A 123418-nucleotide genomic window follows, 5' to 3' on the forward strand; every position below is an offset into this window, starting at 1 on the left:
CACTCGTTTCTGTTCCGATTTTTTTTCCCTCCCTCCCTCCACCCCCTCCCCTAGATGGCAAGCAGTCCTTTATATGTTGGATATGTTGCAGTATATCCTAGATACAATATATGTTTGCAGAACCGAACAGTTCTCTTGTTGCATAGGGAGAATTGGATTCAGAAGGTATAAATAACCCGGGAAGAAAAACAAAAATGCAGATAGTTCACATTCATTTCCCAGTGTTCTTTCTTTGGGTGTAGCTGCTTTTGTCCGTCATTTATCAATTGAAACTCAGGTCTCTTTGTCAAAGAAATCCACTTCCATCAAAATATGTCCTCATACAATATCGTTGTCGAAGTGTATAATGATCTCCTGGTTCTGCTCATTTCACTTAGCATCAGTTCATGTAAGTCTCGCCAGTCCTCTCTGTATTCATCCTGCTGGTCATTTCTTACAGAACAATAATATTCCATAACATTCATATACCACAATTTACCCAGCCATTCTCCAATTGATGGGCATCCATTCATTTTCCAGTTTCTAGCCACTACAAACAGGGCTGCTACAAACATTTTGGCACATATAGGTCCCTTTCCCTTCTTTAGTATTTCTTTGGGATATAAGCCCAATAGAAACACTGCTGGATCAAAGGGTATGCACAATTTGATAATTTTTTGGGCATAATTCCAGATTGCTCTCCAGAATGGTTGGATTCGTTCACAACTCCACCAACAATGCAATAGTGTCCCAGTTTTCCCGCATCCCCTCCAACATTCATCATTATTTTTTCCTGTCATCTTAGCCAATCTGACAGGTGTGTAGTGGTATCTCAGAGTTGTCTTAATTTGCATTTCTCTGATCAATAATGATTTGGAACACTCTTTCATATGAATGGTAATAGTTTCAATTTCATCCTCTGAAAATTGTCTGTTTATATCCTTTGACCATTTATCAATTGGAGAATGGCTTGATTTCTTATAAATTTGAGTCAGTTCTCTATATATTTTGGAAACGAGGCCTTTATCAGAACCTTTAATTGTGAAGATGTTTTCCCAGTTTGTTGCTCCCCTTCTAATCTTGTTTGTATTAGTTTTATTTGTACAAAGGCTTTTTAATTTGATGTAATCAAAATTTTCTATTTTGTGATCAGTAATGGTCTCTAATTCATCTTTGGTCACAAATTTCTTTCTCCTCCACAAGTCTGAGAGATAAACTATTCTATGTTCCTCTAATTTATTTATAATCTCGTTCTTTATGCCTAGGTCATAGACCCATTTTGATCTTATCTTGGTATATGGTGTTAAGTGTGGGTCCATGCCTAATTTCTGCCATACTAATTTCCAATTATCCCAGCAGTTTTTATCAAATAATGAATTCTTTTCCAGAAGTTAGGGGCTTTGGATTTGTCAAACACTAGATTGCTATAGTTGACTATTCTGTCTTGTGAACCTAGCCTTTTCCACTGATCCACTAATCTATTTCTTAGCCAATACCAAATGGTTTTGGTGACTGCTGCTTTATAATATAATTTTAGATCAGGTACAGCTAGGCCACCTTCATTTGATTTTTTTTTCATTAATTCCCTTGAGATTCTCGACTTTTTATTGTTCCATATGAATTTTGTTGTTATTTTTTCTAGATCAATAAAATATTTTCTTGGAAGTCTGATTGGTATAGCACTAAATAAATAGATTAGTTTAGGGAGTATTGTCATCTTTATTATGTTCGCTCGGCCGATCCAAGAGCACTTAATATTTTTCCAATTATTTAAGTCTGACTTTATTTGTGTGGAGACTTTTTTATAATTTTGCTCATATAATTCCTGACTTTCCTTTGGTAGATAGATTCCCAAATATTTTATGGTATCAACAGTTATTCTGAATGGAATTTCTCTTTGTATCTCTTGCTGTTGGGTTTTGTTGATGGTGTATAAAAATGCTGAGGATTTATGGGGATTTATTTTGTAGCCAGCTACTTTGCTAAAATTATGAATTATTTCCAATAGCTTTTTAGTAGAATCTCTGGGGTTCTCTAGGTATACCATCATATCATCTGCAAAGAGTGATAGTTTGGTTTCCTCATTGCCTACTCTAATTCCTTTAATATCTTTCTCGACTCTTATTGCCGAGGCTAGTGTTTCTAATACTATATTAAATAATAATGGTGATAGTGGGCAACCTTGCTTCACTCCAGATCTTACTGGGAAAGGTTCCAGTTTTTCCCCATTGCATATGATGCTTACTGATGGTTTTAAATATATGCTCCTGACTATTTTAAGGAAAAGTCCATTTATTCCTATGCTCTCAAGTGTTTTTATTAGGAATGGATGTTGGATTTTATCAAATGCTTTTTCTGCATCTATTGAGATGATCATATGGTTTTTGTTTGTTTGGTTATTGATATAGTCAATTATGCTAATAGTTTTCCTAATATTGAACCAACCCTGCATTCCTGGTATAAATCCTACTTGGTCATAGTGTATTATCCTGGTGACGATTTTCTGTAATCTTTTTGCTAATATTTTATTTAAGATTTTAGCATCAATATTCATTAGGGAGATTGGTCTATAATTTTCTTTCTCTGTTTTCAGCCTACCTGGTTTAGGTATCAGTACCATGTCTGTGTCATAAAAGGAGTTTGGTAGGACTCCTTCCATCCCTATTTTTTCAAATAGTTTATATAACATTGGAGTTAATTGTTCTTTAAATGTTTGGTAGAATTCACATGTAAATCCATCTGGTCCTGGGGATTTTTTCTTAGGGAGTTGATTGATAGTTTGTTCTATTTCTTTTTCTGAGATGGGACTGTTTAGGATATTTACTTCTTCCTCTGTTAGTTTGGGCAAGCTATATTTTTGGAGGTATTTTTCTATTTCACGTAAGTTGTCGAATTTATTGGCATAAATGAAATGGTCTTTTAAGGTCACAGGGAAGAAGGGGAGGAAAGTAAGAGAGTTAGGGAGGAGTTTAGGATGCATTTTAAAACAAACTGGAGGAAGTAGGATAAGCTTTTAGATACAAGACAATCTGTGTGATATTGGACACAGGATGGGTTGATTAAAGTTTTGATAATGAAGGCAGGATGGACTGATTAGTTCCAGCTCCACATCAATACTAAGTACAGTGCTAACTTAAGGAGCAAGGAATAGAGGCATTAGACTGGCTTACAAAAGGAATGAAACAATTCAAGGCAAAAAGTTTTGGTGATTAGCAGTGAGACTAGTCCATGCTTTCATCCTGGATGAGATAATTTTGTTGTTGAACTGTTTCAGTCATGTCCAACCCTTCATGACTCTATTTGGGGGTTTCTTGGTAAAAATACTGAAGAGGTTTGTTATTTACTTCTCCAGTTCATTTTACTGATGAGGAGACTGTGGCAAATGGACACAAAGCTAGTAAATGACTGAGGCCAATTTAACTCAAAAAGATGAATCTTTCTGATTCCAGACCTATTGCTCTATCCACTGATCCACTTTGTTGATAATGAGATAAAGATATTCAATCTTTAAGAAAAAAGAAAGAAAAAGAAAAAAAGGAAACCAAAGAAAAGCAAATAATGGAAAGAAAATAGGACTGATTTTTTCCCATGGAGAATAAAAGGGTGAATGTTGATTTAAGAGAATATTAAAATTCATGGAGAGTGTTTATGAGTGGAATTCAATTAACTAAATAATGTAGTAAGAATTATGAGTAAAACAATGTCAGTTGCTTGGGAGACACAAAGCGAAATTACAATAGATGATTTTACAATGTAAGCAATAAACGAATCAGACTTTTAAAAAACATCTATAATGTTCCAGGCATTGTGCTATGCACTAGAGATACAAATATAAAAATGATATAGGGTAGGAGAAAGTACTAATAGCTTGGGAGATCAGGAAAGGTTTCATGTAGAAGGTAGAGTATGAGCTGAGTTTTGAAGGAAACAAGGGATCTTAAGAGGCAGAAGGAAGAAGGGAATGCAATTAGCTAGTGCTAATGCATTATAGTGGGAAATGTTATTTGTGAGGAAATGTGATAAATACAATTATAGTTGGATCATAGAATTTAGGAATAGGAGTAAAGTATAATAAGTTTGGAACTCTGTAGGGATCAAGTAGTGAAGAGTTTTAGCAGTCAAATAGAAGGTTTTATATTTAACCCAGAGCAATAGAGAATCCTTCTCTCCATTGGGTCCCTCATGAAAACAAGAGTTGTTTCCTGGGGTCATCTCAGAGGACCAAATTAAAGTTCGAAAGAAAATAGTCTTAAATATTCCCTTATTTACATGCCTTCATTTCCTAAGTACAAATCTAACTTGATTGAGTCTTAGGTGACTTGGGGTCCTCTTTCTCCAATCCAGGCATTTATTGCTTTCTGTAAGCATTGTTCAGAATTCTTTTTTCTGTTTTTAAAAAAATAAGGACCCAAGGATGTGAAAGATCATTTTTAATTAAACCTGCAGTCAATCCCTTTGGACTTTTGTACCACTCATTCTCTTCTCTAGTTTTAAACCCCAATTAGCAGAATTCTTTCAACTAGCCTCTAGGTTTTCCTTTTGAGTCCCTGGTTGCCTGAAACTGTTTAGGATTCTGCTGCCTGAAGCATTTGTTATCTCTATAAGCTGTGCCCAAGCTGTCTCCAGTTTCCCTGTTTTCCAACTTATTTTTTTTTACCCTTGCTCTTGTCAGTGTCTCTGTGTGCTTTTGATAAACTGGCAAGGGCTAAAGTCTCCATCTACTTCCTAAACCAAATAAGTGCTTGTTGACTGACTCACCAACTAAACTCTCCTCTTCCAACTTTTCTTGTCAGCTGTTAAGTCTGTTTATGTCAAGGGCCTTATCTTCAGGGTGGGTATTGGACAAGAGACTTGTTATTGGGGAAGGAGGCAGTCTACTATAGAAACTATAAACAGAACAATAGAATTCTGCACTCTCTGTCCCTGACCAGGATTTGGATGCCTGGATGTAAGCACAGGAGAAAGATGATGACATCCCTTCAAAAATATTGAAATTTTTGCAAAATTCTGGAGTGAAAAATGACAATGGTCTTGGAGCTGATCTTTGGGTTAAAGACAAGAGCCATTCTATAACAAGCCTTTTATTATAAAGAAAATCCATTAGGGCTAATTCTGGCATGTAGGACCCAGTCCCTGGAGCTTTCCCTATGGGATAATGGATTAAGAAACATAAAGACATCACTCTTTTATGATCAGAACTCATTGGCATTATTATGACCATTTTAGGAGTATATTTTTAGAGATCGAAGAGGACCTCAAAAAGCAGAAAATATGGCCTCTTCATTGTACAGAGGAGAAAACTGAGCCCAAAGGAGTAATAAGAGCTCACATTTATAAAGCATTTTTGAACATATTAAAATGTTTTCTTTTCAATGAGCTTGTAGGGTGAGGAGTATAAATATGATTGCTTATGTTTTACATAAAGTTATTTTGTTTGAACATAGATAGGTATATACACATAGGGCCATTTTGTTTTTATCTTTGTAATGTGTTGGATAGAAATATCAGAGTGGCTCCAAATTAGGAAGACTTGAATTTACATCTTAATTTTTGACACTTACTGGCCATGTGACTCTGAATGGTCACTTAACCTCTTGGTGTTTTAAGTAGTTCCATAAAATTGAAAATTGCTAAAAAAAATTCCACCCTGAAATGGTAGAGGAACTTTCCTCTTTAGGAAGTTCCCTATACTAATGAGAACACAAGTCCTTATCCTAGCCCCAGCATTTAGCACAGGAGCTAAATAAATACAATAGTCAATGATGTGATATATTTCAAACTAAATCTAAAGACTTTTGCATAAAAGGATGATGCTTTTATATGTTTGTTAATCTACCACCCCATAGGAAAGCTGAAGGGTTTGTGCATGCCAAAATTAGTTGCAGATAGATTTTCCTTGTGATAAAAGATCTGTTGTAGATTAACTCTTGTCTTTAAACCAAGGATTAGTTCCAAGATCCATTGCCACTTTTTACTCCAAGCTTTCTTAAAGAGCTAACAAGTCTCAATGCCCTTGAAGGTATGTCATCCTCTGTCCCCTATACCTGTGATTAAATGATTATTCCCATTTTCCAGAAAGAGAAACCAAGAATCATAAAAGTGATTTGTCTAGAACCACATAGTTTGTGAGTACTGGTATTTGTATCTGAGCTCGTAGATGCTCTCTCCATTATATCTTGCTTCCTCTCATCATTGTCAGCAACATTAAAATAGCAACTGTCTAGCTATAGATTTTGTGACTATAAATTATCTATGCTCAGTTTTTCATTCCATATGAACTCTTTCTAATTCCAAACACATTTTGGACCATCTTTTCCCATCACCTAATTAGTGTGTTAGGGCATATCATACATTAATGTTAAAATCCTAAGGAAAAAATTATGAAGGCAAATCAAAAACAAAAATATCACACACTTCTCAAAGTTAGCTTGAGTATAAGTCCTTTAAGGCAAAGACCATGTGTTCAGGCCACAGGAGTGAATACACACCTATGAACTACATATTATTGTATAAATTTGTCTTCTTTATTGTTCTCCATTAAGGTAACAATGAAGAGATGGAGTTGGCTATATTAAGATACCGTTGTGTGATATTCTGTATTAGATTCAATACAAAACTCTCCTTCTTTCTGCATATTTTAAGCACTTCCTTACTTTTCTCTCCTAGCTAGTCTGACTCTTTTATGATTATTGTATGTACTTTCAGTTTATAAAATTAAGTCCTCAAATGTTAAATAAATTATTTATTTCTTCTTTAGATTTAATAGAAAGTGAGTTGAACTTAAAGTCAGGAAGGAAGAAAGGAGGAAAATAAGCATTTATTAAGTGCCTATTATGTTCCAGGTTGTATGCTAATTACAAATATTATCTCATTTAATTCCCAATAACTTGATTTTACAATCAGGTTGTAGAAGTTAAAGTAGAGAAAAGTTAAGTGATTTGACTAGGATTCCATAGCTAGTTCAGTGTCTGAGGTCACATTTGAACTCAGGCCTTCCTGATTCCATGTCCAGTAGTCTATCCCCTGTATTATATAGCTATGAAAAGTCCTGCATGAGAATTCTGTTTCTGAGTAAATCGTTTGCTCTTTTAGAGCCCCAATTTCTTCTTCTGAAAAATAGGAATAACAATATTTACACTATAAGCTTCGTACAAACCTTGTATCTGTTGTAAACTACAAGGCACAATATAAATATTAGTTATTGAAATACACAATTTTAAAAGGATGGGCAGAAATGCAGTTGATTTTGGTGATCTTTATGTAACTCAGAAACTTCTGGTTTTCCTGCAATTCCCATTAAGAATTGCACATTTCTTAGCAAAAACTTTCAAGCACTGCATCTTTTACTGATGCACTCTACTTCCTTTTTTCCTTTCCCCTTTGAGAACCCACCATAACTGTCTTTTCTGATGAGAAACTTGCATGTTTCTTTTTTCATTGTTCTCACTGAAAGAGAGCTTTGCATCAATTCTGGAATTAGTTAGTTATTTTCTTTTCAAGCAGATTTTAGTAGCAATCTGTGTGAATTTTTAAGATAGAAATTTCTAAAAACCAGGCATTGTGCCCATTCATTTATTAACATCCCGAAACCTTTATAAAGAAGCCTGTGAAGGACATTCTACAAAATTATGTCTGTTTTCTAAAGATCCTTCAAGGAGTGAGGCAGTGTTGCAAAATGACTAGAGAACTGGGATTGGAGCTAGGAAGAAATGGGTTCAGATCCTGCTTCTGACATCTTGTTTGAGTGACTATGGGCAAGTCATTTAATTTCTCCGTGTTTTAAACCGGAGGTATCAAACATTCAGGCAAAGGATATTCCCAAGTGTACCCTGAATCAGATTAAAATGTAACCAAGAAATATTTAACAAAGTAAATAAAAATACAATAGAGCATAGATGTCAATTTGTGGTTTTCTAAATCACAATGTATCCTGAAGTCATCTTTATTTTTGGTTTAGTGAAACAAATTTCTATTTGACTTTGACACTAATGTTTTAGACAACTCTATGACTCTTAAGTTGCAAAGGATTTATAGAAATATATGTGGAGAAAATTCTCTGTTCTAGTGAAACCAATGAATCCATATTCCATTGAAGCAGTAGAGCTGTATATGGAAAGAATATTGAGCTTACAACCTTTCTCTTACTAGCTCTATGAGCTTTTGCAAATATCAATCTAATGAACTAGATTCTAATTTTCTTCATCCATAAAATAGGACTATTTATATTAATTGACCAACTGGAATAAAAAAATTTAGTGATTCAGCAGCAATGTGGTGGGAGGTCTCTAGTGGACTGCTCAGGAATTTATGGTTGACTCTATTCTGTTCAATGACTTGAATGAAGACTAACAAGTCTATTAATCAGATTTATAGAGCACATGAAGTAGGGAGGGATGGCTTATACAATGCTTGATAAATTTGAATTTTAAAAAAAGGTCTCGATAGATTAGAAGAATGAATTATAGTTAAAAAGATGAAATTTAATAAGAATTAATTTTATTTTCTTCCTCACTCTCTGCCCCAACTACCTAGGAAGATTCTCTCCCAATCTCCAAGGTACTCTGCAGATATATACTCCTGACCCATATAGCTCACAAAACTTGATTAATGATTTTATTCTAAATTGTTAGCCAGTAAATACAAGTAACTCAAAGCAACAACTTTAACTAAAATGATACAGTAAGAACAGGAGTAACAAAACAAATGCCTCATAAACATGGGACACAATCCCACAAATAAATAGTTGATGAGTAGAAAGGTATATACTGATCAAGGCAACACATAGTTCCTGTTCTTCAGCTCCCTGTGAAGTTTTCTTCTTGTGATTTCCTTATGTTGCTTTCAGGGGTTGTTGGGCATTTCTACTACTCTCCCAGGTATTGTTTTTCTTGGGAGTGGCAACTTCTACTGGCCAAGTTGTTCTGTTGCACGACACTATTGCTGGGGAAATAAGGGTGAAGAGAGATATAATTCTTTATACACTCTGAAAGAGATGTAAAGGAAAAGGCAAAAATGGATTTCAAGATCACGGGATTTCCCCATCATAGTGGCTCACTTCTTGACTTCCAGGGCTTTTACAAAGGAATATTTACTTTACAATGTATAATTACAAATATATAAAATTGTGGGAAACTTTATCCTACCCCCTCTTTTCACTATCTCAATCTCTGGAGAAGGGTTACCTTTATAGTTTACCTTGGTTCCAATAGAATATAGTCCCACTTCCAAGTCTCAACTCCCCACTTTACTTCCCCTCCCAGGGTCCAAATCTCAGGAAATTTTGTTTTCCTGAATGACTTGTTGGCTGTGTCTGGCCTGGAATCTTAGCTCCAAGTATACTACAACTTAAATTCCAGGGTCCAGTGGGGATGATGGCCTCTAGCTAGAATTGAGGATAAACAGCACTGAACATACACAAATATCACAAACTTGATTCTTGAAACCAGAGTAAAAGAGGGAGCCAGAGAAGGACTTTCTTCACTTTTTACTGATTCAGTTCAATTATTTGTGCCTTGAGTGAATTGTCATTTTTCAGAATACAGCAGGAAGGAAAGAACAAGAATGAAGGAGATGTTCAAAGAGTGACAGAAAAAAAAATCAATGATCTTGACAGTCTGGAGAGCAAACTGTTCTTAATTGCTCCATCTATAAAATGAGGCTGTGGGACTAGATGATGTCCAGTTCTATGTTTTATTGTTTCTTGATGTTTCATGGAGTCATTAGCTGCCATTTGCCCAATTTTTGAAGTAATTACTTTTTTTAGAAAGTTTTTTGTACCTCCTTTTCATTTGACCAATTTTACCTCTTATGTTGTTCACTTCAGTGAATGAATGAACCTCTTTTTTTAATTTGGAAAATTCTGTTTTTTAAGGAATTCTTTTTTTCAGTGGATTTTTTTGTGCCTTAAAAAAAACAATTTGGTCTCTTGTTATTTTTTTTTAAATTATTTTATATGAAAAAAAAAAGTAAGAAAAACAGAAAAACAAAAAAGGAATTCAAAACAAAATAAAGCAAAACAAAAGAGAACACTGTCATGTGCCCAGCAGAACATTAGGGAGGATTCAAAATATATAACAACAAATTACTAGATCAAGAAAGTGTATACATTAGTAGAAGAAATTATATTGGTGAATATCATTTTTTTCTTTACTTCCTTGCAAATTGTTCTTTGGTTCTCTGCTGTGCATTTTTTCCCTTTCATCCTCCTCACCACTTCCAAGCAAGCTATATATTTATGTATATATATGTATACACACACACACACACATACAGATATTCACCCCCCCACACACACATACACATGTGTTTCCTATCCCTGCAGACTCCAATTAAATTCTGCTCCCTAATTTGCCTTGCTATTACTTAACCTCTCTTCACCCAAGTATCCCACCATTGTCTTTTTCCCTTACTCTTTGCTTGCCTAACTGTCCATCCCTCCCTTCTTGTTTCTTTATAGATTTTGGAGGGTGTTATGCCCTTCATGGTATATATGTAGTGCTGAACATTTCAGATTAGAGTAGGTTTTCAGAACTACAAGTCCTCCTCCCCGCTGTAAGGCCTCTGTGTCTATTTTTTCTCTGCACCTCATTTGTATAACATGATTACTATTTTTGTCTTAACTCTGCCAGTCTTTCTTTTGAGCTACTCTATTGTTGATGTGAATCTTAAATATATAATATACATATATAAAAAACAAATGATTTATCCATGTTTAAACAGTTTGTCTATGCTGAGTTCCTTAAAACTGATCTTTGATATTGGCTCTTATATATTAAATTTTCTATTAAGTTTGGGTTTGGTTGATAGAAAGCCCTGAAAATCTGTAAGTTCATTGAGTGTCCATTTTTTCTCATTCAGAATTATAGATAATTTTTCTGGATATGATATTTTTGATCATATCACTCCAGGACCTACAGTTTTTTATTGTAGCTGCTGATAAGTATTGTACAATTCTACTTGTAGCTTCAGTGTATTTGAATTTTTTTCTTGTTTCTTGCAAAATTTTCTCTTTGATCTGGGAGTTTTGAAATTTGGCAATAATATTCCTGTGTTTTTTCCCCCAAAGGATCTCTTTGAGATGGTGACCAGTGAATTTTTTTCTATTTCTACTTTGCCCTCATGTTCTCTCACTCTAGGACAATTCTTTAATTACTTCCTGCATTATTATACCAAGGTTCTCATGTTAGTCATAATTTTCTGACAATTCAATTATTCTTAAAATATCTCTTCTTGATCTATTCTCCAAATTTGTTGTTTTTCTTATGTTTCATATTCTGTTCTATTTTCTCATTCTTTATTATCTGTTTTATTATTTCTTGATCTCTCTTCACTTCACTAGCTTTCCCTTGCCTAATTCTAATTTTCAAAGAATTATTTTTATTTTTGAGACTCTGTACCTCCTTTTCTAGTTGGTTAATTTTTTTTTCATAATCTTGTTTTTCTTGGATGGTTTTTATTTTGTTTTTAGTTTTTCCTCAACGTCTCTCATTTGATTAAAAAATTTTTTTTAGTTCTACAAATTCTTTTGGGTGGGGAGCCATTTCATATTAATCTTTGGGGTGGAAACTTTTTTGTGATATTTTAGTGTCATCCTCTGAAGATGAATCCTGGTGTTCTCTGTTCTCATAATATATTTCAATAATGAGATTCTTCTTTACCAGTTCAATTAAAAAAAAAAAAGAAATATTAATGTAAACACCTCTAATTGTGGGATGAGGGGAAAGTGCCTCTAGCTTCCCTTCAGCTCTTCCCTCTGATCAGGAACCCCTAATCAAGAGCTCTACCCTCCAGCAATTACCTGAAGCCAGCAGCATCCTTGCCCCACTATCTCTACACTCACCAGTATGCTGGTTCCTCCTCAACGAGGGCCATGTCTCTGCAGCACAACGAGGCTGAGTGTTTCCAATCAGCCAAGATTGCCTCAGTCTTCCTGGATTCAGACCCAGTGACAAACAGTAAGAGAAGAGAAAGTCTCTGTAGTTCCTGCTGAGGCTCTAGCCACATCCAGCTAACCCGGAGTGGTCTCCACTTGGTGTTTCTATAGAGGTAGCCCAGAGGTGTTTGCACTTCAGACAGGTTAATACCCAACCCAGAGTCTTTTTTCACATATTCTGGGATTCAATCAGAACCTCTGTTCTGCCCCAAATCTTCTTGATTTTTCACCAGTCTGTGATCATCCTGAAGCACAAATTTGTTCTATTTGGGTGGGAAATCTGGAGAGTTTGTAATTTACCAACCTATTTCTCCATCCTCTCAGAATCCTCCCCTCTTTTGCTATTTAAGATGTTATTTTCTTCAATATTTTTTGTGCATCCTTTGCTAAGTTGATTCTTTTTTTCATGATTTTCTTGCATCATACTCATTTCTTTTCCCAATTTTCCTTCTACCTCTGTTATTTTATTTAAAATTTTTTGGGGAGCAGCTAGGTAGCACAGTGGATAGAGCACCAGCCAGAAATCAAGAGGACGTGAGTTTAAATCTGGTCTCAGACCCTTAACACTTCCTAGCCAACCCTAGGAACCCTAGGAAAGTCATTTAACCCCAATTGCCTCAGCAAAAAAAAAAAAAATGTTGGAGGGCAGGGAACTCTTCTAGGAATTCCTTTTGGATCTGAGACCAATTTACATTTTTCTTTAAGGCTTTGCATGTTGCAGTTTTGACTGTTGTCTTTTTGTCTTTGTTATCTAAGTTTGTGTTTTGATCTTCTCTCTTATTGCAGTAACTTTCTGTGATAAGTTCTTTTTTAAAATTGTTTTTTGTTGCTCATTTTCCCCCCAGTCTATTCCTTGACTTGTGACTTCATATTAAAGTTGAGCTCTGCTCCCAGAGTAGAAGGAACACTGTTCTAAGCCTCAGGTTTTTTGTGCATCTGTTTTCAGAATTAGTTTCTGGGGGTCTGTAAGTTTTTAGTTCTTCCCAGATGATCTATAGAGAAATATGCTTTTAAGGCTTCTGGTCTAGTATGTGAGTTACCACAACACTCTTTTCTGTCCTTAAACTATAACCATGGTCCTTTTGGTTCTTGTAGCCACATTCTCTGCTGCGCTAGGGCTCCTCCTTGCCCTAGTATTGTGGCCCAGATTTACATTTAGGCAATGAAAAAGAATCCTGCACCCAGTGTCAGCAATGAGAACCTCTAATCTTCTTCTGACCAGTCAGACAGCCTGATCTGCCTTTGCCAGGGTAAAGTCTGAGATTTCTAAAAGCCACCACTATCACTGCTGATATATCTAGTCACCCAAACCTGCTGCTGGCTTGTTGGGGCTATGCCTGCTAGCATGGGATGGGGCTCCACTCTCACCCTAATGGAATAGACCTTTCCTCCTGACCCTCTAAGTTGTCTTGGGCTGGAAAATTGTTTTATCCTTTCCTTTCGGTAGGACCTGCCACTCTAGAATTCATTTTAGCTTTCCTTAAAGTTGTTTGGAAGGCAACTTGGGAGAACTCAGATTAATTCCCGCCTTTACTCTGCCATCTTGAGTCCACCCCACTAAGAAGATAGTTTTAAAGTTAAAAGGATTCCAAGAGATCATTTAGTCTAACTTCCTCATTTAATAGTTGAAAAAAACAAAGCTGAGAGAGATTAAATGATTTTTCTAGGGTCATGTAATTAATCATTGTTTTCATATTGTGTCTTCCATTATACTGTTAGGTTCTTATAACAGAGATTATCATTTGCTTAGCACAATGTCTGGTGTATAGTAGGTATTTAATAAATGCTTGTTGACTAAGACAGAATTTGAATTCAGGTGCTCCTGATTCCCAAATACAGTACTCTCTCTACTACACCATATAGTATAATCTACTACTTAAATAGTGTAAAGCTCCAGTGAGAAAGCATGTGAAAATGCTTTGTGACAGTCAAGTTCTTTATAAATTAAATTACTAATCCTCATGAAAGTTATAATACCACTAAGGATTTACAATCCAAAATGTACATACAACATCAAAGTAAACAAATTTATTAAGGGTTATAAATGCAGTTAGAGCTTAGAATGACTTCAATAAATAAATGCTGTTCTACCACTGTGTACAAATTTGTTAAAACTGCTTTGTATACCTCTCAGCAGGTGAGCACTCACTCAGTGCTTTCTGATGATTATAATAATCGAGGAAAGAAAAATACTTTCTTAGATACTTTTAAAAGCCTTTTTAAAGATGAAGAATTAAGGTAATCCTATAAGTGAAGTAAGAAAGCATTTATGAAGCTACTCACTTAAAATGTGCCGAGCACTGTGCTAAGTGCTAGAAGAAAATGATAAAATCAGCAAGAGACAATTTTTCAAAAAATAGCCTGAAAAATGACTCATAGGTTATGAATGGGTGAAAATGACAATTCCTAGAAGAAATAATTTAGGGAGAGAACATCCAAAGTTTTAGAGGGCACAATCCTAAAGGACAAATTGGATTAGTTGAGATTTAGGTCTTCTGAAATCTGGCTCCAACCTAGCTTTCCACACTTATCTCAAATTTCCTCTCTTCATGATCTCTCTGTTTTAGCCAAAATGGCTTATTTGTGTGTCCTCAATTGAACTCCCATCTCCTGCTTCTAGACATTCACATAAGCAATCTGTTCCCCATACCTGGAATGAATTGGGTCCCTACCTTTCAGAATAATTGCTTTCCTTTGGGGTTCATTTTAGATGTCAGATTCTTTGTTAAGATCTCCCCAATTCCTCCAGTTATGAATTTCCCCTCCCATTTCAAATGACTTTACCTTTATGTATTTATGTGCATGATATGTCATTCCAGTAGAATATGCTTATTGAAAACAGAGATTATCTTTTTACTCTTAGCACTTAACACAATCCCTAGAACATGGAAGGTGTTTAATACATTCTTGTTATAAAGTCAACAAGCTCTTACCACACGCCAGATACTTTGCTAAACCTCTTAGGAGCAAATAGAAGCAAAAACTGCGCAGTAGGGATTACATTCTAATGGAGAAAAAAAAGAACAAGAAAAAGGAAGCTAAAAAGAAAAAAGTGCATTAAAAGAAATTTGGGGAGTCAAGAGTGGAGCCCAAAGAGGAATGAAGATATGAACAGCATTTAATTGAATTGTTCATTTTATTTCTTTATATAATTAAATAATTATATTGTTTGATTGTACTGATACAATACAATATTGGAATTAGAAATAGAAGAAATAGAAGAGGGATGAATAAATGAATATAATTAGCTAAGTGGCCTTTCCTTAAAATGGAGGTTCCATGAGGAAACAACCAATCAGAGGAAAAGGGTAGAGGGACCTCCTAGCATCAGAAGGTTAGAGGGATGAGGAGATTTACTAAGATGAGAGGGTGGAAAATAGTGGTGCAGACAGCGTCCAGGGTCCATTGTCTACTGGAGAATGATGGGAAAAGAAATTGAGACATCAAGGATAGGAGTAGATTTCAGAGAGAATAAAGGGATGACGTTGTTGAACTGAGTTGTATTAGAAATACCAAATTCATGGCATAAATTGAACTTGTATTTGGAAGCATTTTGTTTGTAGAATGAATTTAAACTTTTTTAGGACTGGATCTGGATATATGGCTAAAAAAAGGAGCTGGATGCACAAAATGGGAAATTTGTAGCTGATAAAAGGCAATTTAGGTATGAGTGCTAACGAGCTTCCTTACATATTTTGTGTGGCAAACTTAGAAATATTTTTCAAACTCTCTGTGGCAATATGGATCAATAAATGGACCCCCAAAAAGTCTATGAGGCTCTGAGAAGAACTCAGAGAAGGGGATCCTCATTGCTGATTACTCATCATCATTTTAACTGTTTAGCCTGCCTACTGAAGCCCGCAATTTCAGTATCTATTCTCTCAGAATTTGGTCTATCTGCTTTTGCATCAGTGAAATCTTTTGTGACTATAAAAAAATCTCTTTGAATTATTTCAAACTAACTATACACCATGACTCTCAGACACTGCATTATGATGTGGGGAAACCCTGAAGGTTTCTTTTGCAGAAATGGATTCTCTTAAAGTCACTCAAAGTAGATGCTTTGAACTCCTTTTTCACCCAGTACTGGTCCTATAGGAGGCTCAAAACTACCTGGTAGTGATGTGAGTCCCCCCAGCCCTTGGGTGAGACAGATTATGAGCAGGTCAGATGGAATTTTTTGAAGGGGATGTCTTTCAACTAGCCACTCATTCTCTCTCATACTCTCCTCAGCCTTTGGGATGCTGAAGGATAAAAGAGGGGTTGTTGGATATTGGGCAAGGTGCTTTCTTTCCTAAGGACTTGCTTGGCCCTGGGTTGTCTAGTAGGACTTTGGGAATTATTTGGCAAAAGGGAATTCAAATGAATTTGCCTCATTTTTCTTTGAAAAATTGCTTGGTCCCAGTACAATCTTGGGGACCAGAAAAAAATGGCTTGAGAGACTCGCTAAATTATAATGCCATCTTGCTATCGAAACTTCTTTGCTGAAGAGAAGGAAAATGGGGAGAGATCTCCTACATTCAGGCTTTCATGATTCTCCTTTTTCTCTTTGTCTCTGTCTCTATTTCTTTCTTTCTCTTTCTCTCTTAGAATCCCTCTCTTTGTGATTCTGTTAAAGTGCTTTAGCTAGCCTTTCTTTTCAATCTACTGAGAAATCATTGAAACCCAAAGACCCCCATTCTTGTTGGGATGATTTTGTCTTGCAGATGAGATGCCAGGTCTCTAACTCTCCCTTCCCATCTTGAATCTCCTAGTCATTCAGGTAAGTGTCTTGTCACTTGGGAGCCCCTTAGGCCATTGGGACAACTTCTAAAAAGGGGAGCTCCAGCAAAAGCATCTGATTTGAGTTCACTTTGAATGATCAGGATGGGCTTCTCAATTAAGTATTTTATTTGTATTTGTCTTGTCATTTTGTCTATGTTATTATACCTTTGTGTTTGGAGAATGTCTATCATATTTGTACTGTGAGCAAGATTCTATTACCTTGAAAGATTTTAAATGTATCCAGAAAAAAATAACTTTTAAGGGGTGCAGTTAGAAAAAAAACATTAGGAAAGATTTACTAATATCCCTAACTTCCACTTTAAAAAGGGAAAAGTCTGATTTTTTTCCCCCTATGACCCTAGCACTGGTCAAATTGGGTCTACAGAAATGAAGTCAGGTAATTAAATTGTGGAACTTCTAAAAACATTTTAGCAAATTCTGGAGGCTTTGATATTGATTGTTAAGAAGTGTGGCAATTAGTCTGAGGTACCACTTTGTAGAATTTATTTTAAGGAAAAAGGATTAATTCTTATAAAAAGTTTAAAAAACTTTTAAAAGCAATTGCCAAGCAAGAAAGTTTGAAGTAAAGAGAGTCTTTTTCTCTCTTCTTCCTCCCATCACCCTACTCCTTTCCTTATTGTAAGGATGGGTGAGGGAGAGAAAGAGAGAGAAAGAAAATATGCTCAGTGCAGTGATGATGGTAAAAGAAGTAGAAGCAAGTTGGAGAAGTATTGGATAAGAAAAAAAAATAGAAATGGAGTCTGGGCAAACCACTTAGCCTCTACCAACCTCAATTTTCTCATCTAGAAAATTCAAATAATAATTGCATTTACCTCATAGGCTGTTATGAGGATCAAAGAATATAATATATGGAAAGTGCTCAGAAAACATTTAAACCCTATATAAATGCTAAATATTATTGTTATTCATTTGATTATAGATGTTAAAAGCTAAAAAGAGCTTCAGAGATTCCCATCATAGGATTATATATCACAAATTTCAGACTGAAAGATAACCTGGAGGTAATTTTATAGATAAGGAAAACATCTGTGACCAAAGGTCTTTCCACTTAAGTTATTTCTGTCCCCCTTTGACATCTTTATTAGGACTCCAATAAAAAGTTGGATGAGATGACCCTTAAAATCATTTGTGATGCTAAAATTCTATTGCTATTATTATTATTGTAGTTCTATACTATGGGAGTTCATATACCCTGGGCATAATCACAAGCTTCAAAAAATTAAACAATACAGTGAAGTGTTGTTTGAAAGAATTCAAAGAAATTTTCTTATAGTCACAAAATAATTTAGTGACAGACTAGTCTCTAAGAGTCTAGCAATTAGAGGAAGTTTGGGAGAGTTTTTAATATATGGAAATTTGAGGCATAATTAGTAGGCTAACAGCCTACTTGGGGAGTACAAGATACAGATTAGGGAGGAACCAGGATGTCTTTTCATTTAAATAAAGAGACTAGAAGTTTTTTTAAACAAGGTATTATCAAAGAGATAGGATGGAGTTTTTGCAGGGAACAAATAAGGAGCAACAGATAAGAGATATATAATTTTGAGCAGACCCTCAGCTCTGATCCATCATTTCCCCCCTTTCTTTGGGGAGAGGAAATTCTAGGGCAAAAGCTGGGGACCCATCAACAACCTATCAACCAACCACATTATCTGTCCCGTTTTCTTATTCCATTCCCCCTTTCAGCTAGGTCACAAAGAGTGCTAATGAATTAAACAGATAAATTTATTTCTTTTTGTGAATGAATCAGAACATGCATAACTGTTACTCGAAAACCACATGTCTTAATTCAGATAAGATAAACCTTTCTTTAGGAAGGACCCTAAGGAATACATCAAACCCTTTATATTTCTGGAAGCCTGAGGAAGAAGGAAGAGAGGAAAATGGAATATGTTTTCGTCATGAGAAGCTATCAGCAGCTTTCCTATCTCACTACGGTAGCAGCTTGGTTATTGTTTCCATAGGATGACTCCAGATGCCAGCCGTAGCAGGCTCAAGAGGTGATGGATAAGTTTGGGAAGCTAGATCTTAACAATTTAGCAGCTTTGCAAATATTCAAACCTAGTTGATGGTAAGCTGTAACTTCATGCCTTTTCCCCCCACCTGTAGCATCTTAAACAGAGAAAGGCTCTCTTCAGTCGGTGTTTTTCCCTAAATCAAGGGCGGCTGCATTGTGGGTCGGATTTGCAAGATTGATTCAAAACACCTGCTTTGCTTCTGTTTCCATACCAACTGAAAGATATGGAGCCCTAGGGCATCCAAATTGTCTCCTGGAAGAAGATTCTTTCTCCAATTCTTTTCGTGCCTGGGGCAGGAACAGCCCATTCCAATAGCATATTGATTACTTCCTGGATTTGATTGATGGTGACCCCAAGCCCAAGGCTAAGTCTTTAATCATTCTGTCTGAAGGGAGAAACACCCTTCTTTTATTTATTTCTGGCTGTCACATATTGAAGCTGATTTTGAAAAGTCTGAGAGGAGGAAGAAATGATCTTTTATCACCCTTGTGAAACAATCTTTTGAAAAGCCGGCCACCTTGGGGGTGGGGGGGTGGGAGGAACTAGCCTAGCAGAGTGCCAAAGGCAGAATTTAGGACTAGAGGACAGTTTTTCCAAGAGCAAGACCACAGAGTGAGGGATGAAGGTGAGTCTGATGGGTCCCTCTATTCTAAGGAAATATTGATAATGGCATTAATGATAATGATTTACATTTTTAGGATGGCCCACATCCAACCTGTGGCACTTTCTTCCTCTAGATGCTTCTTTGGTGCTTGCTGTTTCTAGATTAAAATCATCTGATTGACATTTAAAGTCCTTCACTATTCTGACTCTAGCCTAAATTTCCAGGTTTATCTCAAACTAATCTCTTTCATGTATTCTCCATTCTAATCAATCTCAGTCTTGCTTTTCCTCAATCTGAAATTACCATTTTTAATCTCTATGCTTTTGTCCGGACTGCAATTTTAAAAATATTGTACAGTATTTAGTATAATATAGCAGTTAGTACAGTATTAGTATAGTAATATAAAATGATATGTGTAGTTAGAATTTGGAATAACTCACCTAGAGCAAGACTGACACATCTCTCCCTCTACTGTCTTCATTCTTGGGCTTTTAGACTATACTTGTGAGGCAATGGAAATTCTTCTGTTATTGACAAGTCCCCCCCCCCCCCCAAAAAAAAAACAAACAAAAAAAAAAAAAACTCTAAAACTCCTTGAAGGAGAAAGTCTCCTTGAATTCTGTCCTCTGTCCTCAGGACAAACAGCTTCATTTTGTTGTCTAGGTGGGAGTTGGATATTCTAACCCCATTCAATTGGAGAATTGGAGAAACACCCATTCAATTCTAAGATTTTCTATTTAATTTCAACTCAAACTGAAACCCAGCCCCCATCTGGAGCAGACCTCGCTTCTAGCTAAGATTTCTATTATAAAAAGAGCCAATTTTAAACTCATTCCTTACAGAGGACCTAATATGCCATCCCTGGCATAACATCAAACTCTGCCCGCTGGAATGATATCTCTTTCAGCATTACCCTCTCTTTATCTGTCTCACTTATTTCCCTAACAAGACTCTATTCCTCTCTGTCTGGATCACTCTACTAGAAACTTTACTTCTCTGTCAGATTTTGCCTCTAAGGAATTCAGTCTTTCTATTCATGCATAGCAAAGGCTGACTTCCCAGTGTCAATAATAATTTTCTTTTTATCAGTCTAGCTTTTTGGGTTTGTAAATGTCTTTACAAAGGATCTCTGTGCCCCCAGAAGGGGTTCCCACAACTCCCTTCCCTGTGCCGAATCCTAGGGGAATCTAGGGGAACCAAACCTCTTCATTTGGTTCCCTGAACCCCGAACCTGCCACTAACCTCATTATTTAACTCCCTGACCGCCAGGAATCCTAATTTCATCATTTTGGTTCCCTGAATCTAATCTCATCATTATGATATTGCTTGAGCCTCCATTTTTGTGTTCTTCTCAAAATAAGTCGCCAGTTGTGGTTTAATATCTCTCTTCTCTCATTAATTGACCCTATGACCTAACCAATTAATCTTTTATTTTATTTTCCTCTAATTACATGTAAATATAATTTTGGCAATTCATTTTAAAAATTGAATTCCAAATTTTCTCCCTCTCTCCCAAGGCTATTATTGAAAAAGCAAGCAATTTGATATAGGGTTACACATATGTGTACAGCCATACAAAACATATTTCCATAAAAGTCATATTATACAAGAAAAGATAGACCAAAATAAAAACTCAATAAAAATAAAGAAAGTTAAAAAAAAAAAAAAACTTCAATCTGTATTCTGACTCTATCAGCTCTTTCTCTGGGGATGGATAGCATTTTTCATAGTCCTTCAATCTTGGATCTTCATATTGCTGACAATAGTTAAATCATTGACAGTTGATCATTGTAAAATATTATGTTGTTATGTACCATGTTCTCCTGTTAACCAATTAATCTCAATTAGATTTGACAAAGGGATGTTTACTGAGAAAATATAGTTAAAAAAGAAGCATCAAGTTATTTTCAATACCTGAGATATTCTCCTTTATGCCAGTGAATAGAAATGGAGGCTCCTAAATCTTACATGAGGATCCCTGGGGGCCACATCTTGATTTAGAAAATAATATATTAACATTATCTATGTTCTATTGTATTTTTATTTATTTTTGTTAAATATTTTCCAATGACATGTTAAGCTGGTGTAGATCTTATCCTGGCTACTATTTTTTGACACTTCTGTCTTATACCATCATGGTCCTTGGGGAAAATGAACTGAAATTTAAAGCAGTGCTACAAAATTCACTTCTGGATGTAGCATGACCAGTAGACAGAATTAATCCCTTGCTAGGGTCCAGTATTTTTTACTTAAGAGGCAATTTACTGCTGATCTACGTCTGAGTTCATCATGTTATCAGAGGACTCCATGGATTGGAGAATAAGCCTGGGATGAGCTGCCACTGCCCACTGCTTCCCTAGTTGCAAGTTCGTCCAGTGTTGTTACAATCAGTGCTCTTAGAGTGAGAGAAGACTCCTTTATTCCACAATTCTCATGAAAATCCCTGTACTCATAGATGAGACATAGCAAGTACTTTGAGGGAGCAAACTTTATACTAGTAGCTCAGTTCTTTACCCCCCCCCCCCCCCCCTTCAAGGTTTAGATTGGTCAGATTTACAGTCAGGGTTAGTTACAATTGGTTGGATTTACTATCAGAATAGTAATTAGGTTTAATACAATCAAAATTACAGTTGGTCAGATTCACTAGCAATTAGGTTAGATTATAATCCCCTCAAAAAGTTTTATACCTTACCATTGACCATAGCTGGTTTGGGTTGGTTTAACCTAATTCCCCTTTGTTAGGATTTTAGTCTAATCAGTTCCTCAACTCCCAGGTGATTGAAATATCCCAACAAGATATTTCACCTCTCCCTCCCCTTATCCTATTCTAACAATATCTGTGGAAATCCAACTTCTCATACTTCTCACAATCACAAAATTGGACTGATAAACTGGGTCTGACTGTCAGCAAACTGTGGATTGTACTTAAAAACTAATATGCTCTTTTGAGGGAATTTAGATATCTCTTGCACTCAAAGGGGAAGAAATCAGTGGAAAGAAAAGACCAGTTCTTAAGATTTAAATCCTTCTTTTCCCTAAAGGGAAGAAAATTGGAGAAAGATAATGCCTATGGAAATTAAAGGAAAAAAAGTTGTTTTATAAAGCTTAGAAATAAAACATGCACACAGGGGCTGTCAGTCTATGCAGACAGTCCACTAAGGAATGGATGGGGAGAGTTTATATATTTTTTGAACAAAGATAGGTTAGAAATTTTTTGGGAAAAGTGAGCTTAGAAAGGATTAAGTCCATAAATTCCATCCTGAAGGGATAGGTGAGAGTGAGGAATTCCATTAATCAAGTCTTTGGCCCTTTGATTCACAAATCAGATAAGCAGACCATAATTCAATGTTTGATAAGGAAAATCTCCAAAAATAGGATAATTCTGAGAGCCCTATAACCAAAGTTAGGGAAATCTCTGGAGATAAGGTTATCTCCATAAATTACTAAATGTCTGGCTCAGAATCTGCTTCAAAGCTGGTGTAAACTTAATTGACTAAAGTCAATTAAGTTGCTGATTTTCCAGCTGGGTTTGCTCTCAGCCATTGCAAAGGATTGTTGACATGTCAGGTCAATATAGCTAGTCCTCATCCGGTTTTTCTGGTTACCTGGATAACTGGAGGATCCAAGTAAATCAAGGAATCTCATTTTCACAAAACTGATCAAAACAAGATAACATATATTTTTTAGATCCAATAATATTTTTTCCATTTTTTTTTTGTGAGATTGAGTTTCAAATTTTTTTTCTCCCTCCTTTCCTTCCCTCTCCTCTCCCAAAGACAGCAAGCAATCTGATATGTTATACATGTACAGTCACTTTAAACATATTTCCATAATAGTCATGTTGTGAAAGAAAGGTCAGAACAAAAGGAGGAAGAAAAAAACAAACAAACAAAAGGTGAAAATGGTGTTCTTCAATCCAAGTAGTACCTATGGTTCCCATTCACAAAGATGTAGATAATACTCCTGGGTGCTTACATACCCCTAGTTCTTTGAGATTTGCAAAGTGCTTTACAATCTCATTTTATCTTGACAACTATCTAGGGAGGTAGGCATTATTGTTGGTTCTATTTTACAAATAAGGAAACTGAGGCTGAAAGGATTAAATGATTTGCTCAATGTCATAAAACAAATAAGTATCTAAGGCAGAATTTGAACTCAGATTCTTAAAGTCTACATTCTTTCTCCCACAACAAAGGAAACTATATAGTGGACTGGGAGGAAGAAATCCTAGTTCCATGTTTTACTAACTATATTTTGCCTCCCCCAGGCTTAATTTCCTCATCAATAAATGACTAATAAAACATTTACTCTACTTAGTTCACTTGGACACTAAAGAGATCAAATAAGATAATGTGTATAAAGTTCTTTGTAATGAGCAATAGTTATGATTGTTCCATAGAAAAAGGTTCATAAAAAGTTTTCCCATTAGCCCGTGGCTTGTAACTTCAGAACCTCAAAGACTCAGACCAGTGGATAAAGTGATAAGTTATAAATTTGTTAACAGCATTCATACCTATTAGTCAAAGTGATGTTACAAATTTGTTAACAGCATTCATACCCTTTAGTCAATTTATCACTTTATTAAATTTCTACTATTTTCTAGGCACTGTATTTGCTATTGAATACACAAAAATGAAAATGATCAATTTGCTCAAGGAATTTACATCTCACCCATGGGGTAAGAGAAAATAAGGCTGCATGAATTAAGATACCTTTAAATCAAGGACTGGAAGTTTGTGCCATATTTGCTGAGATACGGACAGATTTTCAGGTGATAGTGGCTGGCCAAATTTTCCTTTCATCCTCCTCCCATATAGATATCTTCCTTTCTTTCCCCTTCTTGTGAACTGTCAACAAATTGGAACTTGTGAGAAATACTACCCACTGCTGCTCTCCATCTGGCAAAAACTGGCATCCTACCTCACTAAATAGAGTGGCCAGCCCACCATTCTCCTCTCCATTTCCTTTCCGAATACTAAAAGAATGGGTTGGAAATACTTTTGGAAAGCTTTGCCAGTCTCTGTTGTAGGGTCTGTTTCATATTTCAAGAATTTTGTAATGGTTTTAGATGGAGATGGGGAAAGATCCCTTGATTGAGAATCAGAAGATATGAGTTCAAATTCCAGTTCTGCCACTTACTTCTTCAGAGTCAGAAGAATTGGGTTCAAATCTTGCCTTTAATAATTATTTTCTGTGTGATTTTGGACAAGCTGCTTTCCTTGTATGTGAAAGAAGCGTAGAGTTGAATGAGATACCTTCTAAGGTCTCTTGTTTTATGATCCAAGTCACTTAATCTCTCTGGACTATATATAATTTATATATCATATATGATATCTAATATTAATATAAAAGAAAGACATTTAATGAGATGATTTTCCAGATTCCTATTTCTAAATCTATGATCTCAGAGTTTTTGCTTCTGCATATTTGCAGCTGATGAAATTCCCTCTTCTTCCATCTTTCTCTAGTAATAAGAACAAGGTAATCAACCACCTAACATTATCTGCTTACAAAATAAATACAAGGAAAATAAATATAGACGCCTCATTAGCAGCAATAGTAATGTCCCTCCTGCAAGTCTTTGAGAGCTGTCCTCATGGAGGTGAAATTTCCCAGCCAACAGCACATGTCACTAGGGGCTGTTTCCCCTTGAAGTGAAAATCAAATGGCTGATAATGAGTAATACCTAGGCCTGTTTCCAAAGTGATTGGTCCAAAATCAATTGCTTTAGTGGAATGGGCCTTCCTTTTAACTAGAGGTCAAACCAGATGCTACAGGGTCACTGGCAACAAAGAATTAATTACTTACTGAAAAATTTTCCTTGCCGTGGGTGGTCCTCTGTAGTGCTAGTTGCTGCGTTAATATTTCTCATTCTTCTCAATTCCTTTCTTCTGAAGTTGGCAAAATACTTGATTTCTTTATAATTATTCCACCAGGCAGGGAAGTGGCAAGTATTAGCAAGCTTGGGGAAAAATCAGAGAGGAGAGAAAGGTTATTAAGCATTGTCACAGCCATCAGTGGGAACACAATAGCAAGTAGGGAAAAACCTCCCACTGAACTACAAGTCAGGGGATATGAGTTCAAATCATTTTTCTGTGCTTAATGAGCATGTGATCTTGGTCAGTCTTTCCTCCTTCAGAATTGTTTCCTTTGGTAAAACATTGGATCAAATGATCTATAAGGCACAGAATAATTTTAAATTTTTTAAACTATTTACAGAAATGGAAAAATTATGACCCAAAACTCTTTCTATGCAGGTCATTCTCCAGGTTATGTAGTCCTAGTGGCTAAAAATGCATATTTGGGCCTCCTGATCATGAAGGACAATGATGTAGCTGGGGGAAGGAGGGAAAGAGGAAAGAAAAAAAAATTTTTTCTGTTATATTTTTATATATTTTAAAGGAATAGCAAGTTGTACATGGTAGAGTTGGAATTTCATGTTCAATCATCTTTTTTATTGCACAAAAATGCTAGTTTTGTTCTGTGAATTGAAAATAAAATAAATTTGTAACAAAAATAAGAAAGGAAGAAATATAGGGGCTTAAAATAGTTATTTTTCCCCAAGTGACTGAAATTAAATGATTTATGTCCTAGGACATTCAAGTAGCTATGAGAGGCCAGTCCATTGCTTAAATGGGCAAATTTTTGCACTTCCATACAACTACAGAAGCCAGTATGGTATAATGGGAGGATTCTGGTCCTGGCTCAGCTGTAGCTTTGAGCGAGACACACATCTCTGGACTTTAGTTTCCCATTTGCAAAATATGGATGAAAGTATCTCTTACTTTTCAGAAAAGTTGGGATGATAGCAGTTTTCAAAATGTTCTGCAGACATAAAAGTGTTTTGTTAGATAAAGAGTGATTGTTGGGTCTTTTAAAGTCACAATAGCTTTTTTTGGCCACTAAAGGAACAGAGCCCCAAGAATTCGATCCAGCCCAGCACAGAAAAGACCACAGGAAACATATAGCAGTTTGTGCTACCTCCTGGAGCACACAGACATAAGCACAGTATTGTTCTTTGACTATTGAGGGCATTGATATACATAATATTCACCGGTGTTGTAAATGGGACTCTAGTGGTTTTAGATTTACTTTGCTTCCCCCAAGTGCCTGACATTAAGGAAGTAATTTATGTCCTCAGAGAATCTAGCTGAATAAATGATAAATATGAAAAGCCCCTGGGGAAGGATGACAGGAACATGAGAGATAAGTGTCTATTCCAAAAGAAGGACTCATGACTACAAGATTAAAACAAAATATTGGTTTCATATAGCAGTCAAGTATTTTTCTCATCTTTGGAATTTATCAGTACTTGGAGTATGGGCCAGCCAGCTATTGACAAGAAACTGTTATTGGTAAAAGTACACTGCTTTCCACTAGGAAATGTGAGTTGAATAAATTTAGTGTATAACACAAAGCTTCCAGGGTCCCAATTTACTTATTTATAAGTTTGTTCTCAACTTATAAAATAAGTATTTATTTTACTTTTTCTGAGATTTCTCAAGGAAGAAGGGTCATATCCTATTTTTCCAACAGTCTGATGGAGATCTAATATGAAATAGCAAGTCACTGATTGAAATTTCATCTTGCAATATGATGGAAATCCAATCAAATCTCAGAATTATAACATACTTCATAAAGTGAATTAATGTCCATGGTTGTACATGACCTTGGCTAATAAGGATTATGAATGAGAGACAGTGGTTTCTATTTTAGGTCAGTCCTAGGAATTCTAGGTCTTAATTACGACATTCACACGAGGATCAGAAGAATTCAACATGATGCATACCATCTTGATAGACACTAAAGTAAACCTAGTATTGCTCTAACATTGAAATAGTGCCAATTATTGGAAGAAAAAGTATGATTTACCCCAATGAAAGAAGGAAAATTACTCTTCCCTTTCTTTCCCTATATTCTCCTTCAGGTAATCTCATTGTCTCCTGTCTAATACTCACCTCTTAACTTTCTCATTTCTTCTTATTTATTTATCTATTGCCCCATTTCAAAATACTTGATACCAAATAAGAGCCCTGGGAAAATAACTATATGAATTATATACATTAATATATATTAATGGAAGGGATTACTGTATCCTAATGATAGGATAGAAAATAGGACTGTGATTTCACTGCTATAGGGAACTCTCAGATGATAAGATTCCTTCCACCTGGGCAGGTCAGCATCTTCTTAGTCAACTAGCATTATTATTTACTCTCTATCAGTCACTATTCTAAATCCTGGGAATACAAAAATACAAGAAAAGAAAAAGATGATCTCCTTCCTCGTGGAGCTTATATAATGATGGGGGAAGATAACAATCAAAAGGAAGATGAAAAGGGATGGAACATGAGAAGGTACCCAGCAGAGGGGCACAATGGAGAAATCTGGATTGCTGTCTAATGAAAAATAAGGAGATGACTTAGCCTGGGCATCCACTCTATTCCCCCCACTACTTTAATGGAAGTTCAAGAAGGAGCCAACAGATCAAAAGTGAGGTACTTCTGGTGTGAATTGCAGGGCTACTGTGATGTTTCAGGATAAAGAAGTTTGTACAACTTATGATCTTAGAACAAAGTTCTTAACCTGGAGTCCAGAGAACTATTTTACCCACAAAGGATCTGTGAATTTGTATGAAAAATTATATACATTTAGTTCTATTATATATACACACATATCTATGTGTGTGTGTGTGTTGTATTCTACATTTTACCAAAACTTAGCATTCTTTAAATGACTTAAAAACATTTGGAGAAGGAGCTTAGTTCACCAGTTGGCCACAGGGGTACATGACTCACAAAAAGATAAAGAAACTTTAGTTGTGAACTAATCCAACCATTCTGGAAAACAATTTGAAATCATATCCAAAGGATTATAAGACTGTGCTTTCTTTGATCCAGCAATATTACTACTAGGTCCATACCCCAAAGAGATCAAAGAAAAAGGAAAATGACTTATCTGTACAAAAATATTTATTGCAGCTTTTTCTGTGATGGCAAAGAATTAGAAAGTGAGGGAGATGTCCATCAATAGGGGAATGGCTGAACAAACTGTGATAGATGATTGTTATAGAATACTATTGGGCTATAAGAAATGATAAAGAGAATGATTTCAGGTAAACCGGGGAAGGCTTATGGGAACTGATACAAAATAAAGAAAGCAGAACCAGGAGAACATTATGCACAGTAATGGTAATATTGCTCAATAATCAACTATGAATGACTTAGCTATTTAGATCAAGACAATTCTGAAAGACTTATGAGGAAAAATGCTATCCATCTCCATAGAAAAACCTGATAAGAGTCGGAATGCAGATTGAAGCATATTTAAAATTTTTTCTTCATTATTCTTTTTTTGTCTATTTTCTTTTATTACATGACTAATATGGAAATGTTTTGCATGACTATATAAGTAGACTCTGTATCACATTTCTCATTTTCTCAATTTTGAAGCTAAAAATTAAAAAATCTAATGCCAATTTTTTTGTTTACAATGTAAATGAGAAAAAATTACAATTGATTGTGAAAAACAAAAACACCCCACAAAGATACCTTCTCTTAGTCACCTAGAAAACTGTCCCATAGACAGTATCAGAGGTGGGGCATGAACTCAACCTTTTCTGGATCTAAGATTAGTTCTTTATTCACTATCTCACCATTGCATCACAAGTAAAAATGGTAACTAAATGAGTAGGATGAAATCAGATGTGAAAGATATCAAGACACATATAACAAGGTTTGGCGACTGAATGGATTTATGGCATGAAGGAGAGTAAGGAGTTGAGGTTACCACCAAACTTACAAATTTCCCGTGACCCAGAGAAGCTGAATGGTGCAATGGATAGAACATCAGCCCTGAAGTCAGGAGGACCTGAGTTCAAATCCAATCTCAGAAACTTAAGACTTACTAATTATGTGACCCTGAACAAGTCACAACCTTAATTGCCTTGTAAAAAATCAAAAATAACAAAACAAACCTGAGAGACCTTGAAAAAAAGGTGGTACCTTTGACAGAAATAGGGAAATTTGGATAAAGACATCATTGGGGAAGAAAGATAATGACAAGTTGCTTATGATTTTAGGGGAGACTGCTGTGTAGTCCTATTACCTTAACCTCTCTATTGATGTCTATTTTCTTTTTTTCTCCTTCTACCCTTTGGGGTGCTGAAGTTTGGAAGGAAGCTAAAACATGGGGCAAGGACCTTTAATCCCCAGAGATTCCGCTCTGCCCTGCTTGCTGACAAATTGAGATCAATTAGGAGAAAAGAGAATTTTAGAAATATTGAGTTTGAGATATCTCTAGGACATTAGTTTGAAATGTCCAATAGGCAGTTGATTATTTGTGTGTAAAGCTCAGAGGAGAGATTAGGACTGAATATATAGATAAATCTATCTCATCTGTTGCCCCATTATCAGAAACTGTAGGAAAAGTAGGAGAGAGTGGGGAATTATAGGTTTTCAGATGAAGAGAAGGGGAGAAAAGGAAATGCAATGAAAGGATTAATTTTCTCAGAGATATTGAACATAATTGCCTTACTAGAGTAGAGAGTGTATAATGTAGAGAGAGAAAGTTAGAAAAAAGAAAAAATGTGGGACTTAGAGAGGGAAGGTGTTATGATAGCCTATGGTTTTAGTTCATTAAGAGGACATAGTATCTCACGAATTGTTTTTAAGAGTCCTCTCACATGTACAATATGTAATTTCAAATTGTTGCCCTCACACATTTAGTCTTTTGAGACTGACAAAGTACTTTCTTCAGAATCATTATTTGCGTTTTACAGATACAAAAATGAGTTAATAAGCTATTCCAGAGCCATACAACTAGTACATATGAGAGGCAGGGTTTGAGTTCAGGTATTCTAATTCCCAAACCAGAATCTAGGCTTGGTGTTGACCTTGTGAGTTCAAGAGTTTGGGATTAGCATCCAACAGAAGGGTGGTGGTATCCACAAGAGCCACGATAATTAAGGAGAGTAGTATTAGCCCAAGCCTGGACATTTTACCAGCCCAAATGTACCAGGAATGGGCATTCAGTGTAGTATCAAGATAAAATGTAAAAATACTTAATTAGCACTTGTGCTAATTGCTTTGTTTTGATAAGGTTCAAACACAAACATTTTAGTAGATTATAAGTTTATTTACTGAATCACATTTTAAAACATTATAATCAAATATAGATTTATGAGTGCTTTCTTTATCTTTCCTTTGATGTGTTATAATAAATTACTTATATAATACCTGATTTGTATTGTACATTGAGTACCTTTTCCATTCCAAATTTTGGGAGGTCTTAAATGTGATCCAATAAGGTAAAATTGTCTCTGTGGTACTGGAGTGGGAGCATTCCTCCTCATTCTAGGGAGGTTCTTCTCAAACTAGATCTGAGATCTAGGCTCCAGTCCCTGTGGACCCTGCAGTGATTTCTATGATTATAATGGAATGAAACAGTTTTTGTGGATCAGCTTTTACCTTCAGTTGAAATTAAGACATTCATTGCTCACAGTTATAACTACAGTAGTCATTTAAAGGTGGGAAGGAGACAAATGGGACTTAACTTCATATACCTAACATGGAAAGGCATATCTTCCTTTCATTTCATCACTCATCTCTTTCTCCAAAATTCATACCATTTTTTCTGGTTCTTTTCTTTGCACTTAATTAATCATCATTATCTGTACATGCGTATCCTCCCTATTACATCACAAGTTTCTTGAGTCTATGTCATCTCTATGTTTGTATTCTCAATGATTAACACAGTGCTGTATAAAAATATTTATCAAATTGACACCTCTTATTAATTCTTGAGTGCTAGAAAACGCATCCTTATATCTACATGGAATCTCTGGAGTGAGAACAGAAGTTTCTTTTCTCTTTCTTTCTTTTTTTTTTTTTTTTTAGTGAAGTTTCAGTGTCATCCTTGACTCTTCACTGTCACTCACCTTTCAGATATAATCTTTTCTAAAGTCTTGCTATTTCTGCCTTTACTATATATGTCTCCTCCTTTTAAGTCACACACCCACCCCTTGAGTTCAGGTCCTCATCATTTCTAGCATGAACCGTGGTAAAAGATTTTCAAATTATTGATCTTTCTGCCTTGTCGTTCCACACTCTATTGCCCAAGTGATCCTGTCTCCCTCTGTCCCAAAACTTGAACAAAACAAAACTTTAATGGCTTCCAATTAAGTCTAGGATCAAATATGGCATTTCAAATTCTTTAAAACCATGGCTTCCTAGCTTTTCAGTCTTTTTATACTTTGCTTTCCTTAACACCCCACAATGAACCAATTGCACTTGATTTCTTGAATATCAGGCACTCCATCTCCCATCTCCAAGCCTTTATCACAATTGTCCCCCATGTCTGGAGTGCAGTTTCTCCTCACCTTCTCTTTTAGGATCCATGGTTCCCTTCAAGATTGAGTTCAAACCTAATCTTCTGTAGAATTAATCTATAAACATTTGTTAAGTATCTACTTACAGCCAAGTACTGTGCTAAGTGCTAAGGATACAAAAAGTGGCAAAAAGGGGCAGCTAGATGGCTCAGTGGATAGAGCACCTACCCTGAACTCAGTCTGGTTTGGGACACTTAACATTTCCTAGCTGTGTGATCCTGGGCAAAACACTTAATCCCGATTGCCTCAGTAAATAAAAAAAAGTGATTAAAAAAAAGTTTTTGCCCTCAAAGAGTTTACAGTCTAATGGGGTCTTTCTAGGACTCCACAGCTGCTAGTGCTTGTTCCTAGGAGCTCATCTTTTCCCATGGGCAGGATTGACCAGTTTTCTGGTAGTTTCTCATAGGGCCTGTACCAAGTTCTTAGCATGTTGTGTCCCCTATTAGAATATGAACCCCAGGAGAGCAGGGACTGCCTTTGTCTTTCTTTTGCCCAATGTCTGGCACAATGTAAGCACTTGTTAAATGCTTGTTGACCGACTAACTATCAGGACAAAAGGGAACAGTTGGTCATCTTTGTGATCAATAATCTCTTATATTCTTGGAGGCTTAGGGACCATCAGCCTTCCCAGCTCCTGCCACTAAAGAATCTGCCCATTGAGTTACATCCTGCAGCTGATCACAAACTCTCTTTCCTCTGACAAAGGGTAAAGGCAAGGCTAGGGTGTGCTCAGCTGACAGCATCTCCATTTGTCCCTTAACATATTGTGAGGACCCTCTGCTACCAAAACACACAAAGGAGTTAACATATGGCTTTTTCCTTCCCTTTCCTCTAGTGGACAAAGCCTGGAGACAACACTCTAGAGCATGGCTGCTTTTGTAACCTGCTGTTACTATCGCTCTGAGAGAAATGAATGTGCCTGGTATTTCTAACAATAAATATTATCTGGAGGTCTCCCAGCTGGGTCTGGCCTAGCCTGACTCTGCTTATCAGATGATAGCCCAAGAAGAGAAGGCTATAATTGGGTCTGATTCTGGGGTGAGAACTTAGACTTCACCTTGGCTGGGATTTATCCATTGCTGTTAAATATAGCCGTGTCTATTTTTTCCACCACATGTATTCCAGTCACTTTTGTTAAGCCTGAAAGGGTAGATGGGGTTTAAAGTGGTTTTGTTGTTGGAAGGGAAAGGAGTGGGAGCATTTATTCAATTGAATTCAATTTGCCACATTTATTAGACACTTACTATGTGTTAGGATGCAGGATGTGGATCACAGGATTATAGATGTACGAGGGGGCCATGGAGACTACCCAGGATAAAGTAAGAACCAAGGAACTTAAATAACTTGTCCAAGATCACACAGGTAAGAGGCAGGATTTTGATCCTGGTTCCTGGTTCCAGAACTCTTGCTTTTCCTACTGACCCAGTGCCTTTGCAGAGCTGAAAATGAGTCTCAGAGGCATCATTTGCCTGATGGATAGAGAGCTGGCTTGGGGTTGTGAAGACCTGGATACAAGTCCTAACTTTGCTGCTATACTGACTGTGACGCTAGGCAAATCATTTCCCTTTTTATGCCCTAGGTTCCTCTGTAAACCCAAAGTTTGTAGAGAAAGTTCAGAAGGTTTCTTACCTGGGGCTCCCTATTCCAGTAAAATCATAAACCTGGTAAAATAATTTTAAAAAGACACTGAGTCTCACCCTGGCAAGACTAATTTACAATAGCATATTGCAAGAAGGGAATTGAAAAGAAAAGGGTTAGAAAGGGATCACTGTTCAATTTTAAAGTCTAAAGGGAGAAAGCCAGATCTCTCCTTTCCCCCCATTTCCTAATAGAAACTTGAAAATATGGATTCCCTGCGGGCAGGATGATTTCATTTTTGCCTTTGTATACTCAGAGTCTAATGTAACACAATCCTCTTAAAGGGATCTGTGATCTGACTGATGTAGTAGTTGCCTTCAATTGCAACCCATCCATGGTCTAAACCATTCAACTTCTGTCCATGTTGTTCACTTTCTAGTAAGGAAGCAAAGCTTCTAACATGTTGGATGGACCCCTTGCGGCCAATTAATGAGACAAGAGTAAATAGTATGTAACCTTCCTCCCTCGGGACTACAAAGTCGGTCAGGGATCTGGCTTCCCTTGCCTCCCCTTGACAGGAATGGTCCAAAGTGAATGCATACAGCTGGTGGCTAAAGCATTACTTTAAGCATCTTTCATTCTCCCTTGGATTCTGCTTTAATGAATGAAGCAGCTCATTTGAGCTGCTGACAAACTAAAGGCTTTAAAGACAAGCACAGTTGGCTCCTCTTAGATAGGGGGAAGGGAAGCCTGTGATTGGCTGCTTTCTTTCCCCACTGAGCTGGTTCTTGCTAAAAGCTATAACAAGCCCCTAGGGAAACAGAAAAGTTTGCCACTTCCAACAAACCTGCAGCTGCCTCCTGGCTTCCATCTGTTTCCATGGACCTGGCTCTGGTGACAGTGGTGAAATCAGACTATTATTACTTAAAAAACATTTTTAAAAAACCCAACTAATTATTTTTTTGGCTTTCTGTTCATTTGAAATACAAAAGCATATGGCGCCATGCTTTCCTCCTGCTCCAATCAGCAGCAAGGGATTTTTGAAAGGATTAATGGCTTTTGAAAGAATTATCCCTTGGGTGATATTTGGTTTCTGTCACAAGATAATTTTTTGTCTATACCTGTTATTATTGCTGTAGGTGTAGGGAATTTCCTGTGAATTTCAATGCAGATCAGCAACTAGCCTGAACTTTAGTCTTAGAGAATGCTGGAGACATTGGGAGTTTGATTTGTCCAGGTTAACATAGAGAAAGAAATGGCAAACCACTCTAGTATCTTTATTATGAAAACTCCATAGGGAGTTACAAGGAGTTAGACATGACTGAACAACAACCGGGTTAACAACATCAGTTTGTGTCTTGCTTAGAAATGGGACTTGAAGAAAGTCTTCTGACTCTGAAAACCAATTCTTTATCCCCTATGCCACGGTGCCAGAGTCTATCAGAAAGCATTTACTAAGCATCTAAACTAAGATGCAAACATCTGCCTTAATCCTTGCAACAACTCTGAGAGTAATACCTAGGAAAAGGGGTATTTATACAGATGAGGAAAATAAGTCTTAGGCTAATTACTTGCTTAGATTCACTTAGCTATTAACTGGCAAAGGATGGAACCTCTTGAGTCTTCAGACTTAACATATTCAAAATCTTCTCCTTCTCCAAAGTTCAATATTGGGAAATTGGGATCCCTATTCCCCACTTCCAAAGAAATCTATTCTTCTTTCCTGAAATAGAAGAATTTATATGTTACTAAGTCCTCATCACTCAAATTGGAAACTTTGGAGTCATTCTCAATCTTTCACTCTCCTTCATTCCCATATCCAATTGGTTGCATATCATTCCTACCTCCATGTTTCTCCCAATAACACCCCCCCACACACACACCCCACTCTCCACTTATCAAATCATCATACTATGGACCTCATTACTTCTCATTTGGATTAGTGCAATAGCTTCCTAATGAGTCTTCACATCTGTAGTATATCTCCATTCCAAGACATCCTCCATAGCTACCAAAGTGAATATCTGACCATGTCACTTACTTGCTGAGAGAAACTTTAATGACTTTTTTTTTTATTATTTCTGGGATAAATTGGGCATCTAGATAGAGCTGTAGATATGGGGCCAGGTTTGGAATCAGGAGAATCTGAGTTCAAATTTGACCTCAAACACTGGGCAAGTCTTGTAACCTAATTGCCTTAGTTTCCCCATCTGTAAAGTGAGCTGGCAAAGGAAATGAAAAACCATTCCAGTATCTTTGTCAAGAAAATCCCAAATGGGCTCACAGAGTTAGACAAGACTGACCACAGTAAGGATAAATTACAAACACAACTATTTGGCTTTTAAATTTCTTTACAATCTGGCTTCAACCTATCTTTCTAGATTGATTTCACATCATTCCTCTTCACAAACTTTATATTTTCCGTCAAGTTGGTCAACTTACTGTTCCTTATATGTGATTTGCCATCTTCTTCCTCCATGCTTTTGCATGAATTGTGTCTTCCCTGTTCCTGGAATGGAACATCCGACTTTTGGAATCCCGAGAATCCTTCAGGGGTCAGCTCATGTCACTTTCTACAGGAAGTTTTTCCTTGGGCTGTAAATTGTTAGTAATGCATAGAGAGCTAAATATTTAGGAAGTGCTTATCCTGATATAGGAACTGGGGATACAAAGATAGAAATGAAACTGTCTCTGACCTTGAGAAATTCCCAGATGGTGCCTTCCCTCTGTTGGTTGTCTTTAATTTATCTTTTACATATCATATTTGTACATAATTTTTGAATGTTATTTCTCTCATTAAATTGTGAACTCCTTGGGTGTAGGACTTATATTTTACCTTTCCTTGTTTCTCAACTACTTAGCACAGTTCCTGTCACATAAGAGGCTCTTGATAAATGCTTTTTGACTGACTGGTGAGGCAAAGGGAAAGCACTGAAGGTTTTTGAAAAGCAAATTGACATGATCAGAGATACGCTGAAAGACTAGTCTTATATTGATACTGAAAACTAATCTATGAAATAAGGAAATACCTGTTTAATGGTGACAGGAACCATAATTCAAAGTACTGATCTGATCTGAGGACCCTCAAATATACCATTTGTGCTGTTAACGTTATTGATATAGGATTTCTTTCCAATGATACAGATGACACAACATTCATGTATGTCCACCCCACAACTTTAGTCCATGGCTTTCCATATGTTTTTTGTGTGGGTATAAAGGCTTCAGGAAGCTGTAATTCCTTGGGCTGTCAGATAATGTTATATTTATGTTTATTCAATTTACAAAAATGTCATTGTGAGATTGACAAATTAACTCTTTGGGTAGACTTTCTACTATAATAGTGACTAAATCTAAGAAACTTAAGAGAAGGGGGGGAAGTGTGGATGGGCTCATTGTTTTTCAGTTGTTTCAGTCATCTTTGACTCTTCATGATCTCATTTGGGGTTTTCTTGACAAAAATATTAGTGGTTTGATATTTTCTTTTTCAGCTCATTTTACAGATGAGGAAACTGAGACAAATAGGGTGAAGTGACTGCCCAGTGGCCTACAGCTGATAAGTATCTGAGGCCAGAACTTAGGTCTTCCTGACTAAGGCTCAGTACCTTATCCACCCTACCACCTGTTTAGCTTAAATGGGCCAAAGAAGGTCAATGGATCATATTTTCTGGTTTGTTTAATTTTTTTCCTCTTCAAATTCTGACCCTAAGAGTTATCTATCTAGTGCTAGAAGAAAACTAGGAGGATGTCTCATTCAATAATCCTCCTCCATTTTATGGAAGTGGAAAGTGAGATCCAGGGAAGAGAGGGGACTTGCTCAGGAGCACACAGATAGTATTAGAGAGATGCTATTTGAATCTAAGTTCCTGGGATCCAGAGCCAGCACTCTTTCTTTTATAGAAACTAATCTATTTCTATTCCTTGCCATCTCAGGTTGTCCTGGCTCTGATTTTGATATTTAGGTACATAGTATAAGGCTCAGGAGTTAATTGGGTAGGTGAGCAACCCACACATTTGGGAAGAAAATGATTCACTTTTCCTCTTTGAAGGAACTTGTCCTATTATTTATCACTTTGATTTTCCAGTGACATCAAAATACAGCCACTTCCATTTTTTCATTGTTAGGCCATTTGCAGAAGAAAATGGAGTAATTCACCCAGCATAAGAGGACATAATGCATTTCAAGGTGGCCCACAATCCTTCCTAGTGGCTCTGTGAGTAGGAGATTGCTTTGCCTGATGATGCAGGTGGAAAATAAAAGTACATCAAATTTTTGGATGAGTAAACGATTGATGGGATTATTTTTTAATCTGGTAGGAAATGCTTTACTTGTAAGGGTGATCCTCACTCCTCCAGATGTCTCATACTTTAATTACCAGAAAAGGAGCTTTTGGGGATTTCTTAAAGAGAGGCAAGAGGGGAAGGGACAAAAAGAGAAAAAAACCTACCAATCCCTTTGTACTAAACTGAGATATGGTGATTTTTGGAGGAAAGGGGAAAGTTTGCTGTCTTCCAGCCAGAGTTGCTAATGATATTGTTTTTAAAGACTACAAAGAATAGGCAGTTTAATGTAATCCTGAGTTGTATCCTAGATTTGACATGTACAGATCTGACTGTACGATCCTGGCAAACTTTCAGTGATCTAGGCCAGCCTCTAATGCTATCAATTTTAAAGAACATATCAACCTGCATTGGTGAAGAGAGTTTACCCATTTAGGAATAAATTATACTTATAAAAGGGTAGATCTGGTCTTCTCTAAAAGATGAAAGGGGCACAACCTCTTGGGGTTCTGTTAAGGGAGCAATGAGTCCTCACAATGCATAGGGGACCTTATTTGATAAATGAGTAGCCTCTTAAAAATTTACAACTTACTTTGGGACTGTCCCAGGTTACTAAAAACAGGTTGTAGGCTTTATTGGTATCTCTTTCTCTTTTTTATTGATATATTTTGCTTCTATGTTTTCTGTATTTCCCATGTCTCTTGTTTCCTTTTCCAATGCCATCCCTCATAACAAACAATTAACAAAAGGAAAAAGGAAAGAATCATAGAAAACAATCAAAATATCAAAAAAATCTGATACTAGATGCAGTCTTCTACACTCAAAGTAGGCTTCCTTTTTCTGTAAAAAATAAGAGAAGAAAGGGGGAAGAATCTTTTCATAGATCTTTATCTGTTTATCTATTTGTTTATCTCTTTATATTACAGTGCTTGACACCTGATTTTGTGTGGCATAGAGAATATATACATGCATATATATATATGTATATACACATATTTATACATACACATACATACACATATATCTCTAATTTATTGAAATAGTACATCTGTTCTTCTTCTCTCTTTCTCTTTCCTTTACAGAAGCAACATGGCATAATGAAAAGAGAAGCAGATTTGATCTCAGAGGGGATAATAACCAGCATTTCTGTAGTGTTTTATGGTTTGCAAAGAGCATTACAAATTTTAACTTATTTATTTTTTACAACAGCCTGGAAGAGAGGAGCTAGTATTATCACCACTTTAGATAGAGAAAACTGATGCAAATAGAAATTAGGTGACTTGTCCAGGGTCGTATAAACAGTAAGTATCTGAGGCTGGCTTTGCATTGAGGACTTCCCAATTTCAGGTCCAAAGCTGTAACCACTGTAACATCTGGCTGCCTGTACATGCATTAGAGGTAGTGTAGATCGGTGCAATAATTCTCAAAGTGTCATCCAAGTTCTCCTTGGGGTTCCTAAGACCCTTTGAGCTTGGTCTCTGAGGACAAAGCTATTTTCATAATAATACTAAGATGTTTTAATTTCTAATATGGTTAAATATCAATAGATAAAATCCACATAAACAAAGGATTTTGGGGGGATTCTTAATAATTTTTTTTAACATGTTAAGAGGTACTAATAACAAAAAAGTTTGAGAAATGTGTGAAAAAACTAAAACTAAACCTTGTTTCGTCAAAGGAACTGGGTTCAAATTCCGTGACAGTTAATTCCCCAGAGTCTATTTGCTCATTGTTAAATCATCAGAATGGACAAAATGGCCTCTAAGGTTCCTTCTAGTTCCAGATTTAAGATTCTGTGCTTAATTTTATTATAAAAGGAAGACCAGGAACTGGAGCCGAAGCCTTTTCTTTTTCAGTTTGTTTAATGCATAGCGATATGTATATACACAGCCAGACATTCACACACAGAGACACATTAGCATTCCTGTCATGTGGCCATCTCAAGCTTCAGAGACATTCTCTCACCCAGGCCCTCTATTCCAGGGAGGACCCTCCCTCCAGAACACATTTAGCTGTTCTTTAAATGCCTTTTTGGAGTCTCCCCAAAGAAATCAAATTGCCTGGTACTCTATCACCCAAGAAGACAGCTTGACAATGAGCCAGAGCCAAATGCTAAATATTTGCTCCAGGGAAGGGACCTGTTTTGGCCGGGGACAGCCACGGCACTGAGCAGGTCTTGCTGTCCTGTCTTTCCCTGGTTCTGTGGGAAGCAGGGAGGCCAGATACTGATTTTATGCAGCAGCCTTAATGACAATGGACTGAGTCATAGCTTGGCTGCCAAGGCTGGCAGCAGCTGCCACACTAGAGAGACTTTCCAAGTTACTTGCATCTTTAATGTGGAATGTGTTTTTATGTGTCGGGGGCCACTCATAGAGTGGATAACGTCCGTGACATGGAAAGACCAACTTGTGTGCTCTTGGAAGGGAAGGGAAGGGAAGGGAGGAGAGAGTTCAAAAAAGCAGAGCCTGAGCTAAGGAGAGGTCTACTAGCTCAGACTGCCTAGGTCCTATGTTGGGGGTGGGAGGGGGACTCTGTGTGTGTGGGAGCGTGGGGTGGGGCTCCGTTGCCTGGGGGACAAGTCGGGCAGGAACCACCGTGGAAGCAAAATGGGATGATGGTAACAGATGGTGCTAAAAACGACCTGAGGCTCACAAGCAGCCAGGAAAGACAAGGGAGTGGATGAATGGGACCAGCCAGGCCTTGCTACCAAGCCACAACAACACCTAGGACATGCCCCGGGCCAAATGAGGCTCCTTGGAGATCTCCGCCTCCCTTTTCAGGCTACTCTCCATGTCTATTTTAAACAGATCTCACCTGTTGAAAAATGTTTCTGGGTGTGTCAGTGCGTGCTGAGAGAATGAGGAGTTTGTGGGGACTTTGGCTAGTCTTAGCTAGGCTGATGTGTTCAGGGCTCTGATTTTCTTTAAGGTAGAAACACTTTTTGTTCTTATAGACAAACTGAACCCCATAGAGAAAAAAAGAAAAATTTCATGCTATTAAAGTGACTAGATTTAGTCACTCATTTCTCTGTCTGTCTCTTCTTCTTCTCTCTTTTTGTCTCTTTTCCTCTTTCTTTGTCTTCATCTTTCTCTGTTTCTCTCGGTCTCTCTGTTTCTGTCTCTCTGTCTCTGTTTCTCTCTCTCTCTGCCTCATTCTGTCTTTGTCTCTCTGTCTCTATCTCTATCTCTATCTGTTCCTCTCTGTCTCTCTGCCTCTCTCTGTCTCTTCCTCTCTCTCTGTCTTTGTCTCTTTCTTTCTCTGACTCTCTGTTTCTCTTTCTGTCTGTCTCTGTTTCTCTGTCCCTTTGTCTGCTTCTCTCCATCTCTTCCTCTGTCTCTGTCTCTTCCTCTCTCTTTCTCTGTCCTTGTGTTTCGCTTTGTCTTTGATTCTCTGTTTCTCTCTTTGTGTCCATCTGTCTTTGGATCTCCCTCCCTGCTTCCTTTCCTCCCTCCCTTCTTCCCCCCCTCTCTATTTTTCCTTACACATTTACAAACACCCATTTTGTATTGTTGTTTAGTCATTTAATCATGTTTGATTCTTTGTGACCCAATTTGGGGTTTTCTTGGCAAAGATACTGGACTGGTTTACCATTTCCTTCTCTAGCTCATTTGACAGATGAGGAAACCAAGGTAAACAGGGTTAAGTGACTTGCCCAGGGTCAAACACCTAGCAAGAATCTGAGTCCAATTCTGAACTTAGGGCCACCATTTTATCCCCTATATCATCAAGCTGCTCCATTTTGTGTAAGAGTTGACAATAAAAGCTGACATCTGGAAAGAGAGATGATGATATGTTACCTGGAACATTGAAGAGAGAGAGGAGATAGGGAGGATGTTTGGAGAGAAATAGATATATACAAGACAGAAGCAGGAAAGGAAGGGAAGAATGAGAAAGGGGAGGGATGGAGACGAGAGGGAGGGAAGAAAGGGGAGAGAGAGAGACAGAGAGACAAAGACAGAGAGAGAGAGAGACAGAGAGAAAAAGAGAGAGAGAGAGAGGAGAGAGAGAGAGAGAGAGAGAGAGAGAGAAAGAAAAGGAGGGAAGAGAGGGAGGGAGGGGAAAAGAAGGAGGAAGGGAAAGGGAGGGAGAAGAGAGTACTGAAGGAGAGGGGAGAGAGGAAGAGACAGACAGAGACAGAGAGGGGGAGGGAGAACAGAGAGAGTCAAAGAGGAGGGAGAGAAGGAGGGAAGGATGGGGGAGAGAAACAGAAAAAGAAAGGGAGACAGAGAGAGACAGAGAGGGAAGAAGGGAAAGAGTTGAGAGACAGGGAGAAGGGAAGAAGAGATTCAGACAGACTTTTGGAAGAGCAATAAGACTTTAGTATTTGATGTTCCAGGGTACCTTTTCTTATCTGCTGTCTTTAGGATTCGTTGTAAATTAGGTCGTGCCATGAACTGCCTGAGTTCTTAGACACAGACAATATTCAAGGATATTGATGATGACAAATCTGTGCCACTGAATCAGCAACAGCTGTGTTTTTGACATACATTTTGAGCCCTTCCCTAATCTCAGTCTTGGTCTACGTGTCTGGGTTTGGGTAAGGGTTTGAGTATCCTGGGTCCAACTTCTTGTTTCACTCATGAGTCACAAAGTCTCTCTGTCTGCTGTCTAATTATTTTATATATTATGTCTCACTTTCTCCACTTTTCCAGATAGAGGAAATAGTGTTTATTTCTACATTTACAACTTTCTCCTTTGTGGGGTTATCATTTGAGTTGCTTAGAAGATGCTTTAAACATTTTAAATTCCTTGTGTAAAAGGGTAGTCCTAAATAACAAATGCCATATATATTCATTACTTTGAAATGAGTATAGTCGTGAGATTTTTTTTTCCCTATGTGAAGGTGAAGTGGGATTGAGTTTGTGTTGACAATTCTTAGAAAATCCATATATTATAGAAAAGAATCATTGATTTAAACGTTCAATATTAAATAAAATTAGGCATCTCAAATAATCTTATAGAAAGAGAGGCAGTGGCTGAATATAAACTCAGAAAACCTGGATTCATATTGGGCTCTATCATTGAAAGCTATGTGATCTTAATTTCACTCTAATCCTTTATTTCTTTATCTGTAATAATAGAGGAAAATTAATATTTTAATTCCTTTTTTCCTGGATTTTTGTGAAGATTGAAAGAATTATAGTAAGGAATATAGATTAAATCTAGGTAATTAGGTAGTATGGTGGAATAGAGTACCAGTCCAGGAGTCAGGAGGACCTGAGTTAAAATGTGGCCTTGCACACTTAAACTAGCTATGTGACCTTAGGCAAGTCCCTTAATCCTGTTTGCTTCAGTTTCCACCTCTGTAAAATGAGTTGGAGAAGGAAATGGCAAGCTACTTCATTATTTTTGTCAAGAAAACCCCAAATGAAGTTATGAAGAATCAGACACGACAAGAAATAGATTCAATTTGATTCCACCAGTATTTATCAATCAGAGGTATGATCCACTGTGATTAACGCCTGAATTTTCCATGCCCTTAATTATTATATATGGCGAATCTTTCAAGAAAGTGCAAATCACTTAAGAATATGGGCTTTGCAATAGGACTAGTGCAATTTCACTGCCTAGATAATCTCTCTATCTATGACTGGTACCTCCTCCGGAACTTATAGAGAAGTTATACGGAACTTTTCAATCAATATGTGTCAGAGGCAGGACATGAATCTAGAATTTCCTTCCTAGGTTAAGGACATGAATCTAGAATTTCCTATGTCCTAAGCTAAGCCTCTAACCATTATATAACCCTGACTCTCAGTGTTGCGTATAATAGTCATTTAATAATATTTTGTGGAATCAGTGGTGAATTGCTTTTGTGATCTCTCCACTTTTAAAAAAGATGCATCCTCTCCTCTGAGATAGGCTGCCAGAATAAACACAAATTGCATTTTGTTTCCTGTGGCTGCCAACGATCCTTTCTCTAGGTGAAGGTGACTTTTTATTTCCTCCCCAGACTATGCTAGCTTCATTAGATGGTTTTTTCCTTCCCAGATTCCCCTCAGGCAGAGTCACAGGTTAACCCATCTACTGGAGCACAATCTCCTTTTTTCAGATCCAAAGAGACTGAAGATATTTCTTTTGTTGCAGCTAAAAGTTCCAAATGATTTTTCAAAAGTTGTTCCTGTGTCATGTTGGGTGTTGGGAATTACACTCACACACACACATACACACACACACACACACACACACACACACTCACGCACTCAGTCCTATCAATATTCTATAGGGGTATTATGCAAAGCAAACAAAGCTGTTATTTTCCTCAAATGTCTGCCTTTCCCAGCTCTAAATTTATGGAGGCTACAGCTTACAAAGAATGAACTTGTCTTCATGATGGCTTTCCAGGAAAAGAGGAAATAAGATTCCCCCATGGAAGAAAGATACCAAATCTGGTTAATCATCTATAACAGAAAGGCAGTATCATTTCTATGCTAATATAGTGGTAGGTACTTGTCTTCTGTGAGCTTTGTATATTCCAAGGAATGATGGAAGGCATGAAATTAGAATAGTGTTTGTGATATTTATTAATCACGAATATTTTAAAACATTTTAGCATCAGTAAGAGCAGAGCCAAAAAACAAAAGCAGCATACAAATATCCATCCTATTAGTACTACCACATTAAGAGAATTAAACTTTAAGGTAAGGTTAAGTGTTCTCTTAGAAAAGATATTGGGGAGGAATGAGGCATAAAATTAAGGATTTTGAAAATATTGTCCCTCAAAAGAAGAAATATATATTGGTATCTCCTAAGGACTGAAATAAGAATTTAAAAAATAATAATAGTTTTTTATTTTTCAAAATATAGAGTTAGTTTTCAACATTTATCCTTTCAAAACCTTGTGTTCCAAGTTTTTCTCCCTTTCCCCAATGCCATTCTCCTCTAGACAGCAAGTAATCCAATATAGGTTAAACGTGTGCAATTTTTCTAAACATATTTTGACATAAAATGAGAAAATTATTTGCAAGGGACTATTGAATATATCAGACATCTTGATAGGGATAGGGATTAGAGCCATGATTTTACTATTTTAAGGAGCTCTCAGGTAAAGAAACTTTCTCTGCCAATAAAACTTTACTGCAACTTAGAAAGGTCTTGTTTTTCAGTCATTTTCAGTCATGTCTGATTCTTTGTGATTACATCTGGTGTTTTCTTGGCAATGATTTACTTAGAGATTTGCCATTTCCTTTTCTAGCTTATCTTACAGATAAGAAAATTGAGGTAAAAAAGGTTAAATGATTTGCTCAGGTTCATACAAATTAGCAAATGTCTGAGGCTGGCTTTGAATTCAGGTCTTCATTACGCCAAGTCTAGCAGGCTAACCATTGCAAGAATTGCAAAGAATATTAACAACTTAAGTTACTTGCCCAGGGTTACATGTGCAGTGTCTGTCACAGGCTAGATTTAAATCTCAGTCTTCCTGGTTTTAAACAGCCCTACTTCCATTAGGCTACACTGTTTCTCTATCAGATATTTTGAGGAAGTGTAAGTTTACTCTTTGATACTGTAAGAATATCCATTATCTGTATGGGAATTCCTTCCACTGATACAGATGGAAATCCCTCTTTGACTTAGTCTTTGAGGATTGCTGTGACCAATTAGTTTATCATTCAATGACCAATCTGCTGGGCTGGACTTTGAACACTTTGAGGCCATTCTTAAAGTCTTTCTACCATGGAAGAGTGTGCTAGAGCTGTCCTGGCATTGCCCTCATGCTTTTAGAGATACTTCCACACCATAGTGAGACTTTGGGGAGAGAAATGTCAGCTCATATCTCACCTGTGGCAATAATTTACCTTTATGATCTTAGGCAAATCATTTAACTTCTCTAAACCTAAGTTTCCTCAACTGGAAAATGAAAGGTTTGGATTAGTTTTCCTTAGAGGCAGCTGGATAGAGCACTGGTCTTAGAGTCAAGAAGATCCAAGTTAAAATCTGGCCTCAGATCATTATGAGTTGTATGATCTTGGTCAAGTCATTTTATCCTGCGATTTCCTCAGTTTCTTCAACTACAAAATGAGGATTATAACAGCACCAAACTCCCAGGATTGTTGTGAAGATCAAATGAAATGATATTTGCAAAGCACTTATCATACTGCAAGATATACAGTAGGTGCTTTGTAAATGCTTATTTCTTTTTAAGGACTCTTTCCACTTCTGGTTCAATCTCTAAAATTAACCAGATCTATATTGTCTGGTGCTTTAAAGCATAAATATTTCATTCAGTAGTTAGCTGATTACATGGTTTAAGAGATATTGTCTAAAAATAGTAACTCCCCCAATCAAGGGATAAATTCAGGAAAGGCCAATTTCTGACCCTCCAAGATAACAGTAACTGAATGTAATCTCAACATATCCAAAATAGAACTCTTTATTTTTCCTCCTATGCCTATCTAATCTCTTAATTTCCTTTTTTCCTGTCAACACTTGGTCACCCAGGCTCACAACCCAAGTTTCATCCTTCATTCTTCACTCTCTCTATTGCTTAGATCTAATTAGTTGCTGATTTGTTCTCTGCTTTATCTCTCAAGTCTTTTCCTTTCTGCTTACACCACAATGATTACAGTTCAGGCCCTAATCACCTTTCACTTGGACTAATGGAACAGCTTTCTAATTAATCTCTCTATTCTACATCCATCCTTTGCAGAGCTGCCCAATTGATACTTATAAAACATGAGTTTGAACATGATATTTTCCTGAACAAAGATCTTCCTTTATTTCTTTTTGCCTTTGGGATAAAATTCACTCTTTTGTTTGACTTTTAGAGTTCTTCATAATCTGTCTCTACTATAATTCTATATTATTTCCCATTATACATTTTAAATTCAGCCAAACTGGCCTTCTTAAAGTTCCCCATTCCATCTCCTGCCTTTGGCTCTTTATTGAAGCTATTCCCCATTCTTAGAATGCTATTATTTCTCACTACCACCTTTTAGAACCTCCTACCCACTTGTATCTTAACCTCATGGGAAACTCTGTCCTGAGTTCTCTGAATCTTATAGGTGAGCTTTTATCTTATCTTGCCTGGACCTCCACACCAACTTCTCCTCACCATGACCTGCATGAGTGCCTTTGTTTCCTCTTTCTCCCTCCTTCCCTCCCTGCTTCCTAGTATCCTTTTAATATGTTGTTTTCACTCATTAGAATATAAACACTTAATAGGAAAGGAACTGTCTTGCTTGTCTGTATTTGTATCCTTAGCATGTAGCCCAGAACATGACATATAATGAAGTCTTAACAAATGTTTTGTCTATCTATATCTATCATCCATCTATCCATCCATCATCTATCTATCTATCTATCTATCTACTTGCCTACCTCTTTATCCTATCTGTATATCTATGTATCTATTCACCCATCTCTCCATCCATCCATCTCTTTCCGCCATTCATCTGTCTGTCTATCTATTTACTCACCTACCTGCTTTCTCTTTATCCTATCTGTATATCTATGTATCTACCCACCTCTCTTCCCACCCCACCCCCGCCCCATCCATCCATCTATCCCCCACTCTCACCATTCATTCATCTATCCACCTGTCTCTCTCTCCCCAGTCAACAAAGAAAAGCAACTTGTCAAAAAAGGTGTCCCTCTCCAAAAACTGCATTGGTGCCTGCTGAGACCAGTTAGATCACATTTCTTTTGCCCAAATTCCCTTTGTGTATACTGTTCATCAACAATAGCAATCAGGATTTCCCAGTAACATTCAATTCCTTAGAGCAGAATCCTACATGTAGTATTAACACCTGGAACAGTGAAACATTTAGAAAATGATCAGTACATTGAGCTATTGGGTTCAGTATAGCTATGCCTGAGGAAGAAAGAAACAAGTTGTCCCCAACTCCCTTTTTGCTTCTAAGTCACCTTGATCTTTTCTCTCACAGTTCAACACAACTCACCCTTTATTGGTGTGTTAGGAAAAAGAACATTATTTTTTTCTCACAGTGGTGCTGAGAGTGATTTCAGAGTTGTTTCCTGACATGCTGCGAGATTGCATGTTCTGATTTCCGCGATTCCTCCTTGCTATCCCCAGAGCCCTATAGTTAGGTGTAGGGGGCAGGAAGGGGACAGACAGGGTGTCTAGGATGAATCACTGCAGTTGTAGAGGTGATGATGAAATGGTGAAAGTGTTATCTTAGACTCAGATTCTGAGTCAATTGATATGTTCTGGACCTGAAATTCTAAAAGAAAGTATAATTTAGGTCAAAAACCAGTGCCCAAGGAATAAAAAAGCATTTCTCAGTTGCCTTCTAAATCCTTTATGATTTCTACAGTGTTTTTCTTTGAAATAAGGAAAAAGAATTGGAGGCACTAATGGTCAGAAAGCTTTCCTACTGTGACTATCTTCTTAAACAGCAGGCATCTCTTCTTGATAGAGAGATTTCATCTCAGTTTAAGAATTAGCATATCATCTCAAGGAATTAAGTAAAATCCAGGATTAAGGAGCCTGTCTGATGTCTTTTATGATCAAGTCCCATACCTTTTGGTATAGGTCCACATGGGTGATTAGGAAAGAGTTCAGACATTGTCAAGGACACAGCTCACCTTGTGACAAATGTCATATCATCACCCAAGGCTTTATTGATAATACTACTCAAGACCTCAGGCAGCATATAGTAGTGCTTCTCAAAGAATGGTCCAGAGAATCTGGGGGTCTCTGAAATCCTTTCAATGGATCTATAAATTGAAAATCAGTTTTTATTTCTAATATAGTGAATATCTATAAATATAACCCACCTAAACAAAAACTCTTTGGACAGATCCTCATTAGTTTTTAATAGTGTAAAGATACAAAGAACAAAAGTTTGAGAATCACACTACTAGGTAATATAAAATATTCTTTTATTCATACGCAATACATGGTGGAGATACCAACAGGAAAGACAATGAATACCAGAACTGTGTAGCTAGTGCCCTTGAATTGTAGAATACTGGGGGAGACTAGAGAGGTAAGAAGAGACCAGACAATGAGTGCTTTGAAAGCCAAATAGAAGCCTATATACAGGAGCAAGCTCAAACAGGCTCCTGAGAGACTGCCAAATTTTCAGTATGAGCTTTATACCTTAGAAATTGGCAGACACTACAAATTAGGGTTTGATTTATTGTTTTATTGATTGTTCAGATTTAAGTGATGGAGAGAAATGTTAATGCAGGTTAAAGTTAAATATGTGCCATGCATAAATATTTTTGTTAAATATTTATCAGCACACTACTGCATTATATTTATATTTAATCCCATAGGTATTAGGAAACCATTAGAGTTTATTGGGTAGGGAAGTGATGTGATCATATCTTTACTTTGGGAATATACTTTGATAGCTGATTGGATGATGGACTAGAGTGGGGAGAGATTTGATGTAGAGAACAAATAGAAGGCTATTTTAATGGTCCAAGCATGAGATGATGAGGGCCTGTATTAAGAGGGTAACAATGGACAAATAATTTTGCAAGCTTCAGTGTAAAGGAACGGCCCCATAACAAGGCCAGAGACTAAATTGCTTTACATTTATTTTCTGCTTTTAGGTGCCCTCAAAATGGGAAAGAAGCTGGTGCCTTCACTTGTACTATTGATAATTGCTCTTCTTTTCACAAAATAATTGTCATGCCTCTTTGACTATAGAAACATTGCCCTAATTCTGGGGCTAATTCTCACTATGGCTTTCTTCCTATCTTTCTCCCCTAAAGGCAAGCAGAAGTATTGTTGTTGTCCATCCACCCATCCAAATAGATTTCCTAGTTGAAATGTCTTTGACTGATTGATTCAATGAAACACTGGTACCTTGTTCACACCTTTGATTTATTTGATTGAGATGTGTTCTTAACTTATTGAAATATCAGGAGGAATTAAAGTTGAGAGATTGGTACATACAATTTATCTCCTTTCTTCCATTCATTTTATTTATTTTGCATTTACTTCATATTTGCTTATCTGTGTGCATTTTATATTCTGGCTCCATATTAAAAAGATTCCTGGAAGACTGAGATTGTTTCCTTTTTCTTTTTGTAAACCCAATACTTCACACAAAACTTTGCACATTCTTGCTGAATTGAGCTGAATCAAAAGGTGAAGAAAAAAATCTCCTTTTGAATTTTATTCCAAGATCTATACTCTGGTGGTCTACTGCATTGATAGGAGAGAAACTCAGGAATTTGGTAACAATTCTTTGAGGTGATTTATGATCTGTTTCAAATCTGAGATAGGCTCTTCTACAAATTCTTTCTCATCAGCTTAATAAACTCTTCTCCCTGTGATTCACTTTAATTTCCTGTTCTATTTTTGTTACAGGAGAAGAATCCATTGAAAAGAGAATATTTAGGGAATATGGTGTGTGGTGCATATTTTTGCACAGTGGGATGCTGATAGCAGTGATGAAAGTTTCCATTCATCAAAATGGAAAAGGAGGGAAAATGGGTTAGAGCTTAAATTTGCTGAATAATAAAAAACAGTTTATATATATATATATATTTGTGTGTATGTGAAGAATGGCCTATGAGAGAGAGATATAGTTAAGAAAGGAAAAGATTTTGCAAATATCAATCCATGCACATTTATTGAACACATATTACTGGCTTGGCACACTGGTTCCAGGCCCTGGGGAGACCTCAAGGAATTTACAGATTATTTGCGGCATAGGTATAAAAATAATGATTTCTTTTAAGGAAGTTTATGATAAATGTCAATGAATATGTAGCAAGGAATGCAAATATTTCTTCCCTGGATTACAGGTATCAGAAGCAAAAGCATAACTCCCTTTCCTAGATATTTTAGGAAACATCCCTAAGTAGCTTGAATAATTGTACCTAGATTCCCCAGTGGTAGCTATGAAAGAGAATTGGGGAAAGAGCATTCTCCTGAATCCTGATTTACAAGGAGTCATACCAATTCAGTGCTAGAGAAGAAAGGATATATATCATATATCCTATCATATATTACATAATAATCCTTATATCCATATATACCTTTCCATGGTTTTCTGTATTCATTATGCTTGTTGTTTCTTATAGTACAGTAATAATAATAACTAGCATTTATAGAGCGACTTAATATTAGCAAAATGCTTTATAAATATTATCTCATTTTATACTCAAGTTAATCGTGGGAAGTGGATACTTTTGTTAAACTCATTTCATAAATGAAGAAACTGAGACAAACAGAAATTAAGTGACTTGCCTAGGATTACTCAGTGAGTATTTGAAGCCAGATTTAAACTTAGGATTTCCTGATCCTAAGTCTAATACTGTATCTCCTGTGACATTTAAATGCTTTACAAACAGGGTTTCTTAAACTTTTTCCCTCTAATGACCCCTTTTTGCCTGAGAGATTTTTATGTAACCCTGGATATATAAATATATAAAATAGATATACAAATCAAACATTTACTGATAACAAATCATAATTTTGTGACATGATCCCTACATTCAATTACATGACCCCACATGTCTAGAACCATAGTTTAAGAAGTTTTGCTTAGAACAATGATATTCCATTCCAGTCATATATCATAAATTGTTTAGTCATTTTTCCTTTGATTAGTTTAATTAGTTTCCAGTTATTTACTACCTCAAAAAAGTGCAGTTATACAAAGTTTGGTGTTTATGGAGCCCATTAATTTGTCAATGACTTACTTGGAATATATAAAAATATATGCTCTACACACACATTTGTTTGTGTGTGTGTGTATATATATATATATATATATATATATATATATATATATATATATATATATATATATATACATGTATATGTCTCTGTAGCATAGAAACTCTGGATCAAAGGGTATGGACATTTTAACTACCTTATTTGCATAATTACAAACTGTTTTAATTGTTTACATAATTGCAAATGATACAATCAGAATAGTTTTACTAATTTAGAACTCTACCAATGAAGCATTAGTGTTATTCTTTTTTTCAGTGTCTCCACCACTGACCATTCTTATCGTTTGTCATCTTGGGCAATTTGCTGAGTGTAGAGTGAAAACCTCAGATATGTTTTTATTTGAATTTGTCTTATTATTAGTGATTTGGGGGCATCTTGCATATGGTTATTGATAGTTTACAATTTTTTTTTGAGAACTGTTCATTCACATTCTTTGACAACTTGTCTGTTGAGGAATGGTTTTATTCTTGGATGTTTTTATTACTAGTCTATATATTTTGAATACCAAACCCTTATCATAGATATTCAATATAGGTGTAGAAATTTACATACATTTTTGAACATGGCAACTGTGAAGAATTGTTTTGTTTGATTAGCTTTATTTATTACAAGGAACTTTGTTCAGAAGGTTTTTTACTTGTGCTCTCTCTGAACCTAGATCCTGGCAGGCTACATATATCTTTAACCTGTCCCACTGGGAGTGCTTTCTTTCCTATTGCCTGTGATTTTCTGGCTAATTTTTTTTGGTGCAGTTTTGAGAGGGAAGAAATAATCTACTGTAGTTTTCCCAATAGATTTCTTTACAGGCTGATGCAGATTTCATATTTTTGTTGCAATACTTATGTAGGATCTTGGATGGTATACGTCTTATTTTAAGCAGGCATTTTTTCTAATTCTCTGAGAAAAAGTGACACAATTCTTGGAGAAACAAATGGAAAAAACTACTCAAAAGATATCTAAGTGGTAAATAAAGGAACGAAACACAGAGTGGGAATTTCAGAATCATGTTGTTGTAGGGTTAAATAGATTGAGTTGCCCATGATAAAATAGAGGGCTAAGAGATTTGAAACAAGGCAAAAATAGTCAGTTAAGGAGTCTGGTATTGAGAATTAGGAGTCCAGGTAGACAAGGAATAATATTAGAATTAGGTAAGTGGGTCCAAAATTAAAATAACCAAATATTAGGAATTTGAAACTCAAGGAGACACTAGGCAACAAGGGATCAGGTATCCTGGCAAAGGAATATGGATAAGTTGGAGCTACTTGAGAAAGGCAGTGACATGATCAGACCTGCTTATGTTTTAGGAACAATAATTTGGCAGTTATGCAGAGGAAGGATTGGAGAAGAAAGATGTTGAAAGCAGAGAAGACTGAAAGTAGTTTAGGTGAGAGGTGATGAGGATATATGGATAAGAGGTACAAGATACTGGCAAAGGCTTTTTTGAGTAAGAAGCTCTCTATAAACTTTCTTTCCAGGGTCAAAATTAGTCTCAGAGAAAGGATGTAACTGGGATGAAGATAACAAATAGAAAATGTCAATAGTTTTATAAAATCTTTTTTTTTTTTTTTTTTTTTTTTTTTTTAGTATCAGTCACAGTACAATATCTGTCACATTCTTTGCTTTCTCTACTTATAGTATAGCCCAGTTCAGGTATTCATTGCCTGGGTATGCACATTTTGATAGTCCTTTGGGCATAGTTCCAAATTACTCTCCAGAATGGCTGGATCAGTTCACAAATCCACCAACAATATATCAGTTTTCCCACATTCCCTCCAACATTTATCATTATATTTTCCTGTCATTTTAGCTAATTTGAGAGGTGTGTAGTGGTTCATGTGGAATATTTTAATATCCTCCTAAGAGCTGGTGGCTTAGTAGATCGAGCACTGGCTGGAGTCAAATCCAACATCAGATACTTCCTAGCAGTGTCACCCTGGACAAGTCATTTAATTTTTGATTAACAAAATCAATCCATTGGAAAAAGAAATGGGAAACTGTTTCAATGTCTTTGCCAAGAAAACCCCAAATGACTGAAGAACAAAACATCTATTCTCTCCCTTCTTGAAAACATTTCTCCAAATAGTTGCCAAATCTACAATCTAAAAGCAGAAATTTGACCATGTTACTTTCTCTCCTCAAGAAGCTCCAGTGATTCCCTATTGTCTCTGGAATAAAATATAGACTTGTCTAGTATTGAAAGCCCTTCACATTTGGTCTCCAATCTATCTTCATAAATATTCATAAATATAGTCAATTTTGACTAGGATATAGAATGAGAGGGAATAATATGTAATCATTCCCTCTCACTCTATGTCCTAGTCAAAATTGACTACTTGTTGTTCCCTTTACAAATTATTTCATTCCCTACCTCCATATCTTTGTACAACTGGTTCCATATACCTTTTATAATACCTTTGACTCTTGGAATCCTTTGTTCTTTAGGGTCAACTCAGGTACAGCTTTTTAAAAGTAGCCCTTCTTGATACCTCCAATGAATCTCATTGCCAGAAATCCCTTTTTGCTGTTTTGTATGTATTTATATATCTATGAACATGCTTTATCTTCTAGCAGAATTTATTTTTTGAAGGTAGGGACTCTCGCAATGATGTACTTATATTCTTAGAAGTTAGCATAGTGCCTTAATAAGTATTTTTAATTGATTGGAATGATCATATTTGGACTTGAATACTGTAGTTCCTGATCTGCCATAATAAGAAGCAGAAATGGCCCTTGGGAAGATAAATTCAGGAAGAACAACTAGATCAGAGAATGGATCAAGATCACAAAGCAACTCAGTGGGGAAGCCAGGACTTGCACTGAGGTCTCCTGCTTGCTAACTATGCATTTTCTTTTTTTCCCCCCAAGGTAATTGGGGTTAAGTGACTTGCCCAAGGCCACACAACCAGGAAGTATGTCTGAAATCAGATTTGAACTCAGGTCCTCCTGACTTCAGGGCTGGTATTCTATCTGCTACACTAACTAGCTGCCTCCTAACTATGCACTTTCTATTACCTGTTATGAGCAAATAATTTTTTTGGAAAACAAAGCAAAACAAAACAGGTTGGTCCTGTTTGGACCATGTTTAGAGCAATTAATTTTCCAAATATCAGTTCATCTTCCATTTAATTGTCATTTTTTAGTTGTGTCTGACTCTTTGTGTCCCCATCTGGGGTTTTCTTGGCAAAGACACTAAAGTGGTTTGCCATTTTCTTTTCCAGATCATTTTAATGATGAGGAAACTGAGGTGATCAGAATCACACAACTTGTAATCGTCTGAAGTCACATTTGGACTCATGAAGAGAGTAGCATTATGAATAGTTTTAATACCCACCAGCAATATTTTATTGGATGAATAATATTTAAATAAGTACTATAATAAAAGCCCATCAAAATCATCCTCTGACAGATCAGGAAACTTGAGTCAGTAGAAGTTGAAGTTGATTAGTCCAAAGTCTGTTAATCAATGACTTATCCCATGTCTCCTGCTTTCCAATCCACTGATATTTTCTCCTGTACTATCTTACCTCCTAGAAAGACACTGGAACAGCTTTTAGTAAGAGAATAAATTGCTCAGCAAGGTGAATTAGAAAAAAAAAATAAAGCAATCATCACTATCCATCTCACTGAGTGAAAGTGAAAGGACAAGCCACTCAGAAAGTGACACACAAGTTAGAAAAGAACCTCTTATCTTAGGCCTGGGGGTGAGGGAGATAGAAAGAGGTTACTTCTGTTCCTAATGGCTTAACCCTTTTTTTCCTTTAAAGCAACTCATATATACATACACAAGCTGTGCATTAGATTATACCAATGGATGAGGGAAAAATCTATTTATATCAATAAGCCCTATATACAATGCTTTCATTTTAGGAGGCAGAAATAGCTTCCACAAAATAGCCTTTGGTTCAGGATTCTATTATGTATTCTATCATGACTGCCTAGTGGCTGATCCTTTCTCCTGACCTTTAGAAGGTCAGATGTCAAATAACATTCATTCTTCCATTCCAACAAAACCTTAGGGCCTTTGGGCAAACCTTCCAGACTTGGGTCTGCCCTACCACAGTGACCCATATTTGTACATCCTAAGGCCTTTGGAGCCTTTTTATAAGACAAAGGTAGGACCTGACACATTATCTTCAGCCTTTCAAAGTCACATTAGAATGCATTCATGTCAGATCAACATCATCAGGAGAAACCATTTATTAGCTCCTTGCTATCTGAAGCATGAGTCACAAGAACAGAAGCTGTGGAGAATGAAACATTTGCAGAAACAAGTGTAGTATTTGGGAAGCACATGTGAGCCTGTGTTCTCCATGTGACAAGGCCCTGGGGGTGAGTTCCATCCACAAAGAGAAAAAGTCAATATATCCTGCCTCTGGCTGATAAGGCTGTTGGATCCTTAAGGTGTCTCAATGGATTAGTGAAGGCTTTAAACTCCAGCATTTTTACCTAGATCCGGCAGCACATGTCATTTCTCACTGTAAATCTGACATCCTTCCCAGAAGCCTGATGTTTTTAGCTGATCTGTAAGTATGTAGTCCTAGTTGATTTTCTCAGAACACTCTTGACAGTGAGGAAATAGGCAATTGTACCCCCTACTCTCATCCCTGATACCCCACCCTGTTGCATTTGTTTCCCATATATCTCTTCCTGTAACTGGATGACTTTGACCTCTGTTACTGAAGATGGTCTCCAATTTAGCTTGGGAATGGTTGAGTAAATAAAACTAGCAATAAAGAAACAAAAGGCCTTAGATTTATTGGTTTGGGGATTCATAGTTTCTTTCAGATCTAGGGAGTGACTATTAGAGAATGTTATAACCTACAATTACTGGGTGATGGTCCTGGCTAATTAACAGGGATGCTCTAAATTTATGATTTTTTTTTAAACCCAGGCCAAGTTTAAAGTAATGTGATCCCAGTCATAAAATTATTGGAGCTCTTAGGCCAGGGTAATTTGAGGTACTTAGAGGCTCTTCTTAATTATGTTACTTTTTTATTACTTCTTCAGAGTTCTCTCAAAAGAGAAGGAAGTAGTGGGGGCTAGGGAAAAGAGGTGTGTGTGTGTGTGTGTCCGTGTGTGTGGTACAGATATAGAATGCTGCATATGTTGAGAGATGTAGTAGTTTTGTTGCTTGGTTTCATTTAACTATTTTTGTTGGTTGTATGGAAGGTTTCAGTGGGAGAGATATATTAGGAAATGACCATGTTGTTGTTGTTTTTAAATCTGCAAAATTAAAAAAAAAAACTTCAGGCAAATTTTTTTTTCCATATGAATTGTTTTCCATACAATACACTGAGTTATCACAAATTCCTGCTTTAAAAATATTTAATTTTTTTTCAAATCAGTTAAACTAGATTAGCTATGAAATGAATATCAAAAGTTTAAGTGTGATATATTTTAGAGTACAAGAAAACCAATATAAAATCTCTGGCACACAGAAATATCTTTTGGGGAAAAAAATTCTGAATAGTTTCAATTCATGCTCTTTTACTCTTTAAACTTAGGTACAGTTTGATGTTTCTCTTGCTTACACTCACCTAAAGCTGTATTTATTTCAAAGAAATCCCTTCTTTCCCCTAGGAGTTTCTGCCCCACTGTCTCGTGAGTGAGTCATCTTTTTCCCAGCCAGGCGGGTCCTCTCTGACTCACTGTGATTTCCTTGTAGGCATTTTAGCCACAGGGATGAGAACAGTGCTGTCTCTTCTGAGACTGAAAAAATTCCAACTGGTCCACATTCTCTGTCACAGACATAGCTGTGATTTCTTTGCACTTCACTCTGGGAAAAATGTTTTTCTAGAATCTCTCTCTCTCTCTCTTCCCTCATCCATCTGCTTGTTTAACTTGCTTAACAGACAGTAAGATTTACTTTCTTTTATTTTTTTTATAGGCAGATGGAATTTGAGGTGCAAAGACCCTGAGATTGCATGAGTGGCTTGGTTCATTCAAGTGATTTTAGGACTTAAGAGCAATTTTGCAAAAGAATCAGAAAGGACAATAATGCATAAAGCAATATGGTTTTATTATGGCACATTTTTACCACAAAATGGAAGACCCAAGATCCAAAATGAGAAACCTGCTGTGGAAAAGTAGGGATTAAGAACAACAATGGAAAGAAACAATCAGTTGCAATGCAGTACTTTTGTGGCCACAACTCTGTGTGAGTTTTCATTAACATTGCTCTTGTGGCTAGGCTATGAATTCACCCTGTGCCTTAGCACAGATCAGAAAGTAATAATTTAGTTTCCTCATTACTTACTCTAATTCCTTTAATCTCTTTTTCTTCTCTTATTTCCAAAGCTACCATTTCTAATACAATATTGAATATTGGGCAACCTTGTTTCACCCCTGATCTTATTGGGAATAGTTCTAGTTTATCCCCATTACATATGATGTTTGCTGATGATTTTAAATCATCTACATGTCTTTAATCGGTCATTTCAATTATGTGCCCCTTTGTGATCCCATTTTAGGTTTTCTTGGTAAAGATACTGGAGTGATTTGCCATTTTCTTCTCCAGCTCATTTTACAGATGAGAAAACAGAGGCAAACTGTGACTTACCCAGAGTCATACAGCTAGTAAGTGTCTGGGACCAAATTTAAACTCAGGAAGATGAGTCTTCCTGACTCTAGGCCCAGTGTTTTTATTCACTGCACCACCTAGCATCAGTTCTCTGTAATTCCTAGTTGATGGGCAATCTCTCTGGAGGCAGCAAAGAGAAAGTAGAAATGGAATAAGCTTTTGAATCAAAGGGCCTGGATTTAAATTTCATTTCTGCTACTCACTGCCAGTGTGACTTTGGACAAAGGGCTAGACTACATTGTTTATAAAATCTCTTTTAGTTCTAAATCTATGATCCAATAATTCCCTATCCTTGCCACGACCAGAAAGCATCCCAGATTTTCACATGGTGGGAGTGAGTTCTGGTGCAAGTATTTATAAGTGATTTTCCATCTCTGAGTCTCAAGAGGAAACATTCTGGGAATTAGCTGGTAAGACTCTTGTACAACCATGAAAGCCTCAAGTATGGAACATGGAAATGTCTGAAGGAGGGAGAAAAAGCCTGAAGGAAGGAGAGTGGTAGGCAGAAAGAGAATGTTAAGCAAAAAGAGAGTCATATCTAGAGAAGAAGCAGCCTATAAACACATGGGTTTTATGACTCTTAAAAGAGAGACTAAATCAAAGTGGGTTTTTATTATTTGTTATTCCAATGCATTACAAGAGAAAAGAAAACCTCAGCCATTTTCTAACAAAATAGAAATTTTAATAGGTTTTTACTTCTTTACTTTAGTACTTTAAGAATCACATGAACAAAAAAAAATTTCTATAAAGCCTAAAGATTCAGAGCCAGAAATAAGTAGTCTTTCTTTGAGTGGCACTAATGGTTCACAAAACAAAGGCAACTCTTCATGTGCATACAACACAGAAAAAAAAAAAAAAAAAAGACTTGGTCAGTGTTTTGAACCGCGTCTACATATATGCCTGAGAAGCTTCATTTTCAAATGTAAGAGGAATGAAAACATTAGGGGTGACTCAGAGGACAGTGCCTACTGTTCCTCCTTAGATATGATGAATATTTCTGAAAAAGCAGAGTAGTTTATAACTTCTTGACTTTCCTTAAAGATAATTTCATCCTTCAGAAGATAGAGGTAATAAAGAATTAGGGAAATTCTCTTCTGAACTTTATTCTTACCAACAAATAGAAATTAATGGCTGAAGTGGAAAAGAATAAGAATGTTGAGCAGAGGAAATGTGACAATTCTATTCCTTTTCATCTTAAAATGTGAGAGAAAAGAAAAGAAAAGCTAGAAATACTGATATTTGAAATGTGTATATATACATTTATAAATGTGCATATATACATACTTGTATACATAAAAATGCCCACATCTATATAAATATATATATATGTGTGTATATATCCATAGACTAAGTGTGATGATAAAAAACAAAGTGCTTCTTTGAAGACCAAGAGGAAGAAAAGCACTTGCTGTCACAGGGTGGAGAGGAATGCTTGTGGTTGCTCACAGGGCAATAGAGAGATTAGTATCAAGACAGAGAAAAGCACTGGCAATTAAAGCTGGAGGAATAGTTATAGTCCCTGGTTATAGTCCCTGGACCAGGAGAAATTCTGGCTCTGGTGACAACATGGAAACAAAGTCCCTTTCTGGGTAAACCAGAGCACAAACCAGGAGAGCTGTGACCACACCTTTCTTTAGATCATACCATGTTGGAAGAACTAAAAACTTACAGACTCTCAAAGCTAGTTCTGAAAACAGCAGCAAGAAAGGCCCAAAGCTTGGGCTAAGTGTTGCTTCTACCCTGGGAGTAGAATCCAATTTTAACAAAAAGCTAAAAGTAAAAATAAAAAGAAAGAAAGAAAAATAGGTCAGAAAAAATGAGCAAACTATAGAGACAACAACAACAAAGAACCTGACCATAACAAGTTACCATGGTGACAGAGAAGATCAAGACACAAACTCAGAAGAAGTCAAAACAGCTATATGCAGAATTTCAAAGAAAAATGTGAAGTGGTCACAAGCTTAAAAATAATTCAAAGATGAACTCACAAAAGATTATAAAAATAAAATAAGGGAGTTGAAGGAAAAATTAGGAAAAGAAATGAGATCAATGTAAAAAAATTATTAAAAGAGCCAACAGCTAAATAAAGGAGACACACACACACACACACACACACACACACACACACACACACACACACACAAATACTGAAGAAAACATGAAAAACCCAAAAGAAAAAATGGTGGTCACAGGCTTAAAAATAATTCCTAGAAGAATTCAAAAAGTAAGCACACAAACAAATATTGAAGAAAACAACACCTTAAAAAAACAGAAAAGGCCAAATGAAAAAAGAGAGAGACATATAAACATTCACTGAAGAAAAGAACTAACTTCAGTAGAAATGACCAAATGGAAAGAGATACGTACCCTCACTGAAGAAAAAAATTCTTAAAAATTAGAATCAGGCAAGTGGATGCTAATGACTCCATGAGATATCAAGAAACAATAAAACAAAATCAAAAGAATGAAAACAATAGCAGGAAATGTGAAATATTTCTTTAGAATAACAATGGGTCTGGAAAATAGATCCAAGAGAGATAATTTAAGAATTATTAGATCGCCTGAAAGTTGTGATTAAAAAAAGAGCCTAAACATAATATTTCAAGAAATTATCAAGGAAAACTCCTAATATGCTAGAACCAGAGAGTGAAATTGAAATTAAAAAAAAAAATTCACCAATTACCTCCTGAAAATGTCCCTAAATAAAATCTCACAGGAATATCATGGCCAAATTCCAGCGATCCTAGATAAGAAGGAAATAACTTCAAGCATCCAGAAAAAACAATTCAAACATTGCAGAACTACAATTAGGACACAAAAGATTTAGTAGCTCCCACATTAAAGGATTGGAGAGCTTGAAATATGATGTTTTCTAAAAGGTGAAAATCTAAGATCATAACCAAGAATAATCTATCTAGCAAAACTGAGTATAATCCTTTAGGGGACAAATCAATATTTAATGAAACAGAACATTTTTTTATTATAGCTTTTTATTTACAAGATATATTCATGGGTAATTTTTCAGCATTGACAATTGCAAAATTTTTTGTTCCAATTTTTCTTTTCCTTCCTCCCACCCCTTCACTCAGATGGCAGGTTGACCAATATATGCTAAATATGTTAAAGTATATGTTAAATACAATATATGTATATATGTCCATACAGTTATTCTGCTGTATAAAAAGAATCGGACTTTGAAATAGTATACAATTAACCTATAAAGGAAATCAAAAATGCAGGTGGACAAAAATAGAGGGATTGGGAATTCTGTGTAGTGATTCATACTCATTTCCCAGAGTTCTTTCACTGGGTGTTCAAGTTATTACTGTTCTATTGGAACTGATTTGGTTCATCTCATTGTTGAAGAGGGCCATGTCAATCAGAATTGATCATCATATAGTATTGTTGTTGAAGTATATAATGATCTCCTGGTCCTGCTGAAATTGAGCATTTTTAAACATTTCTAACAATAAGATCAGGTCTGAATAGAAAATTTGAGTAGAAAAAAAATTTTCAAATACAAGACTCACGAGAAGTATAAAAAGATAAACATTTTCCTCTAAGTAGTACTCATATCCCATAAATTTTAATATGTTTTGTGATTGTTGTTGTTCTCTTTAATTCATTTGGAAGAAGAAATGATCAAGGATTTTAAAGGAATCAGTGAAAAAAGTATAAAGGGAAATAGTCTAGCCATAGTATCTCAAACTATATTATAAAGCAGTAAATAGTGAAACAATCTGATACTGAGTAAGAAACAGAGTCAGTGGTCAGCAGAATAAATTAGGTACATATTACATTATAGCAAAATACAACAGTAATTTAGCATATTATAAACCCAAATACTGAAGTTTTGGAACTCTTTCTCTTTGACAAAAACTACTGGGAAAACTGGAAAGCAGTTTGGCACAAACTAGGTATAGACCAACATCTCATGCTGTATACCAAGATAAGGTCAAAATGGGTATATGACTTAGCCAAAAAAGGTGATATCATAAGTAAATTAGGAGACCTAGACTATTATAGCTGTCAGAATTATAGATAAGGAAGAAATTTATGACCAAAAAGACACAGCCTTATGGGATGTAAAATGGATAATTTTGATTACATCAAATTAAGAAGGTTTTCCACAAATGCACTAGTGTAGCAAAAATTAGAAGAAAAGCAGGAAATTATTTGAAAAAATTTATAGCAAGTTTCTCTGATAAAGTCCTCATTTCTCAAATATGTAGAGAACTGAATCCAATTTATAAAAATACAAATCATTCCCCAATGTTAAAATGGGTCAAAGGCCACAAACAGGCAATTTACAGAAGACATCAAAGCTATAGTCATAGTAAAAAAATACTCCAAATCACTATTGATTAGAAAAATATAAATTGAAAAAACTTAAAACCACCCCAAACATCAGATTAACTAACATGGCAGAAAAGGAAAAGAACAAATGTTGCAGAGGATGTGGGAAAAGTGGGACATTGATTTACTCTTGGTAGAGTTGTGAACTAGTCAAAACATTCTGAATAACAATTTGAATCTATGCCTAAAGGGCTACAAAACTGTGTATTCCTTTGATCCAACAATATTCCTTCTATGTCTGCATCCCAAAGATTAATATATATATATATATATATTTACAGTAGCTATTTGGGTGGTGGCACTTACATGAACTGATGCAAAGTAAAATGAACAGAACTAGGATAATATTGTACATAGTAACAGCAAAATTGTATAATGGTCAATTGTAAATGATTTAGCCATTTTAAACATTATAACAATATAATCCAAGCCAATTTTGAAAGACTTAAAATGAAAAAGAGAAAGAAGTGATAAGGTTCAAATGTAGATTAAATCATTCTTTAAAAAAAAAAAACTTTATTTTTGTTTTATTGTTGGGGCCTGAATTTTATTTTGCAACATGGTTAACATGAAAATATTTTGCATTTTACATATGCATATCTACATTTTATATGATCTATATCAAATTTCTTGCCTTTTTAAGGAGAGGAGACGAGGGAGGGAAAGAATATGAAACTTGATATTTTTTAGATTATTTTAAAAATTATTTGTTTACATGTAATTGAGAAAAAATATAATAAAAATTAAATTAAAAAAAAACAAAACAAATAAAACCCTCAGTCCTTTATCCCAGCATTTTTTTTTTCATTTTAGGTGGGAGATTTGGAAATTATAAACTTGTGAGTTTCAAAAGGTCAGAAGAAAGAACCATATAGGCATTTGGAAATTTTAGGAACAAAACTGATAAACTTGAGAGTGACCAAGAAGGTGGTGGACAATGAGTCCATATCAAATGGGAAGTGGCTGAATGAATTGGAAACAGTTTGGAGAAAAGAGGATTGAGTTGTCTTTAAGTTATTTGAAGGGTTGTTGTGCAAAATATGAATTGGATTTGTTTTGATTTCCAGGGACAGAACTATCAGCAATGGGCAAAATTTGCAAGGAAGAAGATTTAGGGTTGACAAGAGGAAAAATCACTTAACAATTATAGCTATTCAAAAATAGAATAGATTGTCCTAGGAGTGTAATCTCCAACTCTGAGAAACTGGGCTTCTGATTCTCTGAAATAATTTCCAATTAAGAGTCTTTATATTTGGCTTTCTCTTGCTCTTCAAAATCACAGAATCTTAGAGTTAGAGGGGTTTTTGAGAGAATGGCTTAATCTAACCTGCATCTGACCAAGAATCCCTTTTTACAACATCTTTGAGGAAGGATCTTTAGCTAGGAATGATGGGAGGCGCCTTTGCTTCCTGCTGTCTGGGAAGGGTAAGGCTGGTAGATCACTGGATTTCAGGAGTTCTCAGTTGGAATGGGCTAAACCTATTGGGTGTCTACACAAAGTCCAGCATCAATATGGTGAGTCCCTGGGAGCAGAGGACCACCAGTCCAGATCAGAAATAGAGGAAGTCAAAACTCATCACACCGATGGGCATTTCTGGACCTGTGAGAGGCTGCCATATTTTCTGTGGAACAAGATAGGACACTGTTATTTAATCATTAGTTGTGTCCCATTCTTTGTGACCTAATTTGGGAATTTTCTTGGCAAAGATATTAGAAAGGTTTGCCATTTCCTTCTCCAGCTCACTTTACAGATGAGAAAACTGAGGCAAGCAGAGTTAAGTGATTTGCTTGGGGTCACATAGCTAGTAAGTGTCTGAGGCTAGACTTGAACTTGTGAAGATGAATCTTCCTGATTCCAAGCTCAGTGCTCTATCCATTGCATCACTTAGCTGATTCTAAGACAAGAAGACCTATTCTTAAAAAAAAAAAAAAAAAAAAAAAAAAAAAAAAAAGTAAATTAGCCTTAGCTAAAAAACCCTCATTGCACTCCCTTTAGAGGTCTCCCTATCCACTTTTGCATTGCTTTAATGGTTAGGAAAGTTTTCCTTACGTTGAACCAAAATCTGCTTCTATAACTTCTATCCCATTGCTTTTATTTCTCTCCTCTGGAGTAAAGCGAATATCTTAGAGCAGCTAAGAAAACAAAACATAAGCCTCTCATACATAATTCTAAATTGTTCTAGCATTTGGGATCAAACTCTTTGATTTATGGAAGTCCTTCAAAATACAAAAGCACATCATCTCATCCCCTCTAAATCTTTTCTCATGCAAGCCAAATACTAATGATTCTTCCTTTCTATCCCCTCCTTCTATCAAGTACTCTTTTTTGGAATAGAAACCTAGAGTTAAGCTCAACTCTTCTTATTCCCTCTCCCCAGAAATTCAGATAGATTATAAGAGGAGGAATCTGATTTTACTGTTCTGATAATTACTTGCTGAACACTTGTATTTACTGGGTGAGGTATATTAACAACTAAACCACACAGAGATGTGCTGGCCCTAGCCTCTGTTTTTATCTAAGCCTAGTTTCTGTTCTGAGTTGATAAGTGTGTGTGAAATACATATCACCATCATTGACTCTACTTTCACATTATAACCATGGGCAAACGAGTTTCCAACCACTCCTTTGCTATCTCCATCAGTGCTTTGATTACTTCCTGATATATCTAAATACCCCCTGAGGAGTCACAATCAATCTTTCCTTTACAGCTGCTTCTCCAACTGTGAAAGGAAGGAGAATTTTCCTGTGTAAATAACATCATCCGTGTATCCCTCTTGCTTCTAGTTTTTTAGTATATGTCTCAATCATCTCACCCTGGGAAAGGTGAAGATGTGGTGGGATATCCATGTTTTCAGAGAGTTGTAAATACAGAATGGTTTGATGACAAAAGACAAAAACCACCTGAGCCAGAGAATGCAAGAGGGATGTTTAATTAACCAGATGTTACAAAATCTGTACCTTATCATGGGCTGCTAATTTCTTTTCTTTATTTTAAATTCAAATTTATTTTAAGATCTGCATTCCCTCCTTTTCATCTCATTTTACTTCCACCCTCCAATAGGAAAGCAATAAAAACAAAAGTCCCATTACAAACATTACAGTGAAACAAAACAAGTTTCTATATTGCCAAAGACTCCTCCAAAAAAAAGCCTCATTCTGCACTCTGCGTCCTTTGCCTCTCTCTTAGGAGATAGGTAGCATATTTCATCTTGAGTCCTCTGGAATTGTGGTTCTTAAATTTTTCAAAGTTACTTTTCTTTACTGTATTGCTATTATTGTAAAATTTTTCCTCCTCGTTCTGATTACTTCACGTTGACTTTGTAACTCTTTCTAGATTTCTCTGAAACCATAATTTCATATAGCACATTAGTATTACATATAACATAGTTATTCCCCAATTGATGGGGTATAATTTCAGAGTATTTTCCTGTGTATCTATATCTGAATGTTCTCAAATAAAGGTGATTTTTTTTATCCTGAATTCACCCATATCCATTTTTTTTGTTCTAATGTTGCGATGTATCATCAGTATAGTGATAAGCCTCTACGGGTTGTTAGGTAGTATAATGAATAGAACACTGGGACCTGAAGTCAAGAAGAACTAACTTTAAGTCTGGGATCATAGCTCCTAACTTTGTGATCCTGGGCAAATCCCTTAAAATTTGTCTACCTCAGTTTCCTCAGTTGTAAAATGGGAATCATAATAGTATCTTTCTCCTAAAATTTTTATAAGGATAAAATGAGCTAATTTTTATAAAGTGCATTTAAAGTGCTATGTAATTGCTAGCTACATGTACACTTGAAATAATAACACAACAGCTGTTTCCACTTTTATATTTTAGTAGTCATCTAGCAAGCAACCCTCCTCCTGAAATACAGAATAATTTAGAATTACAAGATCTTACATTTAGAGCTGAAAGTATGGTAGAAGTTCATCCCTTCATTTTACTATGAGACTATGAAGGCCCAGAGAGGGGGATATAATTCAGTGTCAGCATTTAATATAACTTTATTCATTACTCATTATAGTTCTCTGAAAGGAGAGGAAGAAGAGCTTATTCTGAACAATTCTAACAGAATAAATTACATTAAACAGCAACCCAAAATATTTGCAGATGCCAATTTTTTCATTTATATAAACTTTTTTTCACTTTTTCATTTATATAAACTTTTTTCACTTTTTCATTTATATAAACCTTTTCATTTTTTCAATTATATAAACTTTTGTCCCCTGCACCTGTGCAAAGACTATGCTAAGTTTGGGCATGGAAATTCCCTTAGAAGCAGATACTTAGGCTTCTTTTCTCCATTGCACTTATACAATTAGCTTTTCCTTATCTCTTTTTTCATTTCAGGATTGAGCTAGTTACGGGTTTTTTCTTATTTTAAAATTTTCTTGTAACTGATCCTCAGCCAAAGTGAATATATTATTTATCTGTTTTATTTTATTCTATTTCATCTCCATTAAAAGTCCTCAAAGAGTGAATAGATTTTTGAGGTTTTGATTCCATCCTGAGATGAGCAACCTAGAGCCATTCTTTCTATCGTACTGTGAGTCCTGTGGACTGTGTAGGTCACAAAGAGGAGAGACCTATCAGAAGGTAGGGTTTGTAGACCTCTTAGAAAATATAAGTTTTTTCTTATATAGGCTGTGGTGAGCAGGAAGGGAAAGTAGGGTGTGGGAGATAGGAGGAAGGAAATACATTCAGGTCACTATTATCTGTTAAGAGGACTATATGAATCCCTGGGGAGATAGAAGATATCAGATAGAATGACTGTTTGACTTAGAACCCTGAGTTCTTTCTCCTTGCTTTGAAATATAGTTAATGAAGTAATATAATTTATGAAGAATGTATAGAGATGACTGGGACAATTAGGAGCTCACCAGAGTGGGAGCATTGTTTGATTACCTGGCAAACCTGAGTTCTATCTTTTTGCAAGACGAGGAGCACAAAGAGTAATATGATAAGGCTGAAAGTGTAGAGGAGATTGATGAAAGAATGGAAAAAGTTGTCTTGATTGTTTATGAATTTAGGGGAAAATTTGTGTGTGTGTGTGTGTGTGTGTGTTTAATGGCATAAGTGAATTTGTTAGGTACTACGTGGCAGGTTCTATGCTAAGTGCTGGGGTTACAAAATTTAAAAGTCCTTATTCTAAGGAAACGTTCTAATGGGGAAGCACAAACACATACATACATACACATATACACACAAACCCAGAGGAGTATATTGGTCAGGGAAGTTACGGGGATGGTGAATAGAGCTACAGTACAATTATTGACTTTAATCAACAGTACAATTATTCCTTTTAGGAATGATAATGCTAATTTAGTAATTGCAGATCCTGAGGTAGAAGATGAGGGACCTAGGAAAAGGAGGAAGAAGAGTCTTTACCTGGTGAGCATGAGATGAAAGTTGCCTGAGAACAGCATAGGCTGGAGCTGGGTCTGGGCTATAGATGATAAACTTTTACCTATCAGAATCCCAGGGCTTCAGGACAACAACACGAATGGCAAGTTGTAGGCAAAGGGATGGAGTCAATTAATGTCATAGAATGGAGATGGCCATAGATCATGAATGTAGATATGGGCTATTCAGTTTTTTTATGACCTGAGTATTTGTATGGAGACCGAAGGTCCTTTTCCTTTGGGGTAAAATCCTAGATGCTAGTCAAAATTTGATGGTCCTTGATAGAAAAGTGAGTGGGGCCATGAAGAGATTTTTAGAGAGCAAACAGTTACCCTCTTAACCCTCCCCTCCAATTGAACCAAATGATTCCAGAGCATCAGAAATGTGTCACAGGTAACTTGATAATATGCAATATTGTACAATGCATGGATCAGAGTTGATTGACCAATCTGAAAAACACTGCTTTTCCTCTTAGATTTTTCATGCTGTCAGCAGATTCCCTTGGGTACCCCCAGGGTAAAGTGGCTAATTTCTTTACCTCCATAAAGAAAGCACTGATGTATTTATGGCACTATGTATACCAACAAAGAAAATGGTTTCTGAGTTTTGAGCATGACATTTTGGCACATTGTTTACCATCAAGAATTACTGCTTATGAAAAAATGTTTTGCAAAATGTTAATTATGTTAACACAGGTTAATATGTTAAATTCTTTAATATAGTATGTTAAAAAATATCCAAACATAGTTTTCCTTTCACAATGAATCTGGAATAGATTTGGGGTGGGGGGAGAAGAGTGGAGAGAGGCAGAAGGAATATAAATTAGCTTTTGAACACATTCTCCAAGAACGAGCTGGCATTTAGTTGGAAGCAGCTACTGTAAAAGATTTGTGGGAATGCTGGTAAGAAAAGAAATAAAATGTCAGGCTTCCCAGGTTGGTTTGTCTTGGATTGGGTTGGCATAGGTGTAATTTCCAATTGTACAATACATTTTCTAAAAAAATTAGAGGACAAGTCCCTTTTAATTGGCTATTTCCTTTGAGAGAGAGAGTAATGAGCTTAACAGGAATTTTTTGAGCCGCCTTCTTTACATCCCACCTCAATTAATGAATTATGTCCCCATTATAAACTTCTCTTTCCAATCACTACTATCACATACAGAGTTTGTAGTCTCGGCCTAAGAATGAGTGCAGGGGATAGGGGTAGAGGTTTGTGTAGTTGTGGGAAGGGAAAAGGCAGGGCAGAGTTGCCTGTTGGACAAGCCAGCAGAATGACCAAAGATATATGTTTTATACTCTCTTAATTCTCCCCAGTTTTAGTAATTGAGCCAGGGTCTTACTATATTTAGGGAATCTTGCCATCTGGAGGTTAATTCTAGCCGTGTGAGAGCAATCCAGGGTGACTGCAAATCCATTCCTTTAGGCCTTTTCAAGCAGAACTGAATCAACATTGCATAGTAAACAATGTGCTAGACTCTGTCCAGAGAGTCAGATTCTGGATCTATTGCCATTTACTAACTTTGCCTCTTTGGGACTCAGTTTATTCATTTATAAACTAAGACCCCAGTGTCCTCTCCAAACATATCAGGCTCTTTCCTACATCTCTATTTAGAAGCATATAATGTTATAGCTGGAAATGACTTTATTAATCATTTTGTCTAGCTCCTGCATTCTGTCATTGAGGAGAAACTGAGGCATAGAAAAATGAAGCACTTGATTCAAGATTATCAGGTGATACCTGGACTCACTTAACACTTGAATTTCATATTCTAAGACCAGTTCTCTGCACATAGGAATTGCTTTCTATTTTTCATGGTTATCCACAGTGACTAGCCTAGTGACTCCTTAGTACATAGAAGGTGCTTCATAAATACTTTCAGATTATTGATTGATTCCTTTTGCTCCTACAAAATCCTCCCTTCCTTTTGCTATTTTACAAAGTCCTCCTCTTCTTCAAGGTCCATTTCGTGACTTTTCTAAACTTTCGAGATTTTCCCCTCCCATGGCACTTACTGTCCATGTCTCACTAAAGGCAATGTATCATGGCAGATAGAGTTCTGGTCTTGAATTTGGGAAGAAATTGACTTGCCTTGCAATTAAATACTAGTCATTTTACCTTTATAATCCTCATTTTTTTCCACTGAAAAATAATTGTAGTACTTAGATCATAGAGTTGTCATCAAGCTTCAGTAAAATACAATAACATATGTTAAATACTCTGTAAACCATAAAGTGTTAAACAAGAGTCTGTCAATTTTACAGACTGCCATGTATTATTCTTTGTCTTTTATTTAAGAGTCATGCCTCCTCAGTTAGGTTGCAATCCCCTTAGGGGATAGAGACATATCTCAAACCTCTTTATATTCCTAGGATTTAGTCTTGTGGTGTGTTCACCACATTATTGTTCAATCATTTTGGTCACATTCATCTCTTCATGTCTTCATTTGGGGTTTTCTTGGCTGAGATACTGGAGAGGCAAATAGGATTAAGTGACTTGTCCACTGGCACCAGTTTCTAAGTGTCTGAGGCTAGATTTGAATTCAGGTTTTCCTGTCTCCAGGCCCAATGATCTTTCTACTGTGCTACCTAGCTGTCTGCAACACAATAGGTCCACAGTAAATATTTGATGATACAACTATACATCCTCATTTTAAATTATACCTGCTCCTTATTTCCTCCAACTTCCTCTCTCTTTCCCCCAAACCCATCTCTTCCTTAACTAATCTCCATCTGCATACTCAAGTATTTGACTTTCAAGAACGATCCTAACAGCAGAGACTTCAAGTATTCATTCATTTTTAGAAGATATAAATATGTTGTCATAAACCATCTTTTGATTCCAGAGGAATGATGAAACCGATTTACCTCTTTTTCAAAGGAAGAAAATGGACCACTATTTGATATGTTGGTTTGTTTTGCCTTTCTCTTTCTTACAAGAAAGGCTTCTATGGGACTTTCTGGGAAATACTTGATATAAACACACAAAAACCCCCAAAGTATCAATAATAAAGATATAAACTATTTATAAAGATAGTAAACCATTTTATTTTAAAAGAAATTACAAGGATAATGGGATATGTTCATTTACTTCTTCCTTGATAAAGGTCTAAACTCTATTAAATATAATATCTTGAAAATTTTCAAAACCAGCATTATTAAGTCTCATGGAAACTATATCTTCATCAACTGTATACAAATGGGGAATTATTGGCTCAAAGAAAACATTAGCAGAGGATTTTAAAATTCCTGGCTGTCTCTGGGTACTTGATCCATTAATGGAGTTGATAATTCTATTAGTCTCTACCATTCTAGTAAGGGGATTTTTGCTTCACATTAGAGAATGCCTGTAGGAGGAGGAGACCCTGGGCAGTGACCCAGTTGTTCTAATGTGCATAGCCAAGGCAGAGTCTGGATGTTTTCCAGTAGGCTTTTCCCTACTTCTCCTCCTCACCCCCACCCCTTTTTTTTTTTTTTTGGAAAGGCAGTTTTTAGTGTTTGAAATGATTTCTAGTCTCATCAGTGATGACGGAGGTACAGATAAAGACTTGAGGTCTGGGTGGGAGCTGGAAAAATGTTCATGCACTTTGACAGTGTTTAACTTCTCTTTTAATAAGATGATGAGTGATTCAGCTTGCTCTAGCAAGACTACCAGAAGGATGGGGAAGTGAATATCAAAATATAGGTTAGGCAGATTATGTTAGTTGTCAGTCTCCTTTTTGTATATCTGATTTAAAAAAAAAAAGGCTTCTTCAAAGGATAGGGTTCATGATAATTTGTTTGGAAAAAAAATCTAATTTTATAGCAAGAAATATTTATTCAGTCATTAAAAAGAGGAAGTTATCTCATTTACTGTGTCTTTTCTAGGAAAACACCCAATATTATCTTTCTATCTATCTATCTCGCTGTCTGTCACATCAGACCCTGATTAGTTCTACAAAGTACATCATATCAAATTCCTATTTCAAGAATAGCTGATTCCATACCACGTTGTGAAATAGGAGATTTACTTTCCGCATTTTATTTCTTTCATGATGTTCCCATTTCTTTCTAGTTCTTTACCTTAGATACTCTCTCTTGGCAGGAGAAGTAGCTAAATAATTGCCACTATGTACTCTCATCTCCATTAAGTTCTCCTTGGAGGAATACTTAACATACAGGATGACAGAATAAGGATTCTTAAAAAAAATGACAGGCTCACAGCTTAATAAGGTGAAATTCAACAGAGATAAATGTAAAGTTATACTTGGGTTCAAAAAATCAATCTCACAAATAACAAGATGGAGAAAATATGGTTAAACTGTAGTTTGTCTGAAAAGGATATGATGGTGAAGTCCAAGTTCAGTTGATAAGTAGATAAAAAGATATAACCTTGGGATACATCAAGAGAGTCATAGCTTACAGGAATAATAAGGAGATGATTTTTCTATGATCCTGGTCAAATTATAAATGCATTGTGACGGTCTTCAAATTGGACATTGAAGAACTGGATAGTGTCCAGGGGATGGTAATTAGAATGCTAAAGTGTCTTGAGTCCATATCTTGAGGATAAGTTGAAGGAACTGGGATTGTTTAGTCTGGAAAATAGATGGTTGAGGAGGGAGAGGGACATGACAATAGTATTCAAGTATTTGAAGGGCCATCTTGAGGAATGGGAATTGGACTTCTTCTATTTGAGCAATAGGGAGAACCAGGCAATATGAATAGAAGCTGAAGAGACAAATATAAGGTTGATATAAAGAAGAACCTCCCAGCAATAATGTCCAAAGTAGAATGGCTTGCATTTTTAAAAATGGTGAGTTCTCTTCATTGGCAGGAAGTCTGTGAGCAAAAACTGGACAATTGTTGGATCTGTTATGGCAAGCATTCCTTTTGGATGTGTGCTATAGAAGTACCTTACAACCATAAAATCTAGGATCTGAGATTCTTCCATTATTTTCTATTCTACTGAAATTAATTTGTTTTCTATCTTATTTGTATTTTCACAAGTCTCTAAGATATCATCTGATCTATATGAAAAGGAATCTAATGAGAGGTACATACAACAGAGGGCTGTCTTTCTACTAGTGTGCTCCCCCCCACCCCTCATCAAGTAGTTTCGGAGAATTTATACAATGGCACTCTGAAAACAATGTCCTGGTTCTTAATATGTAACCCAGAGAAGTGATTCTGATTGTGGGAGGTCCAAAATGGGAGATACTAGGATTAGGGAAGCTCTATCTAGTCACTTGGTAGAGATTTTTCAGCAGGTGAAGTCAATTCTCAAAAAACAATACATAATCACTTCACATAGAATCATCTACACATGGAATTAAGAGTTAGATATAAAACTTTTAATGTAGTTCCAGAAATAGTCATAGGGCACAAAGAAGATAGGGAGGAGAATTAACAGGGAGCCAAGAGGGTTACTAGCATAACATTTCCATCTCTCTACTTACACAGCCATAATCCTAATTCAGTCCTTCATCACCTCTCCCTTGGAATATTGCAGTAGCTTTCTAACTAATTTTCACTATCTTCCTGCTTTGTCTCTTTCCACCCAGATCCATCCTATACTCAGTGGTCAAGGGATTTTCTTAAAATCCTGGCCTTCTCATGTCTTCTTTCTAATCACTAAAATCCAAAAGTTCCATGTTACCTCCAGGATCACATAAGAACTTGTCTTTTTGGCATTTAAAAATCTTCATAAACTGGTCTTTTCCTGTGTTTCCAGTCTCCTTACATTTACTTTCCTGAATGTGCTCTATGATCCAGTTAACTGGTCTACCTGGTTATACCCAATATATGGGATGCTCTTCTCTCTGTCCCCTACCTTTTAGTTTCCCTGACTTTTTTCAAGATTCACCTCAGATACCACCTCCTATGAGAACTTTCCTTTCAAGGCTGAACCTTGCAGATAGCTAGGTATTCCAAGAACAAGATTGAAGGGAGAGCATTCTAGGTTTAAGAGAAAGCTTAAGCAAAGATTTGGAGGCTAGAGATAAATCTTATAATAAGTAGATCAGTATGATAAAAGAGATAAATCTTATAATAAATAGGCCAATTAGAATCAGGGGAAGTAAAGTGAAAACAATCTGGAAAGATAAGATAAAGTCACATTAAGCACTTTAAATGTCAAATAGAGAAATTTAATCTTTCTTAGAGGCAGAAAGTAATCACTTAAGAAAAACCTTGATCGGGGAAGTGGTAAGGGCAACCTTTGGCTTTAGTAATATCAACTGGCAGTTGTGTAGAGGAATGATTGCAGAGAGAAAAGCCTGGAGGCTTGGTCTATTGTAATAGTTTAGGCAAGTTTAGGTGAGAACATGAAAAAGAGAAGGGGGAAGATATATGAGAGGTGCTGCGCAGATAGATTTTGCAATTGATTGGATAAGAGGATGTAAGTAAAGAGTGGAAGGTAATTAGAAACTTGCAAATTTGAGTTGCTGGAGAGATGGTGGTATACTTGACAGAAATAGAGAAGTCAAGCAGAGAGATGGATTTGGAAGATATTTAATTGTAAAGCAAAGTAAAGGGAGAGAATTTTTTCTGAAGACTGACACTTCCACATAGGGAAAGCAATCGTAGTGTTAATGGAGAACAGAATACATGTGCTCTCATTGCTCCCACAATACTATAGGTAGTAAAGATAGTGGGACGTGCACTCCTTTGATGATCCAGAGTTACTTAGAGCTTAAAATTAGTTTTTTAGACAAAAAGATGGCTCTGTCACCAGTGGGGAAGACAGTGTGAGTCACTGAGATGAGGGTAAATTTCCTATTAAAGAATGAGTAATGAGGGTAGGGAAATAGGAAACTTAACTCTAATTGTGCCACAGTATGTGTGGCAACTGATCTCTGCTTGGTGTAAACCATAACTTTCCTGTATCCTGGGGCTGCTGCTGTGTCAAACTGTGGCTCATAATAATGTTCTTTTAACATAATGAATTTGAGATTACTACTGGATATCCAGATGGTGATATTTATCATTCATTTGATGATATTAGATTGGAGTTTAAGAGAAACAAAAAGACTACCTGTCATCTGTCTGTCTCTATCTAACTGAACCCATAAAGTCATCAAAGGAAAGAGTATATTTAAAGTCCTAGTTAAACTTATAGAGTTAGAAAGAGAAACATAGATCATCCAGTCCCAACACAATTTTTTTTCTCTAATACATTGCCCCTTCTGTTACCCCAATCCTTCAATTGCCTTTAATGTTTCCCTAACTGGTGGCTCCTTCTCTACTGCCTACAAACATGGCCATTTCTTCCCTGTCCTCAAAAATCTTCTTCTGCTCTTTCCATCCCTGATAACTATTGTTCTATATAACTTCTGCTATTTGTGGCTAAACTCCTTGAGAGGCAGTCTACTATAAGTGTCTTCACTTTCTCTCCTCTTATTCTCTTCTTCATCTCTTACAATCTAGCTCTCAATCTACATTCCTTTATATACAAAACTGGACTTATTATCTTTCCTGCTAAACTCTTCCTCTCCTCCAAATCCCTCATTAGTATCAGTGGTCCTCCCGGTCCCTTTTGGTTGCAGATGTCATCCTAGAATCCTCACTGCCTCTCCCATTTATAATCTGTTGCCAAGGATTATTGATTTCACCTTTGCAATATTTCTCTACTATTCCCCCCTCTCTTCTTTGGTATTGCTACTTTCCTGGTATAGTCCTTCATCAATGAATACTTGGGCTATTGCAGTAACCTGCTAGTGGGTCTGCCTCCTCTCCAATTCTTTCTCCTCTCCAATTTATTTTCCATTTGGTGGTCAAAGTGATTTTCCCAAGTCACAAGTCCTGGCATATCACCCACCTACTTACCAAACTCCAGTGACTGCCTGTTACCTTCAAGATCAAAACCAAAATCCTCTCTTTGATTTTCAAAGGCTTTAATCTCCTAGTTCCCACCTTCCTCACTCTTCCCAAGTCTTCTTACCTCATTCCCTGCCAATCAGTTTTTGGTCTAATTGGTCTTCTTATTGTTCCTCAAACAAGACATTCTGTTTTCTCTGGTTCTTCTGTGTGCCCGGAATGCTTTCTTTTCTCATCCGTATCTTCCAGTTTCCCTGGTTTCCTTAAAGTTACAACTAACATTCCATTTTTTACAGGAAGCCTTTCCCAAATCCTCTTAATAGTAAGTGCCTTCCCTCTCTTATTTTTTTTCATATTTATCTTGTATATGGCTTGCCTGTATATGTTTGTTTGTTCCACCATTAAATTGTGAGTTCCTTGAGGGTAGAAACTATCTTTTTCCTCTTTCTTAAAAATTATTTCATTAAAAAAAATAGAATAGAAAAAAAACAGAAAAGAAAAACAAAGCAAAATGGAACAGAACATTGTCAAATGCTCACAGAACCTCAGGGAGGTTTTAAAATATATTTTGCTTTCTTTTTTGTATTTCTACCTCTTAGCACAAAGCCTGACATATAGTGGATGCTTAATAAATATTTATGACCAACTAATTGAAAAAGTTGAAAAAAATGAAATGACTTTCCTAAAGTCACATATAAAATGAGTTTCAGAGTCTTAAGATCTTAGTCTCCAGATCCAAGTCTTTTTTTTTTTTTTCTAAACCATGATACTCTGTGGCCAGAACAGAACCCTTGAGGAATATAGGGCAGAATATTTTCTTAATCCATTCTATTCTGTCAATTTTCTTGAAGAAAGTTAAGAAAGAATTAATTTATTGTGAGTACTGACTTGCTAGAAATGAACATTTGATGTTTTTCCTCCTTAGACTATTAGGGAAAAGATTAAGGTGATCTCTCTAAACCTTTTTATATATATTGGTCCTGATTAAATTTGTTCTCCACATGTTATTCCTTTCATCTTTATAAGGCAGATGAATTGCCTAGAGAAGGGCCATTTCTTCTGCTTGTTGAGTCTGAAAATAAAATTCTGTCACTAGAAAAATGAATACCTGGTCACGGGGTAATCCGTTCCACCTAGATTTTCAGAGGGCATCCTAACTATAATCTCGCTCAATAGAATTGGACTTGCCATACCTGGCTTATCGGAAGAGAATTTTAGGTAGTGTTCACATATTCCATTTGAAAGCTGGAGAGCCTGAGAAATTTACATGTTGGTCTCATGGGCAAAAATGATTACAGCCAGGTTATTATTTGGTTGCATGAGATATTATTACTAGTAAAATGGTCAATCAGATCAATCAATCTTTCAACAAATACTAAAATCCTACATGCCAGACTTAGCAGACCTTGTGCTAAGTGTGGAGGTACAAAGAATTAAACAGTTTCTAACCTGAAAGAACATACATTCTACTGGAGGAGGCAACATGTGTGTGTATGTATATGCATATATTTGTATGTATATATATATAGCAGATTAAATACATACAGAATAAAATAAATAAATGCAAGGTAGTTCAATGTAAAGCAGTTAGGATGGATAATGTGGCTTAAACTGAATTTTGAAGAAATGAGGGATTCTAGGATATAGAGATGAGGAGGTAGTGCATTCAGGTATGTGAGACTGCCACAGAGATAAAGGATGGTCACTTAGGATTTATACATTCTCCCTACTTAAGGTGTGAGACTGCTAATGAAACGTTAGCAAGCCAGAGGTAGATCCCAGTATGATTGTGGAGTTGCACTGAAGGGATTGGAGTGTTAAGTACCATCACAGCATAAATCAGGCTTGAAGTTTTCTCAGTCCTGATTCTGAGAATCCAAACAAATAACATTACTAAAGGCAATTGCCACTTGAGACTTTTCTTGAAATACCTCTTCAAGAAACTTTTCCCCCTGTTAAATTCAAACTCTTCAAAGATTAGAATTTAGGGAAATGAGTAAAAAGCTTACTTTCCAAGGAAGAAACTTTTATCATCTGGCCTCTCCAAGGGGTGAAAATCAGCTTTGCTCTGAATGTGGGGAGTGAATCTATTAAAAATTCCTTAGCAAGAGAGGAAGGAACAGGGCTTGCTTTATGTTATGTGTGCCTGTGACTACAAGAAAAAAATGTACTAAGCAGTGAGGTGGCTTGTTTTAAGAGTTCTCAGAACTGTCAAATGTAAATACCCATCTTTTAGGCAGGTGCCCTCAGCTCACCACTTTTTTTTTTCAGTAAAGAACAGGATTCCCAGAACTGATGGAATTTTTACTTTCTTAAAAATGCAAAGCCACAACAGGGACTTTATCCTAATTCTAAGGCAAGTTTGTAGTAATTATAAACTTATTTTTCTATAGCTATATATCCCCAGAGCTTCCCTATGCCATACCCAGAACATCTCAAAGATGAAGAAAACCAAGCTCTGTGACAGAACCAATCCATTATTTTTAATATACTTTTTCTGGAGTATTCCAGGTGTCATCATTGACCCCATATTTGACTATTTTAATTTGCATTTATTGATAGGATAGAAAGCTGGCCTTGAAGTCAAGAAAGCCTGAATTCAAGTTCTGCTTCTGAAATAATACTGTGTGTTCATTGACAAATTACTTAACTTGTCAGTGATCAACTAAGATTATAAACTATCTAGAAGGGTTCAATCTGGTTTCATAGAGGGAGTTCTTAACTCATGACTTTCCTATATTAATGATAATATGTCTGGTCCTTCTCCCTATCTCTAAGGAAAACATTTCCCTGGGGAACTTTGGGAAGTTTAATTTCAAGGCCACTAATCAGTCCCTTCTGTGCTTTCCCCTTCTTTTCTTTGTATCATTCTTTCACATTTTTTTTCAGTTGCTCACTGCTTTTTTTGCCATTCCCCATCAAAATTTGCTTTTTAGGAAGGCATTGATAAAGATTATTATAGTGATCTGATATCAGAAGATCAGCCTTGATAATCCTTGCTATATCAATAATTTGATGCAGCAACTTGGGCAATAACCAAAAAAAAATCACCCTTAAACAGTTTCCTAAAAGATGACATGAAATGAAAAACATGATACACAAAATCTACGAGAAGTAGGGAGTTATGTTCCCACAAATACCAAAAACTATAAACTTTCATTGGATATTACTAAAAATATACTTTTTCTGCATATAATTCTTTTAATAAAACATTTAATCCAATAATACAAACTTTTCCTAACGCAGCAACCATGAAATAACCCATAAAAAGCAATACACAAAATGTAATTGTTAACAAGCCAAACATTTTTCTCACTAGTCATTTGTACTAACATTGCAATTAAAAAATTCAAATAATATTTACTTTTTGTAATACATGTGATCCTACAATGCCATAAATACTACATAGCATATGCAATTCTTAAAACAAAAATTTTTAAACCTGATTCTTATTTCCACTGTGTCAGATGTCAGTGTGAAGGCATTTTACTATGTAGTATACTACTGTGTACTTTCTGTATACCTTTCTATATATTGTAAACCTTTCTATCTTAATCGCTTTCTAAAAAGCTAAGGGAAAGATTGATGGGAGTTAGTCTTTTCTGTTGAAAGTTGATGAGGCTGGTGAGATTTAGATAGCATCTGATCTCTTTCTTTCATGGATGCCATTGGAGATTGTGAAGGATTACCAGCCTGAAATAATCTGTTAGCAATATCTACCTCTGGCACTATTTGAAATTTTTAAGGGTTCCCTGGTCAACAGGTGTTATAGGCATTCCTGCACAAAATTTATCTAACATACTTCTTTTCTCACTAAGCCACATCACTGACTTTGCATGTTTGGACTTAAAAACCAAAGGACTTGCACTGTGGTTTGGGGCATGATTGCAACACAAAACTTGAGTTTTAAAGACAAACAATGAAAATATGTAACAAATTACAACAGTAGAATGAGTAATTCAAGTACCTAGTAGGATACCAGCCATTCCACAAACTTGTTTGCATTTTGCCTCTCTTTTTTTTTTTAACTGTGCATAGTGTAAATGTGTGTTTTACCAACAGGAAAGTGAAAATGAGTTTATTAATAAAATCACAAGAATGCTTGAAGTTGCAAAAGTTAAATATAAGAATATTGAGAACTGACTATTTTCTTTTCAGAGATGTTTACATCTTACTTGTGAATAAAGCCTAAAACCAAAGGAATATAACTTTTATTATGGAATTTCAGGTATCAAGAAATAACATATTTGTGTTTGGGTATCTTAGGTGAATTCCCTTAATAAGATTGTACCATATATGTAACTTACCACATTTAATTTTCAATTTTTCTAAGGAACATATTATACAGGCTGCTAGTTGCTATAGGTTGGGGAAGGAGAAGATAAAGTTAAATGCAAATTAATTTTTTAAATGAAAAGTTAAAAAGTTTTTTCTGCTTTGCTCTCTCACTCCTATAGTCCTTCTTACTTCAGGACATCTTTTGGAGAGGGATATGATTAGGGTTGAACAATGAATGGCAAAGAACATTTAGGCATTAGTTCAGAAGGATGTAGTCAGGAGTATCTTTGGGCCTACTTGGAGCTACCAGAGACTGTTGATGATTATATTTTCAATGTGAACATTTACTACTCATTAGTCAAATAAGGGCAGAATTTATTGGGTTTTTAAAAATTTTTTAGACTTAATAAAGTGATGGGAGAAAATATTAATGTAGATTACATTAAAAAGTGTACATTTTTTATTTTTGGAGCATTGTTTAAAAAACATTTGCCAGAACACCCCTTGGTAGGGGTGAGGAAAAAGAAATTTTGAGTCAAAGAGGATGCTGAATTTATGAATTTGGATAAATGGGAAAATGGTAGTGTACTCCAAAGAAATAGGAAAATTTAGGAGTGGATTTCAGAGAAAAGATAGAGGGTTCTATTTAAAACATGTTAAGGTTGAACTATCAGGTTGGTTTTCCTATGATAAAATGTTGAAAAATTCTTAGGTCTACTCAATGTTCTCTTGGTTTTTTGTACCACATATCAAAAATTCTCTGCATCTTTATCAGTCCTATTCTCTCTCTGTCTCTCCCTGTTTCTGCCTCTTTTCCTGCTCCTTTCTTCCTCACCCACTCTTTCCCCTTTCTCCTTCTTATCCTCTCCTCACTCCCATCTTATTCTTACTTTTATCTCTCCTCTAGTTAACTGTGGGGGGAAAACAATCTGAACTTGGTTAAAGGTGAGTTTGCAATGTGTTATTTTTATCAGTTCTATTGGTGCCTAAAATCAGGAATTAGAGATAAGTTCATTGAGCCCCATGTCCCATCTTATACTCACAAAAAACCACTTGAGAAATGGAGCACACGGTGGCTGTTAATTTGTATGCACACCTGCCTATTTCCCACAGTGGACTACTTTCCTGAGACTTAGCTGTGCAAAATTGTTTGAGCTTTTTGGCTGCTCAGCAGGTCTAGCTAGTACTGACAAAATAAAAATCCCTAGGTCTCACTTGATCTCTGTCAGTCAGCTTTAATGTATTATATGGTCTGGAGACAAGGTAGAATCTTGTTTTTCAGTGTTTATTCAACAGCTATTATAGATTTAAAAAACAGAGCCAAATGAATGAAAAACTCTTGTGGAGCTAAATGTATGCAAGTTCAGCTGTTTCAAAAACCCTACTCATGCATGAAATGTTTAAAATAGATATATCCATGTGTATACATATATTATGCATACAATACAGTACACATATATATTTATTATATAAGTCTGAACTTAACAATAATCAAATTTACAAAATAGAAAACAGGTTTATTCATGAAATTGTGAATCTTTTATTACATATAGCTTGCTTTTACTTTTAGGTGTATAACAAATTCAAAAGCTGTCTTGCTTGTCTGTATTTCCTTCTAGTCTTCTCTCCATTTTCTTCAATGGCTTCAATAATCCTTCTTTTTTCCCTGGGTCCGCCACTCCCAACTCCACTGTTATTTGCACTCTCCATCTCACACTCCCCAGTTTCAACTAAAAAAATAAACCAAGCCAAACCTTTGTAACAAATATGCACAATCCAGCAAAGCTAATTACTGCTTTGGCTGTGTCTAAAAATGAATGCTCTGTCCTTCACCTTGAGTCCTCTCATTATGTACCTTGAGTCCTCATTCCTCATTCGTGAGAATTGAGGCAGTCATGCTTACTAATACAACAGCTGCATTCTTAGCTAGAAGTGGTGAGAGGCTGATTTTTTTAAAAATAGCACTTGGGGATACTTTTTCTCATATCAACCACCTTGTTTCAAGATACATACTGTTTTGCATCTACTCAAAACTTTAGCTTACAAGACCTGATTGATTTAATTAATTCAAATTTTATTTTTAAAAATGTAAACATATTTTGTTTTGAAATTATCTTTGTTTCAGTTGAGTACAGAAGACAACAAGTTATCCTGGAATTTGAAACTGGATTCAAGTTCTGCCCTTGACACATACTAGCTATGTGACCTAGGCATGTAACTTAACATCTCAATGCTCTGGGCATGTTCTTACTGTTTTTAAGAGAGGGAGAAGAAGGAGGAGGGGAAGGGTTAGAGGAGAGAAAGGAAGACAAGAAAAAAAGAAGGAAGGAGGGAGGGAAAGAAGGAAGAAGGAAAGGAAGGAAGGAAAGAAAGAAGGAAGGAAGGAAGGAATTAAACAAAACTGACCAATTCTGACAGTTCAATCCATCATCTCTATCTCCCTTTCTTCTTCAGGGCCAAGACTGATAATGCAACATTCAATTTTGTTGTGATTTTTGTTGCTTTTTTTTCTGTCCATTTATAATTGGTTCCTGCTTCTGCTCGTTTCATTTTGCGTCAGATCTTGTACATATTTTAGGGCTTCTCTGGATTTATATTCATCTTTCATTTTAGTGCAGTAATATTTCATTATGATGTATTTACTTTTACTTGTTCTCTAGAAGACTCTATTAATTCCAATCAAATGCATTTAATGAAATGATATAGTAAGAAAAGTAGCAATAGATTTCCCCCCATAAGCTTTGGGTAATGTTTCCTATAAAAACCCTGCTCATGTGTGAAAAATTAAAAAAAATATATCCATATGAATACATATGTTATGCATATAATATACATACACACATATTTATTATTTAATTCTGAACTTAACAATTGCCAGATTTACAAAGTAGACAGAAAACAGGTTTACATGAAATTATGAATGTTTTATTATATATAGATTGTTTTTACTTTTAGATATATAATAAATTCAAAATGGAAGTCTCAAAGCTGTCCCTGCTTGTCTATATTTCCTTCTGGTCTTCCTTCTGTTCTCTTACATGAATCAAAAAAAATTATTCAATTATCTTCTTATATAAGCCATCTATGTGAACAGTGGGACACACATGAGGTGCATGTTTGGTCAGCACACACATGTGGAAGGGCTGGTCACAGATATAGGAAACACATATAATTGAAAGGGATAGACACACAAAGAACACATGTAACACCAGCCCTGAAGTCAGGAGGACCCGAGTTCAAATCTAACCTCAGAAACTTAACAGTTCCTAGCTGTGTGACTGAGCAAGTCACTTCACCCCAATTGCCTCAGAAAAAAAAGAACACATGTAGCTCTCATGTAGTTACAGCAAACCTATTTAGGGACAATTCACCTGTTTGGCCACTATATCTTTTGGAGTTAATATGACACTAATCTCACTGGGTCTTTTCCTAATGAGAAATTACTGGGCTGTTTCCCACTGGATACATGACTGTTGCTTTCTCATTGGGAGAAGACTCAGTGACATTAATGTCATATTAGCTCCATCATTTTTTCTGAGCTTCATTTTCCTAGCTTCTGGGCTTTCTCTTTTGGGGCACCCACTGGTTATTTCCATTCCTATATGCACGGATATAGCAAATAGATTCTCCTTGATAAGGAAAATCTGGAGACTCTTTAATCATTCCTCTATTTGTAGAATGCAGTGAGTAGAAAGACTCTCTGACAACAACAGTCATTCATTGTGAAAACTATGACCCAACTACCTAGCCAAGTCCCCAAACAACATCCAGGAAGAGTGTCAGGCTAAAATTAAATCTAGCTTTTTAATGTCTCCAGCTGTTAATAGTCTCAAAAGTCTATTCTAAATACTCTATTTGACTTAGTGTTGGAAAGTTTCCGCAATATTTATTTATTCCTTTATTGGGATTCTGTGCCACAAAAAAAAAGTTTCTGATAAAAAAAAAAAAAAAAACTGGAGCTAATCTGAGTCTGAGGTGCTGTGATTTTCTTTGGTTATGACTAAAAGAGCAACAAGTTGGAGGAAAGCAAGAACAAAAATACTTTTGTTCTTTACCTCAAATCCCATCTTTCAAATTCTTGCCTTTCACATGAGTAACTATGGCCAGCAACAAACATCCCAACTATAGTATTATTATTATTATCATTACTTAAACTGGGGACAGTATTAAATCCTTTGTAGCCTGTGAAATAACCAGTTTGTTGGCAAAATAGGTCTGAGGACTGTATTACTTTTCCTTTCCATCCTTGTCCTTAATACAATTTCCATTTCAAGAAAGTCCTATAGTGATTTACATTCAGAGGTCCACTTCACTGCAGGGACCCAGCCTTGGGACAATTCACCAGAGTGGAACACTGTAATGATATTTTTAAAAGTGTTTGATCAAAGAATTTGATAAGACCTTCGGTGTGTGATTCTGTATTCATGAAACTGAAAACTCTTCCAATTTCTAGAGCACCACGCTGTTCTGAGCTGGCTCTGCTGACTGTGTCATTAGTCAGATCCTTCCACTATGCCACTAGGATAAATCAGTTTTCTACCCCTGAGGCAATATGGAAGCGCACAGTGGATATTCTTAAATTGCATTCCCCAATACATCAGTGATGAGACAACATAGAATGGTGGGGTAGTCTGAGCCTGGGGTGACTTAGCCACAGCCAAACACTGTGGATTATTATTATTTTTTAAAGTTTTTGGTCAGGAAGTAAAACACAGAAATCAAGACAATTCAACTCAAATCAATTCAATGAATATGTCTTAAATACTATTATGTTCAAGACAACACAATGTACAGCTAAATAGGGCCTTCACTTGAACATAATGAGTAGGAGAGGGAAAGATGGCATGTTCACAAGTCATTACAATACAAGAGACTTGAAAGGGGTGTAAAGGAGACTTTTCTTGAATTATTTTTCATTTCAGACTTATTGGCCTTTGTGCTATTCCCAGAATTTGGAACCATCCAGAATGATCTCCTATATCCATTCTTTTTCTGCAGTTGCATTGCATACCTCAAATAAATTCCCTTCCCTCCACTGTGCCGAAGAATTGTTAAGTTTGATTCCAAAGGACTCATAATGAAAAAAGTGTACTTCTAGAGAAAGAACTGATGGAGTATGAATGCCAATCAAAGTGTACTTTCTTTACTTTTTAATTTTTTCATATACATTTTTCTTTTGGTCTGTGTTTTCTTTTACAACATGACTAATATGGAAATGTTTTGCATGATTGCATATGTATACGCTATAACAAATTGATTACCGTCTCAAAGAGAGAGGAAATCAGGGAGAGAGGAAGAAAATTCGGATCTCAACATTTTTTTTAATGGTCTTTCATATGGAATTGAGAAAATTATTTTTATAAGAAGAAACTTGTTTATTTTTTTCCCCAAAGTTTTACTCTGATATTACTTTTTTCCAGAAGCCTTTCTTTAGTCCTATCATATATAGAGAACCAAGCCTGGAGTCAGGAGGACCTGAGTTCAAATGTGATCTCAGACATTTACTAGCCGTGTGACAGGTCACTTCACTCTGTTTGCTTCCGTTTTTTCATTTGTAGACTGAGCTGGAGAAAGAAATGGCAAATTGGTATCTTTGGTGAGAAAACCCCAAATGGAGTCACGAAGAGTCAGACATCATTAAAAAAAAATTCAACAGAAAAATAAATATTTATTAAGCATCTACTTTGTGTAGATCATGGAAGATGCCAAATTTTGGTAGAAGCCAAATTTCTATAAAATGTCTTCTTAACTTCATGTATGGCATAAATAGGGGAATGTAACACAAACACATAACTATATATTAAATAATTGATGATACCTACACAGTATACTACAAACACATTATTTCTGAGAGGAGAAAGTTTTTAGTATTATCAAAATCATGGAAAAAGTGGGAAGGGATATAGGGATAGTCCAGACATAGTAAATGATACAAGCAAAGTCATAGAGGTGGTAAATCAAGGTGCATGTATGGGAGATGGAGAACAGTATCATTTGATTGGATCATGAACAATGTGACCTTTAACAAAAGCTGTTATCTGTTCACCATAGTGGTACTGGATATATTGCATTTAAGATTAGGACCCAAAGACCATTAGTTAATTAAAGCAGGGTCCCCAAAGTGGGCAGTTAAATGTAATTAATTACTTGTAGTGGAATTTAGCCAGGTCATGTATCAATTGACCACTTACCTTATTGATCAACTGATACCAAATCCAGATATTATTTCTACCCAGTCAGCAACATTTCCCTGGCTACATTTAGCTAATTCTGGCACAGAATGTTCTCAGCTTTAAAGGCCTAGGCAAGATCAGGCAGGGTACCAAAGTAGGTACTACCTTGTCCTACCACCCACACAAGGGCTCGGATATCCTAAAAAGTGCCAATTTTTCTAGGACTGGGATCCATAAAAGGCTTTTTCCTGGAATGCATAATTGGCATCATTCCAGTGTGAAAACAGTTTCTATCCTAAAAGAGATGCTTAGAGAAAACCTTGCTATTACTCTTGGGAAAAACTGAGGAAAGGAATTTGCTGTTTCCAGCTTCAGGTTTGTTTCTAAAGCTCTTGATTTTTTCTTCTGACTTTTCAGATAGGGGAAGAATTAATTCATCAATTCATCAATCAATAAGTATTTATTTATATCAATAATTTATTTTATCAATTTATATCAATAAGCATCAATCAACTCAGCATTTGCTGCGTTCTAAGCACTGTGGTAAATGCTGGAGACACAATGACAGAAATCAACCTGTTCTGCCCTCAAGGAAAATGTGAACAGAAAATATATATACATTAATTAATTTATGTGTATCTCTATATATAACTACACAAAAATATACATTGATCTTTGGAATAGGTACCATCAACTTGGGGAATCAAGAAAAGCTTCTAGTATAAGGCAAATGTTAGAACTGGTCTTTCAAGGAAACTAGAAATTCTTAGAAGCAAAAAGCAAGGTCAAAACACATTGCTGGCATGGTGGAGAATCTTTGCAAAGGCATGAAGATGGGAGATAGAATATTGTGCCTGAAAAGGCCAGTTTGATTGGAACGAAGAGGGCTTGAAGGAGAGTAATATAAAATAAATCTGGAAAGTAAAAGACAAAAAAAGAAAAAATAAAGCTTTGGTGACTCAGAATGGGACAGGCTTCCTGGTACTCTTCAGGTCATAAGAATAAATGAGGCATAAGAAGCCATCAAGTAGAGAGTTTTCTCTCTTTCTTGGGGTTATATCCTAGGTGATCTCATTGATCCCCTCATTGGACCTGCTCCACTTGGGTCTTAACAAAATGGCAGATTCCTCAGCAATGGCCCTCTGCAGTATGACGTCCCCTGACATTGGCAGTATCCCAAGGTCTCTAAGAAGTTGACTGAGCAACACCTTCAACTCCCAAGCTCTGCTCAATCTCCCAGATCTCTATCACTTCTCCCAGGTTCCTCTTAAGAAATCTGTTGAATTGTTGGAGAGATTTCTTTTGCTTGAAGCCAAATTCTGGACTTGAGCCCAATTTAGACCCATCTATAAAATTCAGCAAAACAACTTTAAAGATTTCTGCACAGCATCCTATGAATAAATTAGTAATAATTGAAATAGCACCAGGAACTTGCCTTATTTTTCAATAATGCATTTAATTTATTTATCCATCAGATCTTTAAGAAAATCTATCCTTTACCACAAATCCTTGGAGTACAATATCATTTATAAAATATATATGTAATTAAAATGCAAAACTAGAAAGTCAAAACAGAAAGAGCTGCTTTATTTCCATGCTAGGCAGGATTTAGTCTGTCCCAAAATACACCTGGGAATTTTCTTAGAGGTCTCTAGGATAACTTGTCATTTTTAAATAGGAAGGAGAACAATAGAAATCTGTTGCCTTTGGAAATTAGCTAGTTTCACGAAGCTAGTTTTGCAATTTAAAAGTCTTTTTCTGAGGAGATATACAAGTCAAAGCACATTGAAGATGCAAAGCATGGTGAAACTTGGCCTGAGAATAGCAAGGTTCACATGACATTTCTGCTCCTTATTTCTTGTGTGATCTTAGGCAAGTCACTTTGTTTCTTTGAGCTTTATTTTCTTCATCTCTAAAATGAGGATATTGGTCATCTGACCTCTAAATCTCCTTCCAGGAGTCAATTTATGATCCTATGGCATTTATATTACTTTTCTGTTGGTCCACAGGTAGAGCTGACTTGAGAAGAATTCTAAAGTACAAAGTTTTCTGCAGGGATAACTTTTTAAATTCTTAATAGTACTTTCTACTCTCATCAGGTCTCTGTTATCCCTATGTTCTTTCTATCCTTACTGTATTGAAATTTATTCCCCTAAAAGGTGAAAATTCTTTTGCACTAAAGCATAAGAGGCAAATAAGACTTATATATATCTATGACACCTTTTGGACAGTCCCCATTTCTAGAAAAAAAGTTTGAAAAAGGAATATCTTTGTCAGATCCTATTTCTAGACTGTTGGTTTAGAAAATAAACATGTCAGGGCAGCTGTGCAGGTGCAGTGGATAGAACACCAGACCTGACATCAGGAAGGCCTAAGTTCAAATCTACCCTCAGACACTTAACACTTCCTAACTGTGTGATCCTGGCCAACTCACTTAATTCCAGTTGCCTCAGGGAAAAAAGAAAATAGATGTGTCTTTTATGAATCTGTATTTTGAAGCTCTAAGTAAAATTTAAAAAAAAATTTTTTTAATTGTGGAATTTATAATTATGATTGTGGACATATTTTGGCAAGGAACTGGAGAAAAGATAAGTTCAGAAAATATTTTTATACATGTACTCACATGTGAGCAGCAGTCAAGGACTTATTCTAAGAATAAGATTGGTTATTTAAGCAAGAAATTTCAAGTTTCTGGCCTCAGTTCCCTCTAAAATGAGGCTATTATATCAGATGACTTCCAGCTCCATGCTTTATTGTTTCTTGATGTCTCTTAGAGTCATTAGCTTCTACTTGCCTGATTCTTTTTTTTATCAGATAATTTTTTCCCTTTTTTTTTTTTTTTGGCTTAGTGGCTTTTGTGATAGAGAACCAGATCTGCAGTCAGGAGTATTTTGAGTTTAAATTCAGCCTCAGATATTTATTAGTTTTATGATCCTGGGCAAATTACTTAATCCTCATTGCCTCAGTTTCCTCAATATAACAAGAGTTGGGGAAGGAAATGGCAAATCTCTTCAGTATTTTTACCAAGAAAAGCCCAACTCACAGAGAATTGGACACAATTGAAAGGACTGAACAACAACAACACTGTGCAAAGCCCTATGTTAGGAGGCTGATAATACAAAGAACTGACAAGAATTTATTAAATGTGTACTATGTTGCATGCAGTGGTGATATAGAAACAAAAACAAGGCAATACCTGACTTACTGGAATATATAGTGTACTGATAAATAAGGCATGATCCCTGCTTATATGGAAGTGTTTGTACAGACATGAACAATAGTTAACATTTATGTACCAATGTGTATTTTGCAAAGCACTTTATATATATTATCTCCCTTGATTCTCATAGCAAACATGATTATCACTCCCCATTTTACAGATGAAGAAACAAAAGCTAGAAAAGTTAATGATTTGCTCAAGTCACAAAGCTACTAAGAGTCTAAGGCATTATTTGAACTCAGGTCTTCCTGACTCCAAGTCCAGCATTCAATCCATCTTGCTGCTTCTAGTAATAGAAAGGTAACGTCTGTAGAAAGCTGAGTTAGCTAAATGAATGATTGCTCATGTTTTTATACCACACCAAGATCTACAAATCACTTTTCTTGCATCAACCCTGTGAAGTAGGTATTTCACTGATACTCGGATGGCTATGTGTCCTCATGGATATAAATATTCCCTCTACCGGTGTCTATGACAAATCATCTCAGTCTTGCAATCCTGTATTTGTCCTTCCACAAATCATCCCTGGGATGGGGGATGCTGGAAGTGCTGGATGTCTTTAGACAGATCTCTCATGACACTGGCTGATACCAGTAGCAAACACCAACTAATGTTAGGCTATTCTTTGCTTTTACTATATGACTGACCATCACCTCTTCTGGTTATACATTGTACAATAATGCCCTTTTTGTTGCTTCATAGTTTGGAAGCAGGCTAAGGCTGCCCATCCTTCCCTCCAACTTCCTTTAATAGACATATTTAGAAAGGATTCAAAAATGATCCAAATCTGAAAGCTTTGGACTAATCTGAAAGAGAAATTCTTATCAGTCTTTCTTTAACTATTAAATTTGAAGTAATATCCAACTGTCCTCTTTCCAGATCAACTCAGGAAGGACTCCTCACTCAAGCAATCAAAATGATGGTGGTAGAATAGAATCTTGATTGATACACTTAAGATCTGTAGCCTTTTATCCCCATTCCACAAACGGATGAATGAAATGATTACCTCCCCTTTTCTGTACACCCCCTCTCCCCCAGGTAGAAATGTTTTTTATTATTTCAGTTAATGGACATATCTATTGAGTTCATCTTTGACCAGCTGGTAAGGAGACTCCTCAAAGGTCAAAGAAGGATCAAATGGTTTAAGAGCATGTTTTTCTCAGCATATGACTATTGACTACTATTCTGTCTGATGAAATGAACTGTTAGCTGAATTGTAACAAATCCTGGACTCTTGCTCAAATGTGACTATGAAATGTTCTTTTCCCAAGTATCTCATAAAATGAATTGTGATAGAAAAATATCTGACAATAAAGAGACTCTTCACTTGAACATCTCTCTCTAAGCAGAAATGATTCGATTAGCATTATCATAAATGAATAAAAATTATTTCTGGAAGGCTTGAGCCTAAAATGAAGAGCACAGAATTTTCTTCTACAATAGGAACAACTTTTTCATGGTCATATGCTATAATTTACTTAATGCTCACTCTGAGGTTCCACATTCAGTTAACCAAAAATCATTTTTATAAAGTATTTTATAAGTATTTTTTATAAAAGGATGCCAAGTACTATACTAGGTACTGATTATATAGCTTCTAAGAATAAAACAATACTTACTCACCAGGAACTTGGACTCTAAAATGTCAATTCTTTGGAGATATTGTTTTCTACAATTTTCAGTTATATAGTATCTCCTAAAGTATATCAATATTGAAAAGATAGACCAACATCTCACACCATATATCAAGATAAGGTCAAAATATATAAATGTTTTAGACATAAAGAATTATATTATAAGCAAATTAGGGGATCATGGGAAAATGTACCTGGATTTATGGATTTATGGATAAAAGAAGAGTTTAACCAAATGAGATAGAAAAGATCACAGAAAGTAAAATAGATAATTTAGGTGATTACATTGCCATGTTAAGTTGCATGAAATTAAAAAAGCTTTTGAACAAACAAAACTAATGAAGCCAAAATTAGAAAGAAAACAGGAAACTAAGGGAAATTTTATGTCAAGTTTCATTGAGAAATATCTCATTTCTCAAATATATAGGGAATGGAATGAAACTTATAAAAATAGAACCCTCTTGTTTAATCATTTCAGTTGTACCTCGCTCTTTGTGACCCCCGTTGGAGTTTTCTTGGCAAAAATACTAGATGATTTGTCATTTCCTTCTCCAGCTCATTTTACAGATGAGAAAACAGAGGCAAACAGGGTTAAATGTATTGCCCAGGGTCACAAAGTAGTAAATATCTGAAGCCAGATTTGAATTAATGAAGATGAGAGTATATTTTGCTATAGGCTCAGTACTCCATCTACTGTGCCAGCTAACTTATCAATAGTCACATGAAAAAATGCTCTAAATCACTGCTGATTAGAGAAATGCACATTAAAACAGCTCTGAGATACTACCTTATGCCTATCAGATAATCTAACATGACAAACAAGAAAATGACAAATGTTGGATGGATGTAGAAAAATTGGGATATGAAGATACTATTTGTGGTGTCGTTCTGGAGAACAGTTGGAACTATATCTAAAGAACTATAAAACTGCACAACATTTGATTCATCGATATCACTGCTAGCTCTCTACCCCAAAGAGATCAAAGAAAAGGAGGAAAGGACCTATTTACACAAAAAAAAACTTATAGCAATTTTTTGTGATGTCAAAGAATTGGAAAGTGAGGGAATGCCTATAAATCGGTGAATGGCTGAACAAATTATGGTGTATGATTATGATGGAATACTATGGTGCTATAAGAAATGATGAGCAGGATGGTTTCAGGAAAAATCTGGGAAGACATATAAGCTCATTTAAAGGAAAGTGAGATGAACCAAGAGAACATTGTACACAGTAACAGCAATATTATAAGAATGATAAACTGTGAAAGACTTAGCTATCCTAATCAAGACATGATCCAAAACAATTTCAAAGTACGAATGATGAAAAATGCTATCCACCTACAGAGATTGAACTGATGAATTCCAAATGCAGATCAAAGTATATTTGACTTTATTTTTCTTGTTTTATTTTTTCTGGGTTTTTTTGCAACATGGTTAATATAGAAATATGTTTTGCATGACTTCATATGTATAATTGATATGAAATTGCTTGTATTCTCAAGAAGGGAGGATGAGAGGGAGAGAATCTGAAACTTAAAATTTTAAAAAGATTGCTAAAAATTTTCTTACATATAATTGGGAGATAATGAAATTTTATATATACATATATATATATACATATATATATATATGTATAAAAGAAAAGATGAAACTTTATTTCAGGGTGATTGAAAGTACTTTGCAGTTTCCCAAAGAAGTTCAGCCCACTTTCCTTCACCTATAGAATTCTAAATTCGGATTATTGTTTAACTGTGGTGTGTGTTCAAGATGTATGTACTGATGGACCTTAGCAAATGTATGTCTTAGATTATATTATAGGCATCCTTTATCTACTTTTTCTTTTGTGAATAGTTAAGTCAAATTCTGAGTAATTATGGACCTCATTTATATGGAGATATTTGAAAAGTCATCAGGATCAGATAGAATGTCTAGTTTTTTTCTCACCTGGTCATGTCACCCGGAAGTCTTTCATGGACTCTTGAATGCTTTTTTTTTCATAAGCATGGGAGACACTTTGTTGGAGAAGAGTCTTCAGATTCCATTTTGATTTATGAAATGACATAATTTTTTGAAGTTAGCAAACAATAATCTCAGTAGGATATTTTAATATAGCTATAAAAATACTCTGCAAAGAAATAAACAGAATTATTGATTCAGAATTAGAAGAGATCTTATTGTACATCCAACCAAAAACCCCCATTTTTCAGATGAGAAGAATGAGGCCCAGAAAGATAAAATGACTTGACCAAAGTATTTATACAAAAGTATAAAAGACAGAAGTGAGATTTGAACCCAAGGTGTCAGAATCTAAATGTAGTACTCTTTCTACAATATCATATGTGTTACTATAACATGTGTAATTTTCTGGAATATTCCTATTTTCTTCTCATATCATCATGAAAAATATTCTTAATGATATAGATTTAGATTATTCTCATAAAGGCTTTGGAGAAATGAAAACGTATATGGATTTACTTTTATTGATTTTTTTAGTTACTTTTTGAAAACATCAATGATATTTTTACCCCATGTATATTTATCATCCTTTCTTATTTTAGATATTTTCAGAATTGATCACGTCTGATTTTAAAAATTTAATCTCTGACAGGGACCTCCTTTCTTACTTTTTTTCCCTCCAAGACTGGTGATTTTAGCAATAAAGTGTCCTCTTGGCAGGAAATTCCCTTCACTGATATAGAGAATTTAGATTTTTAGAGTTTCCTGGGGGTAGTGAGAGATTATATGCCATGACTACAGTTGTACAGCTAATATTTTTGAGGCAGGATTGAACTTGTTTTCAATCTTTAAGCTCTATCCTTTTATCTTTATGCCAAACTGCCTCTTTGTCTATTTGGTTTAATTCAGTTTCTTTTCCCCATATTAATTTTCTTTGGTGTCAATATGACTTGATACACGTAATGGCCCAGGGGCTATGATGTTAAAGTCTAATTGTGGCAATTCTACTATTGGCAGTGGGAAGATAGTTTCTTAAGGAAATTTTTATAGATTTTTTTTCCATTTTTCATGTCTGTAGTGTTCCTTTAAGTTTCATTCTTAACAAATCCTGGAACAATCTGATTTGGGGTGGATCTCTTATGAACATTTCCGTAAATGTGTTTTTACTTTTATTTTTAATGATTTCTGAGGACATACAATTTATAATCTTCCTTCATCTTCCTCATAAAATCTTTTAAATAAAAAATAAAAATATTGATATCGCTTGATTTTATATCATTTTCATTTTCAAATATTTTCTTAATTCTCCTCTTTTACAATGAACCATCTGATAATAAAGAATTTTCTAAAAAGATAAAAAATGTTTTATAAAATTAAACATGTCAATCAAGTCTAGCACAGGAGAACTTCTTGACTGGGTCTCAAAGAATAGCAATCTGAACCACTCCCTATTCTATATATCCAGCCATTCTAGTTTATGCTGGGTTTGTTCCTAGGGAAGCTGAATAGCTAATTAGAATGATTAGGCTTCCTATTTTCATATTCCTTGGCTCACTAGCAAATCTCCTTCCCAGCATCCTGGGGAAAGGTGCTAATTATAGTAAGAGTTATGCTTGAAATTTTAAGGGTTCTATAAACTGGGTTGGAGAAATAAAAGTGTTCTCAATATATAAAGGTATGGGACACGTAGTTTATTCTCATGGGAGAGAAATGTTAAAAAGAGAAAGACTCACACTGTATATTAATAGAATGATTTAAATGGGAGTTAGGAACTTAATCTATAAATACTCTTACAATCTGCTGGAAAACTAGTAATTAAGCCTCATTAGGGACATAAACCAGTTTGTAAGTCTACTAGTTTACTATCTTACTTTTCATCTTATTTTTGCCAGTTCCTGGTACCAACCTGTCAATGATACCAACAATGTCAATCTGGGTCAGTTCTTTTTACAATAGTTTCTGTATCTGATGCAGAAGTTTCCTTTGCTATCAGTGCTACTGCTCTGGAGACACAGTCAGCTTTTGCCATCATTTAGTTCCATTTGCTAATGGGACTTGTAGTGGGATTTCCAGGGAACATACATGTTTCCCAGAGCAAGGTACTTGTTCACCTAAAGAAAGAACCCCCCCCAAAAAAAAAAAGCAAAAGACTCCAGGTGTCCTTAGCCCAAGTTGCCTCATTAAGTCCACAATGCATGTGGGGAGTAGGGACAGAGTTGCCATGACACTGGGGTAGAGAAAGACCCTATTTCTCTTATTCCATATTGGAGTCACATTTTGCCAATGTTAAAGATAAATTCAAAAGATCATCAGCTGGAAGCTATCTCTTAACAGATATAGTACCTCTTTCTTGCCAATGTCATGGGTTGATGAGGACAATTTAGGAAGCAATTAGGGGTCTGTCTTAATTAAAATGCCAAGTATTATTAGAAATAAGATACTACATAGATGGAAGAAGGACCATAAGCTTCTATGTATTTATCTGTATATTAGTCACATAAATATGATAGAATAGGCAATGTTATGCACAATATCTGTACAGAAGGAAGGAAGGCACATTTAATTTTCTCTTTTGATCATTATAATTTTCTCTCTTCATCATTATAATTATATAGCATTAAATTTCAGATTGCTGTTGGAATTCGTGCTTACTGTTTTTGTGGTTCTACGTCCATATAAATCTTTCCAAGCTTCTCTGAATTCTTAGTGCTCATTATTTCTTATAACACCATAATATTCTAGTACATTCACATATTATAATTTGTTTAGCCATTTCTTAATCAATCAATCAATCAACAAGTATTTAAGTGCTTATACTATGTGCCAAACACTGTGCTATTAAAAGATAAAAGTAGGAAAAAAAAAACCCTTGTCTTCCAAGAACTTATAAGCCAGCAAGGGGATAAAACAAGTATATTAGACACAAGGCAATGTGAGGAAGGAGTGCACTTGCAGGAAGAAGATCAGCAAAGACCTCATATGGATGGTAATTCTTGAGTTGAACTTTGAAAGAAACTAGGGATTTTGGAAGATGAAGGTGAGGAGAGAACATAGTCCAGGCATAGAATAGTGTAAAAATCATGAAAGCAAGTAACAGAGCATTAGGTGTCAGGAATAACAAGAAGGCTAATCTGAGTTGACATAGAAGGGCACAAAATACAATGTCTGTAAAGGTATGTGGGTGCCAGACTTTATATTTGGGTCTGGAAGTAATCAAGAATTATTAGAAGATGTGTTGCTCTGAATATTTTTGGAATATATTGTCTTTGACCTCCTTGGAGTATATGTCTATTATTAGGAATCACTATAAAATCCTAGAAAAAAAAAGTTTGCATTCTAAATCAGAATGGCTATCTTATTTCTTCTATTGACAAGGACATCAGCTCTTTGTTGGATGATCAATGTTTCACATATAGTAAGCACATAATAAGAACTTTTTATTCCTTCATCTTTTATTTTTATTATTAATTTGCATAGATTAAACTTTCCTAGGAAATGAAGATAGTCCCACCTAATGTCTCTTATTCATTTTCTATTCTGGGTATCAACAACTTATCTAAATATGTCAAGTTGCAATTGCCTCAGTTGTATGCCATATATTTACATTTTTATTCTCTGAATTTGTTATTGATTATGATCTTTATTTTGTAAGTAAATGATCAGATTGTATATAAATAAATGTTTCAGAAATGGTTCTCACCTAAGCAAATAATTGTTTTCAGACTGTTAAAAGTGTAATCCATTTCATTTTTAAGGACATTATTTAGTGATCATTGTGTCTATAACTTCTTAACCCTCTTCTTGAAGAAAGTATTCATGATATAAAGGTAAGGAGAGTCTGAATTACCTATAAGCCATTGGAGTCTTTCATCTGAATTTGTGTACCACATTATCCATGATTCTTCCCATTGTCCCCTCAACACATCTTCATGTTGAAATTACACAGTACAGTTTCTTATTTTGTAAGGTCTTATTCAATTCTTTATATAGAATTTTTCTATCTCCTAATCTTCTGCAAAAAAAAGTGGGTGTATAAGAAGCAATTATCTTTATGATTAATATTTTTTGCAAATGTTTATCATAAGTGCTGAATATAAAATTGACCAGGTGCCCCCTGAAATGATATTTTTATAGCCTTTGGACATCTCTTAAAATTAAATTAAGATATTATTACCTCTATCTTACAGATGAAAAAATAAAGGCTAATATAGATACGATTTGCTGATACTTATTGACTCATTAAGAGCTGAACTCCAGATTAGACCAGTACTCTTTCCATTACATCATTAATAGATATTATTGGCTTAATATGTATATGTTTCTATTTAGTTTCTATCACTTTTGGCTGTGTTATTCTTTAAAGTGCCTGATTCTATTTCTATTTATCTGAATACACTGCATTATCCCCTCATTTATTTCATAATTTTCTATAATTTTTTGGAGAGAAAATTTTAAAAAAACCAAAAACAAATCTCTTTCCCGTGGCATGTTGCTCTTCCTTTCATGCTCCTGGTTACTGTGTTATCTGGTTATTTGTATTATTTGTTATCATGGAGCTTGCAGCTTAAGTGTGTACTTATTTTCTTGATAGCTTTACAGAATGGATAAAAGAAAACTACCCTGGAGGAAGAGAGGCAATTCAACTGACTCTTCCAGTTCAAGGTTACATTGTGGAGCCTATCTCCTCCAAAGCTGGATAAGAATTGGAACAAGGTATGAGAATTTAGGGGGTTTAAAGTATCGATCTCTTCTGTTTTATCCATGAAAAAGGCTAATAATTTCTACAGCTGACCTCTGCAAAATACAAAAATGTCAACAATAGCACATGATTTTTAAAAAAGATTTTTAATTTTCCCTAGGAAATACTGATGCAGGCAGGTAGGTGGCTCAGTGGGATAAAGCACTGAGTCTGGAGTCAGGAAAACCTGAATTCAAATCCAGCTTCAGACACTCACTGGCTTTGTGACTTAACTCCACTGTTTGCCTTACTCCACTGGAGAAGGAAATGGCAAATTATGCCAGTATCTTTACCAAGAAAACCCCAGGGACAGTATTGTCATATGATTCGGGAGAACACAAAGAGTCAAACATGACTGAACAAGACTGAACAACAAGGAACTATCAATAGCTTAAGTAAATGTTTCTTTTATCTATTCCAACAATTTGTTGATAGTCAAATTAGAGTTGCCCCAATTGTGTTCCATATAGTTTCATTTTCATTTCCTCTTGTACTTTGATATTGATTTTGATCTTTGCTTTAAAATTAAACAATTAGGTTGATCATTCGGAAATGACCCTCACATTGGCAACTAGATGTTTTCTGACCATTAAAATGGAATCCATTCATTCCTTTAAAGTTTGTAAAGTGCTTTACAAATGCTACCTTATTTTACATTCAAACAACTCTGGGAGATAGATATTATTATCCTCCTTTTACAAATGAGGAAATTGAGGCAGATAGAGGTTAAGTGACTTGCTCAGAGTCATAGTGAGTATCTGAGGATAGAATTGTACTGTGATCTTTTTAACACGAGGTCCAGTGTTCTACCTTGGCAGACACTGAGGTCTGGGATTTAAAAAATATATATGTATAGATATATTTCAGTGCAATAGCTTTTCTTTGTAATTCTATGTATTTCATCGTATACATTTTTTTAAAAAATTATTCTGAGGTCTTCATAAGCTTAACCAGACCCTCAACAAAGTCCAGGACACACAAAATGGGTTAAATATCAGAGGGACGATTTTTAGTGCCTAGCGGTTTTGAGTAAGTCATTGTCTCTCTCTACGGAACTACAATCTCCCTTTACTCTCTAGCCCAGCTCTCTAGAAAAAATCCCAATGATATGAACAGGAAGTGTAATTAGGGAATAGAAATTCCCATCCTGCAGCTGTTTGTTGTTGTTGTTTTTAATTGTTTTGTTTATTTTATTCTAAATTCTGCTTCTTGGTAGAGGGCAAAATAAATTAATTACAGTACATTTTGGCTTTTTCTTTTTGAAAATATTTTCCTATATGTCCTAACTTTCCATTTTCTCTTTAGATAGCTTCAGGGACAAAGGCGCAATAATTGCCGTCTTTACCTTTAACAAAAACACCCTTGTGCTCAGGGGTTTCCAGGTAAATGCAGCAACCTCTTTGGCCAATGAGATTCAAACAAAAAAAGGTTGAGACCAAAAACAAAGCTAATGAGACAATCCTGGTGATTGGTTGTGGAAGCAAGATGTGAAAATGAGAGCGCAGCCGTGAGTGGAAAGATAGAAAAAGGTCCCGCCCGGGAGCGCTTAGCCTGGGCCTCGAAACTGGACCACTTTCTGCCAGCCCTGGTTACCGCATCTCCCTGGGCCTGCCCGCAGGATTGTGTTCTGATGACGGGGAGGTTCCGGGAGCCGATGTTCATCTCGCATAACTGTATTTCAGCATTTCTGAGGGGGTTGCTGCTCAGCTCTCTTACATTGTGCTTTCCAATTACTACTGTTCCCATGGGAACTCTGGCCGGCTGTTACTGCTTTTGGTTATTAACTTTTCTTTGAAGGTTACAAAGAAATAGGACGGGATTTACATTCTCTCTGCTTAAAAAAAACACCCTTGTGGCTAATTGTTTGTTTCCACATCTTAAACCTCCAAAAAGAGCAGAAATTTGCTGTCCACCTTTTTTTCATCTTAACCTCCCATTAAAAACAAACTAACGAACAAACAAAACTAAGTCAGCATGCAGCTGATTGGTCAGAGAATTAAGTGCCGGAAGCTTTCATCCAGCATTATGCTTCCCACCTCCCTGCCTCCATCTCATTGCGGTTTTTTGAAAACCGCTTCAAGTTTTTCTAACATTCAAATCCATTCCAAATTCAACAAATCATTTATTAACCAACCGCTAGGAGCACGCCAAGTAGTAGGAATATAAGAAAAAATAAAGAGTTCCTGGTCTCAAGAGCTTACATGTTATGGAGGCCGGTGATGGGAGACGACGACATACAGATAGTAAAATAAACAAGAAAACTCAATCCAAAGTAAGAGGGATTGGGGAGAGACTAAGGACTCCGGCATCAGAAAAGGATTCTTTTTGGAGATGACACAGAAGGACTTTAAGAGGTGGAGATCGAGCTTTACAGACATAATATTCAAAGGGAAGGAGTCAAGATTGAATGTCCCAGATGAGGAACAAATAGGACAATTCCATTTCCACACTTTATCTCTGGGCAATTAGGTGATGCAAAAGCCATAACGCCAGAATTCTTCCTGAATTCAAACACTTGAATTCAGTCTTCCTGAATTCAAACACTTCCTGAGTCAGTCTGTAAAACACAATGGAGAAGGCAGTAGATATAAGCTACTCCAGTGTCTTTGCCAAAAAAAGCCAAAAGGATCACAATAGTCAAATTTTTATCCCTATATCACACAGGGTAGAGAGTATTGTTTTCCAGGGTTTTTTTTTTTTCCTTTTCTTTCTTTCTTTCTTTTTTTTTTAAATGAGGAAACACTCACCAAAGCACTGGGGGACTTCCTCATCTCCACATCATTATGTAATGCCTGAGAAACTGAGGCAAGATAGAGATTAGAGAATATTTGATATTTTGTTTGAAAGGGAGAGATTTACTGGGACCAAATGGATCCACAGTTTGGTCCCAGGGCTGAATGAGACTATCGTCTCCAAGAATCCAGCATCCAGCCAGCATCCAGCAGCCAGTTCAAGTTCTCAATGACATATTTAAACACAGTCGATAAACAAAGGCAGGGGGGTGAAGTCCAAACTGGTGATGGGGAATCTCCAGGCAGGAACCATCAACTTGGCTCTGACAAGTTGGAGGAGGGGGATAGGACCACAAATTCTAACAAGCTGGGAGTTAAGAAAGTGTCTGGCAAGAGATAGAATGTCTGAAGTCCCCCTTTTTGAGTTTAGACATTGACAATTTATAACCTTAGAGCAAATAGCCCTAAGTTATAGAGAAACTGAGGCAGGATCAATTAGGGAAACTGAGGCAGAACCAATTCAAAGAGAACTGTGGCACAATAATTAAAACCATGGAAGTATTTAATCACAAGTACAAATAAAATCAACATATAGCATTCACAAGGTCCAAAAACCCTCGTAGAATTAGGCATCATGGAATAGTAGAAAGAACATTGTGAGGGAATATAGGTAACAGGAGCCCTGGGTTTGATCCCAGCCTCTGGTTCTGTCTAATTATGTGACTTTAGTCAAGTCTCTTAATCTCTCTGGGTTTATGGGATTAGACTACACTAGCCCATTTAATAATGTGGTGTGGTAATGTTTCAGAGTCTATAAATGTCAAAACAATTTTGATAATACTTCAAAAATATTTAACTTTAATATGGTAATGTTATTGATAATTATTACACATAACAGCTCTCTCTTAATTTTCAGTAATTTTTAAGTGTAAAGAGGTCTTGTGATCAAACAAATTGAGAACTGCTAGACTAAAAATTTCTAAGGTCCTTTCAGGGTTTGCTTAGCAAAGACACTGGAGTGGTTAGCCATTTCCTGCTCTCTCTTGTTTTACAGATGAGAAAACTGAGACAAACAGTATGAAGTCACTTGTTCAGGGTTACACAGTAAGTGTCTAAGGTCAGATTTGAACTCAGAAAGGGAGTCTTCCTGACTCCAAGTCCCTCTTAAAGAAGTGCAGAGATTGAAAACTGACTATAATTACATTAAATTGTAAACTTCTTGAGGGCAAGGGACCATTTTTTGGCCTTTTTTTTTTTTGAATCCCCAGCATTTAGTGCAATGACTGGCACATTGTAAATGCTTAATAAACGTTTATTGAATTGACTTGAGTTATATTAAGGTATAATTTGACCACTAAAGTAAATTTGAAAAAAGGTAGAATTATTATTGGAAGGGAAAAGACAACATGAATATCTGGGTATGTGTGCATGCTTTTTACTTCATTTATTCTCTCTTATACCTCTACAAGCATGCTTAAGAAATTTCTCTTCTTCCCCTTGACCTCAAGAATACATATGGGGAAAGAAATCCAAATATAGCACAAAGAAAATTTGTGCTCTCTATAAATATAGCATCCTTGCCTTTTATTCTGTATATATTTGGGACAACCAATGATCATTACTTTAAAAAAGGTACTAAACCTTATTATGTAGATAGAAGACAAGAGTAGATGCCATGTTGTGTAATTTAATGATAGGAAAGAATAAAGTTATAGAGGAAGGGTAGACTTACTTCCCAGGTAAAATGTTAGAAATTATGTGGATGACTAATCAGTGGGGCAGGATAACAGCAGAATTTTAAGCTTTTATGGTGAGATTTGGTTCAGACTTATTTATGGCATTATTGCACAATGACATTGATCAAGATTCCTCTAAAACAGAATGCTCCTTCATTGCACTCATATACCAGTTAAGAGATCCTGGAAAAATGCCAGTTTTTGCAAGCCTCAGATTCACTTGAGAGCTCTCCTTGGAATGCCTGATCAGCATTGTTCCAGGAGAATGAGTTTAAATCCTAGATTTTTCTGTTGTTACCCGGGAGGTTACAACTTAAGCTCTTTCTCTGACCAATCTCTACAACAAACTATTCTGAACTAACCTAATATTAAATAATTTTTAGTCTCCAAAAATTCTTCTCCCAGCTGCTCTGTTGATACCATCATAGAGCAAAACTTCCTAACAATAACAGCTATCTAATATTGGAATGGGCTGTCTTGGTGGCAAGAATATTAACAAAAATAGCTAGATTTTATACAGCATCTCATGGTTTGCAAAGCATTTTACAAATATTATTTCATTTGATCTTCACAACAACCTTGGAAGGTAGATATTATTATCCTTATTTTATAGATGAGGAAATCAGAGCAGACTTAATTAAATGACTTGTTCAGGGTCACAGCTAGTATTTTAATCTATCAGCAAACATTTATTAAACACTTCTAAGTGACAGGCATGGAGGATACAAAAAGAGACAAAAGAAAATCCCTGCCCTCAAGAAGTTTACATTATAATGGGGTAGACAATATGAAAACAAATTTATAGGTAGTAAATAATATACATGATAAACAGGAAATAATTAAAAGAGGGAAAACACCAGAATTATGAGGAATTAAAAAAGGTTTGCTGTGAAAGATGTGATTTTAGTTGGAATTTAAAGGAAATCAGAGAAATCAGAAAGTGGAGTTGAGGAGAAAGAGCCTTCTTTCATAGAAGACAGACAAAATACCTGGGGCTAAGAGATGGAGTATCTTATGCATGGAACAGCCAGAAGATTTTCCCAAAGTTTACACACACTAATACATACTATATATGTACACAGTATATGTGTAATATGGATATATACCACTGTACACACATATACAAATATTGACATACATGCATACATATCCATACACATATACTTATGTACATGCATATATACACATATACAAATATACACACACTCATGAAAATCTGGAGAATTATATATTGGGAAAGTTGTAGAGAGGATTCTTGGTCAGGTGTTAGTGGGTCCCAGTAACCGATGAAATCCCACTTGATTGTGATATTTCAGTATTCTGAGAAACTAAGATTGTGTTTTTAATGAGTTTACACAGGCCAGCCAGGTAATAGAGAAATATCATGGAAGCTGTGATAAAAATTTTTGGCTTCAAACTGGTCACAAACCTTAGAACTAAAATCATGGAGATACTGTGCTAAAAATAGAATCATAAGGAGAAATTCCAGTTTGTCCTTAAATGCTATTTGCAATTTGCTTCTATCATACTTGCAAAAAGGTATTAAAGTAAAAATGTTTTGAAAAAAAGATACCAGTAAATAAAACATGGATTTTTCACTTCAATTTTTCACTGGAGTAGACAAAGAAAGAGGTCACAGAAAGATGAGGTATTGAAGGAAGACTGAGATGTAAGGAAATTTCATTCAGTGAAAAGAGGGCCAGATAGATGATCCAGAAAGAATGGCACTTCTGTCACTTGTAGAACCTCGAGGAAATTTATTAACTCTCCAGGCCTTTTTCAAACTCACCTATAAAATGAAAAGTTTGAATTAGTTGATATCTAAGGTATCTCCAGCTCTAAACCTATGTCCCTTTGCATAGAGACAAGAATCTAGTACTAGTAGAGGTCTGAATTCAAATTAGATCCTAAGTAAATCATAAAGAAACATTGTAATTCAATTCAGCACTTCTAAGTGCTTATCAGGAGAACTACAAAATCTTCAAAAATACATAGTTTGTAAGAAATTTCTCAATCTTTTTCTCTGTTTCTTTCTTTGTCTTTCTGTCTGTTTCTCTGTCTCTTTCTCTCCCTCTTTCTCCATCTCTCTGTCTCCTTCCTTCCTTCCTTCCTTTCTTCCCTCTCCCTCTCTCCCCCCCTCTCATCTCTGACTTTTTCTCTGTCAATTTTTCTCTGACATTATCTCTATCTCTGTTTTTCTGTTTCTGTCTCTGTCTTTGTTCTCTGTCTCTCTCACTGTCTGTCATTTAACCTTATTTTTTCCAGTATTACTTTGAAAAAAAAGATTGTGTACTATAAACAACTATGTATAGTAAAATCATGAAAAGTAAATTAAAATTAATATTGGAGAGTCTTGAACCCATAAGAAAATTATTTCATAAGAATTAAGTAATTTTCCAACAATAATTACATATATTTGTATATATTCATGTATAAAATGATTAATTATGAATTCTTTTCACCAAGAAGTATTTATTCAACAAGGATCTGCTTTATATGTTCTAAACAATAGCATTATTTAAGGTAATCAATTTTGTGAAAAACTGTTTTTAAAAAAGCACTGCCCTTGCCTAAAGGTTCTGAGAAGCTGAGCTCTTATTTGACTTACCACTCAGGACAGGATGACAATCCCCACGTCTTTTACTATTTTTGGTTCCAATTGTTTTGAAGCTGTAAAAATAGGTCATTTCAGTTGTGTCCAATACTTTATGGTCCTCTTTTGGGGCTCTCTTGGCAAAGATGCTGGAGTGATTTGCTATTTCCTTTTCCAGGTCATTTTACAGATGAGGAAACTGAGGGAAACAGGGTTAAGTTACTTCCCTAGAGTCACACAGCCAGTAGGTGGGTGTCCAAGGTCAGACTCCAGTCCCAGTGCTTTAACCAAAATTGTACCACCTCACTGCCCCAAAGATAGGTTTGCATTATTTTCATTCTTTTCCTATCACCTTTGGAAGCAATGTGGTGCAGGGGGAGGGAACATCAGATTCTGTGAAAGAAATCATAGATCCAGACCAAGAAGAAGAAAATATTGATGTTTGAGATTCAAATCTTGGGGTTTTTTCCACTTACTTTCTCCCTGTGTGACTGATCAAATCAACAAAAATAGGAAAAGCACATAGTAATTAAAAACTCAGGAGGAACTGGGTGCAAGATTTGCCATTAACATGAATTGCTTGCATGAACTTACTTGTACAAGCTGACCTCCTAGTGCTCCCAAGTAATTAAGACTATAATTTATAGAATAGCTGCTAATCTGCAGTGGTAGAAGTATTTTCCTAGTGGGGCTCTCCCTAAATTAATGAAATTACAGACCAATCTAAGAAAAAATTAGTGTATTTTCTGATTTGTTTTCTGTATATACATATTTCTCAATTTTATTAGAATAAGTAAGCAAAGAAAATAATTTGCATGGATTGTTTTCCAAAATAGCATTTCCTTATTTAAAAATAAGGAAAACAAATATTGCTACACCAAGTTTGGAAACAAGAGTAACAAGTACACCAACATGTATGTTGTTAAATATAAAAGGCCATTCATGGGGTTGAAATGCATGATCTGCAAGACTGTTTCTTTCCAACTCTAGATTGTTTAGATGAATTTTTCTTTTAATAGGAAATTATATTGCCTGATTTCATTTTTCCATGACCTTTGTACTCATTCTCCCACCCCAACATCCTAAAACAAAATTACTCATATCTAAGGTTACAGGTAGAGGATGAATAATTTGTCTTTTAAAGCAATGATAGAGATATAAGAAAGAATTAAAATTAGAAGTGTTTATCAGGGAGAAAGAATCTCTGTTCAGTTCAAGCAACCATTTGTGAGATATTTAAGTAGCTAATTTTCTTAAAAATCTAGAACCAGAATTGTATGTTAGAGTAGCTTGTGTTTTGTTCAGGTGCTAACATCTTGTCCAGTTTCTTGGAGGAAGGGATTTTCTTCCTCTTGTTTGTGGTTCAGAAACTACCATTCAGAGGTGTGAGAGAATCAGTTCATATTAGTCATTTAAAAAATTTTCAGTGTAAGTATTTATGCCTCAGAAATGTTCTATAAATAAAGCTTAGAGAATGGATGAGCAAGTTGTAGCATATGATTGTGATGGAATACCATTGTGTGTAAGAAATAATGCATAGACTGGTTCCAGAAAAACTTGGAAAGAACTGAGGCAAAGGGAAGTGAGCAGAACCAAGAAAACATTGTACATCATAATAGCAATACTCTAATGATGATTAACTGTGAAAGACTTTGTTACTGTGATCAATACAGGGATCCAAGACTGTTCTGAAGATCATATGATGAAAAATGCTGTCTATCTCTGAAGAGAAAATTGATGAATTTTGAATAAAAATTAAAGTTTATGTATATTGATATGTTTTTGCCTCATCAGTGGATGAGGGAGGGACTAAAGAGAAGACAAGAATTTGGGACTCAAAATTATTTTTAAAACAATGTGAAAAATAAATATATTTTTTTAAATTTCCACATCATCCTATATAGATCTTTATTGTTGTTATATATAAACATTTAGTTTAGTCTCTTTGCCAATAAACTAATTTCTAACTCACAATATTCTTTTTCATTTCAAACTGATTTCTATCTCTAATTACTTCTCTTTAAATTTTCTGACTTCCCAGTTTCTTATTTTCCATGCACAAAATTGATCAATTCCTGCTTAGCTCATTTCTCTTACAAATTAATATGCTCCTGTTGTTGCCTATTATCTGTTATTTTCACCACAACTTTATTCCCCCACTTCCAGTGCTCAAGGCAGGTTGGTTTCTGAAGTCCCAATTTTCTCATGAAGGATTCTTAATTATTTTGTGTGTGTCTTAGACTCCTTGAAGCTACATTTTATTTTAAATGTACAAAATAAAATACGCATAGGATTAGAAAGGAAACACATTGAAATAAAGATTTTTCCCAGCCAAGTTTAGAGACCCCATGTCAGGAATATGGGAAAAGTCTGATTTGGAGCCTGCCAGGGTAGAATCTGAAAAACTTCTGGACCTGGCCCTTTTTCTCTTTCCTATTGGTAGCTCTTGCCTCCTATACTTTCACTATTGTGTGCTGTCCTTGGTTCTCAAAGAGATCCAATGGCATCCCAAGGATGATGTCTTAACTTTTAAATGAACTAGATTTAAGTGAGGCAGAATTGCACAAAGTTGACAGCTTCACTCTCTCCTCTAGAATCATTGAAATCCAGTGGCAAAAAAAGTCAAGATGACTAGATGGTGTTTGAAAAATCTATGTACTCTTGGACTATTCACTCATCTCTACACATTATCTTTCTGTCCCTCCAAAGAATTAGTTCCCTTCACAGGCTTCTGACCGAGTCCAACCTGGGCTGGATCCACTCTCAAAGGGAATTCTAAAAGCCCAAACTTTGCCCTGTGGCAGCTAACAAAAATTCAGAGCTCTAAATGCTAGGCAATCATGTAGGCAGAGCAGTGTGAAGAGATTACCAGTAGCTGCAGGCTGATAAGATGGTACTCTAGCATGTTTTCCATTAAAAATTATAGTAGCATCCTTATTTCATTCCTCTTCGTATTGTTGTCCTCTAAATTGTGTCATTGGATATCTTTCTCGTTGATTTGAAGTGCTAAGTGGGAGGGAAAGTGGGGGAAGAGTATTTGGCCCATTCTTGTGATTAGATCCCATCTCTCCCTCCTCTTACTCCTTCCCCAGTTCGGTTGACCCACTGAACCTGTGATGACAAATCTTGAGCCTGGACAAATCTAATAACAAATTCAGAAGTCAACAAAAGACATCTGGTTGTCATTCCAATGGATTTAGCATTAGGCCTAGAGTCAAGGAGACCTGCATTCAAATTTAGCCATAGACACTAGCTTTTTGACTGTAGGCAAATCATTTAGCTGCTATCTGCCTCAGATTCCTAATTTGTAAAAAAAAAAAAAAAAAAAAAAAAAGGGAAAATGTGAGGCAGCAGAGAGAGGATTATGGGAATTGAATGTAGATTACAACATAGTATTTTTACCTTTTTTATGCTTAATTGCCTTTTTTCTCTCTCATTTTTCCCCCTTTTTTGATCTGTTTTTCTTACGCAGCATGAGAAATATGGACATATGTTTAGAAGAATTGCACTTGTTTAACCTATATTGGATTACTTGCTGTCCAGGAGATGTGGAAGGGAGAAAAAAATGGAACACAAGTTTTGCCAGGGTGAATTTTGAAAACTATCTTTGTGTATATTTTGAAAAATAAAAAGCTATTATTAATAATGATTATAATATTATTAATTAAAAAACACGGGGTATAAAGCATTGGCCCTAGTGTCAGGAGGACCTGAGTTCAAATATGGCATCAGATACTTACAGATGGATCACATCAGAAATGGCAGGCATATACTAGCTGTGAGACTCTGAGCAAGCCACTTTACCCTAATTGTTTGAAAGGAAAAAAAAAAAAGCAAAAATGAGAAAGTGATAGTACCTGTCTTCCAGAATTATTGTCAGGATCAGATGAGGTAATTTTTGTAAACTTTTGTAAACCTTAAAATGCTGCATAAATGCTAGCTATTATTATTAACCTCAGAGTGTGGTCCCACAGGAAAGAGCTAGACATAGATTTTACAGATGTGATATTATCAGCAAGTTTGTTGGCCAGAAGCCAAAACTATTCTTATTAATTGGCAATGGCCATAAAAGCCCAGCCTAAGCATGCCAAAACAAAGACAAGCAGGGCAAAGTGGAAGGAAGAAAAGCAAAGAATGAGACAATGAAGATCAAAAATGATGGGAGTACGAGGTTGAAACTGGTTATGGGAAATGAAACACATATGCTGAATTTGGAGTCAGAAGAACTGGCTATCCTCCCCATACATTATATTGGGCAAGTCAGTTAACTTCTCATGCCTCAATTTCCTTATTTATAAAATGAAGTTGGAAAGATCTCTCAAATCTTTTCCAGAATCCTAGAATCCATATGAATAAAATGGTAAGAAGGAAAATCAATAGAATCAGTGTAGGTAGCACTGGAGGTGCTGGAGGGGAAGAGAAGAAAGGAGAAGAGGGGAGAGGAAAAGAGAAGAAAGGAGAGGAGGGAAAGGGATGGGAAGGGAAGGAGGGAAGAGTCACAGCCATACAGAAAGAGACATAGATGATGACAAAAAGGGAGGGAAGAAAAAAAAGGAGAGAGAAGGGAAGGGAAGGAAGAGAATGGGGAAGGAGGGAGAAAAAGGGAAGGAGGGAAAGAGAGAAAGTGAAAGAGAGAAAGCCTGCGTGAGGCAGAAACAGAGAAAAAGACAGAGACAGAGAGACAGAAATACAGACCCAGAGAGATAAAGAGGCACACAGAGAAACATTTGCTGTGATTGTTAGTGGTAGGTGAGCCAAATACTCTGAAAATTCTGAAGGTTATTTACCAATACAAGTTCAACACGAAATCCCAATGTCTCTTTTCCCACAGTTATGTCACATCCTAACTCTATAATTGATATTCATAATGAAGAGCTTGAGGCATCAATTAAAGTTTGGATTTTGGTCAGTGAACACCACAGTTCCTCCAGCTTTCCAAGGAGAATCATTTTCATTTCTTGTAAATTTTGGAACCAGAGAGGTTGGGAAATTGGTGCTGTCACTGCAAGTCAGTGAATCCAGGCTGATCTTATTACTGTAATTTTATTTATATTTTGATGCTGCAAATATAAACAAGTTGGAAGACTTCAATTAGTTGTCTACATTCTCTTCTCAAGAGGTTCACATCATCATAGGATGATAAACCTAAAGTAAGAAGGGACATTGGAGTCCAGTCAAATCAACAAATATTTATTAAGCACCTAAGCAGTTCCTGTTCTCAAGTAGCTCTTAGTCCAATGGCATAGATCATGCAAGCAGACTCTGATTGAAAGTTCTTTGAGAGTAGGGATTATTAAATTCTTAACTTAAGGAACTTAAGAAAATTCTTAACTTAGGAACTTAAATGAATTAGTAATAATCACAGAGGGAAAACACTAGTCTTGAGATGACAAGGTGGCTTGTCAAAAGTGAGATTTTAGCTGGAACTTGAAAGAAATCTGGAGAAGGAGATGGAGATGAGGAAGGAAAGGATTCCAGACATGGGAGACAGACAGTGAAAATGTAGAATTGAGAGATAGAACATCAAGTTTCAGGAACATCAAGGAGGTAATGTCATTAGAGATTGGGTCAAATACCTCCTTTTACAGATGAGAATATTGAGGCACAGAAGGAGTAAAGTGACTTGTTCAAAGTCATACAACTTGTATCTAAAGTAAGATTTTAATACAGTTCTTCATGACTCCAAGTCCAATATATTATCCCTTGCACCAAATTGTAATTTATCACCATCTTTCTCACTCTACCCACAATAATAACTAACTCGTAGTTATAAAGTTTCTTAAGATTTTCAAAGTGTTTTATTCATGTTGCCTCATTTGAACCTCATTATAACCCTGTGAGGCAGGGGTTATTTTTATCCTCAATTTATAGAAGAGGAGACTGAACCTCAGAAAGTGTTGCAATTGAGGTTTTAATCAAAGGGTAAACTGAGGCAGATTTTTGAGCAAGATAATATTTATTAGCTGGGGCATATTACTTGTCAATGAATGGCTTAAAATCTTGCCTCCATTAATGCCGATGACCTTTAGCAAATGAACAATTCCCCTTTTATAAATTTTAGTGACTACAGAATGAAAAACAGAGCAGGGTATATGACATCATGGGATTAAGAACAACTTGATTGGTTTTGTAACTATTTAGGGAACATGATTATTTGGAAGTTTGGTAATTTGGGCTAGTGATGACTCCCTGCCCTTTCTTCTCTCACAAGACTAAGAAGTGCTCTTTGTTTGAATTCAAATTTGAGATAATGGCCCAGACTTTTGGACAGCAAATCATATGTTTTTGAAAGATAGCTTGTGGTGTAAAGATATCAAATCTGACTCCCTTTCTGTTCACACACATTTCTCAAGGTTAACAAAATTCTTTGAAATAAGAATATATGGATTTTTTAAACTTAACTCATGACAGACCAGCTGAACTCTGAACTAAGTTCAGAGTCAACAGGATAATAGCAATTATGAGCTTAGAGCAATTAGATGGCCCTGAAGGCAGGAGGACCTGAGTTCAAATGTGGCCACAGCATTTACTAGCTATGGGATTCTAAACAAGTCAATTCATTCTGATTACTTCTAAGCAGCTATTGGCCAAAATCAATTAGTTATAAATAGGATCAGTAAGAAAATGATACGGGATCACTGCTGATCTTCCCAGTTGGTTGAGTGACAATTCTAAATATATTCATAGAGCAAGGAGAAAAACACCTTTCTTGGAAAGTGTTCATCAATATTTAGAACCCTAAGAACCAAAGGGAATTTGATGATATAAAAAAGATATCCTTCAACCCCCCAATTTGAAAACATTTTGCAAATTTAAAGCAATCACACCAAAGATTCTTCACCGATTATTTTTTTATATCATTAAGCCTTTTCGTAATCTGATGAAGCTTATTGACTTCTCAGAATAATGTATTTTGCTGCACAAAATACAAAACATAGAATAAAGAGTAGTAGTAATATTAAAATAGTTGTCGAAATATATTTTTAAAGTTCATAGACTCTAGGTTAAGAGCCCTTATAATAAAGAATGTCTGTGGTTTTGAGATTAGATGATTTTCTTACTTTAATAACTATTCTCTCTTGAAAAGAACCAAAGACAACTATATGTTTTCATATAACATAGTAATTGCCTGGACAAGAAATCAGCAACCAGATTTGCCATTTATCCCTGTGACTTTGATCATGTCAATGAATTCAGTGGGCCTCAGTTTTTTCATTTGTAAATAAAAGAGTTCGATTCAATATGATGCATAAACTCTGAGGTCACATTTGTTCTATCAGGTTGGGTCCATAGAGCAAGATTGGCCACACCTTCCCTTTGGGTTCCAGAGTTGCAGGTGAGATCTTTTTAATACACAAGCCCCCATTCAGTGTGTTTCTCCTGGTTTTAGTACCCAGTTAATATGTCCCTAATATAATTTATAATCAGTTATTCTCTTTTTACTATCAGTTAACAATTCAAAATCAATTAACTTGGGGCAGAGCCAAGATGGTGGAGAAGGCACACTTGACTTTCTAAGCTCCTCTCATTCCCCTCATAACCAACTATTTAATTCAGCCTCAAAAACAGCTCCTCACTGCTTAAATTCATGAAGATTAGAAGCACTACAACTTACCAGCCGAAGTCAATCTGGAAGCTTACCAGGAAAGGTTTGTCCTGAAGGGCCAGGAACAGACTAGTGCAGGCAGGGAAAGGCTAGCATCCTGAGCAGACCAGGGGTGGGGGTGATCTCTGTGGCTAGTGAAATTATAGAAACGACTCTGCTATAGGCTAACTGCTCTGCTGTGATTACAAAGCAATAAATTGGCAGAGAAATTAAAGCCTAAAACAGAGGGTGCTCTAAAAAATGCCAGAACCTAACGAGATCTGGCTGTAACCACTCAAACCCAGAAGTGACTCAGGCAGACTTTAACGCAGCCCTGCAGCCACATCCTGCAGTTCGGAGCTTTTGCGGGGGCTCGGCCTGGGGCAATAGAATTTCCCCAGTAGACTGTGCTTCCCAGGGCAGAGACACTTCTGGTCCCTGCAAATCCATTCACTTTGTTACTGCTAATACCCACAGCCCCAGGGCAGGCTTTGGCTTGGGGAAGTGAAACTCTCACTGCTCAGCATCTAGCCCCAGGGCAGTTGTTATCTTACACAATGGGTTCTTTGCAGGGCACTTTCCCAGCTGTGCCCCGCAGGCCTGAATTACTCCTGGGTAGGGAATTCTTTCTTAGAGCACTCCAGTACCTCACTGCTTTTTGTAGCCCGCTGGCAGGACATCTACCGGTCCATACACCTTTCACTGCTCTGCAGAGAAAGCTAGTAACCTCCTGGCCCTGAAGGCAGACCCTATAGACTTCAACAAAATGAGTAAAAAAATCAAAAGGACGATTGATAGTTTCTATACAGAAAGAGAACAGCTTTTCAACCCTGAAGAGACTAATAGCGGACAATCTCCAGACAATTGTTGGTCCCCAATACAAAAGGCTCTTTTAGAAGAGACTATTAAAAACCTTAAAAAAGAACTAGAAGAAAAATGGGGAAAGGAAAGAAAAGTTATGCAAGAGAGTACAGAAAAGACATATAATTCACTAAAAGAAAAATTTGATAAAGTGGAAAAAGAAAACAATTTCCTGAAATGTGAATTGGAAAAGATAAAAAAAAAAACTCCCAAGAAGTACAGGGAAACAGAATTTGTGAATTGGAAAAAGAAAATAACTCACTAAAAAAAAAAAAAAATTAGTGAAATGGAAAAAAAAATTCCATAGAGCAAAACAACTCAATTGGACATATACAAAAAGTAAAAAAAGCTAATGAAGAAAATAACTCACTAAAAATCAGAACTGAACAAATAGAAATGACTGATTCATTGAGATATCAAGAATCAGTCAAGAAAACCAAAAAAAAAAAAATGAAAGATTGGAAAAAAATGTCAAATATTTACTTGGAAAAGCAACAGACCTGAAAAATAGATCTAGGAGAGATAACCTGAAGATCATTGGACTACCTGAAAATTATGATGAAAAAAAGAGCCTAGACACTATTTTACAGGAAATCATCAAAGAGAACTGCCCAGAAGTAATAGAACCAGAAGGTAAAATAGGCATTGAAAAAATTCATTGAACACCTTCTGAAAAAGATCCTAAAATAAAGACTCCAAGGAATATGGTGGCCAAACTTCAGAATTTTCAGACTAAAGAAAAAATTTTACAAGCAGCCAGGAAGAAACAGTTCGAATAATGAGGTGCCACAATAAGGGTCACACAAGACCTGGCTGCCTCAACATTAAAGGATTGAAGGGCTTGGAATCAGATATTCCAAAAGGCAAAAGAGCTTGGAATGCAGCCAAGAATAAACTATCCAGCTAAGCTGAGCATTTTTTTTCCATGGAAGAAGATGGACATTTAATGAAACAGAGGAATTCCATTTGTTTGTAAGGAAAAAACCAGACTTAAACAAAAAATTTGATCTCCAACAACAGGACTCAAGAGAAGTAGAAAAAGGTAAAAGGAACTCTTGAGAACTGTATTTCTGTTGTGGATATACATAAAAACCACATGTATAATTTGATTGTACTGATATAACATAAAAAAGGGAAGTAGAAATGGAAAGGAAATAGTGTCAGAAAAAGCGAAAAAGAGGAGATAAAAAAAAAGAGGGAAACTACATGTGATGATGAGGCAAAGGAAACCTATCATATCTGAGGGAACTTAGAGAGGGGGAGGAACATTGTGTGAATCCTACTCTCATCAGAGTTGGCTCAAAGAGGAAATAATTGACATATTTGTTTTACAGAGAATCTTATCTCACCTCATTAAAAAGTGGGAGAGGAAAAGGGAAAAGGAAAAAGAGTAATAAGGGAAGGGTACAAGAAAGGGGAAGGGATTCAAAGGGAGAAGGGAGGGATACTAAAGAAGGAGAGCTGTGTGACGCAAGTGGAACCAATAAGTTTAATGCTAGGGAAGGGGGAAAGGAGGGCAAGAAAAAGAAAAGCATAATCTGGGGATATTAGGATGGCAGGAAATAGAGAATTAATAATTTTAACCCATAAATGTGAATGGGATGAACTCTCCCATAAAGAGGAGGCGGATAGCAGACTGATCAAAAGTCAGAACCCTACAATATGTTGTTTACAGGAAACACATTTAAAACAGGGAGATACATAGAGTAAAGGTAAAAGGCTGGAGCAGAATCTATTATGCTTCAGGTGAAGTCAAAAAAGCAGGGGTAGCCAGCCTTATCTCAGAACAAGCAAAAGCAAAAATTGATCTAATCAAAAAAGATAAGGAAGGAAACTGTATCTTGCTAAAGGGTACTATAGACAATGAAGCAATATCAGTATTAAACATATATGCACCAAGTGGCATAGCATGTAACTTCCTAAAGGAGAAGTTAAGAGAGTTGTGAGAAGAAATAGACAGCAAAACTATAATAGCGGGAGATCTCAGTCTTGCACTCTCAGATTTAGATAAATCAAATCACAAAACAAATAAGAAAGAAATTAAAGAGGTAAATAGAATATTAGAAAAATTAGGTATGATAGATCTCTGGAAAAAACTGAATGGTGACAGAAAGGAGTATACTTTCTTTTCAGCAGTTCATGGAATCAACACAAAAATTGACCATATATTAAATGCAGGAAGGCAGAAATAGTAAATGCTTTCTTTTCAGATCACAATGCAATAAAAACTACATTCAACAAAAAGTTAGGTGTAAATTGACCAAAAAGTAATTGGAAACTAAATAATCTCATCTTAAAGAATGATTGGGTGAAACAGCAAATTATAGACATAATTAATAATTTCACTCAAGATAATGACAATGGTGAAACATCATACCAAAATTTGTGGGATGCAGCCAAAGCGGTAATAAAGGGAAATTTTATAAACTTAGAGGCTTACTTGAATAAAATAGAGAAAGAGAAGATCAATGAATTGGGCTTGCAATTTAAAAAGCTAGAAAAAGACCAAATTAAAAACCCCCAATCAATTACCAAACTTGAAATTCTAAAATTAAAAGGAAAAATTAATAATATAGAAAGTAAAAAAAAAAAACTATTGAACTAATAAATAAAACTAAGAGTTGGTTTTATGAAAAAAACAACAAAATTGATAAACCTTTGGTAAATCTGATTAGAAAAAAGAAAATCAAATTAGTAGTCTTAAAAATGAAAAGGGAGAACTTTCCACCAATGAAGAGGAAATTAAAGAAATAATAAGGGGTTACTTTGCCCAACTTTATGCCAATAAATTGGATAACCTAAGCGAAATGGATGACTACCTCCAAAAATATAGGCTTCCCAGATTATCAGAGGAGGAAGTAAATTGCTTAAATAGTCCCATTTCAGAAAAAGAAATAGAACAAGCTATTAATCAACTCCCTTAAAAAAAAAATCCCCAGGATCAGATGGATTTACATGTGAATTCTACCAAACATTCAAAGAACAATTAGCCCCAAATGCTTTATAAACCATTTGAAAAAATAGGGAATGAAGGAGTCTTACTAAATTCCTTTTATGACACAGACATGGTACTGATACCTAAACCAGGTAAGTTGAAAACAGAGAAAGAAAATTATAGACCAATCTCCCTAATGAATATTGATGCTAAAATCTTAAATAAGATATTAGCAAAAAGACTACAGAAAATTATGCCCAGGATAATACACCACGATCAAGTAGGATTTATACCAGGAATGCAGGGCTGTTCATTATTAGGAAAACTATCAGTATAATTGGCCATATTAATAACCAAATTAACAAAAACCATATGATCAACTCAATAGATGCAGAAAAAGCATTTGATAAAATCCAACATCCATTCCTATTAAAAACACTTGAGAGGGTTGAAAAAACACTATTATTTTAGGAATAAATGGACTTTTCCTTAAAATAATCAGTAGCATCTATTTAAAACCAGCAGTAAGCATCATATGTAATGGGGACAAACTGCAACCATTCCCAGGAGTGGTTACCCACTATCACCGTTACTATTTACTGGTGTATTAGAAATACTAGCTTCAGCAATAAGAGTTGAGAAAGAGATTAAAGGAATAAGAATAGGCAATGAGGAAACCAAATTATCACTCTTTGCTAATGATATGATGATATACTTAGAGAACTCCAGAGATTCTACTAAAAAGTTATTAGAAACAATCTATACCTTCAGCAAAGTTGCAGGATACAAAATAAACCCACATAAGTCATCAGCATTCTTATATATTACTAACAAAACCCAACAGTTAGAGTTACAAAGAGAAATTCCATTTAAAGTAACTACTGATTGTATAAAATATTTAGGAATCTATCTGCCAAGGAAAAATCAGAAACTTTATGAGCAAAACTACAAAACACTTTCCACACAAATTAAGTCTAATCTAACCAACTGGAAAAATATTAAATGCTCTTGGATTGGGCGAGCAAATATAATAAAGTGACAACACTACCTAAACTAATCTATTTATTTAATGCTATACCAATCAGACTCCCAAAAAACTATTTTGATGACCTAGAAAAAATAACAACAAAGTTCATATGGAAAAACAAAAGGTCAAGAATTTCAAGGGAATTATTGAAAAAAAAAATCAAATGAAGGTGGCCTAGTTGTATCCAATCTAAAATTATATTATAAAGCAGCAGTTACTAAAACCACCTGGTATTGGCTAAGAAATAGACTAGTTGATCAGTGGAATAGGTTAGGTTCAAAGGACAAAACAGCCAATAACTTTAATAATCTCATGTTTGACAAACCCAAAGACCCCAGTTTTTGAGATAAGAATGCATTATTTGATAAAAATTGCTGGGAAAATTGGAAATTAGTATGGCAGAAACTAGGCATTGACCCACACTTAACACTGTACATCAAGATAAGGTCAAAATGGGTTCATGATCTAGGCATAAAGAATGAGATTATAAATAAATTGGAAGAGCATAGGATAGTTTACCTCTCAGACCTGTGGAAGAGGAAAGAATTTATGACCAAAGAAGAACTAGAGATCCCTATTGACTACAAAATAGAAAATTTTGATTATATCAAATTGAAAAGTTTTTGTACAAACAAAACTAATGCAGACAAGATTAGAAGGGAAACAATAAACTGGGAAAACATTTTTACAGTCATAGGTTCTGATAAAGGCCTCATTTCCAAAATATATAGAGAATTGACTCTAATTTTAATCAAGCTATTCTCCAATTGATAAATAGTCAAAGGATATGAACAAACAATTCTCAGACGAAGAAATTAAAACTATTTCTAGCCATATGAAAATATGCTCCAAATCATTATTAATCAGAGAAATGCAAATCAAGACAACTCTGAGGTACCACTACACACCTGTCAGATTGGCTAGAGTGACAGGGAAAGATAATGCGGAATGTTGGAGGGGATGTGGAAAACAGGGACACTGATACATTGTTGGTGGAGTTGTGAACACATCCAGCCATTCTGGAGAGCAATTTGGAACTATGCTTAAAAAGTTATCAAACTGTGCATACCCTGTGATCCAGCAGTGTTTCTACTGGGCTAATACCCCAAAGAGATACTAAAGAAAGGAAAAGGACCAATATGTGCCAAAATGTTTGTGGCAGCCCTATTTGTAGTGGTTAGAACCTGGAAAATGAATAGATGCCCATCAATTGGAGAATGGTTGAGTAAATTGTGGTATATGAATGTTATGGAATATTATTGTTCTGTAAAAAAATAACCATCAGGATGAATACAGAGAGGACTAGCGAGACTTACATGAACTGATGCTGAGTGAAATGAGCAGAACCAAGAGATCATTATATACCTCAACAATGATACTGTATGAGGATGTATTCTAATGGAAGTGGATCTCTTCGATAAAGAGAGCTAATTCAGTTTCAATTGATCAAGGATGGACAGAAGCAGCTACACCCAAAGAAAGAACACTGGGAAATGAATGTAAACTGCTTGCATTTTTGTTTTTCTTCCCGGGTTATTAATACCTTCTGAATCCAATTCTCCCTGTGCAACAAGAGAACTGTTCGGTTCTGCACACATATATTGTATCTAAGATATACTGTAACCTATTCAACATGTAAAGGACTGCTTGCCATCTCGGGGAGGGGATGGAGGGAGGGAGGGGAAATATCAGAACAGAAGTGAGTGCAAAGGATAATGTTGTAAAAAATTACCTTGGCATGGGTTCTGTCAATAAAAAGTTATTTAAAAAAAATAAAAAATAAAATAAAAAAAGAAAGAAAGAAATCCACTTCCATGAGAATTTTTAAAAATCAATTAACTTGAGATGGTAAAGCAAGGCTCAAACTGACAAAAATGGAAGCTAACTCATTCTTGGTTTCTCAAGAGAGTCAACACAAATTTAAAGTGGTGACTACAAACATTCCCTTAGACAAATTCACTTCTATGTGTGTTGTAGTTGATGGATAAATCCCTATTTTACAGGACATGGTGACTCAACTGCTGAATCAATAAACTATTGAGCTGGATTTAGACTGGCTTTTTGCCAGACCTCAGCTCACAAGCTCATAACTTGTTCTCTTCTATTTCTGATATTCATTCCCTTAAGATAAGAAAGAATAAATACAACAGTGACAAAGACATAGCACCAAGCATAAGTGACCACATGGTGGCCTGGTGAAGAGAGTATGTTGCTGACAGAAGCAGGTCTCCTCCCCTTCTCCCCCACTAATAATGTCAAAGCATTTCTTTTTCCTCTTCACTTAAAAACTTCCAGGAAAGAGATTTTGTCACTCCAAACCTCTGATTGTACATTTAGTTCCACCTTATCAGCTAATTAAAACCACAAAATAGAGTAACCTCTGAATGCATATTTATTTTCATCTTATCAGTCAATTAAAACCACACAGTAAACAGACAGCAAAGTGAGCATACTGCATAGTTCTCTAAAGTCAATATGGAAAGGGTCCCTTCATCAAAAATTTCTAGATGTAGATTACCAAGCCTCCCTGTGTGGATTGGTATGAGTCAGAGAATACTGAATATCCTCCAGGGATACGGCTTTTGTTGTCCAGTCTTCCCATTACATAGGCAATGGGTTTTTTTTTTTTTTTTGTATAGAACAAAACAAGCATTTCTATAACCATATTTAATAGTTAATAATAATGGTTAAACAATATTTAGATTACTTCTATTTTATTTTTACTTTTTTTAAATTTAAAATTTTATTGATGAGCTTTGTTTTTACATTGCATTTACTGAATATCCTTTTTCTTAATAAGAAGTTTCTTGTAACAAAGTAAAACAAACATAACTAACAATGCCATGAACTCATTTAAAAAGACATAGAATTTTTTTTCTAATAAACAGAAATCTTTTTTCTTTCCTTCCTACCTGAAGGAAAGTTCAGTTTTCATCCCACTGAAAAAAAAAAGAAAGGTAATCACTCGCTGCTTCTATTTCTAATGTTCTCAGTGAATTGACAAAAAATTAGACTCAATGACCTTTAAGAGCCTTTTCAACTTTGAGATTCTAGAATTCCATGAATTTTACTTGACAACGAATATCGCATGTTTGTTCTAGGAGTATTCTTGCTTCATTCTTCAGAATATCCAAAGGCTATGATTTTATAAAGAATAACTGGGATATTTCTGATAGTGGTTTTTGCTTTTGCTTTTGTTTTTAAGAATGGAATATCTGAGCTAGAAGAGACCTTAACAACCATGAGGTCATCAAAGATATAGAGTAGAACAGACCTTAGACATCATTGGGTTCACCTCCCTCATTTTAGACATGAGGAATCTGAACATCAGAGAAGTTAAGTGGCAAGATTACATGAAGAATAAATCACAGAATCCCAGCTCAAATCCAAGGACTCCAACTCCATACACACACACACACACACACACACACACATATATGTATATATATATATATACGTACATATATATATATATATCTCACTATGAAACTCATGAACATTAAATGTGATCTGGAAGAAGCTTTGGAGACTTTCTAGGTCAACTCCTTCATTTTATGAGGAACAGAGGGGTTAGGTTCACTAAAGAGAGGAAGCAGAAAATCTAGATATACATCTATCTATCTATCTATCTATCTATCTATCTATCTATCTATATATGTTTTCATCTATGTATATGTTTTCAACCATATATATGGTTTCATCCAGTTCAGTGCTCTTTCTTCTTGAGAATTATGGTTATGGCCAGAAAATTAAAACAGAAAAAGTATAAATGTCACTAATCTGAGTCATTTTAACATAGCAGAATTTTGGGGGAAGTTAGCAGGTATGTTCTAAGAATCTTTTGCTTTCTGGCTTTGCCAGCAATCACTCCCTAAGATCAGCTCCAATAAACATAATAAATGCTTTAAGGAATGTTAGGCAGAACATGTGATTTGTGTATAATCAAATGGTAATTCATATTACGGGGCTTAGAAGATAATTGCATGAGATACATAGGGTATGTGAATAAAATAAAATTCACCATACTACTTTTACGGGTTTTCATTCTTTAGAAAAAAATCAGAGCATTCAATGTGGAGGGAAGTAATAATCTCAATGAGAATGATACTAAAAATTTAAAAGGAACTAAAAGCACCTTAGCCAAGTTACATAATTAAGCTACTTATCATCACAGATAATTATAGACTCAATCAGTGCCATTAAGAGATACTATAAATAATAAGAATTTGTTCATTGATATTCCCATGACCTCCTTGGAGTTCTATAAAATTACTGCAACCCAATTTTAAAACTAGAATATTTTATCAATTGGGAAATGGCTGAATAAGTTGTGATATATGAATATAATAGAATATTATTGTTCAATAAGAAATTATGGACTGGCTGATTTCAGAAAAATCTGGGAGAACTTACATGAATTGATGCTAAGTGAGGAGAGTAGAAATATATTGTATACAGTAACAAGATTATGTGATGATCAACTGTGATGGACTTGACTCTTTTCAACAATGCGATGATTCAAGGCAATTCCAATAGATGTGATGGAAAGAGTCATCTGTATCCAGAAAGAGGACTATGGAGACTGAATGTGAATGATGGCATAATATTTTCAACTTTTTTGTTGTTGTTTTGCTTGGTTTTTTCTTTCTCATTTTTCCCCTGTCGATTTTTCTTGTGCAGCATGATAAATATTGAAATATGTTTAGAAAAATTGGACACGGTTAATTTATATTGAATTACTTGATTCTAGGGAAGAAGGGAAGAGGAGAGGGAGGGAGAAAAATTTGGAACACAAGGTTTTACAAGGATGAATGTTTAAAATTATCTTTGTATGTATTTTAAAAATAAAAATCTGTTATTATTTTTTAAAATTTCGAGCAAATTTCGAGATTGAAGAGGAACTTGTGGGATAGACAATAATAGTGTCTTTCTTTTGACCCAACAGGGCTAGGGCAGGATTATCAGCTAATGGAATGGCTATGCAATAAATGGGGATATAGTAATAGTTAGTTTGTTACTTAAGTAGATTATCATTCTTTCATTACTTTTGGCCAATCTTCTGCTGTGGCTTCAGGTATTAGTGGCAATGGGGCACTGGATGGTACTGGCAATGGTTAGGATAGGACAAATGGGATAACATCCCAACTCTTTACAGGAGGATCTGATAACATCTCCTAATGGACTAAAGTCACCCTAGGTTGTTCACCACTATGAATGAACTGACATTCTCATTTTCTCTGTTGATACAGAATAATTCTCTTCCTCCAACCTTTGGTTTAGTTGTATCAATATTTATCTCCTGGAATTGACCTGGGAAATGCTGAGGACCTACCATCTTATCACTCACCACCACTGACAAAGTACTATCAAATATAGAGTAGGAATGGGAAGAAATCTTGTGTGTATACACATGTGGGAAGAGATAAGGAGGTAACTGGACGAAATAGATGATTTTTTCACTTCTTATCCTTAACCACTCTGAAACATTTCACCATGTTGAGAACAGCCTCTTCACAAATACTTTCTTTCGTGGGTTTTGTGATACTTTACAGTATATTTATCCTTCTACCTGTAAAATGACTCTTTCTCAGTTTCCTTTGCTAGATCATAATGTATGTTTTGTTTTCTATTGTGAATGTATCCCTACTCACCAATAGCCTCATGGACATTAGCGTCATATATCATAAGCATCTTAGCCTCAAAATGTCTGAAAAAAGTATTTATCATCTTTAAATTTTTTTTGTTCTTTAAACTTTTTTGTTTTTGTTTTTAATATATGGAATAAAACAAGCATTTCCATAATACAGTATAATAAAAAAGATGATTGTGCATGAAACTGTGAGTCTATTATATACGACTTGCTATTCCTTTAAAATATATAACAAAATTATCATATAAATTTCTTATTTTTTCTTTTTATTCCTTTCCTTACCCTAGAGATAGTTACCATTACACAGAAATTATCTTTAATAATAATTTACAGGGCAGTTAGGTGTCTCAATGGATAGAGCACCAACCTTGAACTCAGGAGGACCTGAGTTCAGATCTGGTCTCAGACACTTAATACTTCCTAGATGTGTGACCCTGAGCAATTGTCTTAGAAAAAAAAAGAAAATAATTATCTTGATAATGACTCCTGAATCTGAATATCACAACTCTTGGAACCATATTATTGTAGCTATTTAACTTTATGCAAGAAAAATCACATCTTAATAGGAATACTCATATTCAAAGCTGTCTTAGAGATCTTATATTACTCTTTATCAAAGACAAAGTAATAATATTTGAATTTAATGGATCATAAAAACTGAATTTACTTTGAAGAAACTCTCTTAAAGGTACAATGTTCTTTCGGAATATTTTTTTTTCTGGGTGATTTGTCTTGTGCAGCATGATAAATATTGAAATATGTTTAGAAAAATTGGACACGGTTAATTTATATTGAATTACTTGATTCTAGGGAAGAAGGGAAGAGGAGAGGGAGGGAGAAAAATTTGGAACACAAGGTTTTACAAGGATGAATGTTTAAAATTATCTTTGTATGTATTTTAAAAATAAAAATCTGTTATTATTTTTTAAAATTT

At 35.6% G+C, this 123418-nt stretch overlaps 1 long non-coding RNA gene across 1 annotated transcript; it reads right to left on the minus strand.

Annotated features, from left to right (window-relative positions):
- Positions 1-8554: 8554 nt before the first annotated feature.
- On the minus strand, positions 8555-75576 carry LOC127562323 (uncharacterized). The gene is made up of 3 exons (XR_007953654.1): positions 75491-75576; positions 25127-25280; positions 8555-8919 (listed from the first exon to the last, which is right to left on the minus strand). It is a non-coding gene; the product is annotated as an uncharacterized LOC127562323 (long non-coding RNA).
- Positions 75577-123418: the final 47842 nt, after the last annotated feature.

This window comes from Antechinus flavipes, chromosome 4 (assembly GCF_016432865.1).
Source record: "Antechinus flavipes isolate AdamAnt ecotype Samford, QLD, Australia chromosome 4, AdamAnt_v2, whole genome shotgun sequence".
Lineage (NCBI taxonomy): Eukaryota > Metazoa > Chordata > Mammalia > Dasyuromorphia > Dasyuridae > Antechinus > Antechinus flavipes.